We start from the raw sequence: 144,179 nt of genomic DNA on the forward strand, positions 1-144,179 counted from the left end.
TGTTCTCTGGCAGGTTAAAGATTCGAATATTGCATCTTCTTGATCTGGCCTCAAGATCTGTTATCTTTTCCTGCATCAATCCAGTTTGTTTCTGTAGTTTATGCAGCAAGTTGTCCGCGTCTGTATTCTGTTCCTCCAGCGCTGCGATGCGTGCTTGTGCCTCGGTCAAACCCGCTTCCTGGTCTTGCAATGAAGTTTTCGATCCATATTTTGTCTGTTATTTCTTGCTTTAGCTCGTCTTTCGCAGCAGTGAATTCTGCTTGGAGCTTCATGCCAAGATCTTGAATGTCATTGCTAAGCTTCGCTAGTCCTTCTAGCATTAGCTTTGATGCGGTTTGGCTTCACTCTTCACTTAGCTTTGCTTCACTAGCTTCGCTAGCTTCGCTAGCCACATCTTCGACGGCTTCATAATCGCTCTCGTCTTGTTCAGCAGTAAACATATCAGAATTGTCCTTCCTTATTTTTTGGCCCTTACGTTTGCTACCTCCACTCATCCTTCTTTTTTATTTTGGATTTGTTTCTAGCTATGTGGAGTTTTAGTTAACCGGCTTCAGGGGCTCACAACTACACGTCTTACTCCGTCGCCATCTTCCAGGAAGTCCAATTAGTAGACAGTCTTGTGGATAGTTTAAACTCAGCACTCAAAACTACACTCGACATGATTGCGCCACCTTTTTTAAAACCACGCCCCCCAAAACACAGTCATCTTGAGGTCACCTGTGTGACCTCAAGCATAAGGCAAGAGGTCTAGAGCATAAATGGCGTAGTTCAAAATTAGAAGTATTCCACCTTGCGTGGCGTGATGCTATCTTAGACTATAAACATGTATTACTGGCTACAAAGTGGACCTATTACTCTGATTTGATCAACACAAACAAGCATAACTCAAAGTTCTTGTTCAACACGGTGGCAACACTTATTCATGGACAACCACCTGAAGTTAGCTCTCCTTTTACAGCACAAGATTTCCTGGATTACTTTGGAAAGAAAATAGAAGACATCAGGTTAAACATATCCCAGCATGCCTTAATCCAGCCACTACACCCTGCTATTGAGGTGGGCGCCACTACTGAGGTATTACCTAGATTTACAGAATTTGATAGTATCTCAGTAGACATGCTGACAAAACTCGTAACGTCAACAAAAAGCACAACCTGTTTATTTGATTCTATACCAACAAAACTGTTTAAGGACCTGTGGTCCACTCTTGGGCCGACTGTGCTGGAAATTATTAATCTTTCTTTAACTTCTGGATCTGTTCCTAAATGTTTCAAATCTGCAGTGATTAAACCATTACTTAAGAAACCTAATCTTGACCCTAGTGTATTGACAAACTATCGTCCGATATCAAATCTATCATTTTTCTCTAAAATTCTGGTTATTTGTGACAACGTTTACATGTTGAGTGTTGCGTTCAGGGTCGAGGTCACGCTCGGGTCAGCCTGTGCTGTTTTACGAGCACAGTGAAGTCCACTTCCCAGAATGTCCTTTTCTCAGACGATTCACCAGCACTCCAGGCGTGAATGGTGAAGAGCGTTGCCATGGCAATGGCGGTGTGTTCACTACGTGTGGCTTCAAACCAAATAGCCGAGTTTGTTGGCGTCTGAGAACCGTCGACCAGGTGACCACAAACAAAACCTCTGATTGGAGCTCCCTTCAAACAAATATAAACTATCAAAATAAATGTTTGTTCTGTGGTGTCACACAGGCACAAAAAGAACTAGACTAGACACAAAGAGAGCACGGTGTACTTCCACCACCTGACAACAGAGGGCAGACACGATTCTTTTTTTCCCATCATGCCTCTGTGCATTGATGAAGAAGCAGAGGGAAGTTGCATGTTGAAGTTGTAGCTCTCTGGTGCTCAGCTCTGGACTCCGGTCCATCACTGGTCGCTGCCCCAGCCAAGGCTGGACCCGTGTGGACCGGGACACAGTCACATGTCCTGCCTGGGAATCAAACCAGGATCTATGTGTCCATGCTCCCTGCTTTGGTCTGCACAGAAATTTATGTATATGTACTGCAAACACAAAGTCAGCATACTGATTGTCTTATGAGCAAAATAACATCAAACAAAGCTCTGGGAAATGTTTTATGATGTCATAAAGCAAGAATGCTGCACCTCAAAAGGAGAAAACAAAAACACCTCACAAAGGAGATGAAAGAGTTGACACTTGAAGCATCCGTCCGCTGAGCAAAGGACCACATTCAACAGGATTTTATCCAGATCCGTCTGTTACTTTGGCAGTTATCAACAGGAAGACTACTGGCAGAAAATCTGTCAGTTATTAAAGAGCAAACACCTCCAAAAAGTTTAAACTGTCGTTTTTTGTTTTTACATTTTATTTATTTCTTTACTTTTTCTTTTTATTTATTGAGATGAACATTCATGTCAATTTGATCTACCCATCTGAGAGAAACAGATCCAGATCCACATCTGACTAAGTTCGTGGTTAACTAGCTGACTAACTGAGTTGGTGGTTGACTGACTGATTTAGTTGCTGGTTGACTGAGTGACTGACTTAGTTGGTGATTAACTGGCTGACTGAGTTCATAGTTTACACATTATTCACTTTGCGTGTTTTTAGGAATCCGCTAGCTTAGCGTAGCTACTAGCTCTTAGCCGATTTAGCATGGCGGCTTCTCCTGTCTCTCCCGCACTTTTCTGCTCTGGGTGTGAAATGTTTAGTTATTCCTCGGCCTCTTTTAGCAGTAACGGTACTTGTAATAAGTGTAGCTTATTCGTAGCTTTGGAGGCCAGGCTGGGCGAATTGGAGACTCGGTTCCGCACCGTGGAAAATTCTACAGCTAGCCAGGCCCCTGTAGTCGGTGCGGACCAAGGTAGCTTAGCCGCCGTTAGTTACCCCCTGGCAGATCCCGAGCAGCCGGGAAAGCAGGCTGACTGGGTGACTGTGAGGAGGAAGCGTAGCCCTAAACAGAAGCCCCGTGTACACCGCCAACCCGTTCACATCTCTAACCGTTTTTCCCCACTCGACGACACACCCGCCGAGGATCAAACTCTGGTTATTGGCGACTCTGTTTTGCGAAATGTGAAGTTAGCGACACCAGCAACCATAGTCAATTGTCTTCCGGGGGCCAGAGCAGGCGACATTGAAGGAAATTTGAAATTGCTGGCTAAGGCTAAGCGTAAATTTGGTAAGATTGTAATTCACGTCGGCAGTAATGACACCCGGTTACGCCAATCGGAGGTCACTAAACTTAACATTAAATCGGTGTGTAACTTTGCAAAAACAATGTCGGACTCTGTAGTTTTCTCTGGGCCCCTCCCCAATCAGACCGGGAGTGACATGTTTAGCCGCATGTTCTCCTTGAATTGCTGGCTGTCTGAGTGGTGTCCAAAAAATGAGGTGGGCTTCATAGATAATTGGCAAAGCTTCTGGGGAAAACCTGGTCTTGTTAGGAGAGACGGCATCCATCCCACTTTGGATGGAGCAGCTCTCATTTCTAGAAATCTGGCCAATTTTCTTAAATCCTCCAAACCGTGACTATCCAGGGTTGGGACCAGGAGGCAGAGCTGTGGTCTTATACACCTCTCTGCAGCTTCTCTCCCCCTGCCATCCCCTCGTTGCCCCATCCCCGTAGAGACGGTGCCTGCTCCCAGACCACCAATAACCAGCAAAAAACTATTTAAGCATAAAAATTCAAAAAGAAAAAATAATATAGCACCTTCAATTGCACCACAGACTAAAACAGTTAAATGTGGTCTATTAAACATTAGGTCTCTCTCTTCTAAGTCCCTGTTGGTAAATGATATAATAATTGATCAACATATTGATTTATTCTGCCTTACAGAAACCTGGTTACAGCAGGATGAATATGTTAGTTTAAATGAGTCAACACCCCCGAGTCACACTAACTGTCAGAATGCTCGTAGCACGGGCCGAGGCGGAGGATTAGCAGCAATCTTCCATTCCAGCTTATTAATTAATCAAAAACCCAGACAGAGCTTTAATTAATTTGAAAGCTTGACTCTTAGTCTTGTCCATCCAAATTGGAAGTCCCAAAAACCAGTTTTATTTGTTATTATCTATCGTCCACCTGGTCGTTACTGTGAGTTTCTCTGTGAATTTTCAGACCTTTTGTCTGACTTAGTGCTTAGCTCAGATAAGATAATTATAGTGGGCGATTTTAACATCCACACAGATGCTGAGAATGACAGCCTCAACACTGCATTTAATCTATTATTAGACTCTATTGGCTTTGCTCAAAAAGTAAATGAGTACACCCACCACTTTAATCATATCTTAGATCTTGTTCTGACTTATGGTATGGAAATAGAAGACTTAACAGTATTCCCTGAAAACTCCCTTCTGTCTGATCATTTCTTAATAACATTTACATTTACTCTGATGGACTACCCAGCAGTGGGGAATAAGTTTCATTACACTACAAGTCTTTCAGAAAGCGCTGTAACTAGGTTTAAGGATATGATTCCTTCTTTATGTTCTCTAATGCCATATACCAACACAGTGCAGAGTAGCTACCTAAACTCTGTAAGTGAGATAGAGTATCTCGTCAATAGTTTTACATCCTCATTGAAGACAACTTTGGATGCTGTAGCTCCTCTAAAAAAGAGAGCTTTAAATCAGAAGTGCCTGACTCCGTGGTATAACTCACAAACTCGTAGCTTAAAGCAGATAACCCGTAAGTTGGAGAGGAAATGGCGTCTCACTAATTTAGAAGATCTTCACTTAGCCTGGAAAAAGAGTCTGTTACTCTATAAAAAAGCCCTCCGTAAAGCTAGGACATCTTTCTACTCATCACTAATTGAAGAAAATAAGAACAACCCCAGGTTTCTTTTCAGCACTGTAGCCAGGCTGACAAAGAGTCAGAGCTCTATTGAGCTGAGTATTCCATTAACTTTAACTAGTAATGACTTCATGACTTTCTTTGCTAACAAAATTTTAACTATTAGAGAAAAAATTACTCATAACCATCCCAAAGATGTATCGTTATCTTTGGCTGCTTTCAGTGATGCCGGTATTTGGTTAGACTCTTTCTCTCCGATTGTTCTGTCTGAGTTATTTTCATTAGTTACTTCATTCAAACCATCAACATGTTTATTAGACCCCATTCCTACCAGGCTGCTCAAGGAAGCCCTACCATTATTTAATGCTTCGATCTTAAATATGATCAATCTATCTTTGTTAGTTGGCTATGTACCACAGGCTTTTAAGGTGGCAGTAATTAAACCATTACTTAAAAAGCCATCACTTGACCCAGCTATCTTAGCTAATTATAGGCCAATCTCCAACCTTCCTTTTCTCTCAAAAATTCTTGAAAGGGTAGTTGTAAAACAGCTAACTGATCATCTGCAGAGGAATGGTCTATTTGAAGAGTTTCAGTCAGGTTTTAGAATTCATCATAGTACAGAAACAGCATTAGTGAAGGTTACAAATGATCTTCTTATGGCCTCGGACAGTGGACTCATCTCTGTGCTTGTTCTGTTAGACCTCAGTGCTGCTTTTGATACTGTTGACCATAAAATTTTATTACAGAGATTAGAGCATGCCATAGGTATTAAAGGCACTGCGCTGCGGTGGTTTGAATCATATTTGTCTAATAGATTACAATTTGTTCATGTAAATGGGGAATGTTCTTCACAGACTAAAGTTAATTATGGAGTTCCACAAGGTTCTGTGCTAGGACCAATTTTATTCACTTTATACATGCTTCCCTTAGGCAGTATTATTAGACGGTATTGCTTAAATTTTCATTGTTACGCAGATGATACCCAGCTTTATCTATCCATGAAGCCAGAGGACACACACCAATTAGCTAAACTGCAGGATTGTCTTACAGACATAAAGACATGGATGACCTCTAATTTCCTGCTTTTAAACTCAGATAAAACTGAAGTTATTGTACTTGGCCCCACAAATCTTAGAAACATGGTGTCTAACCAGATCCTTACTCTGGATGGCATTACCCTGACCTCTAGTAATACTGTGAGAAATCTTGGAGTCATTTTTGATCAGGATATGTCATTCAAAGCGCATATTAAACAAATATGTAGGACTGCTTTTTTGCATTTACGCAATATCTCTAAAATCAGAAAGGTCTTGTCTCAGAGTGATGCTGAAAAACTAATTCATGCATTTATTTCCTCTAGGCTGGACTATTGTAATTCATTATTATCAGGTTGTCCTAAAAGTTCCCTAAAAAGCCTTCAGTTAATTCAAAATGCTGCAGCTAGAGTACTGACGGGGACTAGAAGGAGAGAGCATATCTCACCCATATTGGCCTCTCTTCATTGGCTTCCTGTTAATTCTAGAATAGAATTTAAAATTCTTCTTCTTACTTATAAGGTTTTGAATAATCAGGTCCCATCTTATCTTAGGGACCTCATAGTACCATATCACCCCAATAGAGCGCTTCGCTCTCAGACTGCAGGCTTACTTGTAGTTCCTAGGGTTTGTAAGAGTAGAATGGGAGGCAGAGCCTTCAGCTTTCAGGCTCCTCTCCTGTGGAACCAGCTCCCAATTCAGATCAGGGAGACAGACACCCTCTCTACTTTTAAGATTAGGCTTAAAACTTTCCTTTTTGCTAAAGCTTATAGTTAGGGCTGGATCAGGTGACCCTGAACCATCCCTTAGTTATGCTGCTATAGACTTAGACTGCTGGGGGGTTCCCATGATGCACTGTTTCTTTCTCTTTTTGCTCTGTATGCACCACTCTGCATTTAATCATTAGTGATTGATCTCTGCTCCCCTCCACAGCATGTCTTTTTCTTGGTTCTCTCCCTCAGCCCCAACCAGTCCCAGCAGAAGACTGCCCCTCCCTGAGCCTGGTTCTGCTGGAGGTTTCTTCCTGTTAAAAGGGAGTTTTTCCTTCCCACTGTTGCCAAGTGCTTGCTCACAGGGGGTCGTTTTGACCGTTGGGGTTTTACATAATTATTGTATGGCCTTGCCTTACAATATAAAGCGCCTTGGGGCAACTGTTTGTTGTGATTTGGCGCTATATAAATAAAATTGATTGATTGATTGATTGATAGTTGACAAGCTGACTGACTGAGTTGGTGGTTGACTGACTGATTTACTTGCTGGTTGACTGAGTGACTGACTTAGTTGGTGGTTAACTAGCTGACTAACTGACTGAGTTAATTCATTGACTGACTTGCTGACTGCTTTTACTGGGATCTGTGGACTAATTTGAGACATTGAAATAGTGAAAAAGTCACATGTTGTTTTGTAAAAGTTCTAAATCTGATCCAGAATCAGGATCCTGAGTGAAACATTTTTTCAGACACTTCGAGGAGAGTTCATTGCTCAGAATCACGATTTTATCAAATACTTTTTCTTTTGTCTTCTTGCTTTATGATGTCATATGGCAGAGTGCTGTAGTTACTGCTGCTGTGCGTGTGCGCGCGGGTGTGAGTGAAATGTTTTGGGGCTGAATCATATTTCAGTCGTCAGGATTTACCACATAACGGAGACAGGCGGCGAGGCCACGCCCACTCGGAGCTCCTCAATGAAAAGCACATGCGGTGTGGGCGGGGCCGACATTTCTCACCAGCTTTGCAGGAGCGAAGGAGGACAAAGAGGAGAAGAAAGGAGGCAGCATGTCCAACGTTCTGCTGAGGAGGAACTCCAACAAACAGAGTTTACAGAACCTCATGAGGTACGCGCACCGCAGCACACGCACGCGCTGAAATCCACACTAGTTTTAAAGTTCTGATCTCATTCAGGTGATCGATCAGTTCGATGACGAGGCTCCGGATGTGGATTCTGTGTGTTTGTTTGAGGCGGCAGATTAATAAAATGGTCCTTAATCAGTGTGGTCAAAGCTACCTGTGGGTCACGTGACCATCGACAGGTGAGCTTCTGGATCAGAACCTGATCAGGACTGACGGGGGTCCGACTGTAAACCGGCAAATCAAACGCTACAAGTAGTTATATTTTTCCAGGTTTTGTGGATGTAGTTTGCAAAAGTAGATGAAGCGAATCCAACTTTTAGTTTTTACAGTGTGTTTGACGTGATGACGTCATAATGAAAAACGAACTGAGATATTTTACAACCTGAGATGATTTTAAATCGATTAGAGATAATTGGAAGATTGTCTGACAGTACTCAATAGTTACTCAACAGTTTCAGTTATTCACAAAACAATTTTAATTGACACACTTTTGTCCCAATGTTTTCATATGTTGAAACATTGAGCTAAAGCTAATAGTGATTACGTTTAATCGCAAAACAAACATGCTTCAATTTCAAAATGTCAATCGGAAAACACATTTATCTCCATGTCTTTCTTTTATCTCTGAAGGATTTTGACATTTATCCACCAGGGGGCAGATTAGCGCTCATTCATATGCGGAGTCTTGATGACTTTAGCATTTCTGATGTAGCTGTGACTGTAACGTCACGTGTGCTGTGACTGTAACGTCACGTGTGACGTCGCTGTTTCTTTTCAAAAAGGTTATTTTTATTTTCTTGATATCCTGGAAAAGCTTTTTTTTTCTTATTATTTCCCAGAACTTCTCCAATAATTACACCAGTCTCCAGTGTTAGACTGCCCCCTGTGGTCGATGTGGGTATTATCACAGGGTATGTGTGATGTTGCATGCTGTCGCATTGTTAAAAATAAGTTTGTATCAAACGTAATGTGTTAGTAGAAGGCGCTGTTTGTCTGCACACACTGTAGTTATGCATCACATAATCACGGTGGAGATGCGAAGAAAATGAATTTTACTGCCATTACGTGAACGCAGCTGCAGCATAATGCCCAGAAACACAGCAGGTAATATTTGGTATAGCACCACCTACAGGTCTGGAAGACTATGTGGGGTTTTTGTGCTCATGTCAAAATAGTACAATATTTTTTTTACTGCACCAGTTACTAGTTTTTACAGTTCCCCATTAAACAGAATTCTTTAAAAAGGCATAAATGTGTGAATGTTTGTGTAAATCCCAAGTATGAACCCCCCCCCGCCTAATCTTCTAAATGGGAACTGTGGGATTACTGGGACTGTTTCAGGTTGCCACCAGTGGGATTATTGGAGGTTTTAGGGGGATTTCAGTCGACCCGGCAGTAGTTAGTCACAAGAAATGTCACCTGAAAACATCTCGGCTTCCTTTGCTTTTCGAAATAACAGTAATTAAGAAAAAAAAGGCAGCACACAGGAAACTGAAAGCAGGAAACGTCCAAATATTAATCCTGAGGCTCCTGTCGACGGACGGGAGGTTCTGGGTTGATGCTGCTGAGGAAGTGGCGCCGTGACCTTTGAGGTGACGGGTCAGCTGAGACGCCCCTTTGTGTCGTGGTGCAGCTTCCTGTTGTCTGGGGTCGGGTTTCTGTTCCAGTCCTCAGTTTTGCACAGATCCCAAAATTTGCACCCGACTGGCCCGTGACAACCTGCCTGGAACCAACAAACATCAGTTAGCGTTCAACAAGTCAAACGTTGCTCTAAAATGGAGCAACTATGACGTAAAGTTGGCCAACAAGTACATCAGCAGCCTGGGTAACCTGATAATTCAGACATGTTCCCGTTGTGGAATTGGCTCCATATCTCGCGAGCAGTTACACTTGCTAGCTTGGTTAGTTAATATGTGGCTGTTTACTGTTAATAAAACCCAAAATAATTTAATACGTAGTTAATTTTTATATACTTGACGACGACACATGACAAAGTCACTATGTCACCAGACTTTGAGCTCCACCCACTTTACTGTCCAATTAGCCTTGTTGACGCGGCTAACGGCTCGTGACAGAAATGTTTTAATAAGAAGTCCAACTTTGACCCAAATGTGATTTTTCTCACCAGCCATGTTGAAGTAGAACCTGGAAGGTTTCCTGCGACTCATCTCGAGTCGGTGATGATGGGAGCCAGGATGGGCGGGGCCTTTAGGGTTGTTGGCCTGTAAGACCCGGGTGGTGCTTCTAGCCATGAGTAAAGGTTTGAGTCATTCTGAGAATGGAAGCAGATAACAGCTGGAGGAGGTGGAGCCTGGCTCTGATTCAGTAAACTCAGCAGATGGCATCAGTCTGAGCCGACAGCCAGATTACATCACTCCACGCACGCGGCATGACTCACAGGATGTTGCCGTCTCAGAGAAACCTGCTCCAGGACTCAGTTTTAAATTCAGGATTCAGTGACTGAATTCTCTGATTGGCTCAGAGAGCAGTCATGTGATGTCATACACATTTCTGTGTCAGCCCCTCCCCCCCTTGTTGTGGATGGACAAACATTTTGTTAATTAAAAACAAAACAAAAAACTCATCTTGATCTGTCTCTCAGCTCAGACCTTTTGTGGGTCCGTTTCTTTGCGTTGCTAATTTGTCAGTGTAGCAGCGGGTCGAAACCTGATGACAACCTGCGTCCCAAGATGATGGATGAAGATATTGCAGAAAGGTGCTGGATGTCTGGAGCTATATTAACGTGGTGGGCGTCCATGTTTTGGACGTGTAGTGGAACGGCGGGTTGTTGACGCGTGTCGGACCCTCTGTGATGTCGCCACCTGCTGTCCAGGCCTCAGTCTGCGACACTCGCAGGAGTCTGGATTAACATCTTCAGCAACATGTTTGTTGTTTGCGACTGTTGCTATGACATCACATTCAACATTTAGCAGAACAAAGATTGTCGCTGTTGTTGACGATAATGTTGATCATAAAATGTTTAACTTTTTACAGTTCAGACAAACAGATCATGGCTCCGCCCCTTCCTGTGGGTTCATTAAAGCATTTCTGTAGTTTCTTTCTGCTTTGACTGATCCTGTTCGCGTGCTGACAGACGGCTCGGCCGCGGAACACTAACCAGTTTTTTGGGGGGTGGGTGGGGGGCAGGGAGCATTGCAGCTGTTATTCAGGGAAGCGGGTTCGAGGCTATCATGCAGCGGGACTGTTTCTAATCAACACCATGTGATGTCATCCAGGTGGGCAGCGGCCCTGCTTCAAAACAAACACAGCTCTGACCTTTCACCTGTGAATCCCCCCCACCCCACACACACACACAGGAGGGGGCGCTCAGTGTTTGTGATACGCAGAGATAAGAGGTTGAGGAATGTTTGTGGGAGGGGGCGGAGTTGGTGGATGAGTGAAGGGGTGCTGACTCCTCCCCTTTCTCTGCAGGTTCTCTGTAAACACACACACTTCGACAGACCGACTTTATTAATCCCAAAGGAAATTATGCGTCGGTCTGTCGCTCTCATTCACACACGTTAAAAAAGTACATATAAAAAGTATCAATAAATAATACAGCACTATTAAAATCCGAGTCGCAGCAGAAGGAGTTTCAGGCACTGCACGGGATGCTTGCGGCTCACTTCTCCTGCTCCTGGCTGCATTATGCAGCCTGATGGTGTGAGGGACCAAAGAGTTCTTCAGTCTCTCAGAGGAGCTGCTCACTGAGAGGAATCTGATGCTCACGGAGCTTCTCTGGTGGGAGAAGACCGAGTTCAGCGGGTGGATCTGATTGGACAGGATCGCCCTGATCTTGGAGAACATCCTCTGCTCCACCACCTTCTCCACAGCGTCCAGACCCAGTCCAACCACAGAGCCTGTCTTCTTCATGAGCCGTTCAGCCTGAGAATGTCCTTATTCTTAGTCCTGCCCCCCCCCCCCCCCCAACACACAACACCATAAAAGGACACTGGACACAATGGACTAATACAACATGTCCAGAAGGTTCGGACTGACACTAAAAGAAGCCAGCCTTCTAAGAAAGTACGTCCTGCTCTGCCCCTTCTTCTACACAGCGTCCATGTTTGCTGTCCAGCTCAGCCTGGTGTCCAGCTGCAGGTACTTTAGATGGAAACCACCTCCACCTCCGAACCATCAATAATGACGGGCTGCACTCCGTTGAAAATCGAGCACCGCCTCCTTTGTCTTGGTGGTGTTCAGCAGGAGCTGATTCTGCTGACACCACCTCCCAAAATCCTCCACCAGGCCCCTGTACTCCCCCTCCTCACCCTCCCTAATAAAGGCCACAATTGCAGTGTCTTCAGAGAACTTCTGCATGTGACATGGACCTGAATTGTACTGAAAATCAGCAGTAAAGAGGGTGAAGAGAAGGGGTGAGAGCACTGTGCCCTGAGGAGCTCCAGTGCTGCAGGTCAGTGAGGAAGACCTACAGCCCCCCAGCATGAACAATCTGTGGCCTGTTGATCAGATAGTCTGAAATCCAGCCGACAAGGTGGGAGTCCACAGCCCCATGATGTTAAGTTTTTCCTGCAGGAGGCTGGGATGGATTTTATTAAGACTGGAGAAGTCAAAAAACAACATCCAGGTATGTAAGTGCACATTGTAGGAGGTAGAGAACAGCATCCTCAATTGGAGGGGGTCCCTCCCCATCTGTACCTGAGGTCACGCGAGCTGCAGGACCAGACGCTCCAGTGTTGTCATCACGTGTGACATGAACGTGACCAGCCTGTAGTCACTCAGCTCCTGAGGCCGACCCTTCTTTGGAACTGGAACAATGCAGGATGTTTTCCACAGTGAGGGACTCTCCCCACCCGCAGGGTCACGTTGAAAACGTGCTGTTGAGGGTCTTGCAGCTCAGCAGCACAGACCCTCAGGAGCCGTGGACAGACCTGGTCTGGACCTGCAGCCTTCCTAAGATGGAGATGTTGCAGCTCGTTAATCACCTGGTCCACCTTGATGGAAGGATGAGTCGAGACGGGAGCGGCAGTCACTTGTGAGAGAGAGAGAGAGAGACACATGGAGGAGAAGCACAGTGATGATGGTCAGAGGAGCCAGCAGGAGACTATGGGGGCAAGCAGGTGGTCAGGGGGGAACTGAACCCTGAACCGGTTTAAAAAAAAAAAGTGTTCAGCTCTCTGGAAGTCCAGTAACGGTCTTCAAACTCGACTCAAACATTTGAACCTTGTTTCAGTTTGTCCACCAGCGTTTGCGTCATACTCTGACCCTGATGGACCCAGTCCTCAGTCCACACCTGGACCACGCAGGGTCACAGCAACCCAATTCAAAACGAAAAACACTTCTCTAGTCTCACAGTGAAAACGCGTCTTTAGAACAGGATCTCAAACAACAACCCCAAAACCTACATGAACTCCAGGAACCACTGTCCCACATCCAGACTTTGTTGTTCCATGTGTCTTCTGACAAACTTCAACTGAGATTTCACATTTTTTCTTCATGAACTTTTATTTTTCCCCCTGAAGCTTGTGATTCTTTCACACTTCTCTTGGTGGCTTCCCTCACCGATCTCCTACATGCACAGTGATGATCTGTCAGCCCCTTATTTCATTTTTGTCCTTTTACTTTTTTTTATTTTGATCATGTTGTAGAGGTTTTATCCACTTTTAAAATTTTCCAGATTCTGGATCTGTGCGTAAAGTTGGACTGAGTCTTTCTGCTGAAATCTGAGGAAAGTAGAAAAACCTGGTCCCAGTCACAAAGAACAGAGTGTCATTTCTTGCTCGGGTTGATGATTTCTTTTACATGAATCAAGCAAAAACATTTTGAGTGATGTTCTGGAGATTTTTTTGTGGGGGGGGGGGGGGCATTCAGTTCTTCCAGGTGGGCCGTGTGCAGGTTCGAGGCCCAAACCTGCACACGGCCCCTCAGATCTGGTCTGTTGACTCGAGCCGGTGACTTTTGTCTGTGGTCTCGGCCTCGACTTGTTTCAGCGGTGACTTCATCTCTCAGACGTTTGGCTCCGCCTCCTCTCCCGGTGCTGTCATTACCGTGTCATCAGCACCATCTCTGAGAAGATCTTTAACGGTTTCTCTACTCGCCGTGACGACAGTAAAGAAGAAACCGAACCAGCAACATGAGGATTTTATCATCAAAATAGTCCCAAACACTCATTTTGACCAAATATGACACAATATATCTTTTCTATATAATAAACCTTTTTTTTTTTTTCTGCAACACAAAGTCCGTGAAAGGAGATAAAAGACCAGAGACAAATGTCGAGAAAAGCAGCTGCTTTTTATTTTGTCACACTACACCGTTTTTTGTTTCTGTCTCTCTCATTAAGTAGACACGTTTTAATGTGAGCTTCATTTGTTTTTACTCCCCAAACAGGCAACAGTTGGAGTTTTATTTGAGGGTTGTTGTTTTTTTTTTTAAAGCTACAAACCAAATACTGTTTTTCCTCTTTCGCCCTAACAAACACTTACATTTGTCCCTCAGAGAACATTGTGTCCACATATCAAGTTTTCGTTCTCATCTTTTATATAAAATTATCTAAGTGAACTCATCCCCAGATGTTTACACATTTTATAGTGTAAAAATGTCAAACTTATATATATATATATATATATATATATATATATATATATATATATATATAACCTCAACACAATAATTTACATCAGTGGTGCCAAAAGTATTCCAGGACAGGCCGAGAGGGGGCAGGTGTTCTGTACAACCAGGTGGTTTCACTGATGAACTCGACCCATCTGCTCAAAGTGATATTAATCAGTGAAACCACCTGGTTGTACAGAACACCTGCCCCCTCTCGGCCCGTCCTGGAATACTTTGGGCACCACTGATTTACATGAATGCATCAGTGATGACATTACTTACTACCATTAATCTGAAACACCACTTGATCACCGCCGTTAGAGAAATCAGTGGATACAAGAACAAGTTCAGTCGGCGGACTCTGTGATGCAGCGTAGTAGGACACAACTGCAGGATTCAGACGTGGATTCGATAGGGTTTAATGATAGTTCAGCCATTACAAGCAATCAGGCAGAAAACGGGGTCTAAAATACAGGCTGGTAGGTCCAAAGCACGGCAAGAAAAAACAGGAGTAGACACACTGATGGAACGCTCCAAAGAGGCACAAGGAACAACAACCTCATGACGAGGAGAGAGAAAAGGTGCAACTAATAAAGAGGGAGTGATTAGGAAGAAATGCAGGACAGGTATGGTGGAAGGATCTGGAATGGGGCGTGGCAAGCAGGAGGGAAACACCCAACACCAGACGAGAAATCCATCACACAAAACCCAACCATGAACAAAGACAGCAAATACAACAAAGGCAAAACACCGAACAAACCCCACAAGTCCAGTCGTGACATCGGTGAAATCGGTGATACACATACATACAGTTTGATAAAATGTGTCCTCACAAACTGCCTGTGCATGTTGGAGTCAGGTGAGGGAAGCCATCAAGGCAACAACTGAGTTCCATTTAAATTCTCAGCCCTGTTTTTCAAAAGTGACTCTAATAAATTTCACTTTAAATATCAATAGTGTATTTTTTCCCAGTTCTTTATGTAAGAAGAACCAAAGCTTTATTTTACTCATTTTGAATTTGAAAGTCACGTTGAAAATCAGGCCTGTGTCTGGGTCTCCACAAATGGACTCCATCTTGTTAAAAGACCACAAAGATGGCTCGCACAACACTTTTATACAATGCAGATGTTACAGTGGGTGTGGTTTAGTCTCACAATTTTACTGGCTCATCTACAACTTGCACGTGTGATGGAAGTGAAATTTAACTCTTTGTATGTTTAAACTTTAAACCAGATTTCAAGCATTTCTAAACAATCACAAAAGCAAATACTAGATCACTAACATAAAATAAGGAATTAGAACAGATATTATCTAACAATAGTGAGAATTAAAGCTGTTGTTTTGACTAATCAAAACTTATTCTGAAGAAGAAAATCAAATGGATTATTTAAATCTAATAATACTTAACTTTTGTTTTGTTTTTTTTCTAAATTCAAAGAAGCATAAATTAACCTGTTTTTCAGCATTTATTGTTTTATTTAGTATTTTGCGGTGTGACGTCACTGTGAGTGGTTTGTTCCAATTTTTTTCCCAAAAAACCAAAGAAAAGTTTTAAAAGGTTGCAAAAATTAAAAATGTATTTTTATTTTACATGTTGTTTATTAAAACCCCTCTGCGGGGTGTTACAGACTGTAGTTATTTACAGTAACCAGTCTGTCATCCTGGTTAATTTCCCCTCATCACTTCCTGCAGCTGTCACGGTGATTCGTGTGTTCTGCCTCATATGGCTCAAGGGCACTTTGTCAGCAGCGACACGCTCGGTCTTGCCCCTGATGTCACTTTACAGTCGAAGGTCTCTGTTCTGTGAAACTGACGTGATCCTGATTCAAGCTGCATCACCATTGTGCGGCTGTTACGTCAATCTTGAGCCCCCCCACTAATTTAAATGTCTCACCTCAGCTCAAACTAAGAGGATTATCGAAGGTTCTAATCTGTCACTGTTTGGACTCCCAACACTTTCAGGGGATTGAACCACTGACTTGTGACTCCAGTTTCATGAACACTTTGCTTCATATTGATTCTCATACACTTTGATCACAAAAATAACAAAAAGCCTGTCCATTTGTGAACCTGACAGGATACAGTAAAGTTCAGCTGTCCTGCTGCTGTGACTCCGCCCTCTAACACCAGCAGGATCTTGCCTTATCAGTGATTTGTGGGTCAGACAGACTCGACCCCGTGACCTCTGGAAATTCCTGCACTTCCTCCGTGGTCGTCCTCACCATCCGGCCCGCTCATCCTGTGGTACTGACAGGAAGTGGAAAGAGGAGGCGCGGGGGGGGGGGCAATGCTGAGTCAGACCAGATGACAAAACGAATTTAAAAATAAAGACATAATTACAAAAATACATAAAATATGGTAAATATTCAGGTCAGCTAGTGATTTTTATAAAAGGCATCAAAAATCAATAATGTCCTGATACTGATCAGATATTGATATCATGGCTGATGCTGATGTATCCTTCAAATAATTGATCTCCTGCTTCTGCTCAGACAGGAAGTTCAATAAAAATGTCCAATATAAACATGATAAACATGTCAAAGTGAAACGTGTCGGCAAGAAACGTGTCAAATAAAATAGAAATGTGTCGGCAAGAAACGTGTCAAAGAGAAACCATTCAATGAGGTGAAATATTTGTTTTATATAACGGCTAAAATAGATCCTTATCATTACTGTGAAAAATCTTGGAGTCATTTTTGATCAGGATATGTCATTCAAAGCGCATATTAAGCAAATATGTAGGACTGCTTTTTTGCATTTACGCAATATCTCTAAAATTAGAAAGGTCTTGTCTCAGAGTGATGCTGAAAAACTAATTCATGCATTTATTTCCTCTAGGCTGGACTATTGTAATTCATTATTATCAAGTTGTCCTAAAAGTTCCCTAAAAAGCCTTCAGTTAATTCAAAATGCTGCAGCTAGAGTACTGACGGGGACTAGAAGGAGAGAGCATATCTCACCCATATTGGCCTCTCTTCATTGGCTTCCTGTTAATTCTAGAATAGAATTTAAAATTCTTCTTCTTACTTATAAGGTTTTGAATAATCAGGTCCCATCTTATCTTAGGGACCTCATAGTACCATATCACCCCAATAGAGCGCTTCGCTCTCAGACTGCAGGCTTACTTGTAGTTCCTAGGGTTTGTAAGAGTAGAATGGGAGGCAGAGCCTTCAGCTTTCAGGCTCCTCTCCTGTGGAACCAGCTCCCAATTCAGATCAGGGAGACAGACACCCTCTCTACTTTTAAGATTAGGCTTAAAACTTTCCTTTTTGCTAAAGCTTATAGTTAGGGCTGGATCAGGTGACCCTGAACCATCCCTTAGTTATGCTGCTATAGACTTAAACTGCTGGGGGGTTCCCATGATGCACTGTTTCTTTCTCTTTTTGCTCTGTATGCACCACTCTGCATTTAATCATTAGTGATTGATCTCTGCTCTCTTCCACAGCATGTCTTTTTCCTGGTTCTCTCCCTCAGCCCCAACCAGTCCCAGCAGAAGACTGCCCCTCCCTGAGCCTGGTTCTGCTGGAGGTTTCTTCCTGTTAAAAGGGAGTTTTTCCTTCCCACTGTAGCCAAGTGCTTGCTCACAGGGGGTCGTTTTGACCGTTGGGGTTTTTCTGTAATTATTGTATGGCTTTGCCTTATAATATAAAGCGCCTTGGGGCAACTGTTTGTTGTGATTTGGTGCTATATAAAAAACTGATTGATTGATCATTTGATATTATATTAATTTATAAACAACAGAAAAAGGACTTACATTTTGCTGCTAAAGTCCAACACAAACTTTAAATAGGAATTTAAATTGTTAGTTCGGTGATGCTCATCACTGACTTCTTAATTCCATAAAAAAAGACTGTCAATGCAGCGCAGAAAATCACGTCAGAAATTAGTTCAGCTTTTCATTCTAACGTCCTGCTAACAGCCTCCAGACGGCTTACAGCGAGTGGATTTGTTTTGTGTGTGTATGCCCACACGCAGTGGTGGGCACAGTTCTGCTAATCCGCTAATTATCAAAGCTAATGTTTTCATTTTCAGATTATCTTTTCAGATAACTTTGAAAACCATCATCGGATCAATTATCTTCCGATAATTTTTAGACCGCTAATATATTATTGCAAGCTTAGTGAATAAAGCTTTAACATTTAATAAACTTTTTAAAAGTCTGTTACCAAATATTTTAGAGCCTACCTGTTAAATGTTTTGTAGTCAATATACAGTTCTGTCCTCTGCAGTAAGAGAACTGGTCACAGAAGACAAACAAAATGAGAGCAAAAAAAAGTTATTTAAATTAACATCACGGCTGAAGTTTTATAAAGTGAAGATATCAGCTGTATGTTTTAGTTTTAAAGTATTGCACTAATTTTAAAGGTTTTAGTGTGGACATGCTGTGTCCAGGTGCATTATGGGTAATCTCAGTACATTCACGACAGAAGAAATGCATTTGCGACGCTCTGATCAGGCTCCACACGGGCAACAGCATTAAACTCTTTGTATGTTGTGCCTAAAACACTCATAAATATATTCTCTGGGTTTATAGACGCTGTTATTGTGTTTGTTTTATGTACAATTGCCAGAAGAAGCTCAGGTTGCTTCTCCATTATTTTCAGTTGGAATCACTGTGAGCTGCACTCGCTTCCTGTTTGCTCTTTAACGTCAAGCTTATTGTCCTTTACAACACTGTTTGTCATCTTTGTTCCAGAGTAATATATATAAGATGTCTGAAATTCAGATTGCGTTTATTAAATTCCACGCAGCTTAAACGTAGCAGACACAGAATATTTATTTGGAATATTTGTTTTGGCAAGTTTTCAGTCTCTACTGCCATCTACTGGCCAATAGTGTTCATGGCAGTATTCGCCTTAAGTATTGAGATATTCCATAATCCTTTGTGCGTCAGAGAGTTGCTGCAACTGATGAAAAGAAATAAAAATGTACATTTTGGGTATAATGTTCATTTACACTTTTTGTCATGTTTCTGTCTGTGCTGTTTAAAATGCAGCAACTCTCTGGCACGCAAAGGATTATGGGTTAGGGTCTGAGCGTCTGGGCACCAGTAGATGGCAGTGTTCTATTTATTTTGACCCCGGTTATATCAGACGGTCTAATCACAACTTGACTTTCATCTTTTGCAAATGGCTTTTTTTTTTTTAAACAGATGAAAAAAATGGCATATTTTACAAAAGCACATTTACATGTAAACCAACACACATCACATTAACGTGTTTGTTTTTACATAGAATGAGTGAGTCATCCAATCAGTGTTAGTGGAGGCTCATTTTACCCATAATCCCTTCGGTGTGTGTTTGTTACAAAACTTCAGAATTAGTGCATGATTTAAAATTAAAAGTCATGTGTTATGTTTTAATTTTGTACAAATGACAGAATTGTCATTAATGTAGTTATTCTATCCAGAATAATTATAAATCAAAACCATATGTCAAAACTGCTTTATTTTCCAAGACCTCTGCCTCACGGTGCAACTGCTGTATGCGGTTAAGGAATAATGACTTTTTTTTTTTGTCACAACTAGCAAAAGGTCAGGCTTCTTTTGCTGTGGTAGGGTAAAATATGTAGTAAACAGGAGCTTCCTAAACAGGAGGAGGGGGCACAGCACACAAAGACAGAAGTGATTCATTGTTTGGGTTTGTGATTGTGGCGTTAAAACTCAATTTTGAAAGTTATCATTAGCTATAGCTTCTGATAAATTTTTTGGGTAGTTTATCGGTTTAGCTTTATAAAAGATAACTTTTCAGTTGCCCACCACTACCCGCATGCTCATAGTGTGTGTGTGTGTGTGTGTGTGTGTGCGTGTGCGTGCACAGAGTGCAATGGTACCAAGGGTATGGAACCAAATTGCACTCTAAATGCAATACAACACAAATGGGACAAATAATCCATGTCATGTGACATACAAAGCACCAATCAAATGACAAGGATCCACTCAGCCGTTATATAGTAACTTTTAGTTTGTCTAGGTGCTGTCAGAGGTCAAAAGTGAAGTGTCTGCTAAGACGGGATCCAGCAGATGTATTTGGTGGTGTGGCTTTATTGAGTTGCAGGTTTGAGATGAACAGATGTGGCACCAAGTCTCTGTGCGCCGCCACACGCCGACAGACGGACTCTGGAATCCGTCAGAAGTCCAGTCATCTGGAACCGTCCTCAGAAACCAGGACGTGTTAGAGGCTGGAGTCTGGACAGAGGACAAGAATCAGAAAGAGACTGGTATCAGCGGAGTGACGCCTCGTGTCCAGATAAATAAAGATTCAAGATGTTTGTCTTAAAGTCGATGATGTCACCGTGGCATGACGTGGAGAACACGTGTGTTTATCGTGGACATAAACAACAGGAATGCCGCCGCGCTCGACCCGAGTTTACTGGACAAATGTTCTCGCTGTGTTGAGAAAGTGCAGAGGATTATGGGAGAAGAGGATTAGTCAGAGTTTGTCTCTGATGGAGGACAGATGGTTCTCGTTTGGTTTTTATTGTTTTTAAAGAACAGCTGGAGGAGACGGAACTCTGTGATGGAAACGTTCTTCAGTTGAATGTTCAGACCTCGTTAACTCTGGAACTTCAGCCTGAATCTGTAAACACATTCTGCTTGTTTTAAAACTTTGTGTTCAGGGTCGTGGAACTGATGTTTGCTGAGGTTACTGAGACTCACTGGTCCTCAGAGATCTCACTGCTGCTGCCAGAACCAGATGGACTGAGTCACGTTTGTAACTGTAGGGGATCCACCAGGTCGGGTTGTTGGCCCCTTGTTTTAATTTAAAACATAAAATTGTTCGATAAAATACTGACACATGAAAATAAACACCGAAGTGAAGAACTTCAAAGGACTGATGGACCTGGTGGTCCTGTGGCGAGGCTGTTAGGACCACTGCCCCCTTTAGTGCTCTGTGTCACCAGGTTTGTATCGGGTGTCCTTCCCTAGATGACTGCAAGAAGACGCTAACAGGCATCATCATCGTCATCATCATCCGGTTTTAGTCTCGTGGAAGCACAATCGCTGCTGGCTCAGGAGGAGTTCTTTGACACATCTTGTTTTCCCTCCTGCTGGGACATTCCTGGATGCTGCAGGGGAGCGAGTGAGCCTGAAGCCTTGGACAGACCCAACTAGAGTCTCTGTTGGCTCATGGGACTCGTGATCGTTTCCCTGTTTTGAAGCTGTCGCGAGTCTCTGTGGTGTTGTAGTTTAATGCATGTCTGAGATGAGCAAGGACGACTTCTTTATCCTTTGCTAACGGGTTTGAGTCTTGTTTCCTCGACAGACTGACAGCTCAGAGGAGCATCGAGGATGCTGAGGAGGTGGAGCGGGAGCGCCGGCGAAGAGCTCGCGAGGCTTCACTGCGCATGAAGAGTGGCTCAGCGCCCGGAGAGTCGTCCCCGGAAAACGAAATGTCAGCCGAGGAAAACGCGTAAGTACGGACAGGAAACTGTAGCAGGAAGCTTCATTTACACAGGGAAGTGTTTCTGTACATTACTCTGACAAATTCAACACCAGGTGACTGATTTCTTACTGATTGTATTTTCTGGAGGTTAAATCACTTTTTTTTTCTGTATTATCAGTTCTTTGTAGTGTGTTTTGATTATTAGCAGTTTGATTCTTGGGAAGATCTGATATAAATCATTATAACTGTTATTGATAATGAATGTGATTATTTATTTATTTTATTTTATTTTTTTATTGCAGCTCCCCCCCCCCACCAAAACTACCAGAAAACAAACAAACTGACTTATATTCTGGAAATTATGGCGAGTTGCACCAAAATCTAAATTGCAGGACATTCAAATTAGTAAAAAAAACAATGATACTCTGGACAATGCTGTAAATATTCTGTGATATTAATGTGATGATGTGATGAGGATCCAGTGAGCCGCCCCGTCTGAAGGCGGCTGACCTCAGGCCGGTTCTTGGGCCTGGTTCTGGTTGTGGTTCTTCTCTGTAGGCCTTGGTGCCATCTGGCTGAACGTGGGAACGCAGGAAGAACAACATTATAACCATGTTACTTTTGACGCCGTGTGACTTCATGTTTTTCTTTCTGGTGATAAGTGATTTTTGTATTTAATTTTATGGTTTTTGTTCTGTGTCATGTTTCACAGCGGGGAGCATCTCAGCATGCCGCCACGTGTGCGTGGGTTGTGGGTAATGTTACATTTAGCTGACGGATGTCTGGTAAAATAAATATTTCCATGGAGAAAAGCTGCACACGTTCTTAAGTTACAGCTTCCTTCTTATGACATAACCTCCAAAGAATGTTTGTGAATGTTTGCAGCAGCTCAGGCCTTTTAATTGCGATGTGCTGCTCCAACACCTCTGCATGAAGCGGAGCCGCCGGAGCCGCCGGAGCCGCCGGAGCCGCCGGAGCCGCCGGAGCCGCCGGAGCCGCCGGAGCCGCCGGAGCCGCCGGAGCCTCTAATTTACAAACTTTCTTTGGAAAAGGCAGCAGTCAGGTCACAGTTCTCCCAAATGTCCTGAAGGCAGATAGTCCATGATGCTGTCACTGCAGAGAGGTCAAAGGTCAACTGCTGGCAGATTTTGACCCCATGGTGTTGGCTGACATTTCTGTACCTGTTCAGCTTCCGTATCAGCAGTCGTACTTGCAGATTGTGATGTTCAACCAATCAAGAGCGAGCTGATTCCAAAGTTAACCAATCACAAACCAACCACCAGGGGGCAGCATACGTCTCATGCTGCAGTAAGAGTTCAGTCTCTATCTTACCCATGTGCACACGCAGAGATTTTATTACTTTTTAATTTTTTTTTCTTGGGGGGGGGTCCTCCCTTTAACAGGGAGAAGCGTCCAGCAGATCGGACTCAGTGGGGTGCAGAGACCGTCAAAACCACACAGCCTGATTACATCCTGGAACACAGATTTAGCTTTTTGTTCTAAACGACACAAAATAATACAGATGAACAACCACGTGTCCTGAACCCGTCAGACGTCTGTGTGTATGAGGTCAAATTCGCTGATCTCTGATGCCTGGGAAGATCTTATGGAGTCATGATGTCAAAGGTCAGGGGTGCCTGATGATACTGATATCTGAAGGTCTTCGGGGTCCTGGTGCTTCCTGTCTTAGTGTGTAGTTGTGGGCTGGTTGTCTGCCTGAGCGGTTTCCGTCCAGGACTCTGTAGTGTGGAGGATCTGTTTGGTCCCAGAACTGAAATGGATTCATGTGCTGCAACAGACACAAAAGCAGAATTTTCTAAAATTCTGTTTGAAAAAAATTTGGTTGTGTTTGGACACCGTTTATCGCCGTCACCTGAAATGTCTGTGGTTGGACTTCAGGGCAAAAAAATTTACATTTCAAACAAACAGAAAAATCATCTGGAAGCTGAAGATCATGATTTTTGTTTCAGTTCCTGACGTCCGGATCTTCATTTGGATCGATCCCAAAACGCAGTCACATCTGTTCAGGACCACAGCCAACATTTCTTTATTTATTTTTTAAATTCTTGCTTGTCAGGGCTGACGAGCTGCTTAACGAAGGGGCCGAGACTCCCATCATGCATCAGGCTCCTCTTACTGATGGAGCGCCGTAATCACGCCTGGAATGTCTGTCAGATTCTTCCGTGCCAGGTTGTGGGAACAGAACAGTCTTTAAATCAGCAGGAGGAGCAGCTGGAGACGCTAATGGTCAAAACAAAAATGACGTTTCATCTCCAAACCAAAACCTTCTGCTGCCTTTTATACACGTCACATGTTTTTGGACATTAGTCACTTAAATAAAGCCATAAATTAAGACGATGGATATGGATTAGGGTCCTTTAGAGTTTAAAAAGAGTTCTTCACACTAAACTCTGCTCTTATCTTCACTTTTTACAATTTAAGTTCATGTACAATATCTTATAAAAAATACTTTATTTCAAAACTAAAAAAAAATGTAACTAGTCAACAAATAGTGAGACCCTTTGGCTGCTCCCATGTTTTCACTCGGGGTCACCACAGCAGATCCGAGGTGGCTCTATGTCTCTCTATAATTTAACACTCAATATGTTGATTTGGCACAAGTTTTACACCGGATGCCCTTACTTCCAACTCCACTGTGTAAATACATCTACTGATGCTACTGGACACATTGTCAGTGATGTTCCTGGAATCACTGAGTGTTTTGGGTCTTTCAGCATCATACACCCTCAACCAGGTGACCCAGCCAGGGCTGATCAGACCTCAGCTTGTGTCCAGATGGCTCCCTAGCTACCACAACTCCATGGTTCTCCTCTCTTGAGCCACAGCCATCTTGACGGCTTCTCTGTTGCTTCGATGGTATTGCGGATGGCTCCCCTCTTTCGCTCTCCTTCGATGTCTAAACTGGTTAAGGCTCTGACAAAGGAACGGGCAGCAAAACCTCTGCATCCGACCTCCACAAGGAGGCATCTCTCTCTCCTTCCAGCCTGCTGACAGTTGCTGTCCAGCCCTGCGTACTTGGAGAGCTTCCTCTCAAAAGCAAGCCATCTTCCCATGGAACTGTGAGCTCCAGTAGCACGACTTGTCTGGTTGACTCTGACACAAGGACAATGTCTGGTCGGAGGGTGGTGAAAGCATTGTGGTTGGGGAACTTCATCTGCCATTCGAGGTCCACCAGCAGCAGCCAGTCTCTAGCAGAGGTCAGAATACCTGCCTGCAATGTTCTGACCGGGCCTGCCTGCTCCCCAGCTCTGACAAAGGTGATGGATTTCTCGGAGGGACAGAACTGCTTTGCCCACACCAGTCCAGTGCTCATAGCTTCAGCGATGGTCTTAAGGACTTGGTCATGCCTCCACCAGTATCGTCCTTCTCCAAGTGCGGTTGTACAGCAGCTGAGGATGTGCTTTAAGGTATCTCTCTTGGAACACAATGGACATGCTGGTGTTTCTGCTGTGCCCATATGTGCAGGTTAGATGAGCTAGGAAGCACATCATACACTTCCTGGATGAGCAACTTAATGCGGTGTGGCTTGGCTTTCCAGATCTCAGACGAGGCCACCTTCCTCTCACCCGCGTTCTCCCACCTTGCCAAGCCCCCTGCTACCTCATTCCCACTTCCCTGCAGGTTCTTGTCTCCTCCACCATTGCTCTCACCCCCTCTTGAACAAGGTACCACTTCTCCTTCCCTCTGATGTTCAACTGGGAAGTTTCAGTTGGAAAGGATCCCAATCTGGCTCAACCTCTCATGACCACTCCCACCAGGCTCCTGAGACACAGCCTTGCCTCAGCCTCTTGGACAGCCTCCTCCGCCCTTCAATTCCTGCCCGTCGTCACCTGGATTCCAGCTTTGGACACCTTCAGATTGCTCGGGTCCCTGTATTGCACCACTTCTCTCGCTCTTGAAAACTTGAATTCTTCTTCCAAGGATTTGAAGGGGAGCTGAAGTTTGTTATTATGCCCATAGAGTGTGATGCTGCACAGGCTCTTTGGTAACACAAGTCATCTCTGGAGGTGCTTACTGACTTCTCTGGACAGAGTCTCTACTGTAGAGATTGGGACAGCACAGATGAGGAGGGGCCACAGTATCCTGAGAAGGATGCTATACTGGTAGACCCAGGTTTGTATTTTTCAGGTAGACCGGATTTGTCCACTGCCTTCAGCCAGCTATCCAACTCAACGCAGGTTGCCTGAATAGGTGCTGAGTCTCTCAGAGAGCTGTCAAAGAACTTGTCCAAACTCTTGACAGGCTTCTTTGTGATTTCTGGAATGGCTGTGCCTGCGATATTAAATTAGAACTTGTCCTCCACCTTTCGTTTCTTCAGCACCATGGATCTTGATTTGGCAGGTTTAAATTGCATCTGGGCCCACTCCATCATCTTCTCAGGATTTTCCACAGTCCTAGTAGGAGTTGAGGACAGTTCTTGTACACTATGTATGAAATGCCTCTTGGTCCTGGTGCAGATTTTGCCCTTGCTTTGTGGACGATTTCTCTGACTTCCTTCAGCTGCAGCTCAGACAAGTCAGACTGTACTTCCAGTTCAGGGGGATCTGGTGTTGGCCATTTTCTTCCTGTGTGGAGGGAAGTTTTCCAATAAAGGCTGCTTATTTACGTGACCTGTCGCGTCACCGCTTTTGATGCCACTCTAATCTTCTTCCGTAGGATGCACATTAACTGGGCTAGGCCAATGCATTCCTCTTCTCCTGCTACCTTATAGTGGGACTTCAGAGATTTCATCTCCTTCCTGATATTCTGGATCTTCACAGCTCTCTGGTTCACTGAGTAAGATGTTCCGGAGCTCTTCTCCTCCTCCTTGCCAAACCATTCAGCTGTAATGCTGACAATGATCGTAGTCATGGCTTGGAGTTTCCAGTCAGCCTCTTCCTTCGTCATTGCCTCCTGAATTTGGTCAACGTCGTCGTCAAACTGCTTCCACAGTGAAGTCATAGTGACTGCCGGCCATTTAATCCATGCTCGGTCTGGCTTCATGCTCGGGGGATTAGTTGTCAACACTTGGAGGTTCCGGTCACTGTGGGGTGACTCCTGGTCAGGCTCCTTCTGCGTCTCACCAGGCTGAACACCTGAGAGTTGTGATGCTCCTACTCCCAGCAAACCCCTCATCCTTGCTTGGTGGATCTTTAGGCCGTGGGTGTTTTTACAGACTTTGCCACATGTATGTTTACTCATAGATGTTTGTCCATTACCAGGGTCTGTTGCCAACGTATCCGTCCGACTGGGGTGCTCATCCCCTCCCCCCCCCAACTCCCCACTCCTGCCACATTACATGGAGAAATGTGGCAGGGATGGGGTTTGAACCAGGAACCTTCTGCACTGAAACCAAGTGCACTAACCACTGTTCCAACAAAAAATGCTGATTTAAATAAAAAAATAAAAAATAAAACATTTATGGCCAAAACTAAGTAAAAACAAACAATTACAAAAACCTAAACAAAATCTGCCAAACATTTTCAGAATAAATTGTTCTTTTCTTTTGGCTGCTCTGGTAACTGTGACACATTTCCAAACAAGAGCAAACCAAGATTTCTGACGTCCACTGATCCAGGTCCGGATCAACTCCAAAATTTAATGGAGTCTTTCACGGTGAAATATTGATCTGTGGTGGAAATTTGGTGAGAATCCGCAAAGTAGTTTTCGTAATCTTGCTAACAGACAGACATTCAAATAAATAAATAAACATGATGATTGGATTACGTCTTTGGTGGACGTAATAAATACCAGCACCTTTAAAAATAATTTTGAATGTGTTGCTCAGAGACACTTCAGTACTCACCAAGAATCTGGAATCAAACCATCCAACCCTTCAGCTAATAACCGCAGTCCACCAGCAGCTTCATTTGTTTTATTCTGAAAGTAATTAAACCATATCCAGCCATCTGTGTTTCCTGCTGCTGCATGCCGCCTGATCACAGCGACAGAAGGTTGACGAAGGTTCAGCTTCTGACTGAGTCCAGCTCCCGTGTGAAGGAAGTCAGATTTGTTGTTTTTGTGCTGGTTGAACCGTAAATCTGGAGCTTCAGTTTTCAGACAAGGAGGAGCCTTGAACCGATCCACAGAGTCTCCTGAACTGTTCCGCTGAGTGCAGGAACGTGTTCCTGAGCTGTGAGGAGCAGGACCTCGTTTCTTGGTCCCCTGTTTCATCCTGGACTGTGAAATAAGTCCACGAGGTCACATTCTGAAGAAGCACTACATTGTCTCCAAAAATGAAACTGTGCAGTTCTCAGACCTCAGTCACAAACTCTCCCTGACGTTCGTCTCTGGGTCCTGACACGGGCCACCTGGTCCAGATGTGAGATGAAGTTACAGAATTGCCTGATTTGACACCTTGTAGTTGCTGTTGGTTCATGTCTCGTCTGTCCTCAGGTACGATGGCGTCCTGAAGCCAAGCAGCTCGCCGTCCTTGGAGGAGGACGAAGGTTTCAGCGACTGGACTCAACGCCAAGAAAGACGTCGGCAGCAACACCTGCAGGAGCTCAGTCAGGACAGAGTCTGGACAGAAGAGGACACAACCGGAACCGAACACACCGTCCAGACCTCCGGTTCCAGTTGGCTCCAGAGACGGCGGGAAGAAGAGTCGGATCAAATGGAGACGGAGAGAAGGAAGAGACGAGAAGAGGAGGCGATGGACAGGGTGAGGAGAGAGAACCAGAGGACAGAAGAGGAGCAACGGAGGAGGGAGGAGCAAATGACGGCGATGAGAAGGAGGCCAGCTGAGGTAAAAAAAAAAAATAATAAATAAAATTACACCTCGGTCGCTTTAGTGAACTTACACTGATATTTTTATATAACATCTATCTTACCATATCTACCTCCGTTAGCTTTAACTGGTCTAGCTCCAAGCTACAATACATAGCCCTCTTAGCATTAGCCAGCCTAGCCTCAAGCTACGATACATAGCCCTGATAGCATTAGCAAACATACCCTTAGGCTATAATACTTAGCTCATTAGCATTAGCCAACATAGCCTCAAACTATAATACTTAGCCCTGTTAGCATTAGCCAACCTAGCCTCGAGCTATAATACATAATCCTGATAGCTTTGGCAATCATAGCCTTAGGCTATAATACTTAGCTTTGTTAGCGTTAGCCAACCTAGCCTCCAGCTATGATACATAGCCTTAGGCTATAATACTTAGCTCATTAGCATTAGCCAACCAGCCTCAAACTGTAATACTAAGCCCTGTTAGCATTAGCCAACCTAGCCTTGAGCTATAATACATAACCCTGATAGCATTAGAAAACATAGCCTTAGGTTATAATACTTAGCTCTGTTAGTGTTAGCAACCTAGCCTCCAGCTATAATACTTAGCTCTGTTAGCATTAGCCAACCTAGCCTCAAGCTATGATACATAGCCCTGATAGCATTAGCAAACATAGCCTTAGGCTATAATACTTAGCTCATTAGCATTAGCCAACCAGCCTCAAACTATAATACTAAGCCCTGTTAGCATTAGCCAACCTAGCCTCAAGCTATGATACATAGCCCTGATAGCATTAGCAAACATAGCCTTAGGCTATAATACTTAGCTCTGTTAGCATTAGCCAACCTAGCCTCCAGCTATAATACATAACCCTGATAGCATTAGCAAACATAGCCTTAGGCTATAATACTTGGCTCGTTAGCATTAGCCAACCAGCCTCAAACTGTAATACTAAGCCCTGTTAGCATTAGCCAACCTAGCCTCGAGCTATAATACATAACCCTGATAGCATTAGAAAACATAGCCTTAGGCTATAATACTTAGCTCTGTTAGCGTTAGCCAACCTAACCTCCAGCTATAATACTTAGCTCTGTTAGTGTTAGCCATCCTAACCTCCAACTATAATACTTAGCTCTGTTAGTGTTAGCCAACCTAGCCTCAAGCTATGATACATAGCCCTGATAGCATTAGCAAACATAGCCTTAGGCTATAATACTTAGCTCTGTTAGCATTAGCCAACCTAGCCTCCAGCTATAATACATAACCCTGATAGCATTAGCAAACATAGCCTTAGGCTATAATACTTAGCTCTGTTAGCATTAGCCAACCTAGCCTCCAGCTATAATACAATACTTTTTTTTTCTCTCCCTCTCCTGGGATCATATTTGACAGTTGGATCATATTAAACATCAGCTGTTTCACACTAAATCCCTCCGCAATGTAGTACTTTTACTGTGAAGGCTTTGCAGTGCTTTTATTGTGAAGTAGATTCAGGAGTTTTGAAGTCTTTGAACAGCAGGTGTGGGAAATCAACAACTTATTTTAAAGAGATTTAAATTTCTTTGAGATTTTCTTCAAAATTCAACATTTATTCCAAAGTGAAAAAACTTTTTTTTTTCCACCAGGTTTTGTTGAACTTGCTGAATAACGTTTGACTTGTGTGGTTGCTGGTTGGATTCCACAAAACATACAAACCCGAACGTGTCGCTCGGGTTCACATTTGGTTCTCGACTCACTTTTGAGTTTGTGTCTAAACATGTTTTTTTTTTTAAGGTGGACCAAAGAGAAGACGTGAAAGTTTCCTACACGTCGAAGGTTTTCCTCCAACAAGAGCCAAAGTTTGTCATCAACACCAACGAAGAAGCCAGTGGTCACATGACGTCATACCAGAACAACAACAAAACAAAAAGGTCCAAGAGGTGCGGCTTTGAAATAATGACACACTTTATGACCTCACGGACTCAAACACAGAACCCGACTGCCGTGTCACTCCGTGCTGGAAGGTTCCAGCTGCCGTTTTTCAAAACTTCCTCCCATCACAACGTGCCGAATGGATCCAGAAGTTATTTTTAGCTCCGGGGAAAGTCAAGTTGGTGGATTTTGTCAAAATTCAGCTTTTTCTTGAGCAAATCAGGAACAATAGTAATAAATAATAATGATAATAATCTTAGTGATAATTATAAACTTTCTTTTTTGTGAAACTAATTTTGTGTCTGAAAACAGATTGTAGAATAATATTTGTATTTGTAACTTCTTAATAAGTTTTCATGTATTTAATGAAGTTGACATTCGTGTGAATTAGAAGCAGATTTCTGTTTCATTGTCATTTTTAAACGAGCAGAGCAGTGCAGCAGGAAGAGGCGGAGCCTATCCTGCAGCCGGCACAGCGCCCGGAGAAGATCCAGCAGGAGAAGGAGATCCAGGAGCAGCTACGACATCGTCAGGAGGAGCAGGAGCTGGAGGAGCTAAAGAGGAGGAGAGAGGAGAGACGTCATGTCCGGGAGGAGGAGGAGCAACGCCGCAGGGGGGAGGAGGAGCAACGCCGCAGGGGGGAGGAGGAGCGTCATCGGCTGACGAAAGAGGATGTGAGCGTGAGAAATGATGACTTTACACTGATCGTCTCGGCAACAATTCAAAGAATTTGATGCTTAATTTGGCTCAGGATGGAGTTTGATGAAATCGGGGGGGGGGGGTCAGCTTTCTGATTACTGTTACAGGGATTTTTGGAAATTAAAGAATTCAAATCTGAGAGAAATGTCAGGATGATTAGTTTGGATAAATGGAGCAGAGTCGTGCACTGACACACCGACAGCAACAAAAATAAAATAAAGTGTCAAAGTCAGTGTGATTCAGTTTAGGGTTAGTGCTGCTCGGGAGGTGATGGTCTAGTGGTTAATTGTTGGGCTTGAGGCCAGAGGATCCTCGGTTCAAATCCCAGCCTGACCGGAAAATCACTAAGGGCCCTTGGACAAAGTCCTTAATCCCCAAGTTGCTCCTGGTGTGTAGTGAGCACCTTGCAGCAGCTTGACATTAGGGTGAATGTGAGGCATAATTGTAAAGCGCTTTGAGCGTTTGATGCAGATGGAAAAGTGCTGTATACGAGGTCTATTAGAAAAGTATCCGACCTTATTATTTTTTCAAAAACCATATGGATTTGAATCACGTGTGATTACATCAGACATGCTTGAACCCTCGTGGGCATGCGAGAGTTTTTTCACGCCTGTCGGTTACGTCATTCTCCTGTGGGCAGTCTTTGAGTGAGGAGTCGTCCACCCGCTCGTCGATTTTTTTCATTGTTTAGGAATGGCTCAGAGACTGTTGCTTTGTTTGATAAAATTTTTTTCAAAACTGTAAGGCACAACTGAGTGGACACCATTCAATAAATTCAGCTGGTTTTCGGTAAAAATTTTAACGGCTGATGAGAGATTTTGGTCTGTAGTGTCGCTTTAAGGATGGTCCACGGCGCCTGACGGCGATCTGCGCTTCGAGGCGGCAGCGTCTCGCCGTTTCAAGTTGAAAACTTCCACATTTCAGGCTCTGTTGATCCAGTAAGTCGTCAGAGAACAGAGAACTTTCAGAAGAAGTCGGCATGAGGAGTTTATTCGGACATTCCATTGTTAACGGTCATTTTGTAATGAAAGAACGTGCGGGCAGAGTCGCATGTCGGGCCGGACCCGACCACGGGGGGTCGCGACAGGAAAAACACCTCCGTTGGAAATCTTAACGGGCAAGAGAAATCGCCGAGAAATCGACTACCAGAACCAAGGTAATTTCTCTGCTGACTAATACGCTGTCTAACTTTGTTCTTTGTTCTGCTTGGTTCCGGAGCACAGCGGTGTTCTGCTGTATCTGTTAGCTGTTTGAACTGAGCTGTTTGAGTTCTTTGAATTAAGTCTTTTTCAAGACTTTTTTATTTATTTTTTTTTTTTTACTTTTTCACCGTGCTCCAACGCCTAAAGAAGACCTCTAATCGGTCGAAACATCGCGACGGAGCACTTTTATCAGCTAACTTTCATCAGCGTTGGCAAGCTAACTAGCTTGCTAACGCTTTCGTTTTTATTTTTATTTCATTTTTTAGCACTGTTGTCGTGCTGCTCCACAGCCTGCCTAGTGGATTTTTATTTTATTTTAGCACTGTTGTCGTGTGTTACCTGTGCTGCTCCACAGCCTGTCTAGTGGATTTTTATTTTATTTTAGCACTGTTGTCGTGTGTTACCTGTGCTGCTCCACAGCCTGTCTAGTGGATTTTTATTTTATTTTAGCACTGTTGTCGTGCGTTACCTGTGCTGCTCCACAGCCTGTCCAGTGGATTTTTATTTTATTTTAGCACTGTTGTCGTGTGTTACCTGTGCTGCTCCACAGCCTGTCTAGTGGATTTTTATTTTATTTTAGCACTGTTGTCGTGTGTTACCTGTGCTGCTCCACAGCCTGTCTAGTGGATTTTTATTTTATTTTAGCACTGTTGTCGTGTGTTACCTGTGCTGCTCCACAGCCTGCCTAGTGGATTTTTATTTTATTTTAGCACTGTTGTCGTGTGTTACCTGTGCTGCTCCACAGCCTGTCTAGTGGATTTTTATTTTATTTTAGCACTGTTGTCGTGTGTTACCTGTGCTGCTCCACAGCCTGTCTAGTGGATTTTTATTTTATTTTAGCACTGTTGTCGTGCGTTACCTGTGCTGCTCCACAGCCTGTCCAGTGGATTTTTATTTTATTTTAGCACTGTTGTCGTGTGTTACCTGTGCTGCTCCACAGCCTGTCTAGTGGATTTTTATTTTATTTTAGCACTGTTGTCGTGTGTTACCTGTGCTGCTCCACAGCCTGTCTAGTGGATTTTATTTTATTTTTTACCACCGTTGTCGTGCGTTACCTGTGCTGCTCCACAGCCTGTCTAGTGGATTTTTATTTTATTTTAGCACTGTTGTCGTGTGTTACCTGTGCTGCTCCGCAGCCTGTCTAGTGGATTTTTATTTTATTTTAGCACCGTTGTCGTGTGTTACTTGTGCTGCTCCACAGCCTGTCTAGTGGATTTTTATTTTATTTTAGCACCGTTGTCGTGTGTTACTTGTGCTGCTCCACAGCCTGTCCAGTGGATTTTTATTTTATTTTAGCACTGTTGTCGTGTGTTACCTGTGCTGCTCCGCAGCCTGTCTAGTGGATTTTTATTTTATTTTTTACCACTGTTGTCGTGTGTTACCTGTGCTGCTCCACAGCCTGTCTAGTGGATTTTTATTTTATTTTTTACCACCGTTGTCGTGCGTTACCTGTGCTGCTCCACAGCCTGTCTAGTGGATTTTTATTTTATTTTTTACCACTGTTGTCGTGTGTTACCTGTGCTGCTCCACAGCCTGTCTAGTGGATTTTTATTTTATTTTAGCACCGTTGTCGTGTGTTACTTGTGCTGCTCCACAGCCTGTCCAGTGGATTTTTATTTTATTTTAGCACTGTTGTCGTGTGTTACCTGTGCTGCTCCACAGCCTGTCCAGTGGATTTTTATTTTATTTTAGCACTGTTGTCGTGTGTTACCTGTGCTGCTCCGCAGCCTGTCTAGTGGATTTTTATTTTATTTTTTACCACTGTTGTCGTGTGTTACCTGTGCTGCTCCACAGCCTGTCTAGTGGATTTTTATTTTATTTTTTACCACCGTTGTCGTGCGTTACCTGTGCTGCTCCACAGCCTGTCTAGTGGATTTTTATTTTATTTTTTACCACTGTTGTCGTGTGTTACCTGTGCTGCTCCACAGCCTGTCTAGTGGATTTTTATTTTATTTTAGCACCGTTGTCGTGTGTTACTTGTGCTGCTCCACAGCCTGTCCAGTGGATTTTTATTTTATTTTAGCACTGTTGTCGTGTGTTACCTGTGCTGCTCCACAGCCTGTCCAGTGGATTTTATTTTATTTTAGCACTGTTGTCGTGTGTTACCTGTGCTGCTCCACAGCCTGTCCAGTGGATTTTTATTTTATTTAGCACTGTTGTCGTGCGTTACCTGTGCTGCTCCACAGCCTGTCTAGTGGATTTTTATTTTATTTTTTACCACCGTTGTCGTGCGTTACCTGTGCTGCTCCACAGCCTGTCTAGTGGATTTTTATTTTATTTTTTACCACCGTTGTCGTGCGTTACCTGTGCTGCTCCGCAGCCTGTCTAGTGGATTTTTATTTTATTTTTTACCACCGTTGTCGTGCGTTACCTGTGCTGCTCCGCAGCCTGTCTAGTGGATTTTTATTTTATTTTTTACCACCGTTGTCGTGCGTTACCTGTGCTGCTCCGCAGCCTGTCTAGTGGATTTTTATTTTATTTTTTACCACTGTTGTCGTGCGTTACCTGTGCTGCTCCGCAGCCTGTCTAGTGGATTTTTATTTTATTTTTTACCACCGTTGTCGTGCGTTACCTGTGCTGCTCCGCAGCCTGTCTAGTGGATTTTTATTTTATTTTTTACCACCGTTGTCGTGCGTTACCTGTGCTGCTCCGCAGCCTGTCTAGTGGATTTTTATTTTATTTTTTACCACCGTTGTCGTGCGTTACCTGTGCTGCTCCGCAGCCTGTCCAGTGGATTTTTATTTTATTTTTTACCACCGTTGTCGTGCGTTACCTGTGCTGCTCCGCAGCCTGTCTAGTGGATTTTTATTTTATTTTTTACCACCGTTGTCGTGCGTTACCTGTGCTGCTCCGCAGCCTGTCTAGTGGATTTTTATTTTATTTTTTACCACCGTTGTCGTGCGTTACCTGTGCTGCTCCGCAGCCTGTCTAGTGGATTTTTATTTTATTTTTACCACCGTTGTCGTGCGTTACCTGTGCTGCTCCGCAGCTGTCTAGTGGATTTTTATTTTATTTTTTACCACCGTTGTCGTGCGTTACCTGTGCTGCTCCGCAGCCTGTCTAGTGGATTTTTATTTTATTTTTTACCACCGTTGTCGTGCGTTACCTGTGCTGCTCCGCAGCCTGTCTAGTGGATTTTTATTTTATTTTTTACCACCGTTGTCGTGCGTTACCTGTGCTGCTCCGCAGCCTGTCTAGTGGATTTTTATTTTATTTTTTACCACCGTTGTCGTGCGTTACCTGTGCTGCTCCGCAGCCTGTCTAGTGGATTTTTATTTTATTTTTACCACCGTTGTCGTGCGTTACCTGTGCTGCTCCACAGCCTGTCTAGTGGATTTTTATTTTATTTTTTACCACCGTTGTCGTGCGTTACCTGTGCTGCTCCACAGCCTGTCTAGTGGATTTTTATTTTATTTTTTACCACCGTTGTCGTGCGTTACCTGTGCTGCTCCGCAGCCTGTCTAGTGGATTTTTATTTTATTTTTTAGCACCGTTGTCGTGCGTTACCTGTGCTGCTCCGCAGCCTGTCTAGTGGATTTTTATTTTATTTTTACCACCGTTGTCGTGCGTTACCTGTGCTGCTCCGCAGCCTGTCTAGTGGATTTTTATTTTATTTTTTACCACCGTTGTCGTGCGTTACCTGTGCTGCTCCGCAGCCTGTCTAGTGGATTTTTATTTTATTTTTTACCACCGTTGTCGTGCGTTACCTGTGCTGCTCCGCAGCCTGTCTAGTGGATTTTTATTTTATTTTTTACCACCGTTGTCGTGCGTTACCTGTGCTGCTCCGCAGCCTGTCTAGTGGATTTTTATTTTATTTTTTACCACCGTTGTCGTGCGTTACCTGTGCTGCTCCGCAGCCTGTCTAGTGGATTTTTATTTTATTTTTTACCACCGTTGTCGTGCGTTACCTGTGCTGCTCCGCAGCCTGTCTAGTGGATTTTTATTTTATTTTTTACCACCGTTGTCGTGCGTTACCTGTGCTGCTCCGCAGCCTGTCTAGTGGATTTTTATTTTATTTTTTACCACCGTTGTCGTGCGTTACCTGTGCTGCTCCACAGCCTGTCTAGTGGATTTTTATTTTATTTTTTACCACCGTTGTCGTGCGTTACCTGTGCTGCTCCGCAGCCTGTCTAGTGGATTTTTATTTTATTTTATTTTATTTTTTTTTTACCACCGTTGTCGTGCGTTACCTGTGCTGCTCCGCAGCCTGTCTAGTGGATTTTTATTTTATTTTTTACCACCGTTGTCGTGCGTTACCTGTGCTGTTCCACGGCCTATCTAGTGGATTTTTATTTTATTTTTATTTATTTTATTTTTTTTTTACCACCATTGTCGTGCGTTACCTGTGCTGCTCCGCAGCCTGTCTAGTGGATTTTTATTTTATTTTTTGCCGCCGTTGTCGTGCGTTACCTGTGCTGCTCCACAGCCTGTCTAGTGGATTTTTATTTTATTTTTTACCACCGTTGTCGTGCGTTACCTGTGCTGTTCCACGGCCTGTCTAGTGGATTTTTATTTTATTTTTATTTTTTTTTTACCACCGTTGTCGTGTGTTACCTGTGCTGCTCCGCAGCCTGTCTAGTGGATTTTTATTTTATTTTCTACCACTGTTGTCGTGTGTTACCTGTGCTGCTCCACAGCCTGTCTAGTGGATTTTTATTTTATTTTTATTTTTTTTTTTTACCACCGTTGTCGTGTGTTGCCTGTGCTGCTCCGCAGCCTGTCTAGTGGATTTTATTTTATTTTTGCACCGTTGTCGTGCGTTCGCTGTTGCCGTGCGTTACTTGTGCTGCTTCATGGCCTGTCTGGTGCCTTAACTAAAGCACTCCTTCTGCTGAATCACCTCTAAATTATTTACACATTATTCACTTTGAGTGTTTTTAGAAATCCACTAGGTTGCGTAGCTACTAGCTTTTAGCCGATTTAGCATGGCGGCTTCTCCTGTCTCTCCCGCACTTTTCTGCTCTGGGTGTGAAATGTTTAGTTATTCCTCGGCCTCCTTTAGCAGTAACGGTACTTGTAATAAGTGCAGCTTATTCGTAGCTTTGGAGGCCAGGCTGGGCGAATTGGAGACTCGGCTCCGCACCGTGGAAAATTCTACAGCTAGACAGGCCCCTGTGGTCGGTGCGGACCAAGGTGGCTTACCCACCGTTAGTTCCCCCCTGGCGGATCCCGGGCAGTCGGGAAAGCAGGCCGACTGGGTGACTGTGAGGAGGAAGCGTAGCCCTAAACAGAAGCCCCGTGTACACCGTCAACCCGTGCACATCTCTAACCGTTTTTCCCCACTCGACGATACACTCGCCGAGGATCAAACTCTGGTTATTGGCGACTCTGTTTTGAGAAATGTGAAGTTGGCGACACCAGCAACCATTGTCAATTGTCTTCCAGGGGCCAGAGCAGGCGACATTGAAGGAAATTTGAAATTGCTGGCTAAGGCTAAGCGTAAATTTGGTAAGATTGTAATTCACGTCGGCAGTAATGACACTCGGTTACGCCAATCGGAGGTCACTAAAATTAACATTAAATCGGTGTGTAACTTTGCAAAAACAATGTCGGACTCTGTTGTTTTCTCTGGGCCCCTCCCCAATCAGACCGGGAGTGACATGTTTAGCCGCATGTTCTCCTTGAATTGCTGGCTGTCTGAGTGGTGTCCAAAAAATGAGGTGGGCTTCATTGATAATTGGCAAAGCTTCTGGGGAAAACCTGGTCTTGTTAGGAGAGACGGCATCCATCCCACTTTAGATGGAGCAGCTCTCATTTCTAGAAATCTGGCCAATTTTCTTGGATCCTCCAAACTGTGACTGTCTAGCGTTGGGACCAGGAGGCAGAGCTGTGGTCTTATACACCTCTCTGCAGCTTCTCTCCCCCTGCCATCCCCTCATTACCCCATCCCCGTAGAGACGGTGCCTGCTTCCAGACCACCAATAACCAGCAAAAATCTATTTAAGCAAAAAAATTCAAAAAGAAAAAATAATATAGCACCTCCAACTGCACCACAGACTAAAACAGTTAAATGTGGTCTATTAAACATTAGGTCTCTCTCTTCTAAGTCCCTGTTGGTAAATGATATAATAATTGATCAACGTATTGATTTATTCTGCCTAACAGAAACCTGGTTACAGCAGGATGAATATGTTAGTTTAAATGAGTCAACACCCCTGAGTCACACTAACTGTCAGAATGCTCGTAGTACGGGCCGGGGCGGAGGATTAGCAGCAATCTTCCATTCCAGCTTATTAATTAATCAAAAACCTAGACAGAGCTTTAATTCATTTGAAAGCTTGTCTCTTAGTCTTTTCCATCCAAATTGGAAGTCCCAAAAACCAGTTTTATTTGTTATTATCTATCGTCCACCTGGTCGTTACTGTGAGTTTCTCTGTGAATTTTCAGACCTTCTGTCTGACTTAGTGCTTAGCTCAGATAAGATACTTATAGTGGGCGATTTTAACATCCACACAGATGCTGAGAATGACAGCCTCAACACTGCATTTAATCTATTATTAGACTCTATTGGCTTTGCTCAAAAAGTAAATGAGTCCACCCACCACTTTAATCATATCTTAGATCTTGTTTTGACTTATGGTATGGAAATAGAAGACTTAACAGTATTCCCTGAAAACTCCCTTCTGTCTGATCATTTTTTAATAACATTTACATTTACCCTGATGGACTACCCTGCAGTGGGGAATAAGTTTCATTACACTAGAAGTCTTTCAGAAAGCGCTGTAACTAGGTTTAAGGATATGATTCCTTCTTTATGTTCTCTATTGTCATATACCAACACAGAGCAGAGTAGCTACCTAAACTCTGTAAGGGAGTTAGAGTATCTCGTCAATAGTTTTACATCCTCATTGAAGACAACTTTGGATGCTGTAGCTCCTCTGAAAAAGAGAGCTTTAAATCAGAAGTGTCTGACTCCGTGGTATAACTCACAAACTCGTAGCTTAAAGCAGATAACCCGTAAGTTGGAGAGGAAATGGCGTCTCACTAATTTAGAAGATCTTCACTTAGCCTGGAAAAAGAGTTTGTTGCTCTATAAAAAAGCCCTCCGTAAAGCTAGGACATCCTTCTACTCATCACTAATTGAAGAAAATAAGAACAACCCCAGGTTTCTTTTCAGCACTGTAGCCAGGCTGACAAAGAGTCAGAGCTCTATTGAGCTGAGTATTCCATTAACTTTAACTAGTAATGACTTCATGACTTTCTTTGCTAACAAAATTTTGACTATTAGAGAAAAAATTACTCATAACCATCCCAAAGATGTATCGTTATCTTTGGCTGCTTTCAGTGATGCCGGTATTTGGTTAGACTGTTTCTCTTCGATTGTTCTGAGTTATTTTCATTAGTTACTTCATCCAAACCATCAACATGTTTGTTAGACCCCATTCCTGCCAGGCTGCTCAAGGAAGTCCTACCATTATTTAATGCTTCAATCTTAAATATGATCAACTTATCTTTGTTAGTTGGCTATGTACCACAGGCTTTTAAGGTGGCAGTAATTAAACCATTACTTAAAAAGCCATCTCTTGACCCAGCTATTTTAGCTAATTATAGGCCAATCTCCAACCTTCCTTTTCTCTCAAAGATTCTTGAGAGGGTAGTTGTAAAACAGCTAACTGATCACCTGCAGAGGAATGGTCTATTTGAAGAGGTTCAGTCAGGTTTTAGAATTCATCATAGTACAGAAACAGCATTAGTGAAGGTTACAAATGATCTTCTTATGGCTTCGGACAGTGGACTTATCTCTGTGCTTGTTCTGTTGGACCTCAGTGCTGCTTTTGATACTGTTGACCATAAAATTTTATTACAGAGATTAGAGCATGTCATAGGTATTAAAGGCACTGCGCTGCGGTGGTTTGAATCATATTTGTCTAATAGATTACAGTTTGTTCATGTAAATGGGGAATCTTCTTCACAGACTAAAGTTAATTATGGAGTTCCACAAGGTTCTGTGCTAGGACCAATTTTATTCACTTTATACATGCTTCCCTTAGGCAGTATTATTAGACGGTATTGCTTAAATTTTCATTGTTACGCAGATGATACCCAGCTTTATCTATCCATGAAGCCAGAGGACACACACCAATTAGCTAAACTGCAGGATTGTCTTACAGACATAAAGACATGGATGACCTCTAATTTCCTGCTTTTAAACTCAGATAAAACTGAAGTTATTGTACTTGGCCCCACAAATCTTAGAAGCATGGTGTCTAACCAGATCTTTACTCTGGATGGCATTTCCCTGACCTCTAGTAATACTGTGAGAAATCTTGGAGTCATTTTTGATCAGGATATGTCATTCAAAGCGCATATTAAACAAATATGTAGGACTGCTTTTTTGCATTTACGCAATATCTCTAAAATCAGAAAGGTCTTGTCTCAGAGTGATGCTGAAAAACTAATTCATGCATTTATTTCCTCTAGGCTGGACTATTGTAATTCTTTATTATCAGGTTGTCCTAAAAGTTCCCTAAAAAGCCTTCAGTTAATTCAAAATGCTGCAGCTAGAGTACTGACGGGGACTAGCAGGAGAGAGCATATCTCACCCGTGTTGGCCTCTCTTCATTGGCTTCCTGTTAATTCTAGAATAGAATTTAAAATTCTTCTTCTTACTTATAAGGTTTTGAATAATCAGGTCCCATCTTATCTCAGGGACCTCGTAGTACCATATCACCCTAATAGAGCGCTTCGCTCTCAGACTGCAGGCTTACTTGTAGTTCCTAGGGTTTGTAAGAGTAGAATGGGAGGCAGAGCCTTCAGCTTTCAGGCTCCTCTCCTGTGGAACCAGCTCCCAATTCAGATCAGGGAGACAGATACCCTCTCTACTTTTAAGATTAGGCTTAAAACTTTCCTTTTCGCTAAGGCTTATAGTTAGGGCTGGATCGGGTGACCCTGGACTATCCCTTTGTTATGCTGCTTTAGACGTAGACTGTGGGGGGGTTCCCATGATGCACTGTTTCTTTCTCTTTTTGCTCTGTATGCATCACTCCGCATTTAATCATTAGTGATCGATCTCTGCCCCCCTCCACAGCATGTCTTTTTCCTGGTTCTTTCCCTCAGCCCCAACCAGTCTCAGCAGAAGACTGCCCCTCCCTGAGCCTGGTTCTGCTGGAGGTTTCTTCCTGTTAAGAGGGAGTTTTTCCTTCCCACTGTTGCCAAGTGCTTGCTCACAGGGGGTCGTTTTGACCGTTGGGGTTTTTCATGATTGTTGTATGGCCTTGCCTTACAATATAAAGCGCCTTGGGGCAACTGTTTGTTGTGATTTGGCGCTATATAAAAAAAAAGTTGATTGATTGATTGAAGTTGGAACATGCCCAAGCTGTTAAACAACTTCTCAGTTACTCACTTGTTGAAAGCCATCAAAAGCCGCCTGAATTCTACAAATGGTTTTCAACACGGAGGTGTTTTTCCTGTCGCGGCGCACACAGATTTGCCGAGTCGTCACGGAAACGACTCGGCGAATTTGCGCGTACATCTTTCATTAAAAAAATGTCCTTAAACAGTGGAATGTCCGCATAAATTCCTCATGCCGGCCTCTTCTGAATCTTCTCTGTTCTCTCACGATGTCCTGGGTGAATTAAGCCTTAAATTAGGATGTTTTCAGCTCGAAACAGGCCGACGACAGCGCCTGGAAGCGCTGCAGGACGTCCCGCTCCGTGGGAAGTCCTTACACCGACAGAAACACCCCATAATCTCTCATCAGCCGTTAAACTTTTCACAGAAAACCAGCTTAATTTCTCGAATAGTGTCCACTCGGATATTCCTCACAGGTCCAGAAAAAATTTTGATAAAGCAACGCGCGCCGTCTCGAGCAGCGTGTGAAACAAAGGAATTCAGCCGAGAGGGCGGGACCACATCTCACTCAAGGCCTGCCCACAGGGAAATGACGTCACCGACACGCGTGAAAAAACTCACGCATGCGCACGAGGGTTCAAGCATGATTGGTGTAATCGCATGTCATTCAAATCCATATGGTTAAAAAAAATAATAAAAGGGTCGGTTTATTATCTAAGAGACCTCGTAAATGCAGTCTATTTACCATTTATTTTGAGGAGAGTATTTAAATGGAGACTGACAGTGTTTTGGTTCTTTTCACATGGATTCCAGTTTTGTCTAGATTAAGTTGTTGATGATGGGGTCTACTCCTAAATTCTCAGTCCTTTAAAAGCAGATGCTAGATGGGTTGTCATAGCAACGTGTCTGGATCACATGAAGTGTGTGTGCCCCTCCTGTGTGTGCCCCTCCTGTGTGTGCCCCTCCTGTGTGTGCCCCTCCTGTGTGTGCCCCTCCTGTGTGTGCTCCTCTTGTGTGTATTCCTGTATGTACTCCTCCTGTGTGTGCTCCTCCTGTGTGTGCTCCTCCTGTGTGTACTCCTGTGTGTGCTGCTCCTGTGTGTGCTCCTCCTGTGTGTGCTCCTCTTGTGTGTATTCCTGTGTGTGCTCCTCCTGTGTGTGCTCCTCCTGTGTGTGCTCCTCCTGTATGTGCTGCACCTGTGTGTATTCCTGTGTGTGCTCCTCCTGTGTGTGCTCCTCTGTTGTTTTCTTAGGCTCAAATGGAGCGGCTGTAGATGTTGCTGTTGTGGTGGACCCTGATGGTGGTGTAAACATTTATTTCAACTGTAAAGTTGGACATTTTAACACAGTTTTGGAGCCAACCTCAGGTGGCCTTTTGAGGAACTGCAGGCTTTAACACTTCCACATTTGTTTGTATTTTTAAGCACCTGCAGTTGGAGCTCAGTAAAAAGTCCCTTCGGCTGCTCTGTTATGGGTTCGCTACAGCAGTGATTTTAAACCTTTTTTGAGCCGCGGCACCCTTTTTATATTTACAAAATCCTGCGGCACACCACCAAGCAAAATAATATTATAATTCTATTACCTCTGGTTTTGTGCAAAACCCAATTATTGCAATAGAAAATCGATACAGAAAACACCGCATTCCGAAAATCCTCAAGCATTTTGCGCTCTGATCTCAAGTAGGGCTGTCACGATTAGGAATTTCTGGAGACGATTAATTGTCAGACAAATAATTGCGATTGACGAATATATTGTCTATTTTTTTTCTTTTTTTCCCCCTTCTTTATATTCTACTATTGTAGTATAATTACACAACTCTGGAAGAACGTTTGGCTTCTGTGAGTGGAGAAACTGGGAATGGTGCAACATTTTTATTTTTATCTTCATTTTACATACAGTCCCAACTTTTTCTGAATTGTGGTTGTTTCTGTTGCATTTCTGAAATTTTCTCCTCATCAGTCACGTTTTGTGCTTAAACACTGCATTAAGCTCAAGATTGAACAAATAAATACCTTTGGAAAGTAACAGCTGTTAAAGTTCAGAGTTCTCACCTGCTTTTTGTGATCTGTGCATCTGAACATCACCACAGCTTCTATATGTCAGGGTTTTTTTTTTTTTTTTTTTGTGGCTCAGTTCATTCATATATTCTCATTTTTTAAATATGTTTTTAAAGCTATTTGACCTTTTATTTCATCTCATGATCTCATAAATTCAGCATATGATGCGCACATGGTGTGAACAGGACAGTAACGGCAGAATCACACCTTTAGAGAAAGTTCAGAGAGAAGTAAAAGCTTCATGTTTTGGTTTTGTTTTGTTAGCATGTTCACTCGGGTTAAAATCCTCTCTCTGCTCCGCGCTCACTGCGCACTGATGGTTCTCAGACTGTAACGTGTCGCGCCTGCATTCAGGAATCTCCCTCACGCACCCCCTCCCTCCCAGTCTGCAGCCTGTCGACTCCACACGCGTACACACACACACACACACACCAACAGCTCCGCATTTTAGACAGCTTTTGAAGAAGACGGCCACTGTTTTAATCGGCCGTCTTATCCAAACGGCAGGACGGATCGCTCTTCAGCCTCCATGTTATTGTCCTGCCTTAAGACGAGAGTGAGGCTGCAGCACAATGATGTCAGATTCTGAGTCGTTTTATGCTTTGTGGATAAAATAAATAATTCACGATAATCGCAAATATGAAAAATAATCGCGATTGACGAATATTGTAATAATTGTGACAGCCCTAATCTCAAGTGTTTTTTTTTTTAGACGTGTCGACACTTTTATTCACAATAATCTGCCACTCTAATATTCACGGAGTGCAGAGGCTGCCTTCAGCGAACCCAGTTGTGAGCGAGAAGGCCCAAGTCTGACCACGGTGACATCAACGGCGGTCAGGCCGCCTTCCCTGCACACCTCCAAAGCCAACGCAGTTTCTCCTTCCCCAGAGGAGCCATGCTCCATGAGCAGCTGAGATTCACACTGTAGACACACAACGCTATGTGAAGTATGTCTATTATACTATAGTACAGCGCTTTGCTGCCATCTACTGGAATAAAAGAGCATTACATCATCTGCCACACTATTACAGCACATACACCCGATAATGGTGATATTTGATAATTGCCCACGGCACCCCTGACAATCGATCATGGCACCCTAGGGTGCCGCGGCACCCCGGTTGAGAATCACTGCGCTACAGCAAATCTGAGGTGGATCAGAATGTTGATTTGGCACAAATTTTACACCGGATGTCCTTCCTGATGCAACTCCACACTACATGGAGAAATGTGGCAGGGTAGGATTTGAGCTGGGAACCTTCCACACTGAAACCAAGCCTACTAACCACTTGACCACCACCCCCGAGGGGAGTAATGTTTTTTTTAATTTATTCATAAATTTATTCATATTATGATGCTCTTGACCCATGGTGACCTGGGACCTCATGTACAAAGACTTGCATGGATTTCCTACTGAAACATGGTGTTACGCCAAAATCCAGAAACTGGCGCACGCACAAAAATATTCAGATGCATCAAAGTGTGCGTACACATGGATCCAAGCATGTTCCGTTTGTACATCCCACTGAATGTAGAATTGAGCAAACATGCACACCCACTAAACTTCACCCTGGCCACGCCCATATTTGAATATGCAAATCCATGTAAACAGGTCCTTGTAGCAGGAATTCCCCACACGTCACATCAGACAACATGAACATAGAAAAGGATTTATATGGCGTGTGAGCCACAGATGACTGGAAATGACATGCAGACACACAGAGATAGTTTATTTGGGACCCTGTCACACATGGAATAAAGGTAAGAGTTAGTGGGAGTGTGTGTGTGTGTGGGGCCACATGTGGGCTCGGGACAACACACACTAAAACAGTGAGGAGCACCGCATGTTTATTGACAAACGCAGGGGGACAATCGAGGCCTTGTTAAGAAGCTCCAGTTTCACAATCAAGAAACAAGAAAATAACCATGCACACGTCCATATGCCTGTGCTGATTTCATTTGGGACCGTTTACGTGAATGAACTATTTACTCAATGCACACGTGCCTGACGGGCATGAAACGCGAGATGACATGGGGTTAGGATTAGGAGAGGGATTAGGGTTAGGCTAGTAGAATAAAAATCTGTGTCACGGAAATGTCAATCATTTTGTGACAGGATGAGAGCATGGTTGGGGCAGCCCAGTCTCACGACTTTGTGTTAATCAGGATGAATGAGTCAGGCACTGAACCAGGACACCCAGCCACCATTCAGTTAGATGCATTTGTGAATCACATGTGGTTTGCACATTGATGGGATGAACTTGTTCCGTATTGCCAAAAAACAATTTGATTACATTCTGGAAACCGGCTCTTGCTGCAAATTGTGCTTTAATGTTGGAATGTGATGTACCTGGATGACATTCAGATGATTGCGTTCCATACAGCTGGCACGGCTCAGCTCAAGGTTGACTGGCATGCTCCTGACCAGTCGGCCAGCTCCCACTGGAATGCCCCTGATGTCAGGAAGCCCAGCGTTGTGGACACAGACGACCACTGGCTCCTCGCCGTATTGTGTTCTGGACCGGCTGCAGGTCTGCGCCCAACTCCAGTAACGGTGTTCTTGCACAGTAGAATCACCAGTTAACACCGACAGTGAACATATGGTCTCACTTGGACCATATGTACACTGGCAGTGTTAATTTGACACTGTCAGTGTTAGTTTTACACTGGTGATTTTACTGTGTGGTTATCAGAATCGCTTTATGAGCCAATTATTGTCATTTGTAAGTAAATCCTCACGTTCCCTGAACACACGCTCACGTCGGATTGCGCCATTTGTAAGGTCCTCTAACAACGCTAATGCGGCCACTGTTAGTGCCATATTCCACATCACTTTGTGCATGTTTTTATATCCACCCATATAACTGCAAACACGTGGGTGTGTTAGTTGTTCATCAGTGTGTCTCTGATGTTCCTCATCACTCTGATGACTTCATGTTTTCACACTATTAACGGATCCCTGCATCACCTCTATGCATCGGCAGAGGAACAGAGTAACTGTAGAAACGTGCATACGCCAGCCAGGATTTGTGCGTGACGCACCGCACGTTTCCACGGTTATTTCACTTTTAATTCATCTGAGCGTTGCCGTGGAGACAGGCGGATACCAGGTTTTTGTGTTTTTGTACATGAGGCCACTGGACTCTGAACGTGAAGGAATAAATGATCAGAAAGTGTGTTTTATTCAGAGATGAAAATCTTTACTTATTGTAACTGAAGAGTTGTTGTAAATTTTGACTGGCAGGAGGAGACGAGGAGGATGGAAGCAGCAGAGAGGATGAAGAGCCTGAGGACGTCTGGCGAGGACGGGGACGAGAACCTCAGTCCCAAAGCTCCAAACCACAAGGTAAACAAACAAAGTGAAATTTCTACATGAGTTCCTGGGCTTATTACCAAATATGATGCACTTTGTTTTACCAAAGTGAAGCAACAATTTATTAGAATCAAACCATTCCTTAAACTTCTGTAGTTCCCTCTCCATCGTGTTCAGAACCTGTCCCAAATGATCCCCACTACAAAACGCAGTTGTGTCATCAGCAAATAAATACGGCTCACAAACTTGGAAACCAAACATATATCATTAATATATAAAAGAAACAGCAAAGGCCCAAGGACTGAACCCTGGGGCACCCCACAAATGCACCTCAGAAATTCAGAATTTATCCCACCCAAGTGAACACATTGATACCTGTTGTACAAGTAGTTGGCTAACCAATCATGTGCTAATCCTTTGATGCCATACTTGCATAGTTTATCCAATAGTACGGTATGATCTATAGTATCAAAAGCTTTCTGTAAGTCGGAAAAAAAAAAACAAAAACGAAAAAACAATCGGTGTGTTTGTTTTCAATTGCATTTGTGATCTGTTCAACAAAATCAATTATCGCCAGTGAAATGGTACGATTTTTCCTAAATCCATGTTGCTGCTCATTTATTATGTGATGTTTGGATATAAAATCATCCAACCTCTTGATGAATACTTTTTCCAGAATTTTTGAAAATTGAGATAGCAGTGAGATTGGCTGTAGTTTGAAAAAACGTGTTTGTCACCGGATTTGAACAGCGGCACCACTTTAGCTATTTTCATTTTGGAAAGAAGTCATTGGTGACAAATTAAAGATATAAGTTAAAGGCTTAATGACACAATCATTTTTTTTTTAATCAAAGACGTATCAAAACTATTGTAATCAGTTGATTTTTTTTTTCTTTCTTTACTTTGTGTACTATGCCAATTATTTCATACTCATCAGTTTCTCTGATAAATATTGAATCTGAAAGGTTGGTCCTTATTTTCCTGTTAGTCCAAGAGCTCATATTAGAAGGTACAATTTCATTTGCAAAATTTTTCCCCACATTGGCAAAATAATCATTAAAATGATCGACTATAACTTTCTTTTCCTTAACAACTGCATCAATATTTTAGTAAAAATATATTGGATAGTCTTTGACGACTTTTTTATTTTTGATGATTTCATTTTAGAGCTTCCATGTACTTTTTGATGTTTGTTTTTATTTTTTTCCAATAAATCATTGTAATACTGTCTTTTGCAAGATCGCATAATATTAGTTAACTTGTTTTTATGTCTTGTATTTGCTCTCAGCCTCAATTGTTCTACACTTTAAAAATTGCTTGTACAATTTATTTATTTATTTATTTTTTTACTTTTTCCATGCATTCAGCAGTCCCTTAGGGCCCCTTCACACATAGTGTGAATTTGTTTGAAGTGTGCATGAAGCAGGAATTGCATGCAAAATGTGTAAAATTGTAGCTGCCTCGGCACACCAGCGGCTGAAAGACAGAGTGTGCGCTGTACGAGTTCATTGAACCCTCTCACGGCAGGTGTCGGCCAAATTCCAGGTGACACACACGAACATCTAACACCGCTCGCATGGCACTTAGAAAATGTGTGACCATTCGCACTATTAGTATGAAAACAGTCAGCAGACGATCACTGTCGAGCCGGATTTGAAATTTGTCTAAGTGCCCCCACGATTGTGGAGTTGTCGAGTGCACATGTGACGTGCCAGAGTGTCGGCTCCCCCAACAACACGTGTGTGTGGTTTGCGCGCCCTACCGCAGGCGAGGCGCCTCTCATCTGATCACAGAGCGACACCTTGGTCTGTGCGCTGACAGGACAGGGGGCGTGGCAGCTGTTGACAACTCTGGTCCTGGACATCGGAGCTGCAGAACATGCACTGTGTTTTGACGGACATGCACGTCTGTATGCTTGTTGTCCTCACATCAAAATACATAAAAACATACGAGGGTAGGCTGAAAAGTTCTAAGGCTCACCAAGAAGGAGAAATGCCATTTCAGTAAAACTTGGCATGTATTAAGTTCAACTCTTCTGATGACTGTGTTATTTTCTTCCAGGTTGTGAGGTAGTTTGTGGTTCATAGCCAGGTTTGAAAGTTTGTGGTAGAGGGAAACGGCAAAAATGGACAAAATCTGGCATCATGGTGTGATTAAGTACCTGCGTAAGAAGGGGTTAAAGCCCAAGGACATTCATGCGGATATGGTTACTACATTAGGGGATGAAGCTCCCTCCATATCTACAGTGCAGAAGTGGGCAGCTGAATTTAATAGGGGCAGAGAGAGCCTTGAAGATGACCCAAGGTCTGGGCGGCCTGCAACAGCCACAACCCAGAAAAACATTGACCTTGTTCATGAAATGGTGATGGACAACAGACGATCGACGATTAATCAGCTAGCAGATGCTGTGGAATATCCCGTGAGAGAATATAACACATTCTGCATGAAGAACTTGGAATGTCAAAGGTGTCAGCTCGGTGGGTGCCACGTCTTCTGACGCCTGATCAGAAACGCACCAGGCTAGTCATGTCGAAGGCAAACTTGGCGCAATTTGAAGAGGATCCAGCCAATTACATGGAACGTTTTCTTACCCAGGATGAGTGTTGGGTTCACCACTTTGAACCAGAGACAAAAAAACAATCAATGCAGTGGAAACACCCAAGGTCACCACCTCCAAAGAAGGCCAAGGTTGTTTTGTCTGCGGGGAAGGTCATGGTTTCAGTTTTCTGGGATGCCAAGGGCATTGTGTTCATGGACTATCTTGAAAAGGGACAAACCATAAATGGACAGTACTATTCTAACCTACTGAGACAGTTACGAGGCTATTAAAAAGAAGCGACCAGGAAAGCTCACGAAAGGGGTGCTGTTCCATCAAGACAATGCCCCAGCTCACAAATCAACAGTGGCCATGGCCTGGATTCGAACTGGTAGATCACCCACCATACTCCCCTGACTTGGCACCTTCAGACTTTCATCTCTTCCCAAACCTGAAAAAAACTTGGCTGGGAAGCACTGTCGCAGCAATGATGAGGCGATGGCTGCCGTTGAGGACTATTTTGACTCTCAAGATGAAAGCTGCTATGTCAAGGGAATCGAAGCACTCAAGCACTGCTGGAAGAAGTGTGTGGAGTTACAGGGAGACTATGTAGAAAAATAACCCTGAATTTGTTCAATTCGACAATTGCATCATAGTGTCTTAGAACTTTTCAGCCTACCCTCGTATATCGCTTCTGCGACAGGCTGGAAAGTGCGCACACTAATCTTGGTGCAATAAAGATTGGCCATAGATTCCTAAGTTATTTTTGTCAATATGATCAACTTTACCAACTAAAAAATTGTAAACAACAAAAATCGGCACTGACATCACTAATCACTAATAAGTAATCCACCCGTTAAATTCACCACAACAACATTTGTTAATATATTGTCAATGAGTGTCGTGTTCGTAGTAATCCTGGTTGGGTGTGTTATTGCTGGATATAATCCCATACAGAACACAAAATCTAAGAATTCCGCTAAATGTGAGGATTTAGAAAATCTGTGTTAAAGTCTCCACAAACACATAAAAGCTTATTGTTTTTCACTGAACTGTACATCTCAGTCAAATTCACCACAAAAATGTTTATATTCGATCCAGAAACTCTGTAAATACAACTTATAATTATCCATCCAGGGGGCATCCGGAAAAGATGCCCGAGCCACCTCAACCTCTTTCAACTTATAATTATGTTTTTTGATTTTTCGCTTTTCACAAGTAATCTCCACAGTGACACATTCCATAGCGCGATCATAACACCAGAGGAACAAGATGATTAAGTTCAGTAAAAACGGTGTTGAAACATACGGAGTCCACTTACTGTCAGAAAAGAGAGATTCTGTCGACAGAAACAACATTTCTGACATCATGTACAAACGTGTACGTAGGTGTGAAGCTGAAATCAGCGTCTCCCCTCTGGGAGGCGCTACAGATCAGAGTATGAGAAGAACCAGACAGAAGAAGAGTTTGTTTCCACAATGCATCACCCTGATGAACACTGTGTCACTGTAAAAAAGACAAACGCATGCCAAGATATTAGGAACTGTTTATATTCCTGTAAAAGATTTTGCACAAACATGTAGAGCAACTGACACACACACACACACACACACACACACACACACACACACACACACACACACACACACACACACACACACACACACACACACACACACACGGCAGTGTTCCTTGCATTTTGGGTCAAAATCCACAGAACACTGCCATCTACTGGATGGGAGTGTAAATAGCATCCAACTGTCACATGGTTGCTAGAGGTGGGCGATACCGGGAATTTTGTTATTGATCTGATACCAAGTAAATACAGGCCCAGTATCACCGATACCAATACTTTTTCATACTTAAGCTTCATAGATCCAAAGGATCCAAAAGACCTACAATAGAATTTTGCCAAACATTGTACATGACAACAAAATAATTTATTATCACAATCAACATTTTTGTTTAAAAAAATATCACTCAACACAACTTAAAACAAAATCTCCTGAGGTAGAGGGCTGACAAACCACAATACAAGGGTGTGCTGCTCCGTGTTGTGTGACAGCGCAGCGCTGCTCTTACAGAGAGTAGACTTTGATGAATCTGCGTGCACAGCAGTCAGTGCTTGCGGGAGGAAAAAAAAGCTTGAGTATCGATCTTTTTACACGAGGATCGTTCAATATCAATACCAGCGTTGGTATTGATATTATCGATATTAGGATCGATCCACCCACCTGTAATGGTTGCCATTCGGTGTGCTGAATCACACTTATACAGAATTTGCAAATGCCTTTTTAACAAATGAAAAACAAATGACATATTTACAAAAACACATTTATTCATAAAAACCAACACACACATTACAGTAACGTGTGTGTTGGTTTTTACACATAAACAGCCAACCAGTGATGAGGAGGCTCAATTTCCCATAATGCCTTTTGGCATCTGAGTCTTAATGCTGAAACTTTCAGAATTAGTGCATTAATTTAAAACTAAAAGATATTTGTGATATTTTAAATTTGTACAAATGACAGAGTTGATGTTAAAATCAAAGAAACAGCTGGAATTAGTTTGGTTTTTAAATCAAACTACAAGTCAAACCTGCTTTGCCTTTTATGCCCTTTGCCACCTGTCTGGGGCAGGCTATGTCAAAAGTAAATTACTTTTTTTTTCCTTTTTTTTCTAGCAGCCGGGCAGCCAGGTCCCTTCTCATGGGGTCAGGTTGAGCTCAGCTCCTCAAAGCTGCCTGAGTACTGCAAAACATATAACAGACAGACACTAATGTGTGATTTTAGGGTTTACAAATGTTTTTGACCCTTTGGCTTTACTTACTATGCCAGCAAAAAATGTTAGCGAACTAAAAGTTAGCTAAACTAAATTTAGTGGAAGCTAATTGGTCTGCTGATAGTTTTTGAAGTTAGTTGAAAAGTCAATCTGCTAACAAAAAAGTTAGCTTCGCTAATTAGCGGTTAGCAGATTAGCGGAACGGTGCCCACCACTGCTGACAAGGGGCAGGACTGCTTTATGATTACTGACAGATTTCAGCCGGTGTCTTGTCTTTCCATGTCTTTTTGCACCTCTCTCTCTTCAGGTGTTCAATTCTTTTGATGTCCCAGATGTTTGGTCCGTGCTCGTCTCCTGAAAACACCAATGTGGTGGAGACAGCTGCTATGTGGACGTGTCCTCGACCTGGTCTTATCAGTTAAACACTGAGGTGCCTCAGGCTCAGGAGACAAACATACAACAAACTTCTGTTCTGTCGTGGACGGTGACGGTTCTTGGCCATCCAGCACATATCTAGATGACTTCTTAGTCTTCACAATGGTTGAAAATGAGTTCTTAAAGAAGAAACTAAGTCACTTTGAGTGGAGAAACACTTTGAAGACCGAGAAGTCGAGAACTTTCTGACCATGAAAGTGAAGATGAACCATTTGTAAAATCAGTCAGTAGGTGGAACTCTGGTCTTCATGTTTAAATCCTGAGGTCGAACCTGAACTTGCAGAGAAAATAATAATCTCCTCATTGAATTTCTCCAAAATTATCAATATGTGGTGATAGTCGCTCAGTCTTACCCATGATGTTTTGCATGTCCCTTCACCATCTTGGGTGTGGTTCTGAAACATCTGATGAAGGTTGGCTGGCTGGATTCTGTTCAGTGATGCTGAAAACTGACCTCAGTCCTGTTTTTGTTTTTCAGATCTCTGAGAGAACGGAGTCCCTGAGCCGCTCGCTGAAGAAAAGGTGAACGTCCATCTTATGGCGCTGTGTTGAGCTTCTTCTTAAGATAACAGGATTAACGATGATTTGATTATTCTGTAGCTTGAGTTCACTGTTTGACCTCTTGAAGGTTTGAGGTTTTCACAGACATTTATTTAAATTGTGGAATCTGATCTCTGATCTGTTATCTATTTCATTACCGTCATGACAACCCAGGTGTAACTGGACCATGTCAGGCTCATATTGAACTCTGACTTGAGCCCAGTTGCAGGACTGGAGCACCGACATTTGACCCGAGGCTGTTTGAGCAGGGTCAAAGGTCAGCCATCAGGTTTGACTTGTGACTGGTTTTAACTGCGACCAGGTGCAGGTGGCTGGTTTTCTTCTGTCCCTCTGAGGTTCAGCGGCTTCAGACACTAAAGTGTACGATTTTATCTGAAATGACTGAACATGGAGACAGCTTCAGCTTCTTCTTGGTCCAACGGGGATTTCTAATGTTTTGGGTCAGTAAGTCAAAGATATTTATCTAATGTACAAAACTTTGAAAGCCAAAGATCACAGAGTTAAAATGTACAAAGGTTGGATTGGATGAAATTTTTTTTTTTTTTTTTTTTTTTTTTTTTGGAGGGTAAATTTCCAAATTCTCAAACTCTTCAAAGGCTTTTTTGTTCTCAGTGAGTCCACCCCTTCCAGGAACCAGTGACAAATTCATTCATTCATCAGGAAGCCATGAAGCCGGGGTCCTCTGGGCTCACTGTCAGGCATTGGGTTTGGTGTGTCTAGACGTGACCTAAGACACAGGGCCAGGGTCCTCTGGACTCACCGTCGGGCACAAGGTTTGGTGTGTCTAGACCTGATCTAAGACACAGGATGAGGGGCTTCTGGACTTGCCATTAAGTGAACAACTAAAACAAATTCCATAGTTTCTCCAAGTTGCCCTGCTGGAGAGTCAGTTTGTTGGTTCAGTGGTGGTTAGGGCACCTCCTGCTGGATGTTTTTTGGGGGCGATTGCTGACATGGGAGGAGACCTCAGGATAGGATTTAAACAAAACTTCAGGTCTGGAAACATTTTGGGATTATCCAGGAGGCAGGGGATCTGGGTCTCTTTAAGTCCTGAGTTTGAGGTTTTCGCTGCTGTTGTGGGCGGGGCCGTATGTCAGCTACACATATGACACAAATGCCAACATTTACTGCAAAACTACAAAACAGAATTATTCATCAAACTTGACAAGTAGGCCGGGAAACTGAGGCGTTAAAGCTCGGTGGCAGGTTGGTGACCACCGCTGATCCGCTAACAGTCCGTTATGTCCAAAATGGTGACATTATGTCCGTTTAGCCACATTGGCATGTTTTATAAACTTCTGTCCAAAACAAATTGAAAACTGATCCTCAGAGTCGACATTCAGGTGAAAGAGGAGATGCTTTAGACGGTCCTGAGAAGTAGACAACGCTAAGCTAGCCGCGTCATCACGGCTCCGGAGGACGTTTGTGTTCTCGGTCCCGCAGACTGCAGAATACGGCTGAAATCAAAGATCATGAAAATTAAAAAAAAAAACAAAAAAAAATTGATGCTGAAGTTTCATGTTGCCATGGTGACTGTGACTCTTTTCATCTGTGGTGCATCGTGTCCGTTGTGGTTTAATTCATTGTTTCTTGTCTTTTGCATGAAACAGTAACAGCTTGAAAAAGTCGCAGCCTCTCGGTCTGCTGCCGAAGATTGACAAGTTGGAGCAGTACGCCCACGCGGTGGAGGTCAGAGGTCACACTCACACAAGCAAAAACACAAAATCTGAAATCTGCTGCAACCGAAGTCTGAACTTCATGTTTTCTTGAACAAAGACACTGTGAGGAGAGAACGTCCAGATGAGTATCTCCAGTCAGCCGCTGCTGAAGCTTCTTCCTCAACAAAGAGAAAAATGATGTCATAAAGCAGCACTCCTCTTGTCCTGGGCCTGACCTCACGGTTTGTTTTTTGTTTTCTGTCCAGACGTCCCACGAGGCTCGGATCGCGAAAGTGGCGCTTATCGACCTGCCGAGCTCGCCGGAGGTCGTGGCCTCCAAGAAGAACCTGTTTGAGGCTGGAGAAGCTCTAAGCCAAAGTTCTGCCAGAGCAGCTTCCTGTAAGGTGAGAAGAGCCACCGCACAGCAGGTGGCGCTGTACCGGCGCCCGTCCTGCAGAAGCTTCCCGTCACGTCTCGTTGACTTGCGCCGTCCAGATATTCGAAAACATCTTGTTTTAATAACTCTCACAAGCTGAGCTGGTTGTTGCCATCTTGATGGTCACATGACCACGTGGAAAACAAACAAACCAAAAACCTTCAGAAGGACCTTTTGAATTTAGAACCTTGATGTGGAATCTGGATCTTTAGTTTTCTTTATTATAGAAACTAAAAATGCTCCCAGTAATCTCAGCAGTCCAACAAACGATCGTGCAAACTGTTTCAAATTGAAGCTGAAATTTCAGGTCTAATATATATTTTCATTCTTCTGTGTTGGTCCGAACCCGTGGACGAGTTCGTGTTTCGTCAAACAGTTTGTGAGGAAAGTGTTTTAAAGATCTTTAAAATCCTCTTTGTTTTCTTTCTTGATCAGGAGGCTGAGGGGCTGAAGGTAGGCGTGTCCAGCCGCATCACGCAGTGGGTTAAGAGCACGTCGGAAGGCGGCGGCGGCAGACACTCAACCTGCAGATCTGCAGTAAGTTCAGACAGGAAGTGATGTTCGAGTTGTGACATCATCCTGTCATCTGAAAGTCACATGTTCACAAGAAGAATGTGAACACCAAAACTCGGCTCCGCCCACATCCACTGCTTTACCCAAAAACAAACTTCATCTGACGGCTCCCCCTGGTGTCAGAATGCAGTAACACGTGTCAAAACTGTATGTTGAAGAATTTTAGTCACAAAGTGTTTTGGTTGAAAAAAGGATTATTTTAAAATTCTGTTGTTGTTATGCAAACCACAAAATGTAAAAACAAACAAACAAAAACTTGACCTCACTTAAAGCTACCTTTTGAAATAAGGTGTGTGTGTGTGTGTGTGTGTGTGTGTGTGTGTGTTTTTCGGTGTCACAAAAGTGAAGGAGACTGATGTATATTTTCTATTATTCATTGACTTGACAGGACGTGAAGCCCGGTGATGTGATGCAGAAGAAGAACATGTGGGAGATCATCAGCGATTCATCAGGGAGGGCAGGGCAGAGGGCAAAGGTTAAAACACAACTTTATTTTCTAAAATTTATTTCAAGCTATTTTTTTTTTATGTTGCCCAGTTTGAAATCTTAGAAATCAAAACTTGGAGATGTGCTGTTTTGTCTTGAATGTCTGACGCTCCAGAAGTCATGAAATACTATTGTTTGCCCTTTGACCTTTTGAACTGAACGAGCGTGTCTCTTCAGGGCTCAGCAGGCAGCAAACGATACAAATTTGTGGTCACTGGTCACGGCAAGTATGAGAAGGTCTGCGTGGACAAGGACGGAGATGAATTCACTCACGGAAAGTCTGGTGAGAGGTCACCTGGCCACGCCCCCATCAATGATGTCACTGCAGCAAATACATGAACTCAGTAACTTTTTAAATATGTAATTAGAATTAAATTAAATTTGAGCAATAACTTAAAAAAATATTATTTAGAGTGTAAATGCCAATAATTAAAATGATTTCTTCAGCACCTGTTTCTTAATGAAAACTCGTTAAGTGTCAGATCACATTTAAATATTTTGAGTATTTCACATAAAATTTCTTGCAAGTTTTCTTGTTTCTGCTAAATTTTGAGAGAAAAAAGTAAATGCAGTTCAAAAGTGGCTCCGCTCAACACGTTGGCTCGTTTTCTTAAGTTCTTCTGTGCTGACACAGAAATGGATCTGAAAATGAATCAGTTTTGTTTGCAGGTATTTATAACATACATGTCAACCCCTTTGAGGGTCCACCTGTATAACCAAGTGAGAAAATCCATAAAATCAACACAAAATCCTTCTAACCTCCAAATCGCACCAAAATCAGTTTTATTACAGTACACACAGCCACATAGCGGTGTCACATAACTGGGTTTTTGTCCACATATTATGAGTTGCCACAATGACATTAAAGTCAGGATCATTAGTTTTTCCTCCACAGTTGAATTTCAAACAATAGAGATCTAGTATTCATGTGTCAAGATGAATTTTATAGAACGGAATATGTCAAATTTATTTTTTACAGAAACAAGAACTGTGTGTCACTCGTGGAAATACATTAATAAAATCATGAAAAATAAATCAAATGTAATGAACAAAATAAAACATACCTCAAAACTTCATCAAGTGTATCGACAATCGCCTCACCAGTGCCGATGTTGCAGACGGGCATGTCAATGATCCTCGACTTCACCCCGTGCGTTTATTAGGGATGGGTATCAATAAGATTATATCGATATCATTATCAATTCCGCTTATCAATCTGATTCCTTATCGATACATCTTGATATTTTTTGTGTACTAAAAGTAGGCTTTACAGGTTTTCTATTTCAGCGAGTCAAAGAGCTTTTTCTTATCGTGCACCTGCTCTGTGGAACAGTCTTCCTGCGACCGTGAGGCAGTTGGAGTCTGTGGACATTTTTAAGTCAATCCTTAAAGCCTATTTTTCTCTTTCTTATGAATACTTTTTTTTTATCTGTTTTATTCTTTTACTTCTGTTTTTAAATTTTATTTGTTTATTTTAATTTATGTTGAACTGTTCTGTGTGAGGAGCCTTGAGACGGCTTTTGTTGTGATTTGGCGCTTTATAAGCCGATTGAATTGAACAACATTTTACTGAGTCTTAAAGTAAATAAATATGAAATTGGTCACTGGATCCTTAAACTTTGGACATAATAAACTCTACATGGTGGATCCTTGATCTCTGGACATAAATATTAATAAACAAAATCTGTAGTTTTTGTCAAAAGCATTTCCTTTCAGACATAATTGGCATGAATGTCTTTCCATATATCTGAGCTGAGCTCTTACAGCTGACTGTGCTGCACGTCAGCATCAGTTTAATTCATAAAGAACACAGGACGTCTCATTTTGGGAAGAAAAAAAGAACGTTTTAGTAGTTTATTTTCTGTATTACTGCATTTGGAAAGAGGTGTCATTTTATTTAAAGCGGCAGAGGTGTCAAATAACGAAGTACAAATACTTCGTTACTGTACTTAAGTACACTTTTTAGGTATCTATACTTTACTCCTTTACTTATTTTTCTGCCTACTTCTGACTTCTACTTATTACATTTTCACACAAGTATCTGTACTTTCTATTCCTTACATTTTTAAAACAAACAGCCTCGTTACTCTTGGCTTCAGTTTAATGTTTATATATATTTCACGTCATGTGCGCCTGTAATCAACTGTTCTGCAGCGCGGCTTTGCTTTGAACCGTGAACCAATCGAAGCAGTGGTTCGCAGATTGAAGCAATGCTTCGACCTATTGCTTCGTTTATTCTTTCTTTTGCTTAATTTTCCCCCGCTAAAACCCTAAAGAGTATACTTCTGTGAGTATTATTTACCTTTTCTATGTTAAACCGACCTGTTATGGTCTTCTGAAACAGTTGATCGATGTATTTTATAACTTAAAAATGGGAGCGACACTAACGCGTTAGCATGTCTATGGCATTTTCAATGTTAAAACTTAGCATTAAGTAGTTGCAGCTCTCATCGCGTTCGGGTGCATTTGTTTTCAAATTGTAATTTCTTAAATTTATTTTTGTTTATATATTAATAATCTAATGATTATTATATACAATTTTAGAGAAAGAGGCAAAAAGAACCTGAATAGAAACACAACAGAAAATATAAAAGCAACTAACAATGAACATACATAAATAAATACATACATAAATGTTTCCTGTGAACACCTAGTGACTCTCATACCTCCACTTCATCCCTGTTTTATTTAAGTTTAATGACAGTTTGTTTTGGTCAAACCATATTTTCAGTTTGTTAATTTCTTCAGTGATTTACTCCAGAACTTTCTGCCAAACTAGAAAACTGCTGCATCCTAGTAAGAGCAGAATACTACTGGAATGAATTTGCATAAGGAAAGTTGTGGGGGTTTTTTTCCTTCACTAAATGGATGCTGCACTCACTCCAGTTTATCGTCTGGAATAGTCCCAGATTGCATTTCAGAGCTTCTAGAATTGAAACATTTTCGTGCAGGTGGTGTTGGGGAGTAATTTTGGGTTTTGGGTCTTGGGCCACATGTAGAACGAATCAGTTTTTAAATTAAGCGTTCAATTCATATAGTGGCATCTACTTTTTTTTTTTTAAGGTTACTTTATACTTTTATACTTTAAGTAGGTTTTGGAGCACATACTTTTTCACTTTTACTTGAGTAAAGAGGTCAAGTTGATACTTCAACTTTTACCAGAGTGTTTTTAAACTGCAGTATCTATACTTCTACTTAAGTAACAAATGTGTGTACTTTTGACACCACTGTAAAGCGGCAATTTGAAGTTATTAATTCCGACTGGACTCTCAGCAGAGAGCCATGCAGCTGCGCGACTCCAAACGCATGGAACGGAGGACGATTCTCGTTTCTTGACTGCAACAAGACCGCTGCAAACCAAACCCTGAACATCTGTAAGAATCTAATTGGTACGTCCATATGACTCTGAAACTCGGAAAAATCCGTATAATTTACGGACAATCCGTATAGGTTGACGTGTGTTATAAGAAAATAATTCAAAGAACAAATGTGTTGGATCAGGGAGCATGTCAGTGGGTCCTGGATGACAACCACAACCGCTCCACAGGAACAGTCTACTCACTGCAGCCAGGGGGACTGTGGGCATGTCCTTGACCTTCTCCAGTCTCTGGGGTCCTCAACACTGAGGGACCTGTGTGCTAGATCATGTCCAGAGAAAAACACCACATGGACCCAAGGATCCTCCACAGAGACCTGGTACCAAAGACGTCCAGTCACCATCGGGCACCCGTTAGAGTCAAAGTCTGACAAGCTGAAAGGCAGCACCAGGACCCTAAAGACTTGGACCTTCATTCTCCGGCAAAGACAGAGTCACCAAACACCACTGACCATCAGACCAGGTGGCCGCCCCACTGAGGCCGGTCTGCTTCGGGTTTCTTCCTACAAGCAAAACCTGCTGAGGCTGTTTTTCCTCACTGCTGGCAGTGTGTTGCTCGTGGGCTGGGTGAGGGTCAAACCCTAAGCACCCTGAGGTGACTTGTGTCCTCAGTTGGTTTTCACTTTAACTCCTTTTCATGAAAAACTAAAACGCTGATCTCCATTTAATTAACTGAGCGACTTGTGCAGACAGCAGGCTGATTATTTAATGCAATCTGTTATTTTATAATTATATTAAATTAAATGAATTTAATTTCTAATCTATATTTTAATGTGATAAAAGAAGAGAAAGATGTAAAAGCTTTATTATGAAATGACATCACAAAGCAGAAGCTGTTTAATTACAACATAAAGACTTTAAGACATTTGTGGCTCTATTTCAAACTAAGTAGACAGCAGCCGGCGTCTCGCCGTCCCAGCGTCTTTCTCTGACTACACGCCTGTACATTAAACACGCTGCACCTTTGGGGTTTAACTAGCAGTGAACCCTCTCGCCGTTCGGTTAAAGTCCTTTGGTTCCTCGTCTTTGGTTTTGCGCCCGATCAGACCCATCTCAAACACGGTGGAGATCTTGGTGACCGGCCTGGACGCCGCCTCCTTCAGCTTCTTGGCGTCAAACCTCGGACTAAAGAGCAGCACAGGCAGCCGGTACACAAACGAGGGCACTTCTTTGACCTTGCCCTTCTTCTCCTCCTCCTTCTCGTCCTCGCTCCTGTTGAGCTCAATCTGGTGCATGATGCTCTCTTTAGTAGAAAACATCTGGAAGAGGACAGCGTCCCACATCTTGGTTGCCTTTGGAGTGCCTTTGGTTTGTTCGTCCTCCTGAGAGCCGGGTTTGGCACCCAACTTCCCATCAGCCTTCTTGTCTTCACTCTGGTCCTGCTCACTCATTTCCTTCTGAATACCCGAGTCTGGAAACTTGGGCTCCTCTTGCTCCACCACCATGTGCTTCTTGAGTCGAGACCAACCGCTCAGTGTGGACTTGACGCCTTTTGCTTTTGTAGCTTTCGGAAGCAGTGCAGCTGCTGGGGGCGACTCACTGGCTTCCGTGGCCGACTTTGCTTTCTCTTTGGTCTCAGGTCTTGGTGGTTCGACAGGCTCCATTTTCTTCTCCACTGACTCTTTTTGATCTAAAACTTCAGACTTCTTCTCAGTTCCATCTTTGTTCTCTGCACTTTGGACTTTCTCCTTGCCTAAAAGTTTTCTTACTACCTTCAGAGGGTCTTGACTCTTTTCAGAGCTTTTGGTTTTATATCTTCATGAGCGGTTTTTGCCTCGTTCTGTTTCTCGGCACTTTTCGTCTCTGCCGCTGAAGGTCCGAGTTTTATTTTTTCTTGGATTGCAGGCTGATCTGACGCCACCTTGATTTCCTGTGGCGTTACTATTCTTTCTATGACAACAACAATACTAGGAACTAACGGGGTGCCGGGGCCCTTGTCATCTTGTAGAGGGGTTTCATCTTTCATGGCTGGATCCTGTCTTGGTATTTTAGATTGTGTTGGCTCCTCTCCTGAAGTTTTAACCTCTTCCTGAGAAGGTGTCTTAGATGCTGTGATACCAAATGCTGGTGAGTAAGTTTTGATTCCACCATAAGCAGCATACTCGGCCGGTGTCAGTCCACAATATGCTGACTTTGATTTTTGGGTCACCTGAGTTGGGGTTTTAGGCCTTTGAAATGCTACAGGGGACCTGCCTGAGGGCGATGAGCCACGTGTAGGTGTTCTTGGTCTTTTGTAGCCTGTTGCTGCAGTTATAAGTCTTGATGCCTCGTATGTTGGGGTTCTAGACCTCTGGTAGCCAGAGGGACTTGCTGCTGGTAACATTGGCTCAGTTGGACTTGGAGGCCTTTGCGGTCCCAGCTGAGCAGCTGGGATCTGTTGAACTGTTTGCTCAGGCTCTGACTCGAGCTTCGTAATACTTTCTTGGATTGGTTTCACTACGAGTGACTCTGCTGGTGCCACGTCAATGTGAACGTCACCGTTCGGGGTTCTTTTGTCAAAGTCGGGCTCCACACTGAGGGGGGCAGTCAAACTGCTGGCAGCAGACTCCAGTTTGGGTGGTTCTGGTCTCTCCGTATCTGCAGTGCTTTGTATTACTGCAAATAATAGAGGATTGGGTTTTGAGACTTCAAAGACGGGCGTGGTTGTCCGTGTCACATAGTTTGCTGGGGTCCTGGGGCGTCCTGTGGACGTTTTTGATGCTTCAAACTCATAAGTTGGTGTCTTCACTCTGATTTCAGATGTTTGCATCTTTCTTTTCACATCAGATGTTGAAGTTATGACTCTGCTTGTTTCTTCTGTTGGTGGAGCTCTTCTCATTTCTTTGGTCGGTGTCATTCCTCTTTGTGCTTCTGAGCTCCTTCTTGGTTGGGAATCTGCACCCAACAGAGGAGATGGTGGCGTTGGTGCCGTACCTCTTTGGATGTCAGTTGTTGGAGTCAGACCTCTTGGCGTTTCTGTCAGTATTTTTACTGGAGGTACTGTGCTGCCAATAGACGTTAACTCAGGGGTGTCGAACACCGGCGGTGTCCTGGATGTTTCATAGTACGACGTGTTCGCCGTGTACATCCTAATTTGAGGGACATCAAACATTGGTTTGGGGGATCTGGATTGCTCTGTTGCTTTAAACGTTGGACGAGGACTCTTTGGTTTGATGAGGGGGGTCAACACAGTGAGGGGTCTTGTCACAGCTTGACCTCCTGTTGCTGTAAAAGGAACTGGACCTAGTCTCGAGTGCTTCTGCTGTGGGACCACCATTTCAGCAGGTTCTAGACCAGAATAGCTCTCAGCAAAAGCTGCTACTTTGTCTTCACCAGCCAATACTGTCACCTCAGACACAAAGGAACTTGGGACAGATATTTTAGATCCTGGGGACTGGGCGACTGGCCCCTGAACTGGTGAGGCTCCAACCAGGTAAGAACCTGTGAGTACCTGATGTGAGAAAGATAGTGATGGAATCGCTGCTGTCTGAGGTGAGAACCTCACCGGTTTGTCATACATTGCTCGCTGTGGGTAAGGGGATGCCACATGTTGGTACAGCGGTCTGATGGCGAAGCGAGGGTGCTGTGGGACGCCATAATGTGGTGTTTCAGGGGTCTTAGGAGGGGTGGAGTGGTCACTGTGCTCCTGGTCTGGACTGGCTTCATCTACAGGGGAAAGGCTGGAGCGGAACGGCGCCACGGACTGTGACACCTGAACAGAAGACTTTTTCTTGGCGCTCCGCTTGAGCAGTTTCTGAAGACGGACATTGTCCTTTCCAGGTTTGGGCAGCAGGGGGGGAGGGTACTGCTGGTAATACAGACCAAAATGTGTGAAGGTGCTGTAAGTGACAGCCATGGGTGTGTCAGGCCCCTGGAAAGAAAAATGAAAGTCAGCAAGACAGTGACCCTGAAAATATCCCAAATACCCCCAAATTACACATGACGCTGCATTGTTTCTGTCATTATTGCCAATCACAGATTTTTAATGCATTAATTTTCTGCTGCTTATCTGAGTTCTGCATCATGGTGACAGCAAATTAAGCAGCTCATTCCACTCTTCCCTATCCATGCCCAAGTCCCGTAACCCTTCTTGGGGAATCCCAAGGTGTTGCCAAAGTAGCTGGGAAATATAATCTCTCCAGCGTGTCCTGGATCTTCCCCGAGGTCTCCTCCCAGTTGGGTGTGTCTGGAAGGCTTCCATAGGCAGACCACCAGGTTTCCCTAGGTGTCCTCACCAGATGTTTGAATCACCTCAACTGGCTCCTTTCGATGTGAAGAAGCAGCGGCTCTCCTCTGAGTCCCTCCCAGATAGTTGAGCTTCTCACCCTGTCCAGGAATGTAAGACCAGATACTTGACAGAGGAATCTCATTTCTGCTGCTCATATCTGTGATCTTCTTCTTTCATTTTACCCAAAGTTCTTGACTGTAGGTGAGGACAGGCGCATAAATCGACTCGGAAACTGAGAGACTTCTGGTGCATAAAACGAGATGATGATTTCTGGTATTTATTGTTTAACTCCAGTATGCTGTGATCACCTGTAAAACAGAGCAATCACAGCGTACTGGAGCTGAAAAATAACTAATGATGAACCTTTAATGCAGACTGAGTTGAGACTTGAGGTAAAAATCAGCTGCAGGAAATAGTTTTTTTTTGGTTCCTGTTTTTAAGGGTCCAAACATTGCTGGAGATGTTTCCAAGTGTTCTGTACCTGTTGTAGTTCAGTTAAATAAATCATTAGAGAGTTTGGTAAATCTCTCTAAAGCAGCATGAAGATGAGTGAGGGAAGCCACCAAACAGCCCACAAATAGGAATGTCCCGAGCCCAGTGATGTATTCAGAATCAGCCCAGTCAAAGTGACATTTGATGAATCGGTATCTGATCAATTAAACCCAAGTCACTAAATAAGTGTGCATTTCGTCTCACTTGGTTCCTTTGCATGATGCCAGTGGAGCGAGCAGCCAGTCAGCACTGCTGCTACACGACGGAGCCGCTCGTTTTAAAAGCACGCTAATGTTGTTCTTTGCGTCATATAAACACCAAGTTTATTTTCTTCACACAACTGGTAAATGTGCAGATCTGTCTCGCTCTGTTTGATAAGGTTTTTGCAGACAGTGACAGACGCTGCCCTCCGTCAGTGCTGCTGTGGGTCTGTTTCTGATGGATGGTGTGTGTGATATAACCTCTCCAGCCAATCAGGTCGAGTTTCCACATAAATGAATGAGTTCTTGTGGTTGTGGTGTCTGTTTTCAAAGACATTACAGGCATGAAGCCAGAAGGGGTGGGGGGGGGGGGGGGACAGAAGCCCCCCACGCGGAGTACAGGTACACTTGTGAAGATATTTTAAAATTTTTTATACATAATCATCATTGTAATTAAAGACTATTTTTAAGAACTAAAACATTCAGTCAATATTACTGACTGTTTTAGTTTTACTACTACGATCCCGCACCGTGTGGTGGGTTTGTGGGGCTGCCCACTGCCCCTTGTGGTTGGATTGTATAAATGTTATTATGATGGTTAAATGCAGAGGTGTATTCTTGTATGGTGGGGGGTGGGAGGCACCCACCATACATTAAAAGAAAAGATGCAAAGAAGAAAACAAAAGATGCAAAGAAAAAAAAATACAAAAAAAGAAAACGGTAAAAAACTGAGACTTTGAAGTTATTGTTTAATAATTGTGTGTCTTCACTCAGTCTCATTAACAGTTACAAAAACACTCACTTCATCGTCTTGTACAAAGTAATGAGCGATATGGTTTATGAATATTTTAATTGCAAAGTTGACGTTATGTTCATATTCATGATGGAAAAAGTTGCTTGTGCTAGTAAATTATTTTTTTAAATATCAGTGACAGTATTATGTTGTCATTGCACAAATGAGCAGACTGCCCAATTGTGATGACCCCCCCCCCCACTTAGAATTTCTGGTTCCACTTCACACTTCATTCACTAACTCAGTCATGAAGTGGAATTAATGAGCCACATAAAACTATTTTGATTTTTCTAAATTAATAAAGCGTAAAGGAGCAGATTGAAGGTATATAACGTGCACATTAACGTGTTTGTTTTCTGCTCCGTGTCATATCGAAGGTCACATGACTCCAGAGCAGCGTTTCTTTAAAAAGGAAACGAAATGAAATGGAATAAACTCTGACCGACTTCTCAACACTTTGTGATTAATTGGAGTTACATTAAAAAAAAAAACTGCGTTTAACGCTTTAGATGGTTTCTGTCTAACTCTTGTTCTTTTCTTTTGGTCTTTCAGAGTTTTCGGATTGCTGATGTGGTTTCTTTGGATCTTGATGAGAAACAGCAGCAGCTTTTACAGATTTGATATTTCACAGTTCACTGATGAATCACCTTTTTCTTGTTACTATGTAATGTTTTTTTTTTCATAAGTGTTACTTGTTGCTTTAAATTCTTAGTGTGTCTGCAGAAAGTTTACTTGCGTCACAGCTGCCGTGTGACCTCAGAGGACATGCCCATTTCCAGCAACAGGCAGAGACGAGCGACCTGAAGATGTTTGGTTTTTTTATGCATCACTTCAGTATTTTTGACTTAAAGTTCATAATCAGATTTCAAACCACTTTATGATCCATATTAACCTGCTGAAATGTGAACACGACCCCTCTAAAAAAGTTTTATATTTCGGTTTCCTCTTTGATATGTTGTTTATAAATATCCTAAAATCAAGCATTGCTTATCTCTGATTGATTGATTGTATGACACGTTAGATTTTCCAATCATGTAGAATTAATCAGTCTTTGATATTAATCTGTTGGACGCTCCAGGAAAATGACGCACTTTGTCCAAAATGTTTGATTTTTCAGAACACTGATATTATTGACTCCGCTGGCTGATCTTGGATCAAAGCCAATGATCTGAGATCAGCTGATCACAGATGGGCTGATGATCTGAGATCAGCTGACGTCACATTCTGGGCGTTTGGATAAAAACTCTCTGGTGCCTTCAGACATTTCAAACGAACTTTCTCTTGTGTATTTCTCAATTAAATTAATTTCCTGCTGAAGAAATGCTGCCTGTCTTGTTTTTGTGGAGTTTGAGGCTTGTGTGCACAAAAGCTGGTTAGGAGACGCTGATTGTTAGTCCTTTGAGAGAATTATTTGATGCAGATGTTCATTTTGGGGTTTTCTGATCGAGTCCCTGTGGACTCCCAGGAAGGGGAAACGGTTTAAGACAAATGCACAAAATGACGTCCTTAATGCCACTTTCCCTGCATTTTGTCAAAGTTGTTCTTTGTCCAAAAGACTTCCGGTGTCGTCGACTGAACGACTCCCACACAAAAATCAGTCCACCTGCCTTTACCGCGCATTGTGCATGCATCAGCTGTGGTTCACTGATTATCACCTCTTTTCTGCTTCAAACTGACTTTAGAATGATTTAAGAGGTTTTACTTTGTCATCTGATGGTTAATAATCACATGAATCCATTTGATCAGTTTGGGTGAAGAGACTCGGTCTCAGACAAGCTGCTGAGCTCCGAGATGACGCGTGTGCAGTGAAGACAGAGCGGACTGATTTTTAGGGGTGGACCGTTCGGTCTGCGGCACCAGGTCTCATAACCTTGGTGACTTTTTGGGGGGGGGGGGGGGGGGGGGGTCTCGTCAGAAACTAAAGGATGTCCATATTTGTGTTGGTGCTCGTTAACGTCGCTGTGATGACTAGCGTCACGACTGGAAGCTGGTAAATGTTGCTAACTGCAACTGGCTTCACCACGCTACAAACTGAGCAGTAAATTAAAAGACGATTTGTCCTCTTCTATAGAGCGTCTCAAGCTCATGGTGTTTCCGTCGCAGTCGACGTGCTAAAATCTTTCAGGCGTCCAGTTTGTTTTCCAACTGTGTGTGGAAGCTGCAGTGCGTTTATCGTGGGTGTGACGTCATTCCCAACCTCGAATTCTGATGTCTGAGGTAAAAAAAAAAAGTTTTGATAAATTAGTCGTCATGCAGCATTTTAAAAAAGTGACTTGGAATCAAAGAAAAAGCTGATATTTTGTGGCTTTCACCTATAGGCATAAGAAGAATAATGACAATTTAATGTCTCATAATAATGGCTGGTACGTATCTGTGCATCTGTCACAGCGGGTTCTCAACCCCTCAGCAGTCGACGGGCTGATCTGCTCAAAATTTGCCATGAGGGTGCGGCTGTGGGTGGAGCAAAGCATGAAACGATATTGTTATGGTCAGGCCGCAACCCTGAAAGTTACTGGGGGCTGGAGAAAAAAAAAAACAAACCTTTTCCCTATGAAACCCAACTCAGCCAGATTTGGTGGACGGGTTCTGTTGTGTGTTGCCTGGTACATGTCTAAATTAGGTCACGAGCCGGCCGGAACCCTGAAAGTTAATGGGGTCAGAAAAATACACCACGTCCTAAAATGCTTCAACATTCGGTGGTCAAAATAAAAACCATTTATCTGTAAATCTGAGCTGCTGATCCACAGGGTCATGAGTGTCAGTCTCATTCTCTTTACAAATCACAGGTTTATTTTGTGAGAAACTGTTCAGTCTTCCCCACTAACCCTCATTTAGGACTTTAAATCATGAGTGGCTCCCGGTTTGTGTGTAATTTGGTGGAAGAGCACCCCCTCATGGTGGCAGGCTGTGACCTGTAGGCCAGTGCCCCCTCCTGTGGGTCAGAGCTGACACCCGAGCCCGGGCTGGTCCATTTAAGGCACTGCTGGGTTGGGGCTTTGGAGCGCCGTCAGGACGCCGACTCAAAGAGGAAAGAGTAAGAATAGACGTGTAATAGAACCCTGCCGGTCCACAATGGCTCCTTTAAACAAATCCAGCCCCAAAGTTCTGCCTGCTTAGGAAGCGGCTCAAAGACAAACGAAGAACTTACCGGGTCAAAAGGTTCCGGTGGTGTTTAAAGCAGTCCGGACAGCGTTCCTGAACACAACGGCAGAGAATTCAACATGAACAAGCAGCAGTGGCAGCACGAGGGCATGTGATCAACTCTGTCCTGGATCAGTAAATGACCAGACAGCTGGAGCTTTGAGCAGAGGCGATGCTACACTTAGCCTGAGTGCTGGCTCAAAAACAAAACAAAAACAAACAGGCAGAATAAGTCTTCTACCTGCTCCTTGCCAGCAGGACAAACGGAGAAGGAACGGTGCAGTGGCGGCGTGGTTACCTGTGCAGCTGCGGTGTGGGGGGCGGCCGGACGGCTGCTGCCTGCTTGTCCCAGCCTGGAGTGCGGCAGGTTCCTGTTGAGCCCAACTCGACCCCCCTTCCTACAAATGGAAGGAACAGACTCAGTCCAAAAATAAACCCTGATCCGCTCGGAGTCACGGCAGCGCGAGGTGAGAGACAACGAGGATGGACAGGCCTTGGCACCTTAGGTTTCACCACCTCAGGGCTCTAAAAGTAGGGTCCGAGGGCCACCCAGGGGCCTTTCAGTGACGTTCCAGAAATCCTGCACAAGGCTTGAGATTTCCTCAGCAAAAAAAAAAAATAATAATAATAATAATAGGAAGAATTTAAGCTGAACGGGGTGTAGAGCCGCCCAATGAGACGGACACTCAGTGTTTGGACGCACCAGGATGTTTGAGACATTACAGCATGGTTTGTGATTTATAGTCCAATATGATTGCAAAGCAATTTTTGACCTGATCAGGACCACAAAAATGGACTAAACAGCCTCAGTGTAACATGACCTACACAAAGAATTACAATTTAATTCAATTTCAATTTATTTTCATTTATATAGCGCCAAATCACAACAGAGTTGCCTTAAGGTGCTTCACACAAGTAAGGTCTAACCTTACTAACCCCCAGAGCAACAGTGGTAAGAAAAAACTCTGAGGAAGAAACCTCAAGCAGACCAGACTCAAAGGGGTGACCCTCTGCTTGGGCCATGCTACAAACATAAATTACAGAACAATTCACAGAACAAATATACAGGAAATGCTGTTGGTGCACAGGACAGGAGGGTCTCCAGCAAAAACACCCATCTCTGGATGGAGCAGCACTTTAAACAGAAAGAAAAAAACAGAATCAGGCATCAGAAAGACAAGAAATACAGTATAATTTGTCAGCATTAAACAAGAAAAAAAGGAAAGCTCTAAGACCCGCAGACTTCTTATTCACCCTAGGGACACAAAGTAGTCCTGCACCATGAGAACACAATGCCCGCGCCGTTAAGTAAGGTTTAATTATGTCAGCTAGGTAGGGAGGTGCCAGTCCACGAATTGACTAGGAGCAGAACCTTAAAATCTGATCTCACTGGGACAGGAAGGCAATCTTCTAAGGATTTTATGTGGATGAGATTACCAGCAGTTATTGTCATGTATAACTGAGTATCATCAACATAGCAGTGGATGGTAATCCCAAAACACCACAGTATGTGCCCAAGGGGTGCTACATAAAGGGAGAAAAGCAGGGGATCTAAGACGGACCCCTGTGGAACCCCAAATTTCATGTCACTAAGGTCAGAGGTAGCGTTACTGTACAAAACACAGTGAGAACGTCAAGTATGACGTCAACCATGCAAGGCCACTCCCAGTAATCCCAAAATGATTTTCCAGCCTATCAAGTAGAATATGATGATCCACTGTATCAAATGCAGCACTGAGATCTAACAGCACCAGAACCGTAGTGGTGTCTGCATCCATTGTAAGCAGAAGATCATTCACCACTTTAGTGAGAGCCGTCTCTGTGGAATGATATTTTCTAAAACCAGACTGCAGTGGCTCAAAGAGATTATTCTCAGTAAGATAGTCTACGAGCTTCCGCGACACCACTTTTTCCACAATTTTAGAGAAAAATGATAGATTTGATATCGGCCGATAGTTTTTCAATACACTAGGTTCAAGATTAGTTTTCTTAAGTAATAGTTTAATCACTGCAGATTTGAAACATTTAGGAACAGATCCAGAAGTTAAAGAAAGATTAATAATTTCCAGCACATTCGGCCCAAGAGTGGACCACAGGTCCTTAAACAGTTTTGTTGGTATAGAATCAAATAAACAGGTTGTGCTTTTTATTGATGTTATGAGTTTTGTCAGCATGTCTAGTGAGATACTATCAAATTCTGTAAATCTAGGTAATACCTCAGTAGTGGTGTCCACCTCAATATCAGGGTGTAGTGGCTGGATTAAGGCATGCTGGGATATGTTTAACCTGATGTCGTCTATTTTCTTCTTAAAGTAATCCAGGAAATCTTGTGCTGTAAAAGGAGAGTGAACTACAGGTGGTTGTCCATGAATAAGTGTTTCCACCGTGTCTAACAAGAACTTTGAGATATGATTGTTTTTGTTGATCAAATCAGAGTAATAGGTCCACTTTGTAGCCAATAATGCATGTTTATAGTCTAAGATAGCATCACGCCATGCAAGGTGAAATACTTCTAATTTTGAACTACACCATTTCCGTTCTAGACCTCTAGCCTTATGCATGAGGTCAAGCAGATAATCATTGAACCAAGGTGACTGTTTTTTTTGGGGGGGGGGGGGTTAACAAAGGTGGCACAATCATGTCGAGTGTAGTTTTGAGCACTGAGTTTAAACTATCCACAAAACTGTCTACTGACTGGGTATTTGCCAAATGTGAAGTTAAGACATCAGGCAGTTTAGCTTCGAGTTCAGTCTTAGTTGAGGATTTGATGCATCGCCGTAGTGATAAATAAGGTTGTTGTTTCACTAAACACGGCTGTAAACACAAAACTGTAAACTTAATAAGTGAGTGATCAGAGACCACTGATGTAAGAGGCATGATGTCAATATTTGTGACAGCAATACCATGTGTGAGAACCACATCCAGGGTATTTCCACTAATGTGTGCTGAGTCCTGAATGCATTGCTGAAATCCTAATGCATCCACAAATTCCATAAATGATTTGCAGAGGGGATCAAAAGGCTTATTTATATGAACGTTAAAGTCACCAATGATCAGAATGTTATCTGCAATAGTTGAAAAGTTAGAGATGAACACACCAAATTCATCTAAGAGTTCAGAATATGGGCCAGGAGACCTTTATACAGTGACAAAGTAATACAGCTGATTTTTATACTTCTGACCTTGGCAATACGTAATATCCTGAGCAGAGCGGAGAATCAGATGTTCATACGAGTTATATTTGTGACCCCCAACAGCTAATAAGCTAAACCTAGATTTATAAATAAGAGCAACACTACCGCCTTGCTTCGCATCACGAGGGACGTGACTAAATCTGTATGCAGGTGGGCAGGCCTCATTTAAGGGGAAGACAGCTGTAGGTTTAAGCCAGGTTTCACATAACCCAATCATATCTAAGTGATGATCAATAATTAGATCATTAATTAACAATGATTTTAAGGCTTATGGATGTCATTAACATAAGATGCCTTTAAGGCATCTTATGTTAATGAGACCCAGACTAAGGACCTCAGTAGGGTTGAAAGTTGAGCTGTTTGGGTTTAGGGGTGGTTCTATATATTGTATAAGATGCCTGGAAGTAGGTTTAGGTTTGAGACATTCCACATGAGCTATAGGTAGCAAACACAAAATCTTTGATATTGCTGGAACAACCATTGGGCCAGCCTCAATTTCAATGTCATCCAATGTAATAATGAGTATTAACTTTGCAAAGCATATCCCTCTATGATTTTTATGGACACGTCTACGAAAGCAGGCCACAATCTCAACTTGTTGAATTTTCCTCCCTGGCAGATAAACTGCACAATCACCATAACGCATTTTCTGCACTGATTTCCCCACTACGCTAATGGATTCCACATCCACATTTGTCATAAGCCTTGCAGGGTCTCTAATCACCTGCTCCGTGGCCTGCTGTAAATTCCTAATGTTACACTCCCTGTAGAGCTCTATCTATGTTCACAGACAAGATGGCGGCACCTTCCCCGGTAGAGTGGAGGTCAAGTTCAGTTTGTACAGGGGTCAAAAGTTAAAGTTGCTCCAATTTTTTACAAACGTGATGAAAATTATTGGTTGAGTTAGCAGGGTCTTAAAAAAGGAATAGTTTGGACCATGTATCATGCTTAGTTATCATGTTAAGGGGTCACATATGTCACATGTCATCGAATCCAATGGACGTTGATCTTGTTTGACTTAGTTTGGAGACCAAACATTCAACACAGTCAAAACTATTCTATTTATTAATCCTATTAGCTCAACCAATAATATTCAGATTTTTTTAAAAACAAAATTGGAGCAACTTTAACTTTTGACCCATGTACAAACTGAACTTGACCTTTGTTACTATTTTGTTGTTTTTAACCCATAACTCCATAACATTCAGTCATAGATAGTCCAAACTCTACCTTTCTATAATCTTTATAATCAGATGAATAATGTGGTGTAGTTTTCAGTATGATTGGCGCATTTTTAAATGTTGACCCCTACCTTACCACCATACCTTTTATTGCAGGTCTCGGCCCACTGAGGCTGTGTTGTAAGTGTTGTTGGGCCTGTGGACTCTGAGGAGTTTTGAAGCAACAGAGATCATTGATTGGTCAACAGTCCACCGTTTTCAGTCAACACATGGCACCAGCTGATTTCCTTTTTGAGTGAAGGGGCGGAGCTAATTACTGATCTCACCTGCAGAGTTGATTAGCTCACTCCTGCACACTCTTTGATTGATTCATGGAGCGAGTTTGGATTCAGGTTTGCTGTTGCTGTCTCAGTAGTTCTAAATGAAGGTGACCTCCAAGATCACATCGCTCCACCAAGCTAACAACAGCCAAGAATGAACTGACACAGGAGGGTTTTAAACACAGGACACCACCTCGGCTCCTGCATGTTGTCCAGTTCCTCCTGCTCCACCCACTGCTGATTAATTAAATCAGTTGTACTCAGCCAATCACTAGCTCAGAGACACCAGACCTGACCAATCAGCTGGTTGCAACAGGAACATACACATGGTCTCCACAGTGAGGGTAGATGGTCTCCAGGCTCATGGACCCTGATGATGATCTTTGTGACTCGTGGGAAGGAGATAAAATATTTTTCGATCTGAGGTGGAGTTCAGATTCTTTCATCATGATGAGGACAAACCATCTTTCCATCATTCTCCTTTGTGGGCGAGTTCAAACTGTGCATGTGTGAAAAGCTCTTAATTAATTTTATGGTGTCAGATCAGGTCTGGGAGTATGCGCTGGTTCTACGTCTGTCCATGCTGGATCCATCCCCGCCTCCTGAATGTAGCCTCCTACCTGCTCCAACCAGGTGGTCTGTGGGCGTGTCCTTTTGTTGAGATCCTCAGCATTTACTTAATTTCCATCAGTCATTCAGAAATACAGGGGTGATTCTTAGACTACGGGCACTTATTATGTCCTTTGATCATATTGTATGAAAAACAGAAAAAAAGGGGAAATTTCACACTTTTATAGTTATCTTTACAATGAAAGTGTGTTAAGAAATTTGTTCTAGTAGTCTATGATGACTTTTTCACCTTTTTTCAGCATCATTATATGCAAATATTGCCGTTTTGTGCTTGTCCCACACCCAGACTTTTGATCTTCAATGATAAAAATGAATGGTAAAGAAACGTTTTTTCTAATGTTTTAAAATATCTCTGAATAAAATATCAGTAAAATAATCAAAACATAATTGGGGTATTCAATGTCATACAACTGTTGTGATTTCTTTTAAACAAAATGTAGTTGTCCCACACTATTGCCGTAATTTCCACCACAACACTGTAATGTCCCTTTAAACAGTTTGTATGAAAGATTGTTTGGGTAGTTTCTATGGAGATAAACAGTGACATCAGAGCACATGTATATAGCGCCAAATCACAACAAACGGTTGCCCCAAGGCGCTTTATATTGTAAGGCAATGGTGTGGTGGAAATTACATTTACAAGGCCAATAGTGCCCGTAGTTAAAGAATCACCCACAGATATTGCAGTCCAGTACCATAAACCTGACGGGAGGAGACAGTTCTCCAAAACTAAGTGAAGAAGATGCATGAGGGAAGCCACCAAGATGAGGCTTCTGTGACTGGAGAGAGAGTTCAGAGTGCAACTTTGGTCTGTTTCATCATCACTCACAGCTTTGATTTAAATTACACTGTGTTCCAGTTATTATGCTCAGTTTATATATATATATATATATATATATATATATATATATATATATATATATATATATATATATATATATATATATATATATATATATATATATATATATGAAAGAATTATCTTGGAACTTTTTTCAATATTCTGATTTAGTTTGCACTTCCCAGCCAACCATACTGATTTTGCATTTGTTGCTGAACATATTTTAAACTCAAGTTCAGGATTGGACAAAGACCTGTGGAACTGTAGGTGGGGTCGGGGCTCAGGCCTCAGCTACAGGTAGGCAGGGCTTGGAGGGAAAAAAAGTCAGTGACCATTCTGTTACTGCAGCTCCCCCTGGAGGCAGGTCAGAGGACATTCAGTTACTTCTGGTTTGAAAGTGGATTGACGTCTAAAAACGTTTACAATTCTTAAAGGATTAGTCTGATACTTTTTAATCTCCCTGAATTAAAGATGAAGAACGTTGATACGGCAAGAACGTCTGGACTGTTTCACTGTGGAGCCGAACGAAGACAACACACTGTCCAAATACTTATGAAGCCAGCTGTGCTTCAAATTCCTGGAAAAGGACTTTATTTAGTGTGTTATACATTAAAACTCGCCAAATAATCTATTTTTTCTATGTTTAAACTATTTTTAATTCTGGAACTGTTTTGGACTGTTTGTTGTATTTTGTCTTTGACGGTTCGAGTGTTTCCGTCCCTCAGTACACACGTCACAGAAACAAAAGACAAAGGAGCAGCTGGGACACGATCTGGATTCCTTCTTCACCAGCCTGAGTTAATATGAGATGTTTGAGGCTCTGTAACGCCGACGTGTTTCAGAAAACATTTCACGACGACGATGGTGACTGTGTTACTATACTCACAATATCACCGTACTGTTGCCATACTCAGCCACAATACTGTTGCACTTGGTCACAATGTTGCCATGCTTGGTCACAATAATCAGAACCAGAATCTTTATTGTCATTATTCAAAAAGTATAACAAAATTTGCAAATATTGCCGTACTCTGTCACAATATTGCTGTGCTCGATAGTTGCAGGCTCTTTGTTGCTGGCTGTGTTGGTGTTGGGCTTTTTGTTGCTGGGCTCAGCATGCTCTGCTTGTTTGCAATATTGTTTGGAATTTTTTTTTATTCTCTTTAAAATTCATAATACTTAATAATAGTAGTGACCAGGGTTGATGAACATTTGTAAGAAAGAACACAACCTGAAGCATTGTGTTTCCTCTGTTGTCTCATTTTCAAAAATATGAATTCAGTGATTTTGATATTTGACATTATGGATGGATGTCATTGGTCCATCAACAAAGAGGGAGGTGGTTGAACTTTGTATGATCCATTTAAATCTAATCCAGCAAATATGTGATGTTACTAGTGTAAAATCAGAATATTTAATAAACAGTAAACACAAAAAACAATATATTAACATCTGAACTCTGAAACACCCTGAAAATTTGTCAGATTTCTAAAAAGCTGCTGGACATCATAGTCGGGGTTATTATAATCTGATACCATGAGTCTTGTGTGGAGTGGGGTCAGAGGCTCTTTCCTCATGCTGATTTGGGAGTTCCTCAGGGAAGTGTTCTGGCTCCTGCATTGTTCAGTGCTTGCATGGACTGGGTGTTTTTGGAAACCTGTGGATTGGGTGTCTTTGTTGGTGAGGAAACTGTTATGGTTCGGGGTCTGGACAGGACCATTACAGGTGATGGACTTAAATGCTGGGAGCAAGGAACAGAACTGGTTGTGAATGAAAAGAGATTGATTTACAATAAACAAGTGAACAATTCTGCGCTGGTTAGATGGTCTGCTGAGCCAAGACGGGGCCTGCTTGTAGCAGTGGAACATCTGGGAGCTGCTGTGCACACACGAACAGACTTGGGAGTCTGAGAAGAAGCAGGAATCCTGGAGTGTAAGGTTCTGGAGCTGGGGCCAGGTGGGACGCACAGAGCTGAGAACAAGAACTAGGAGAACGGAGGAGAGATGAGTGAGTGCACTCGTAACACTGAAGCTTTTAACAACAGACAGTTCACAGAAGGCTTAAAACAGGAACGTTCACAGTTCTGGAAATAAGGTTCACAGTCTAAGAAATAAGGTTTGCTGTTCAGAAAACGTTCACAGTTCATGAGTTATCTTCAGAGGTCAGGTGCGTCTTGTGACGCAGTTCCAATTAAACAGGACTTGACTTTAGAAATGACTTGGAAAGTTCTTGGTGGTTCAATATCAGAGGTCATACAGTTCTAGAAGAACAGTTCTTGGAAATAGTTCTTGGAAACAGTTCTTAGTCATGCAGTCACGGACAGGAGCTGTGTGAGAGCGGAATCTCACAGAACATGAAGGAACTTAACTGAAGCATGGCAGAGCTACATGCTCTGTAGCTGAGAGCCGTGGTGCAGATAGATGTAGAGCCAGGAGCATTTGCAACATGGAAGCCACGCAGGAGGGTGTCTGGAAACACCAGAGAAAACCACAAGCTCTAATACAGGAGTTAGAGTTGGCCAGGTTACTTTGAAACAAGCTGCAGAAAGCTCTGACATCAGAGCATATGGAAGCAGCAGGAAAGATGAGGTCAAGGTCATGGAATCTCAGTGAAGCTCCTGGGAGAATCTGGCGTGAATCTGGTGCGAGGAGATGATGAGTTACAGGTGTTCCTCAACTCTGCAGCGCACCATCTGGGGGAAAAACAAACTACACACAAGGTTAAAAAGGGCAGGTTTCCAGGCCCTGACCTCACAGAGGAGGCTGTGATCTTTGTGGAATCAGTAGGTACCATGTTGGGTGCACTGTGAAGGTCTCTAACTGTGTATCATGCAAGTTTTGTCTGCAGTGTCATGAGTTACACAGCTTTGTGATGACGTGCGAGACAGGATTTTCTAAAAAGATTGATAAGGAACGTGAGAAACCAGAGTCCTCCTCTGCTCCACCAGGAAGCTGTGGGTGAAGATGCAGCAGGCAAATGTTGCTCCATTCCCAGTTTCTCCAGTCATATCCACAGAAGCTGGGAATTCTGTCAGAGCTGTCTGGGTTTCTTGGTGGCTTCCCTCACTCGTCTCTATCTAGCATGATGACTCAGTGTTTGAGAGGAGCCTCGGTGACAGAGTTACCGGACAGCACCGTACTGTTTATATTTATTCATGGAAATGAAGCCCAAGACTTATTTTCATATTTGGTCTTTGCAGTCCAACCAAAAATGTGCGATGGCGAGATTTTAACAATTAATTGAACCAATATATCAATATCTCTCCATACGTAGAGATATATAGAGATATTTCATCTCCCTCTTTCTCTCACTGGTTGAAATTCCGACATCACACATTTCAGGAGGGTCTGTCTCAGGTGCTGTCCTGACAGCCGTCCTGTCCTCGTGTTGGACAGTCCCCTGACTTCAATCATTAACCAACATCTACTTATGACTAAAAAAATTAAAGTTTATTGCCATTTCTTATCATCAGAATGTTCTAATCTGGAGCTGCATCACAGTGGGAACGTCCTTTTTGGACACATTAGGTCCTCGTCCTTGTTGGACCGTGGGCCACATTATCAACTTCACATTTTAAGGATGAAGTTGATGAAAGAAAAAGGACCAGAACTTGTCGTTGGACTTTGAGCTAAAGTTGTGGTTCTGGCCTTGGACGTGATGTTTGCATGTCTTCTGGAAGCAGTGCCGCCCGCCCCGCCCTCCTGATGTCCAAACCTCTCGCTCTCAGATGAAATTTGCTTGCCTAATGCAGCTGCCCCAGAATAGTAACCTTGGACGGTCTTGGCTGCCCCCGTCTCCAAACTTGAGGCTCCCTCCTTTACACTGGATCTGTCCATCTCCTTATTGAGCTCCAGGACCTGACGGAAGTGGGTGGCGAGACAGAGACGGACATGGATGCTGCCCCGCCTCCAGCCATCAGGCTGGCCGGCTGGTGTCCCCTCCAGCTGGTTCCTGGGCCAATGAGGATGTGGCGTGGATCAAGTGTCACTATAACAGAAGGACATAATCAGGGTGGTAAGTTTGCAGAACCTTAGAGCCAGTCTGGGCCAGCAGGGAGCTCACGTCTTTCAGCTTTTCTGAGGTAAGAACCAGGGAGAGTGTGTGAGAGTGGAACCACCCGGGCTGTGGACACAGAGTCCAGACTGTTACACGTCATAAGCAGCTGACGGGTGGGACCGGGGGGGACAGCTGACAGTGTTAATGTGTCCCGCTGTGTGAGATAAAACTGATCATCTCGCTCAAAAAGATGTTTAGTGAAGAAATTCAGTCAGAGATTTGTTTGTCTTTATGACATCACAAAGAGCCGATGAGGAAAAAAGTCATCCTCTGTGGTAAACAACAGCAGCCTGTTTTTTTTCGGGTGCCGTTCTTGTTACCTGTTTGTGGTTTCTGTATCTCAAAACCCTCAAATCTGTTAAAGTTGAGATCATTTTGTTCATGATCCATTTGTTCTTTTTAAAAATTTGTTTATTTATTTTTTTAATTCTGGCTTTATGACATGTCAAAGGTGTGTGTGTGTGTGTTGGCTGTTGGTGGTAATAATGGTGGTTCCTCCATGTGCTCGTCCTGGTTTGTTATTGTTTTTGTCCCGGTTTGGTCCAGGTCCAGACAGCCGCTGGACTTTCATACCTGTGGGATTTACAGGAGCTTAAAGACTCTGAAGCAGGTTTCAGCTTCAGAAGCTTCTTTGACTGATTCCTCAGACATTTTGCTCCTTCGAGTTGCTGCTTTGAGTGCAGGAGATTGAACTTTCTTTTATAGGCTTTTAAATTTTTAAAATTTTCTTATTTTGGGTGTTTAATGTCGGTGCTGTAAGGAGGCGGGGCATACGTGGGCATCATATCAGACATAACGTGCGGATAAACACTTTAACATCTCGAACCCAAGCCAAGGAGCTCCAGACAGATCCTAAACAAATACCCCATTTAATGAAGTGCATTAAGCTCAGACTGAAGACATGTGAGGAATCCGGAGGTTTGACCTTTGACCTTCAGCAGTAGCTTTGCTTCAGTCAGCAGAGACCCACATGGAGACGACTGCAGGAACCGTGTGAGTGCCACATAAGGAAATGAAGGTGGAATTATGGGTAGCGCTCCAGGAGAAGACATCCGAGCTTCAACATTAGGTCCCCTGAAACCGGATCCGGGTCCGGTGCAGCTGTCCATGTGGAATGGATGTGAGGTTGGACGCCGTGGCGGTGGACTCATGCTAACGATGCTGATGGAAAACAGATGATTAATGTCCAGAAAAAGAAATGATTTAACTTTATATTATTTATTTACATAATGCTGCTAAAGATTGAAAGTTCTTAAAGTGAGGTGGAGACGGCAGGACCCTGACCTTCACCGTCACCCCTGAGGACCTCCTTCCCCCCTTAAGTTCACTAATTTTCTTAACCTTAATTCATGAAGTAATTTCCTGTTGCCCATGGCAACAGTATAAAAAAATAAAAAGTCTTTTGACAGAAATCTATGTTTGGCCGGCGTCTCATTTATCATGGGAGAAGCAGAGTCAGAATACAGGTCGAGTTTCAGGGCAATTTGTAACGCTAATTATAAACCCGCAACGTTCTGGGAAACGATTAAAACATTCTACAGCAATGAGACACGATTAACAATAAAAATTATAAAAATGATTCAGACCGCACGCCGTGTCCCACATGAAGATAAAAACGATTAAATCTCAGCAGCAATTAAAACAATAACAAAACTTAATTGATGATTAAACACGGTTTTAAAGCCAATTCAGAAAAGTATGTTAAAACATCCTTAAAGGGGTCACATGACATGTCGTTAAAACAAAAATAAACCCACCTGCCTGTTCCTTCAAATGGGAGGGAGCTGCCACTGACCACGCCCCCTCTATGAGGGAGGGACTGGCTCCATATGAACCTGTGTGACATATGTCACGGGAGTCTAAAATGAACCATTTCAGGTGTCAATTCTGCTTAAAGTGGACGAATGTGTGCAGCAAAATGCAAAAAAACAGCAAAGCTCCTGTGTGAAGAGAAAACAAGACAATGGCAAAAACCCATCGTGGTTTAATGCATAAGAGCATGGAGGGCGGAGCTTATGGGTGGAGCCAGTGGGAAATCTTTCAAACATGTGCAACTTAATCCTGAGCTCTAAATACAGCAGGCGGCTCTCAGACCGACTGTAAGTGCTTCTGTCTTCTTTTGCCTTCAGGTTGCAAAGTCCACCGACATCATGTCCGACACAGAGGAAGTGTAAGTACAGCAGGCTCCGCCCTTTTAATCTCAACAGCACTCTTTAGACCCCGCCCTCTAATCTCTCTGCCTTCTGTTTTACAGTGAGCATGTGGAGGGTAAGTTACTTAAAAAAAAATGTTATTCCACCAACAATAAAATCCCCCAAAACAAGGAACAGGTGCTGTCAAGGGTTCTGGTCCAAACCTGTCAGGGGCTCCTGTTCTAAATCCTGGTGTTTAATTTGAGATGTTTGCAGGTTTGGCTTAACTCCTCCAGATTCAAGTTCTGCCACACTGCTGCAATCCTGCACACAGCGTCTAAGGAAACAATTCACGTCCTCGACTTTGACGATTTAACATCAAATTTGTTTTCAAATTTTTAAAAAAGAAATGCTCTTTGGTCTCATTGTCAAAACAAATCTCTACAACATAATCAAAACATGCCACTTTCACAAAATGATTTTTGCAGCCAGGTGTCTGAAACAGCCCTCAGTGTCTCCTTCACTCACTCAGTCTTTGACAGATTTATTGCATCATGTCAGACTCTACATTTCTTACAAACTGATTTTCACTGAACGTCAATGAAACGTTCTTGCATCTGCAGCTCATCTAAAGACAAGTGGCTGTAAAAGTGATCATTCATACATGTTTGTTTTTACTTTGTGATTATAGAGCATTACTTTAGAAAGATGAAGTGGCTGTTACGACACAGCTGGAGGCCAACGGCGTCGGAATGGTTTTGGTAGACGCTGTTTGTTGTTCTGTTGCTGTAGCACCGTTACAGTCATCGCTAACAAAACAACAACTTCAATTCTAACAAATTGCTGTTTTTGGTTTGTTAGCAATGAATCCTGCAACTCTGCATGAACATCTGTAACTGCTCGGTCGTCCTGCGCTGAACCCAGCAGCCGTCTTTGTGAGGTCCGAGGCCCGGCTCGGCCCAGGACAACCGCGCTGCCGATGCTTCGCGTGGATCCCAGCGTACCCGTCTACATTTCTTTATTTGTAATGTGTCCAAAACGGGTACAAATGGGATCTTTTGATGATGTTCTTCTGCTCCTTTCTTTCTGGGCCGGAACTTGAAGAATACGATGGTAAGCTGCAGCCTGCAGACGTGTTACTAATGCTAACACTGCACACTCGCCTCTGCATGTGGACTTTCTGTAGTATGCTAATTAATGCTAACTCTACCAGAGATGAATGAAACGGGTTAAAACTACCTTTTGTTTTTCACCTCATTCAACCATGGCGGAACATTTCACGTTTGCAACAACGTCATCACCATCTGGTGGCCATTACTTGACCTGCATGGTCATTAACCTCAGACTCCATATTTGTTCTTTGACTTTTTGTTTCAAGTTTCATGAAACTTGAAAATGCAGGGAAAAAAAAAAATCTACTTTTTATCAACCAGTTAACACACGAGTTGATAATTAGCTACACAATGTGCTAGTGTCAACTTATGTAGGATATGATGTTAGCATGATTTATTTACAGCCACTTCTAGATTTTATTTGGACTTGTAAAGGAAGATTTCTGCGTTTTTTATTTTTTATCATTTCTAAACATTTTAATACTTTTTACTAAATAACAAGTAGTAAGAAGCTAATATAAGATGGAAAAATCTCTCATGTCTAAGCTGAAATATGGTGCTTTGTTCATAGTTAAGTGGTTGTCCACTTTGTGCCCCATGTGACTGTCAGGACATCTTCTAAAAAGAACTCTACTAAGCCGCTTTATCATCAGTGCCATCAAGCTAATCTTTAGTTTTTGCTGGCTTAAATGTAGCCATTTGTTCGTAGCATTAGTGCTTGCTAATGTCTGTAATGTACATCTTGCTTTGGCATGGTGCATGCAGACACCACTGAAGAAGAAGCTGATAAATGTGTAGTATTTTAAATAAAACACAATTTAAAATGTTAAATTCAACATGTAAAAGGGAAAACACAACAGAATATTAAATGCTAACATGTTAGCGAACGCATTTCTAGAAACAGCTCAAACTTGCCATTAGGGGTGTGCATACTTTAGTTTTTGTTTGTCTGTTTTAAAGATGTTTTCAGTGTAACAGGCTACAAGAGGGGGTAGGTCAGCATGTTAGCAATGAGTTGAAAAGTATGTTGACCTGAGTTCAATTCCCGTTTGTCCCAGTCCACCCAGCTGGCTACTATGGACTGTTGTACCCTGCAGGGGGAGTCACAGACACTCATCTGCTTCACGCTGCAGTATTCAGGGCTAAACGTCAGAAACAAAGAAAGGCTACAACCAGATTTATCCAATGGGGAGAAAAGTTTCCTTCAGCATACAAGGTCTATTAGAAAAGTATCCGACCTTATTATTTTTTTCAAAAACCATATGGATTTGAATCACGTGTGATTACATCAGACATGCTTGAACCCTCGTGGGCATGCAAGAGTTTTTTCATGCCTGTCGGTTACGTCATTCGCCTGTGGGCAGTCTTTGAGTGAGGAGTCGTCCACCCACTCGTCGATTTTTTTCATTGTTTAGGAATGGCTCAGAGACTGTTGCTTTGTTTGATAAAAATTTTTTCAAAACTGTAAGGCACAACTGAGTGGACACCATTCGATAAATTCAGCTGGTTTTCGGTAAAAATTTTAACGGCTGATGAGAGATTTTGGTCTGGTAGTGCCGCTTTAAGGACGGTCCACGGCGCCTGACGGCGATCTGCGCTTCGAGGCGGCAGCGTCTCGCCGTTTCAAGTTGAAAACTTCCACATTTCAGGCTCTGTTGACGCAGTAAGTCGTCAGAGAACAGAGAACTTTCAGAAGAAGTCGGCATGAGGAGTTTATTCGGACATTCCATTGTTAACGGTCATTTTGTAATGAAAGAACGTACGGGTAGAGTCGCATGTCGGGCCGGACCCGACCACGGGGGGTCGCGACAGGAAAAACACCTCCGTTGGAAACCTTAACGGGCAAGTTGGAACATGCCCAAGCTGTTAAACAATTTCTCAGTTACTCACTTGTTGAAAGCCATTAAAAGCCGCCTGAATTCTACAAATGGTTTTCAACACGGAGGTGTTTTTCCTGTCGCGGCACACACAGATTTGCCGAGTCGTCACGGAAACGACTCGGCGAATTTGCGCGTACGTCTTTCATTAAAAAAATGTCCTTAAACAGTGGAATGCCGGCCTCTTCTGAATCTTCTCTGTTCTCTCACGATGTCCTGGGTGAGTTAAGCCTTAAATTAGGATGTTTTCAGCTCGAAACAGGCCGACGACAGCGCCTGGAAGCGCTGCAGGACGTCCCGCTCCGTGGGAAGTCCTTACACCGACAGAAACACCCCATAATCTCTCATCAGCCGTTAAACTTTTCACAGAAAACCAGCTTAATTTCTCGAATAGTGTCCACTCGGATATTCCTCACAGGTCCAGAAAAAATTTTGATAAAGCAACGCGCGCTGTCTCGAGCAGCGTGTGAAACAAAGGAATTCAGCCGAGAGGGCGGGACCACATCTCACTCAAGGCCTGCCCACAGGGAAATGACGTCACCGACACGCGTGAAAAAACTCACGCATGCGCACGAGGGTTCAAGCATGATTGGTGTAATCGCATGTCATTCAAATCCATATAGTTAAAAAAAAAAATAAAAGTGTCAGTTTATTATCTAAGAGACCTCGTATCTGTGTACTTCAAATTTAAGTCAACACACGTGAACTCATATTGATCAAACTACTAACCATGCTATTAACTAACCTCCAAGTGACACAACAGCTCCAGCAGCTAGCCATTAGCTAGATCACATTATAGATTGTCATAAAATTCTGCTTGATGACATTATAATTCATTTATTTATTAATTATAATTCATTCAGGTTGGATTATTACACAAAACATCCAATTAATATTAATTTATTAGTCTGGTAGGTAACATGTTAGCTAGCTATAGAGAGTTTTCATGTGACGTATCAGTCACATCATTTTGTGTCCCGCAGCCATTCTGGATTACCACGCGGTGGTCGCTGTGATACGCTACGTGCATTTGGCGAACAATTGCAGAAGCTTCAAGACGACCTCCACTTTCAGAGCTCCGCTGTGATGCTCTGCAGGAGGCCGGCGAGGCTGACCTGGTCAGCAGTTTCCTAGTTTACAATATCGCAGTGTGACACTGTCGGCCAGTTCGTTACATCACCACTAAATTCACTATCTGGCATAAGATACGGATCCACTGAACCAACTGCTACACATCTATCATGATAAATAGCTTTATCTCGAGGATTTAAAGCATCTCTCCATTTTTCTATCAGGTGCCAGCCTCCTTGTAATCCAGAATGGAGACGGCACCTGTCCTGCAGCAAATCGGTCACGTGATTGAAAACCCTCTATAGTAACTCAGCTACTGCAACAGCTTAATGCTAACTAGCATGTAGCTGGCTCAAAACCAGATGAGCCAGTCTGTGAGTAAATAATTATTCCACTAACATTATTCCTTTGGTATCATTCTAAATAAGAATTCTGATGGTTGTGTGCTGTTATTATCGGCACATCAAGACATCGCTGTGGCTACTAGCCACGCCCATTTCATTAGACCGCATGAGTACATTTTGCATTGATGCTAAGCTACGCTACGTGTCAAAAACTGCATGTCACCACAATCAGAAGAAAACTGACCCCCCCCCCGTTTTTGTAAAGTGGTTTTGGGGTCAAGCCATAATATAAAATAAAGAACACTCAGTTTTAAACACATTAATATCATCACAGTTTAGTTTAAACAGTTTAAACGGTCAAACTGTTGTCATGTGGTTGTTGTAATTTACCTGTTTGTTTGTTGTTTTCCTCTAACCTCAGAACTGATCCAAAAGGCTCCAGTTTTGATTTTGTGTTGAATGTAATCTGTCACAGAGTCCAAAGAGCTTCAGAGAAAAAAATGCCTGAAAATAATGAAATAATGTTTTTGTCTCATTTTGTTATCACGCAGAGGAGAAGCCAAAGTTCAAGTAAGTTTCTTTTTTTTCTTGCATCTGAAATTATTTCTGTCTCTGATTACTAGACAGTGCGTCACTATTTTTTTATTATATAGTCACATAAAATCTGTCAAACTGGAATTATTTACAGTTCTAAGTTGTTGTTGTCCTGAGAAATTCTGTCCTTCCAACAAACATTTTTATCTTAAAACTCAAGAACTGTAACACTCTCAAAATCTAAATTTTTATATGCTAACATTGGGAGGTCAAAGCTCTCTGTGCAAAAAAAAAAAAAAAAATCATGCATTTCTGACATTTATAAATACATTTTTTACTGAATTTTGGGTTTCTAGTAGGTAATGCACCAGAAGCCCTGAAATGCTCATATCGCCCTCTAGATGGTGAAACAAGCTGCTTAAATCTGTGGCAAGATCTCAACTGTTTATTCATTTGAGAAGTAAAATTCTGGCAGCCAAAGATCAACTTAAAGTTATGTCCTTGTCCTTATGGGCAACTTACTTGTTTGTGTAGGTCAAACATAAGGTAAGACCCTTCGGCTGCTCCCTTGTTTTTGCACTCAGGGTCACCACAACAGATCTAATGAGGATCTGCATGTTGATTTGGCACAAGTTTTACACCGGATTCCCTTCCTGACAAGAAATGTGGCAGTGGTGGGATTTGAACCGGGAACCTTCCACAATGAAACCAAGCACACTGCTTGGCCATCACAAATACTGTCTAATTCAAAGTACACTGCCCAGCACAAACTGACAGAGTACAACACTGCCCCCTTGTGGGCATCTGGTCATCTGTTACAACAGTTAAGCAAATTCTCAATTCATTTAATTCAACTGAGACGTTATTGTTGTTGCATATGCATAAAGGATATAAAGGAATTGCAAGTGTCCCTTTGTGCTGCAAAACAAAATGTAAAAGTACTGTATAAAATTATTAAAGTAATGTAAAGAATACAATCTCAGTATTGCAGTATTGGTGTTGTTCATAATAGATATCACACAGCACTGAGTGCTGTAGTTGCTTTGGGATAGAAATTCTGAGAGGAGTTTTTTTGTTGGGGAGGGGGGCAGAGCAGTTTGTCTTCTAATTTTTTTTCCTCATACAAACATTTGAGTGATAAATAGAGATGTTCTACTGTTAATGAGACCCAAACACCAGCTGTCTTCCTGTGCCACAGGCCCAGTGCTCCAAAGATCCCGGAGGGTGAGAAAGTGGACTTTGATGTGAGTCTGGGACATGGTGGGCTGCTCTTTGTGCCTGTCTGGTGGTTGCTGAGTGTTGCTCGTGTGCTGTGGTTGTGCAGGACATCCAGAAGAAGCGTCAGAACAAGGATTTGATCGAGCTGCAGGCCCTGATCGATGCTCACTTTGAGCACAGGAAGAAGGAGGAGGAGGAGCTGATCGCGCTCAAGGACAGAATCGTGAGTGTTCCTTCAGCCAAAAGTCCTCACTCACATTTGCTGGTTAGTCAGGTTGTAGATAACTTCTACCTGGATGACCGAGAACCTTCAGAAACTAACAGTTAGGACGTCTGGTTCGTTCATTACAGGTTTGTGAAGTGAGTCATTCAGAGATTTAAGAAATAATCATTAATTTATTTTCTGCCACTTATGTGGATCCGGATCACCGTGCAGCTCAGTCCACACTTCCCTATCCACTTAAATTCATTATTTAACAAAAAGGATGCAGGAAATCCTGAAAAATTAAGTTTTTGTTGTGTGTGTGTGTGTGTGTGTGTGTGTGTGTGTGTGTGTATGTTTACGTATTTGTCTGTATTTGACCTGTTCTTTAATTGATGTAATTTTCACAAATTATTTGGGTAAAATCTAACTTTAATGAAGTTTGAGACATGAATCTGCTTTGATGATCAATCACAATGACAGGAAAAAGATTCACCATCAATAACTGATCAATCATCTCCAGTCAGCTGTAGGATTAATAATGTTTGTTATAATATATTCATCAGGTAGCACTATATTAATAACCGTTAGTGATTTTTCTAAAGATTTAACCTCACAGGTGTGACTTTAGATATTTGATCATAAGCTCCACAGGACACAGGAGCTAGATTGCATCCTGTCACTTCAAGCCCCGCCCACTTCCTCATGGACCGACATTTTTAACTATTGATCGTTGTAGTGGAGAGTGAAATATCAAAGCAACGTGAGCTCGGTGCTGCAGCTGGTTGCTGTCTGTGGTTGCTCTGCTCTGATTGGCTACATTTGTTACTTGCTTCCAAAAAGCAGTTGTTATTTCTCTGTGTATGACCTGTCAGCATGGTGGCTGTGCACTTTGTGCGCTTGTTTCCACAGTAGTAGGTTCTTGGGTCAAGACCTCCGTGCTCATTCTCCATGTAATGTGGAGTTACGTCATAAAGGGCGTCCAGTGTAAAATCGGCCTCAGCTCTGCTGTGGCAACCCAGAGTGAAAAAGGGGGAGGAGTCAAAGGAAGTTTGTATTTATATATAAACACTTAAGTATTACAGTGTGATGAGCATAATAAAACACCAAACTGCAACAGTAAGTCATCAAAGTGCAGCAATAAGATAAATCTGTGTCCATAAGTAAAGGTTAAAAATTTTAACTGAAGTGGACTTTCTAATGTCAGCAGCCACGCTGATAAACTGCAGGTCATGTGACCGTGCGTGCAGAGAACGCCCTGATCACATGACTGCAGGGTGAATGTGTCACTGTTATTTTAGCACTAAATCTGTGTTTATGTTTCATCATTTGCTGGTTTGATTAACTTTCCATTTGCACAATTTTCATGGGTGATTCAGAAACTAAAGACATTCCTTCCATCCAGGTTACTTCCTGTGATGTTCTGGAGACAATGTTCTTGTGATTAAACATGTTGTTTTGTTTGTTTGTTTGTCCAGGAATACATTGTTCCCCTTCGCTGTGTGACGTCTGCTCATATATTTTGTATTTTGCAGGAGAAGCGTCGTGCAGAGAGGACGGAGCAGCAGAGGGTCCGTGCTGAGAAAGACAAGGAGCGCCAGGCCAGACGAGAGGTTTGTAGTCATCACCCTGCCGGTCAGTGTCAACAACAAACATTCACAAACACTCAATACGAAGGCTTTTTTATTTGTTGGTTTATTCCTCATTGAAAATACTCTCTGGTGAGTTTTGGGCTGAATGCTGACTCTGAGCTGTTTGTGGACCAGGAGGAGCGGCGGATGAGGGAGGAGTCTGAGGCCAAGAAGAAGGCAGAGGAGGAGGCCAAGAAGAAGGTGGCGCTGTCAGCAATGGGCTCCAGCTACAGCAGCCACCTGCAGAGGGTGAGAGGCTGGGGGGGGGGGTCGGCACAAATCTCTCTCTCTCACTCACACACACACACACACACACACACACACACACACACACACACACACACACACACACACACACACACACACACACACACACACACACACACACACACACACACACGTGCAGTGTGATGTTGTTGGGAGCAGCCTGGATTAAGGTCCTTGCTCAGAGCCAAGTGATGTGAGCTCACCCAGAGTAAGGGACTCCAATCTCACCTTCCCCACCCACATGCTCCTGTCTGCTCGGGGATTTGAACCTGTGACCCTCTGGTCACACACTTGTTTGTCTGCCAGTTAATGTGCTGTTGTGTTTGTCTGTTAAATCAGGCTGACCAGAAGAGAGGAGGCAAAAAAGAAACTGAGAGAGAGAAGAAGAAGAAGATCCTGGCCGGAAGACGCAAACCTCTCAACATCGACCACCTGAACGAAGACAAGCTGAAGTATGACCCAACATGACCCAAACCATCCTAACATGACCCAGACTAATCCAAACTGACCTAACATGACCCAAACCATCCTAACATGACCCAGACTAATCCAAACTGACCCAACATGACCCAAACTAATCCAAACTGACCCAACATGACCCAAACCATCCTAACATGACCCAAACTAATCCAAACTGACCCATCATGACCCAAACCATCCTAACATGACCCATCATGACCCAAACCATCCTAACATGACCCACACTGATCTAAACTGACCCATCATGACACAAACCATCCCAACATGACCCAACTTGACCCAAACCATCCCAACATGACCCATCATGACCCAAACCATCCCAACATGACCCAAACTGATCTAAACTGACCCATCATGACCCAAACCATCCCAACATGACTCAAACTGACCTGACATGACCCAAACCATCCTAACATGACCCAAACTGATCTAAACTGACCCATCATGACCAAAACCATCCCAATATGATCCAACCTGACCCAGCATGACCCAAACCATTCCAACATAACCCAAATCCCCCCAACATGACCCAAACCATTCCAGCATGACCCAGACTAATCCAAACTGACCCAATATGACCCAAACCATCCCAACAAGACCCAGACTAATCCAAACTGACCCAACATGACCCAAACCATCCTAACATGACCCAAACTAATCCAAACTGACCCAACATGACCCAAACCATCCTAACATGACCCAAACTAATCCAAACTGACCCATCATGACCCAAACCATCCTAACATGACCCATCATGACCCAAACCATCCTAACATGACCCACACTGATCTAAACTGACCCATCATGACACAAACCATCCCAACATGACCCAACTTGACCCAAACCATCCCAACATGACCCAAACTGATCTAAACTGACCCATCATGACCCAAACCATCCCAACATGACCCAAACTGACCTGACATGACCCAAACCATCCTAACATGACCCAAACTGATCTAAACTGACCCATCATGACACAAACTCTCCCAACATGACCCAACTTGACCCAAACCATCCCAACATGACCCAAACTGATCTAAACTGACCCATCATGACCCAAACCATCCCAACATGACCCAAACTGACCTGACATGACCCAAACCATCCTAACATGACCCAAACTGATCTAAACTGACCCATCATGACCCAAACCATCCCAATATGATCCAACCTGACCCAGCATGACCCAAACCATTCCAACATAACCCAAATCCCCCCAACATGACCCAAACCATTCCAGCATGACCCAGACTAATCCAAACTGACCCAATATGACCCAAACCATCCCAACAAGACCCAGACTAATCCAAACTGACCCAACATGACCCAAACCATCCTAACATGACCCAAACTAATCCAAACTGACCCAACATGACCCAAACCATCCTAACATGACCCAAACTAATCCAAACTGACCCATCATGACCCAAACCATCCTAACATGACCCATCATGACCCAAACCATCCTAACATGACCCACACTGATCTAAACTGACCCATCATGACACAAACCATCCCAACATGACCCAAACTGATCTAAACTGACCCATCATGACCCAAACCATCCCAACATGACCCAAACTGACCTGACATGACCCAAACCATCCTAACATGACCCAAACTGATCTAAACTGACCCATCATGACACAAACTCTCCCAACATGACCCAACTTGACCCAAACCATCCCAACATGACCCAAACTGACCTGACATGACCCAAACCATCCTAACATGACCCAAACTGATCTAAACTGACCCATCATGACCCAAACCATCCCAACATGACCCAAACTGACCTGACATGACCCAAACCATCCTAACATGACCCAAACTGATCTAAACTGACCCATCATGACACAAACTCTCCCAACATGACCCATCATGACCCAAACCATCCCAACATGACCCAAACCATCCTAACATGACCCAAACTGATCTAAACTGACCCATCATGACCCAAACCATCCCAACATGACCCAAACTGACCTGACATGACCCAAACCATCCTAACATGACCCAAACTGATCTAAACTGACCCATCATGACACAAACTCTCCCAACATGACCCATCATGACCCAAACCATCCCAACATGACCCAAACTGACCTGACATGACCCAAACCATCCTAACGTGACCCAAACTGATCTAAACTGACCCATCATGACCCAAACCATCCCAATATGATCCAACCTGACCCAGCATGACCCAAACCATTCCAACATAACCCAAATCCCCCCAACATGACCCAAACCATTCCAGCATGACCCAGACTAATCCAAACTGACCCAACATGACCCAAACCACCCTAACATGACCCAGACTAATCCAAACTGACCCAACATGACCCAAACCACCCTAACATGACCCAGACTAATCCAAACTGACCCAATATGACCCAAACCATCCCAACAAGACCCAGACTAATCCAAACTGACCCATCATGACCCAAATCATTCCAACATGACCCAAACTGACCCAACATGACCCAAACCATCCTAACATGACCCCAGACTAATCCAAACTGACCCAACATGACCCAAACCATTCCAACATGACCCAAACTGACCCAACATGACCCAAACCATCCTAACATGACCCAAACTAATCCAAACTGACCCCAACATGACCCAAACCATTCCAACATGACCCAAACTGACCCAACATGACCAAACCATCCTAACATGACCCAAACTAATCCAAACTGACCCAACATGACCCAAACCATTCCAACATGTCCCAAACTGACCCAACATGACCCAAACCATCCTAACATGAACCAATCTAATCCAAACTGACCCATCATGACCCAAACCATCCTAACATGACCCATCATGACCCAAACCATCCTAACATGACCCACACTGATCTAAACTGACCCATCATGACACAAACCATCCCAACATGACCCAACTTGACCCAAACCATCCCAACATGACCCAAACTGATCTAAACTGACCCATCATGACCCAAACCATCCCAACATGACCCAAACTGACCTGACATGACCCAAACCATCCTAACATGACCCAAACTGATCTAAACTGACCCATCATGACACAAACTATCCCAACATGACCCAACTTGACCCAAACCATCCCAACATGACCCAAACTGATCTAAACTGACCCATCATGACCCAAACCATCCCAACATGACCCAAACTGACCCAACATGACCCAAACCACCCTAACATGACCCAGACTAATCCAAACTGACCCAACATGACCCAAACCATCCTAACAAGACCCAGACTAATCCAAACTGACCCATCATGACCCAAACCATTCCAACATGACCCAAACTGACCCAACATGACCCAAACCATCCTAACATGACCCAGACTAATCCAAACTGACCCAACATGACCCAAACCATTCCAACATGACCCAAACTGACCCAACATGACCCAAACCATCCTAACATGACCCAAACTAATCCAAACTGACCCAACATGACCCAAACCATTCCAACATGACCCAAACTGACCCAACATGACCCAAACCATCCTAACATGACCCAAACTGATCTAAACTGACCCATCATGACCCAAACCATCCCAATATGATCCAACCTGACCCAGCATGACCCAAACCATTCCAACATAACCCAAATCCCCCCCAACATGACCCAAACCATTCCAGCATGACCCAGACTAATCCAAACTGACCCAATATGACCCAAACCATCCCAACAAGACCCAGACTAATCCAAACTGACCCAACATGACCCAAACCATCCTAACATGACCCAAACTAATCCAAACTGACCCAACATGACCCAAACCATCCTAACATGACCCAAACTAATCCAAACTGACCCATCATGACCCAAACCATCCTAACATGACCCATCATGACCCAAACCATCCTAACATGACCCACACTGATCTAAACTGACCCATCATGACACAAACCATCCCAACATGACCCAACTTGACCCAAACCATCCCAACATGACCCAAACTGATCTAAACTGACCCATCATGACCCAAACCATCCCAACATGACCCAAACTGACCTGACATGACCCAAACCATCCTAACATGACCCAAACTGATCTAAACTGACCCATCATGACACAAACTCTCCCAACATGACCCAACTTGACCCAAACCATCCCAACATGACCCAAACTGATCTAAACTGACCCATCATGACCCAAACCATCCCAACATGACCCAAACTGACCTGACATGACCCAAACCATCCTAACATGACCCAAACTGATCTAAACTGACCCATCATGACCCAAACCATCCCAATATGATCCAACCTGACCCAGCATGACCCAAACCATTCCAACATAACCCAAATCCCCCCAACATGACCCAATCCATTCCAGCATGACCCAGACTAATCCAAACTGACCCAACATGACCCAAACCACCCTAACATGACCCAGACTAATCCAAACTGACCCAACATGACCCAAACCACCCTAACATGACCCAGACTAATCCAAACTGACCCAATATGACCCAAACCATCCCAACAAGACCCAGACTAATCCAAACTGACCCATCATGACCCAAATCATTCCAACATGACCCAAACTGACCCAACATGACCCAAACCATCCTAACATGACCCAGACTAATCCAAACTGACCCAACATGACCCAAACCATTCCAACATGACCCAAACTGACCCAACATGACCCAAACCATCCTAACATGACCCAAACTAATCCAAACTGACCCAACATGACCCAAACCATTCCAACATGACCCAAACTGACCCAACATGACCAAACCATCCTAACATGACCCAAACTAATCCAAACTGACCCAACATGACCCAAACCATTCCAACATGACCCAAACTGACCCAACATGACCAAACCATCCTAACATGACCCAAACTAATCCAAACTGACCCAACATGACCCAAACCATTCCAACATATCCCAAACTGACCCAACATGACCCAAACCATCCTAACATGAACCAAACTAATCCAAACTGACCCATCATGACCCAAACCATCCTAACATGACCCATCATGACCCAAACCATCCTAACATGACCCACACTGATCTAAACTGACCCATCATGACACAAACCATCCCAACATGACCCAACTTGACCCAAACCATCCCAACATGACCCAAACTGATCTAAACTGACCCATCATGACCCAAACCATCCCAACATGACCCAAACTGACCTGACATGACCCAAACCATCCTAACATGACCCAAACTGATCTAAACTGACCCATCATGACACAAACTATCCCAACATGACCCAACTTGACCCAAACCATCCCAACATGACCCAAACTGATCTAAACTGACCCATCATGACCCAAACCATCCCAACATGACCCAAACTGACCCAACATGACCCAAACCACCCTAACATGACCCAGACTAATCCAAACTGACCCAACATGACCCAAACCATCCTAACAAGACCCAGACTAATCCAAACTGACCCAACATGACCCAAACCATCCTAACAAGACCCAGACTAATCCAAACTGACCCATCATGACCCAAACCATTCCAACATGACCCAAACTGACCCAACATGACCCAAACCATCCTAACATGACCCAGACTAATCCAAACTGACCCAACATGACCCAACCATTCCAACATGACCCAAACTGACCCAACATGACCCAAACCATCCTAACATGACCCAAACTAATCCAAACTGACCCAACATGACCCAAACCATTCCAACATGACCCAAACTGACCCAACATGACCAAACCATCCTAACATGACCCAAACTGATCTAAACTGACCCATCATGACCCAAACCATCCCAATATGATCCAACCTGACCCAGCATGACCCAAACCATTCCAACATAACCCAAATCCCCCCAACATGACCCAAACCATTCCAACATGACCAAAACATCCCAACGTGACCCTAACTGACCCAGCATGATTCAAACCATCTCAACATGAATGCAAATGAGCCAAACCATCCCAACGTGACCCAAACTGGACCAGCATGATTCAAACCATCCCAACATGACCCAACCCATCCCAACATGACCCAAACCACCCCAACATGATCACAAATGATGCAAACCATCCCAACATGACCCAAACCATTCCAACATGACCAAAACATCCCAACATGACCCAAACTGACCCAGCATGATTCAAACCATCCCAACATGAATACAAATGAGCCAAACCGTCCCAACCTGACCCAAACTGGCCTAGCATGATTAAAACCATCCCAACATGACCCAAACCGACCCAACATGACCCAAACCACCCCAACGTGATCACAAATGACGCAAGCCATCTCAACATGACCCAATCTGACCCAGGATAACCCAAACCATCCCAACATAATCCAAACCAACCCAGCATGACCCAAACCAACCCAACATGACCCAAACCATCCCAACATGATCACAAATGACACAAACCATCCCAACATGACCCAAACTGGCCCAGCATGACCCAAACATCCCAGCGTGACCAAAAATGACCCAAACCATCCCAACATGACCCAAACTGGCCCAGCATGATTCAAACCTTCCCAACATGACCTAAACTGACCCAATCCAACCCAACGTGACCCCAACCGACCCAACATGACCCAAAACATCCCAACATGACCCAAACTGATACCAAACTGACCCACCCCCCCCAACATGACCCAAACATCCAAACATGACCTTAACTGTTCCAACATGACCCAAACTGACCCAAACAGACCCAGCATGACCAAAACCATCCCAGCATGACCAAAACTGATCCAAAACCATCTCAATGTGACCCAAACTGACCAGAAAATGACCCAAAACAGACACAATATGACCTAAATCAACACAACATGACCAAAACCGACACAACATGATCCAAACCATCCCAAACTGACCTAGCACGACCCAAACCATCCCAACATGACCAAACAGACCCAACATGACCCAAATTGAACCAATAGGACCCAAACTGACCCAAAATCACCCAAACCATCCCAACATGACCACAACTGACCAAACATGACCCAAACTGATCCAGCATGACTGAAACTGATCCAAACCATCCCAACATGACCCAAACTGACCCAACATGACCAAACTGAACCAAACCGACCCAACGTGACCCAAAATGACCCAAACCATCCCAACATGACCCAAACTGATTCAGCATGATGCAAACCATCTCATACGATCCAAACCGATCCAAACCGACCCATCATCACCCAAACTGACCTAGCATGACCCAAACCATTCCGACATGACCCAACATGACCTAAACTGACACAAATCCTCCCAACATGACCCAAACCATTCCAACATGACCAAAACATCCCAACATGACCCAAACTAATCCAAACAGACCCAACATGACCAATACCATCCCAACATGGGCAAAACTGATCCAAACCATTCCGATGTGACCCAAACTGACCCTAACAACCCAACATGACCCAGGCCATCCCAACATGACCAAAACTGACTCAAACCATCCCAACATGGTCCAAACTGACCCAGCATGACTCAAACCATCCCAACATGACCCAAACCATCCCAACATGACCCAAACTGACCCAAACAGACCCCGCATGAACAAAACCATCCCAACATGACCAAAACTGACCCCAAACCCGCCAAAATGACCCAAACCATCCCAACATAACCACACCTGACCAAACATGACCCAAACTGATCCAGCATGAACCAAACCATCCCAACATGACCCAAACTGACCCAGCATGTCTCCAACTGATCCAAACTGACCCTAGCATGACCCAGACCATTTCAACATGACCAAACTGACCCAGCATGACCAGACGTATTCCAACATGACCCAAACTGACCCAACATGACCGAAACCATCCCAACATGACCCAAACAGACCCAGCATGACCAAAATCATCCCAACATGATCCAAACTGACCCAAACTGATCCAAACTGACCCAGCATGATGAAACTGATCCAAACCATCTCAACATGACCATAAATGACCCAGACCATCCCAACATGACAAAACAGACCCAACATGACCCAAACTGAACCAACAGGACCCAAACTGACCCATAATCACCCAAACCATCCCAACATGACCCAAACCAACCCAACATGACCCAAACCATCCTAGTATGACCCAAATCATCCCAACATGACCCAAACTGACCCAGCATTACCCAAACTGACTCAGCATGTCCCAGACTGATCCAAACCAACCCAACATGACCCAAACTATTCCAACATGACCAAACTGACCCAGCATGACCCGAACTATTCCAACATGACCCAAATCCCCCCAACATGACCCTAACCATCTGAACCTGACCACAACTGTTCTCCCAACATAACCTAAACTGAACCAACAGGACCCAAACTGACCCAAAATCACCCACACCATCCCAACATGACCACAACTGACCAAACATGACCCAAACTGATCCAGCATGAGCCAAACCATCCCAACATGACCCAAACTGCCCCAAACCAACTCAACAAGACCCAAACTATCCCAGTATGACCCAAACCGTCCCAATGTGACCCAAACTGACCCAGCATGTCCCAAACTGATCCAGACCGACCCAGCATGACCCAAACCATCCTAACATGACCACAACTGACCCAACATAACCAAAATTGAGCCAGTTAAATTGCAGTCTTTCAAACTGTTTCAGGTGATTCTGATGGCTAAAATGATTCCTTCTAGCTAATATGATAACTGCTAGCTAATATGACAACCACTGCCTTTGTGGATGTTGTTTACTTTCCTCATATATCAGTCTTTGTGCACAGATTACTAAACCAATCCATTATGTCTGCGGTCTGATCCACTGCCGGCAGCGACTTCCAGGAACCTTTTAAATATGGGATAATCTGGTTGTGTTTTTTGCAGGGATAAGATTAAAGAGCTCCATGATTGGATGGTGCAACTGGAGTCTGAGAAGTTCGACCACATGGAGAGACTGAAGAGGCAGAAGTACGAGGTGAGACCTTCATGAGCTTCTCAACCTCAGGCTCAGGGCCTGCATTGGAACACTTAGGAGAGAAATGATTAAGTGGCATGCTGGAGACATTTAAGACCTAAAACAAGGATCAGGGTTCACATAAATCTGAGAAATCCAGATGATGGGAAGAAAACAAAATTATGCATTAAATATCTGATTGAACTGAGCAGATAAAAGGTAACAAGTAGTTCTGGTTACATTTTAAAATTTATAAATCTGAATGTCAGTCTTATTTTTCTTTCAAAATGCAGACAAGACAAAACAAAAATTACAATTTAAGCAAAGCAAAATTCTGACTATAAATCACATTTTTTTGCAAGTCAGTAAAGTATTTAAAACTTTTTAAAACATTTTTGGGGTGGAATTAATTGTATTTCCATGTGATTTTTTTTTTTTTTGGTCTTGTTTTGAATTGTAAATCTTCTTTTGGCTGTTCCCGTTAGGGGTCGCCACAGCATATCAATTTTTTCTATCTCACCCTGTCCTCTGTATCTTCCTCTGTCTCACCAACCACCTGCATGTCCTCCCTCAGTACATACATAAACCTCCTCTCTTTGTCCTCCCTCTTCTCCTCCTGCTTGGTGGTTCCATCCTCAGCATCCTTCTCCCTATATACCCTGGGTCCCTCCTCTGCACATGTCCAAACCATCTCAGTCTCAAGAGCTGATCCTTGGTGTAATCCCACCTCCACCTTGAATGAGTCTCTCATACCTAGTGCGCATCCCACCGCTGTCATCCTTGTACATGTCCTGCACCACCTTCACATACTTCTCTGCTACTCCAGACTTCCTCATACAATACCACAACTCTTCTCTTGGCACCCTGTCATAAGCTTTCTCTAAATCCACAAACACACAATGTAACTCCTTCTGGCTTTCTCTATACTTCTCCATCAGCACTCTCAGGGCAAACATTGCATCTGTAGTGCTCTTTCTTGGCATGAAACCATGTTGCTGCTCATAGTTCTTCACCTGTTTTCTCAGTCTAGCTTCTACTACTCTTTCCCATAACTTCATGCTGTGGCTGAAAAAATTTATGCTCCTGTAGTTACTGCAGCTCTGCACATCACCCTTGTTCTTAAAAATAGGAACCAGCACACTTCATCTCCACTCCTCAGGCATCCTCTCACTTTTCAAAATTTAATTAAAAAACAATGTGGTTAGAAATTCCACTGCCATCTCTCCTAGACATTTCCATGCCTCCACTGGAATGTCATCTGGACCAGCTGCCTTTCCACTCTTCATCCTTTTCATAGCTGCCCTCACTTCTGTAATTGTTGCCAAAGGTACATCAACAAATTATTGAGCAAAGACTGTGAATCCTTACGTACATGTGATTTATTCATTTTTATTTTAATAAATTTCCAACAATTAAAAATACTTTTTTCATGTTGTCATTATGGGTGTGGTGAGTAAAATTTTGAGGGGCAAAAATGAATTTTGGAATAAGGTTGTAACAACAAAATATGCAAAAAGTGAAGCGCTGTGAATACTTTCCGGATGCACGGTAAATAAAGAGAATACACAGTCACCTGAATTTAACGTTTTAACAGATTTATTTTTATTTTTTCAGTGTAATATTTTAAATTATGTAAAACTATTACAATAAACACTGTGAGGTAACATGCAAACTATTTTTTCACACTTTATATAAATAATTTTTATTATTTTTTGACACTTTAAATATTTTTTTATTATTTTTCATACTTTAAATTGTGTTTTATTATTTTGTCACATTTTAAATAATTTGTGTTTATTATTTTTCCACAGTTGAAATAATTTGTGTTTTTTTCACACTTATTTTTTTCACATTTTAAATGATTTGTGTTTTTTTCACATTTTAAATGATTTGTTTTATTTTATTTTTCACATTTTAAATGATTTGTGGGTTTTTTCTACACTTTAAATAATGTGTTTTATTTTGTGTTTTTTACATTTTAAATAATTTGTGTGATTTTCTTTTTTCTTCTACATGTTAAATTGTGTTTTATTTTGTGTTTTTTCCACATTTTAAAAGATTTGTGTTTGCTTTTGTTGCGGTTGTTGATGTTTTATGAGGTTGACCTCAGTGTCATGTGACCCCAGGATTTGAGCCCACACTGTACTCTTTGATTCTTTCCAGGTCACGACCCTGCGTAAGAGAGTCGAGGAGCTCAGTAAATTGTAAGTGAAGCCAAGTGTCTGCATGAGTGTGAAGCACAGCGCCACCCCTGGTCAAGTGACAACCAACAAATAAAAATATTTTAATTATTATTATATGGCTGCAACACCACAAGCGCTCTGGTTGGCTGATTTCAGGTCTGATATTTTCCCATATCAGACTGTTAACAAGACAATCAGTCCGGAACGCGTATCACGAACGTACTCCATAAATATCTAAAAAGCATCAGAAAAAAACCCACAGATTGAAAGTTTACCAGCTAACAACCGGACCATCTGTTAGCAAGTTCTTCATGGAGGTGAAGCAGACAGGTCAGACCAAGAACCCAAACCTGTCAGCAGCTTTCATATTTGGATGATACCGTAAGGTCGCATATTTATATATGTAGTAGCCACATAATAAACAAATTATTAACCTCGCTTGCTCAGTCTGTACGGGAAAATATCAGACCGAGGTGTTGACCGTACGGACTGAGCGTTAGCGGACCCAAATAGCGCTCAGTCAATAATCGTTTAATATTTGACGTGTATTTGTCTTTGTGTTTTCCATATTACAGCAGCAAGAAGGGAGCCGCCGCCCGCCGCAGAAAGTAGATCAACTAATTAAAACCAAACTGCGATCGCCTCACACCTGATGAAGTGGCGCTCCCTGTGATGAATGTCTTAACTCAGAACGTTCTGCCTGCATTTACTCAACTTCCTGTTCCAAGCAGGAACCTTTAGGTGCTGTAGGAACAAACTCTGGTTCCCATCGAACGTCCTCGCCCTCCACTGTTTGGTTCTCAGTATTTTTGTAAATAAAGTTTGAGTCTTCAAGCCGCGTCTGTAGATCTGTTATTCAAAAGTCAATAAAGTTTTGTTGGTTCAAAGAGTTGGACTGTGATGGAAACAGGAAGTGGTTTATTGGAATCCAAACTTCTGAGTTTTAACCCCCATCAGTTCTGGAAGAACTAATGATGGAACTAAATGTGAAAATGTCGGGTCTGAGGACATGTGGCAAGCAGTGAAGGTCAGTCAGAACATAGTCCTTACCAAAACCAGAACCCTAACCCCTAACCCTAACCGGGATGTCTACCAGAGACTTCAGTACCTGTAACAGAGCATACTCCTTGCTAGGGATGGGTATTGATAGGATTTTATCGCGATTGACACCATTATCAATTATGCTTATCAAGCCTATTCTTTATCGATTTCCTTATCAATACCTCCTGTGAATTTTCTGTGTATTAAAAATAAGCTTTGCAGGTTTTCTGTAAAGACACTGAACTCGAGGATTTAGTGCTACTATAACGGACTGAAGCAGCAGGTGGCAGCAATGCAACAATAAGGATGCCGGCTGCCATTAAACACCACAGAAGAAGAGACAGTACATTTTATTTATTTCACGGGGCATGTTTTGAGGTTGAGACGCATTTATGCATTCACAAAATGCCTCAAGAAACCACCAAAATGCATAAAATTACTTAATTTTGTTGTCAGTCTGGGTACGTGGTCGGACTCAGACCCATTGATTGTGCAGCTAATCTCGTTTCCTCATCTTAGCGTGTGGGAGACAAAAACACCGGGCCAGAGGGCAAATGGCTGCTCTGGCATAATGTGAACAGAAGAACCGTTAAGGGAATCGTTAAGCAAAAAGACTACTGATGTTGGTGGAATGAATCATTTCTTCTCGATTCTTAACAGGAACTGGTTTTTGATACACATCCCTAGTCCTTACCCAAACCAGAACCCTAACTGGGACGTCTGCCAAGGACTTCAGTACCTGTAACGGTAGCACAGTCCTTACCCACTTACTTACTCACTTCTTTACTCTCCAAACTCACAGCTATGGGGTGCATCTGGTAAAAAGGGGTGGAGCCTGAAAAATGAAGATAGATTTTTAATGAAGCTGATAGCAAAGTTAAACTTGGTATGGTGAATGGGGGCACCAAGGGGAAGGTCACTGGGACCCATAGGATGGAAGCGCACGTGCGCAAACACACACGCACGCACGCACCCACATACACACACACACACACACTTGTATATTAGATCACGACCCACTCACTCGAGCCCTTATTTTCACAGTTCATGTGGTACTCAGGTCAGGTAGCAGCATCACACTTTACTTACTATGTAGTAGTGGTTGGTGAGAGTGGACTTTAATTAGAATCCAAATGGGCCAGAGTGCACTGCACGTGAGTTAAGGTGTGTTTGTGTGTGTGGTTTTTTTTTTACTTAAAATGAATACAGCATGCAGACTGTCGATATGCCTTCTAAGAAGGAGGGGGCATTAGATCATTAAACCCCAAGTGCTAAACGGATGAAATGTAACAAAGCTGGGAAACATCTGCAGAGACGCTAAGAACATTATATAACCCAGAGCGCTGCAGTGATCTGACCTGCTGTCACCTTTTATCATCATTCACTTGAGTCTCATGAATGTCACAAATTGCTCTGTGAAAATGAATGATGACAACATCCACACAATGCAACGCAACTTACTACACCTTAACTAAAGAGGCATGAAATATACAATGACACCGTTCACTTTTTGGTCCGTTTGATTCAGAAAATGTTGTAACATAAGAATGGCAGTTGTGACTGTCTGTGACTCCGCCTCTCGCCCTCTGACTGCTGGGACAGGCTCCAGCCCACCGTGACCCTTCACTGCAGTAAGCGGGTGTAGAACACAGATGGATTTAAATATGAACTTGAGTGCACTCACACAGTGTTGGACTGCTGCCCAACACTAAGCCGAAGATGAACAGCAGGGGGCGCTGTTTCAGGGGAAAAAACTGATCCTGAATCCACTGCTGCCCTAAAATCAGATGTGTGTGTGTGTGTGTGTGTGTGTGTGTGTGTGTGTGTGTGTGTGTGTGTGTGTGTGTGTGTGTGTCGCTAAGCTACACTCCTGTCCAGATGGTGGCAGTAATGCACTCTTCACTAAATTTGCCTTTTTTTAAAAAAAAAACTTCCTACTTCGTTTTCAAAGACTTGGGAACCTTTTCTGAAATACGCTGGGCTTGAGGTTTCAACTGTTATGCACAGAGCAATTTCATTTTAAATTGGGAGTATCTATATGTGTTAGGTGAAGAGGCCAACGTTCATGTTCTTTGTTTTCCTTCTATTGTGTTGTTTTATTCTGTTTAAAATAAAACCAATAAATATATATGGGAAAAAAAACTTCCTACTTCGGCAAATTTTCATGGGCTTTTTTCCCTCCTGAAATATCAGAGACAGATTTTTTTTAATCATATTTACTGACCCAACACCCCCCACCCCCACGAAAATACTTTTAATATATGAGGTCTATTAGAAAAGTATCCGACCTTATTATTTTTTTCAAAAACCATATGGATTTGAATCACGTGTGATTACATCAGACATGCTTGAACCCTCGTGGGCATGCGAGAGTTTTTTCACGCCTGTCGGTTACGTCATTCGCCTGTGGGCAGTCTTTGAGTGAGGAGTCGTCCACCCGCTCGTCGATTTTTTTCATTGTTTAGGAATGGCTCAGAGACTGTTGCTTTGTTTGATAAAAATTTCGAGGCGGCAGCGTCTCGCCGTTTCAAGTTGAAAACTTCCACATTTCAGGCTCTGTTGATCCAGGAAGTCGTCAGAGAACAGAGAACTTTCAGAAGAAGTCGGCATGAGGAGTTTATTCGGACATTCCATTGTTAACAGACATTTTGTAATGAAAGAACGTGCGGGCAGAGTCGCATGTCGGGCCGGACCCGATCGCGGGGGGTCGCGACAGGAAAAACACCTCCGTTGGAAACCTTAACGGGCAAGTTGGAACATGCCCAAGCTGTTAAACAATTTCTCAGTTACTCACTTGTTGAAAGCCATCAAAAGCCGCCTGAATTTTACAAATGGTTTTCAACACGAAGGTGTTTTTCCTGTCGCGGCGCACACAGATTCACCGAGTCGTCACGGAATTTGCGCGCACGTCTTTCATTAAAAAATGTCCTTAAACAGTGGAATGTCCACATAAAGTCCTCATGCCGGCCTCTTCTGAATCTTCTCTGTTCTCTCACGACGTCCTGGGTGAATTAAGCCTTAAATTAGGATGTTTTCAGGTCAAAACAGACCGACGACGGCGCCTGGAAGCGCTGCAGGACGTCTCGCTCCGTGGGAAGTCCTTACACCTGTTGGGAAAGTGTAGGTACACGGACCCACAACAGGGGGCGCAAATGAACGGACAATGGAGGAAGTCAAATAACAACACTTTACTGTTGTGAATGGGCACAACAAACACAACAGATTACAACAATAGACAAAAAGTCAAATCACAAAAGGTGTCGTGTGGGCAGGCTCGAAGATAGAAGATGTCTGTCCAAAGCAGAACCGGAACCACACGATTTCCTCCGCCACCAGACCCCGGGAATACTGGAGCCGCCAAGTCCCGAACTCCCAGGTGGCCACTGCCTCCGCGTGTCGGACCTGGTACTGCTGGCGAGGAACAAAAAAACAATTAAATGTGGGCGTGTATGCACCCAGCAATCCACAAGGCAGGAAAACCACCTCCACCTCTCGTTGGAAAAAGAGTCTGCTATACAATACACAAAAGGTTACTGTCGAAAAAATCTCACAATCAGCTGAGAACGTTACCTTCCTGGTAAAGCGATATCTCGGCAAAGAGGTGGAGATGACGTCTTGCTGATATACCGATGCTGATCAGATGAGTGGTGACAGCTGTCATAGGTGATGAGTGTCAGCTGTCACCCCGGCTGCTCCTGTGAGGTGGCAGCGCCCTCTGGTGCCTGGAGCCCGCACTCCAGGCAGGGTGCCCTCTGGTGGTGGTGGGGCAGCAGTACCTCCTCTTCAGCGGCCCACACAACAACACCGACAGAAACACCCCATAATCTCTCATCAGCCGTTAAACTTTTCACCGAAAACCAGCTAAATTTCTCGAATAGTGTCCACTCGGATATTCCTCAGAGATCCAGAAAAAATTTTGATAAAGCAACGCAGCGTGTGAAACAAAGGAATTCAGCCAAGAGGGCGGGACCACATCTCACTCAAGGCCTGCCCACAGGGAAATGACGTCACCGACACGCATGAAAAAACTCACGCATGTGCACGAGGGTTCAAGCATGATTGGTGTAATCGCATGTCATTCAAATCCATATAGTTTTTTTTTTTAAATAAAAAGGTAGGATAGTTTTCTAAAAGACCTCGTATGATGGGGATGTGTTTGGATGTCATCTGCTCATCAGACTTACCAGTGGGGTCATTGGAGTTGACCCTCCTCTTCTTCTGAGGAAACTAATTTGTCTCCTGCACCAGGTGAGTTTGGTTCTAATTGCTGGGCAGCAGGTGTTTGTTTCCAGGATTTTTTTCTCTTCACTTTAGTTTTAAAGCACGTTCTATGTCAAACTTCTTTCCTGGATCATGACTGTAAAGGAGTCATGAAATCAGTGCAGATGAAGGTCAGAGTTCATCAAAGTCACTGAGTCGTTTAAAGTGAAATTTTTAGATGTCCATTCTTATCACTAAATGGACTGCATATTATATTTATATAGCACTTTTCCATCTGCATCAGATGGTTGAAGTGCTTTACAATAATGCCTCACATTCACCCCGATATGAGGGTGCTGCCACACAAGGCGCACACTACACACCGGGAGCAACTAGGGGATTAAGTACCTTGCCCAAGGGCCTCAGCCTGGGATTTGAACCAAGGATCCTCTGGTCTCGAGCCCAACACTTTAACCACTGGACCATCACCTCCTAATCACTGATGCTAACTCGCCATGTGGTTCACAACAAAAAAGGTTTTTAAAATGACCATGCTGACTAATAAAGGTGTTTTCTGAATCGCTTATATTAGTGTATTAGCATTGCTGCATATAGCAAATCTAACGGTTAAGCTAAAGCTAGCCTGACTATCTGTGCGGTTTCACGCTGTGCAGTGATGAACTCTCAGATTTTATTTGTAATGTCTGAATCATTTACACGCGGGTTGGTGGAGCTGTTTTTATGGCGGCGTTATGTTTCCAGCATACGCTCTCCACGTCCCGAAGCAACGCAAAGAAACGCGTTGAGATGAAACTTAAATCATTGAGCTTTGGGTCTGGTGCGTCACTTGATCGCGTGTTTCTATGTTACCTGGGCTCTTGCTTGCCTCTACTGGTGGCTGCCTCTCACTGCGGTATTGTATCACTTCCTGTTCCGGAGCACAGCGGTGTTTTGCTGTATCTGTTTAATCTGCGCAGTTAGATTGATCTAGTTAACTAGATAACGATTTGTTTCACAGTGTAATCTTCACGTGCCTTAACTAAAGCACTCCCTCTGCTGAATCACCTCTAAATTATTTACACATTATTCACTTTGTGTGTTTTTAGGAATCCGCTAGCATAGTGCAGCTACTAGCTCTTAGCCGGTTTAGCATGGCGGCTTCTCCTGTCTCTCCTGCACTTTTCTGCTCTGGATGTGAAATGTTTAGTTATTCCTCGGCCTCCTTTAGCAGTAACGGTACTTGTAATAACTGTAGCTTATTCGTAGCTTTGGAGGCCAGGCTGGGCGAATTGGAGACTCGGCTCCGCACCGTGGAAAATTCTACAGCTAGCTAGGCCCCTGTAGTCGGTGCGGACCAAGGTAGCTTAGCCACCGTTAGTTTCCCTCTGGCAGATCCCGAGCAGCCGGGAAAGCAGGCTGACTGGGTCACTGTGAGGAGGAAGTGTAGCCCTAAACAGAAGCCCCGTGTACACCGCCAACCCGTTCACATTTCTAACCGTTTTTCCCCACTCGGCGACACACCCACCGAGGATCAAACTGTGGTTATTGGTGACTCTGTTTTGAGAAATGTGAAGTTAGCGACACCAGCAAAAATCTATTTAAGCATAAAAATTCAAAAAGAAAAAATAATATAGCACCTTCAACTGCACCACAGACTAAAACAGTTAAATGTGGTCTATTAAACATTAGGTCTCTCTCTTCTAAGTCCCTGTTGGTAAATGATATAATAATTGATCAACATATTGATTTATTCTGCCTTTCAGAAACCTGGTTACAGCAGGATGAATATGTTAGTTTAAATGAGTCAACACCCCCGAGTCACACTAACTGTCAGAATTCTCGTAGCACGGGCCGAGGAGGAGGATTAGCAGCAATCTTCCACTCCAGCTTATTAATTAATCAAAGACCCAGACAGAGCTTTAATTCATTTGAAAGCTTGACTCTTAGTCTTGTCCATCCAAATTGGAAGTCCCAAAAACCAGTTTTATTTGTTATTATCTATCGTCCACCTGGTCGTTACTGTGAGTTTCTCTGTGAATTTTCAGACCTTTTGTCTGACTTAGTGCTTAGCTCAGATAAGATAATTATAGTGGGCGATTTTAACATCCACACAGATGCTGAGAATGACAGCCTCAACACTGCATTTAATCTATTATTAGACTCTATTGGCTTTGCTCAAAAAGTAAATGAGTCCACCCACCACTTTAATCATATCTTAGATCTTGTTCTGACTTATGGTATGGAAATAGAAGACTTAACAGTATTCCCTGAAAACTCCCTTCTGTCTGATCATTTCTTAATAACATTTACATTTACTCTGATGGACTACCCAGCAGTGGGGAATAAGTTTCATTACACTAGAAGTCTTTCAGAAAGCGCTGTAACTAGGTTTAAGGATATGATTCCTTCTTTATGTTCTCTAATGCCATATACCAACACAGTGCAGAGTAGCTACCTAAACTCTGTAAGTGAGATAGAGTATCTCGTCAATAGTTTTACATCCTCATTGAAGACAACTTTGGATGCTGTAGCTCCTCTAAAAAAGAGAGCTTTAAATCAGAAGTGCCTGACTCCGTGGTATAACTCACAAACTTGTAGCTTAAAGCAGATAACCCGTAAGTTGGAGAGGAAATGGCGTCTCACTAATTTAGAAGATCTTCACTTAGCCTGGAAAAAGAGTCTGTTGCTCTATAAAAAAGCCCTCCGTAAAGCTAGGACATCTTTCTACTCATCACTAATTGAAGAAAATAAGAACAACCCCAGGTTTCTTTTCAGCACTGTAGCCAGGCTGACAAAGAGTCAGAGCTCTATTGAGCTGAGTATTCCATTAACTTTAACTAGTAATGACTTCATGACTTTCTTTGCTAACAAAATTTTAACTATTAGAGAAAAAATTACTCATAACCATCCCAAAGACGTATCGTTATCTTTGGCTGCTTTCAGTGATGCCGGTATTTGGTTAGACTCTTTCTCTCCGATTTGTTATGAGTCGGACGCAGCTCGGAGAACCGACCAGCGTTTGAAGGACCCAGTATGAAACAAGCAGAGCACGGTACAAAGGCTAACTGAATTTAATACATAACAGTGATAAAATAACAAAAAGGTGCGGTCTGGCGTGGTGCGCTCCCAGCAGCGCTAACGGTCCGGAGCCAGAAGCTGTTTCGGACCCAAGGACCCCGCCGACACCCCCCAGGTGGCCGCAACAACCGAGTCTGTGAAAGAAGGAACCATTATGTGAGTCCACACTCTACACACAGAACACTTAAAGGTGTACAAACAGCAAACACTTCCTGGCTTGATTACTGATCAGCTTCCCAACCTGCAGGCATGGAACATCTAGTTCACAAAACTCCACTGCAGTGGAAGCTGATACATGACTAACAAACAGCTCAATACAATAAGGTGTGAGGGACACCACATTTACTGACTGTATAACTGTTAGTCACAAAATCTAACGTACCTCAGGAAGTGTGCTGACGAGCGTGAGACCTCACTCCCTCCTCTTTCACAGACTGTGCATCAAACCTGGACGTTCTCAGCATCCGCTGTTGATGAGATGGCTCCCGAGACGACGATCTCACCCGTCTGGTCACAAGGTCGAGTCTCTGGCAAATACACACTGTGCACTCCAGTCTTAAATGCCAACATGTTCCAATCCATCCAGATGCACCACAGCTGTGAGTCCTGACGAGTCGCAGGTGATCAGGGTGAGGTCCTGACAGCCTCAGCAACACAGCCACTCAGTCCCAAACGCAAGCCACCTGGGAGGAAACCAAAAGACAAACAAACCGGCAGCCAGGCCCCCCCAGCCATATAACACGATTGTTCTGTCTGAGTTATTTTCATTAGTTACTTCATCCAAACCATCAACATGTTTATTAGACCCCATTCCTACCAGGCTGCTCAAGGAAGCCCTACCATTATTTAATGCTTCAATCTTAAATATGATCAATCTATCTTTGTTAGTTGGCTATGTACCACAGGCTTTTAAGGTGGCAATAATTAAACCATTACTTAAAAATCCATCACTTGACCCAGCTATCTTAGCTAATTATAGGCCAATCTCCAACCTTCCTTTTCTCTCAAAAATTCTTGAAAGGGTAGTTGTAAAACAGCTAACTGATCATCTGCAGAGGAATGTGTTGTATGGCTGGGGGGGCCTGGCTGCCTTTTTGTTTCTGTCTTTTGTTTTTCCTTCTAGGTGGCTTGCATTTGGGACTGAGTGGCTGTGTTGCTGAGGTTATCAGGACCTCACCCTGATCACCTGCGGCTCGTCAGGACTCACAGCTGAGGTGCATCTATATGGATTGGAACATGGTGGCATTTAAGACTGGAGTATACAGTGTGCATTTGCCAGAGACCCGACCTTGTGACCAGACAGGTGAGATCGTCGTCTCGGGAGCCATCTCATCATCAGTGGATGCAGAGAACGTCCAGGGTTTGATGCACGGTCTGTGAAAGAGGAGGGGGTGAGGTCTCACGCTCGTCAGCACACTTCCTGAGGTACGTTAGATTTTGTGACTAACATGTATACAGTCAGTAAATGTGGTGTCCCTCACACCTTTTTATATTGAGCTGTATGTTAGTCATGTATCGGCTTCCACTGCAGTGGAGTTTTGTGAACTGGATGTTCCATGCCTGCAGGTTGGGAAGCTGATTAGTAATCAAGCCAGGAAGTGTTTGCTGTTTGTACACCTTTAAGTGTTCTCTCTGTGTGTAGAGTGTGGACTCACATAATGGTTCCTTCTTTCACAGACTCGGTTTGTTGCGGCCACCTGGGGGGTGTCGGAGGGGTCCTTGGGTCCGAACAGCTTCTGGCTCCGGACCGTTAGCGCTGCTGGGAGCGCACCACGCCAGACCGCACTTTCTTTTGTTATTTTTTGTATCACTGTTATGTATTAAATTCAGTTAGCCTTTGTACCGTGCTCTGCTTATTTCATACTGGGTCCTTCAAACGCTGGTCGGTTCTCCGAGCTGCGTCCGACACATAACAGGAATGGTCTATTTGAAGTTTCAGTCAGGTTTTAGAATTCATCATAGTACAGAAACAGCATTAGTGAAGGTTACAAATGATCTTCTTATGGCCTCGGACAGTGGACTCATCTCTGTGCTTGTTCTGTTAGACCTCAGTGCTGCTTTTGATACTGTTGACCATAAAATTTTATTACAGAGATTAGAGCATGCCATAGGTATTAAAGGCACTGCGCTGCGGTGGTTTGAATCATATTTGTCTAATAGATTACAATTTGTTCATGTAAATGGGGAATCTTCTTCACAGACTAAAGTTAATTATGGAGTTCCACAAGGTTCTGTGCTAGGACCAATTTTATTCACTTTATACATGCTTCCCTTAGGCAGTATTATTAGACGGTATTGCTTAAATTTTCATTGTTACGCAGATGATACCCAGCTTTATCTATCCGTGAAGCCAGAGGACACACACCAATTAGCTAAACTGCAGGATTGTCTTACAGACATAAAGACATGGATGACCTCTAATTTCCTGCTTTTAAACTCAGATAAAACTGAAGTTATTGTACTTGGCCCCACAAATCTTAGAAACATGGTGTCTAACCAGATCCTTACTCTGGATGGCATTACCCTGACCTCTAGTAACACTGTGAGAAATCTTGGAGTCATTTTTGATCAGGATATGTCATTCAAAGCGCATATTAAACAAATATGTAGGACTGCTTTTTTGCATTTACGCAATATCTCTAAAATCAGAAAGGTCTTGTCTCAGAGTGATGCTGAAAAACTAATTCATGTATTTATTTCCTCTAGGCTGGACTATTGTAATTCATTATTATCAGGTTGTCCTAAAAGTTCCCTGAAAAGCCTTCAGTTAATTCAAAATGCTGCAGCTAGAGTACTGACGGGGACTAGAAGGAGAGAGCATATCTCACCCATATTGGCCTCTCTTCATTGGCTTCCTGTTAATTCTAGAATAGAATTTAAAATTATTCTTCTTACTTATAAGGTTTTGAATAATCAGGTCCCATCTTATCTTAGGGACCTCATAGTACCATATCACCCCAATAGAGCGCTTCGCTCTCAGACTGCAGGCTTACTTGTAGTTCCTAGGGTTTGTAAGAGTAGAATGGGAGGCAGAGCCTTCAGCTTTCAGGCTCCTCTCCTGTGGAACCAGCTCCCAATTCAGATCAGGGAGACAGACACCCTCTCTACTTTTAAGATTAGGCTTAAAACTTTCCTTTTTGCTAAAGCTTATAGTTAGGGCTGGATCAGGTGACCCTGAACCATCCCTTAGTTATGCTGCTATAGACGTAGACTGCTGGGGGGTTCCCATGATGCACTGTTTCTTTCTCTTTTTGCTCTGTATGCACCACTCTGCATTTAATCATTAGTGATCGATCTCTGCTCCCCTCCACAGCAGTCCCAGCAGAAGACTGCCCCTCCCTGATCATGGTTCTGCTGGAGGTTTCTTCCTGTTAAAAGGGAGTTTTTCCTTCCCACTGTAGCCAAGTGCTTGCTCACAGGGGGTCGTTTTGACCGTTGGGGTTTTTACGTAATTATTGTATGGCTTTGCCTTACAATATAAAGCGCCTTGGGGCAACTGTTTGTTGTGATTTGGCGCTATATAAATAAAATTGATTTGATTTGATTTGACCTGATCGCACTAGGCCCCTTGGTGGCGCTGTGCAAAAAAAAACCTTAAGGTGTTGGGGTGGAGTTAATTTTGATTGATGTGTGAGTGTGTTGCTATAACGATGGCGACAAGGATCCTGAATTTAACTGTGAATTTAACTTAGCACTCGAATGTGTTAATGTCACTAAGTACAAATTTAATTAATTAAAATTTTTGTTTTTCATTTTGATTTCCATCACCTGTGTATTTTGGCTGCAGTCATGATAAATGTTTCTGTTAAATCACTGTAGAGGTTTTACATGCAGTACCTCAGTACCTCACTGTATTGTAACAGTGACAGCCATCTGAGAGGATGAAATGTCGGGTGTGTGTGTGTGTGTGTGTGCGCGCGCGTGTTTAAATTCTGTTCATGTCTACAAAATCATTGATGTAAAATTCTAACACATTGATAATCTATAAGTGAATAAAATATAATTATCTGCAATCTGGTTGTAAATTAAAGTAGTAAGTCCAACTTTAAAAAAAGTACAATTAACATGATTATTAATTTATTATATTGGAAAGCAGTAAGAAATTACTTTTAAAAAATACGTTTTTCGTCATGTAAAGCACCATTCTTTGTGACTCTTATTTTGAATGGTCATTCTCCCCCAAATCCAGTTGTTCAAATACATCAAAAATTAATGTTTTTCATGAAATTAAATAAAAAACTGAAATATTTTCAGTATAAATAAGCAGATTTATTTGTCATTAAACTGTCACTCAGTTTTCAGATGTATAAATATAAAGTTAACATTTTTCACAACAAACAAAAGCACATACAGACGCATTAAATACATAAAACTTTCAGTTGGAACAAATCGGCTCTTATTTACATCTTATATACAAAAAGAAAAAAATGGTCCTCTGCTGCAGTGAATGAAAATGACAATTTAAAGTGAATTATTCTTAAATTGGACATGATAATAACTACAGTGGTTCCTTTAGGAATTAATCTGTGAATGATTTCTACTCTTTAAAGCAAACATTTAAATAGAAACAGATAAAATTAGAATTTTAAAATAAGTCACAGGACGACTGTAGTTTTAGTTTTCTTGACAATTCAAAAATTTGGGGCTTTTAGGACATCAGATGGACAACGTGGAGGAATGTAATCGGTTTTTGGCCTCCGTCCTTTAACAACTGAACTACAAAACAAAACAGAAAAAAAAAAAACACTTGGTGGTGTTATTTAAAAAATCCTGCTGATTTTTAAAAAGCAAAAACAAAACTATTTTCCAGCATTTATGTTGTTTGTAATCTAAATCCTAAAAATAATCAGGAAAAAAGGATTTTACCTCCACAAAATATATTTTCTGCCAGTAACACAAGTGATGAATAAACATACTTCTGACATATGATAAAACATTACCGTGGTTCTATAAAGTTATTTATCCAAATGGTGACATAGTTATATTTTCCATGTGGCTAAAAGTGAGGAAATTTATTGATTAAAAACACTGTACATTATAAATTAATATAAATAACTGACACCTTATTTTTACTGGATTATATCTTATCATAATACTAATTAATAAATAATAGGTAGATTTATAAATATTTAATAATTCTTCCATTTATAATTGATCATCTTACCAAACTGTCACTGTATTATTTTTAGTGTTTATTTTATTTCTGTCAGGAAAATACTTTATTACCTCAGATTCAGAACACACAGAAAAAAGTGAAAACATTTTTTTTTAAGTGTGAAAAATTAATTTGTAAATTAAATGCAAACAGGCTGTGAAGACTCTGTTTAGAACTTGTGAAATTCTAAAACATTCAGTGTAGGTTTGTTTGGACTGGACACCATGTAAGAAGGTCAGAGGTCATGGTCTATAGGACCTGGTAGATCAGGCTCGGGTCCTGGCTGATGGTCGGAGACGAGGCCTGGGCGGTGTTTGGCGTCTCAGCAGCTGTCGGCGGCTCGGCCGGCGGGGAGTCTGGGCTGTCGGTGGCCGGCAGCAGGGCGCTGCCCTCCGTGGAAATTCTCTCCACGATGCTGGACAGACAGTCCAGACTGGAAACCTGGACCGAAGTCCGCTCGGCCTTCACAGGGGCTGTGAAACAACAAAGAAACAATAAATAGGCAACAAAACAATTTGCAGTAAATTGTGTGTGTGTGCTGTAGTTGAATTTATTATCTCACCGTTTGGACTCTCGGAGAAATAAGAGCTGCTGTCATAGCGCCCTCTTCTGTCAGACTGACAGCTGGGTCCGTTAAAATCAGTCTGCAGAGAAATAACATAAGCAGCTGTGATGTCATAAAGCATAAATATTACAGAAAATGTACACAGCTGAAGTCAGAATAATTAACTATGTTTCGACAAATTAAAATTATACCAAAGTTTAATGATGATGATGATAATAACAATGTCAAAACAAGCTGTATTAATGTGTAAAGATTGGGAAACACTTTGTTGCATTACAGACTTTAATGAAACTAAATGATCAGCGATAACTTTAAGAATAGAAATGTAACTGAATTTCCAGATGAAGCCGCAAAAATGCGTAAATGTTATTGGTTTCTTATTTTAGAACCGACATTTGATGTTTAAACTAAATATGGACCTGGATTCTTTTCTTTAAAAAAAAAAAAAAAAAAAAAAAGCTTTGCGGTGGAGACATATTTGGAACATTCTTTTTAAAGGTTTTGCAATAAATAACTAAATAAATCTAAAATAATCACAATGTTGAACTGGATTTAGAGTCCGTGTTGTTTTTCTACTACTACTTTTTTTTTTTTTTTTAATTTCCAAGGAGTGAATTTATTTATACCGAAACCGTTTGCGGCTGTAACACTGAAAATAAAAATAGCAAATATTCCTGAAGTAAACATGAATAAAATAACAGAATAAATTTGAGGTCAGTGATGAATAATCTGAACACAAAGTGGAAATATATGAAAAGCGTCACTTCAAAATGTGATCTCACAAACAAAAATAAGAACTTTAAGTGAAAATAAAATCCAGAGAAATCAAAACTAAACTAAAAAAAAAAGCTTTAAACTGTGTGACTTTTTTTCCGGACAAACATGGAGTTTTGAAATTACTTTTAAAGAAAACCGCGGGGACACACTGAGGTCCAAATCTAAAACCGGTTCCAGTCCACATATGTTGTTTTAGTCGCTCCAAACGAATAAAATCCAAATCTTGTTATGAATGAATTTTAATTTAAATTAATTTGTGCGTAAAATTCGATGATGGAACCTCAATTATTTGTAATTTGCACCGTTTTAAAAATCCAAACGAAAGACGGTTCCGTGGTAATGTAACTGAGAGGCGGTGATTTGCTTTGGTTTGTTTTTTTGCTGGTCTGGGTGCGTAAAGGCGCACGGGGGGCGCACGGAGGCGCACGGCGCGGTCTCACCATGCCGTCGGAGCAGTTGGAGCGCGGGCTGGAGGCGTCCGAGTCCCCGCTGTAGTGCTCCAGGACCGGGTAGAAGCTGTCGTCTTGGCCGCCGCGGAGCAGCGCCTGCAGGGACTCGATGTAGCTGATGGCGTTCCGCAGGATCTCCACTTTGGGGAGCCGCTGGTTCGGGTTGGCCGTGGTGCAGCGCTTCAGGGTCTCGAACGCGTCGTTGACCTTGCTGAGCCGCCGGCGCTCGCGCAGCGTGGCGGCCTTCCGGCGGTCCGCGTTGGTGGTCTTCCTCTTGCAGGCCTTACAGGCCCAAAGCAGGCACCGACCCGCCTGGTGGTGCCCGCTGGGCGCGCGCACGTGCTCGTCGTCCTCTGCCTCTGCGTGGTGGTGGAGGTGCAGCAGGGAGGACGGGGAGGAGGAGGAGGAGGGAGGGGAGGATGAAGAGGAGGACGAGGAGTCCTCGGGCTTCAGCAGGCCCACGTGAACCAGCCTCGGGTCCAGGTCCTCAAAGAAGTGCATGTCACTGGTGTTAAAACAGGGGTCGTCGTAGAACTCTTCGGCGGAAGGGATCGGGAACGAGAGGTCCGAGAACTCCATGATCCAGACCCACAACCCGACACCACAAATCCAGCAAGGTCCAAAAACCCTAATCCAGATCAGAAGATCCTGCGTGGCTTTTCGGAGGGAATGTTCACTTCTGTCCTCAGTAGCCGTTGACCTGCATCTTCTTATACCTGAGAGGTCAGCGGGGGCGTGGCCAGAGCGGCGTGCCGCTCTGAGCGCTGGCCAATAGGCTGTGAGGAGGCGGGGTCTAAAGTCTGACGGTGGTTAGTGTCCAATTACACACAAACGATTAGAAACGGTCCCAAAGTCTAACAGCAAAACCGTCTGCAGGCTGATAATAATAATAATAATAATAATAATAATAATAATAATAATAATAATAATAATAATAATAATAATAATAAGACAGTGTTTAATATGGATTAAAAACATCACAAAATACCGAGTGAAAAAGAATTGCCAATGAAAGGAAAACAATATAAAGCTTCTTATCGATAAACAAAATAATACATAAATGTAACAAAATTTCTAGAACATTTTTAAAAAGTGGGAAAATGAAGCAATATTTAACAAAACGAATGCAATAAACCAAATGTCCACTTTTCCTTTACATATTAAACGTCTTTAAGTTGGAGCAGAGAAACAAACTAATAATAAAATAAATAAAAAATAATCAAAAGGTGATTATTAAACTAAACGTGTTTGTGTCTGTAGGAAAAATGATTAAATTAAATTATTTGGGTTTTCCTTAAAACTATGTTAATACAAAAAAATGAGTTGTTTGGTTTTTGTACAATGTTTTGTTGCACCAGAAGTATTTCAGGAATGAAATGTTTGATTTCACACTGTAATAAAGAAACAGCGATTATTTAATCCGTGCCACAGTCGGTGGGTTTTAATGTGTGACGTCATAAACAGGCCTCTGGGGTCAGTTGCTGTTTTCATCATTTTATAGGTACAAACACCTTTTCAACAAACGTCTTTTTATATTCAGTCACTATCAAGTCTGCTGAGTGTTTTTTCCCTTCGTGTTTTATTAAATAAAACCACACAGTTAATATCTGGTTGAGTTTGTTGTTCTGTGGAACACAGCACACATCAGCCACAGGGCCAAAATTCAAGTACTTTTCAAAGAAATCTTAATATTTCATGGTAACAACATAATAATAATAATAATAATAATAATAATAATAACACAACATGAAATTACGATGACTAATAATCTCTTACATTTCGTGTCAGATGTTCACTCGCCCCGTAGTTTGATTAATCTGTTTGAAAATAATGAGTAGCCACTAAAAGGAACCAGATTCTGATGTAGTTTGTTTAAATTAAAATCACATTCATAATGTGAAGCTGTAGCCGCTGGATGGCGCTGCAGCGCAAATCACTACTACAGAATTATTATTAATGTATTTATTTTTACATTGCAAAAGTTTCCAGGGTTGGTGTTTGTGTGTTCTGAGTTTCCTCCTTCAGACCTGTGAATCAAACACTCATCGATTACTTATTGATGTTTAATTTGGTTTTAAAAAAATTTTTTCCTCTATGTCAGTTTTTGTTTTTTATTGTTTACTGATCGGTAAATGGACTGCGTTTATATCACGCTTTTCCATCTGCATCAGATGCTCAACGCACTTTACAATGATGCCTCACATTCACCCCGATGTGAGGGTGCTGCCATACAAGGTGCTAATTTAGAAACAGTTGTGCAGCTTTAATTCGAACTCTTCTCAAACTGGATTAAAAATTCATATTATAAATTTTAACACAGAGAAATAAATGATTTAAAATCTCTAAACAAAATGACACAACTGGACACAAAACGCTGCAAAATAAATTAAAATCTGTGGCTTGTAAGCTGACAGTTTGTTCAGAATCAGGATTTGATTTAAAGCATGAACCCAACACTTCTGTTTTCTGCACAAAACTGAATTTTGCCTTTCAGCTGTAGAATTATTTCACATTAAATCATCGAATGCTGGCAGCTGATAAGTTAAATAGTAAATGAAATTTCACATCATTTTTCCTTCTGATGCAGACACTCAGTGCTACACACACACACACACACACACACACACACACACACACACACACACACACACACACACACACACACACACACACACACACTCTGATGTCAGCGTGCTGCCGTACACAGCTCTCCACTGCACACTGGGATCAAATCAAGGGTTAAAGACTGTGTTCTTTAGACTTTAGTGACGCTCCCCCTCTCAGTGGGAATCGAACAGAGGATCTTCTGTACCTTCTTGACCAAAACTGTTGGGAAGGTGTAGTGACACAGACCCACAACAGGGGGCGTAAATGAACCGACAATGAAAATGCCAAAAGATAACAATTTAATGTTGTGAAAAATGTGCACAACAAAATACAGATACCACTTCAGGAAACAGTCAATTAAACAATAGGTGACGTGTGGGCAGGCTCGAGGATAGGAGACGCCTGTCCAGAGAAGAGTCGGCCCCCACACGATTTCCACTGCCAGCGGAGACCTGCAATACACCGGAGCCGCCAAGTCCTGAGTCCCCAGGTGGCCACCGCCTCCAGCTGTCGGATCGGGTACAGCTGGCAGGAAGCACAAACAGATTATGTGGGTGTGTGAAACACCCAGCAACAGTCAGCAACTCACAGTTCTTTCTGGAGTGACAAGTCCTTCACTCTCAGGTAGCATGAAAACCAGTTCGTGCAGTGCCTACTGAACACGAAGAAATTTAGGAGCGGAATCGCAGACTCCTCCAAATTTCCAACACACCAGCTCCAAGCTGTTAGTTACGGTAGGTTACGACTGCAAACAGGTTAGCATTCAATATGTGTGAACGGCACAGAGAAAGGCTGAGAAGGTTACCTGTAGGGTAAGCAGATTTCTCGGCAGAGATGTGGTGTCTCCTCCAGGCTTTTATGGTGATGCTGATTAAGGTGAATGGTGACAGCTGTCAGCTCCGGGCTCCTGGGGCTCCTCTGCAGTGGCTGTGCCCTCTGGTGCCTGAAGCCCGCCTTCAGGCAGGGCGCCCTCTGGTGTTGGACCATCAGTACCTCCTCTTTGGGCGGCCCACACAACAGAACCCCCCCTCAACGGGCGCCTCCTGGCACCCGACCAGGCTTGTCGGGATGCCGCTGGTAGAAGTCGGCCAGGAGGGCCGGGTCCAGGATGAAGCTCCTTTTCACCCAGGAGCGTTCTTCAGGTCCGTAACCCTCACAGTCCACCAGATATTGGAATCCCCGGCCCCTCCGACAAACATCCAGGAGCCTGCGAACGGTCCATGCAGGCTCACCGTCAATGATGCGGGCAGGAGGTGGCGCTGGTCCGGGGGTGCAGAGGTTCGAGGTGTGACATGGCTTGATCCTAGAAACATGAAAAACTGGATGTATCTGCAGTGAAGCTGGTAGCCTCAGCTACCAATGATACCGATGAATTTGTCTTTCAATTTCTGGGATTCAGTGTGCAGAGGAATGTCCTTGGTAGAAAGCCATACCTCCTGCCCTACCTCCTTCTAGTCCTGGACTAGAAGGAGAGCATATCTCACCCATATTGGCCTCTCTTCATTGGCTTCCTGTTAATTCTAGAATAGAATTTAAAATTCTTCTTCTTACTTATAAGGTTTTGAATAATCAGGTCCCATCTTATCTTAGGGACCTCATAGTACCATATCACCCCAATAGAGTGCTTCGCTCTCAGACTGCAGGCTTACTTGTAGTTCCTAGGGTTTGTAAGAGTAGAATGGGAGGCAGAGCCTTCAGTTTTCAGGCTCCTCTCCTGTGGAACCAGCTCCCAATTCAGATCAGGGAGACAGACACCCTCTCTACTTTTAAGATTAGGCTTAAAACTTTCCTTTTTGCTAAAGCTTATAGTTAGGGCTGGATCAGGTGACCCTGAACCATCCCTTAGTTATGCTGCTATAGACTTAGACTGCTGGGGGGTTCCCATGATGCACTGAGTGTTTCTTTCTCTTTTTGCTCTGTATGCACCACTCTGCATTTAATCATTAGTGATTGATCTCTGTTCTCTTCCACAGCATGCCTTTTTCCTGATTCTCTCCCCTTAGCCCCAACCAGTCCCAGCAGAAGACTGCCCCTCCCTGAGCCTTGTTCTGCTGGAGGTTTCTTCCTGTTAAAAGGGAGTTTTTCCTTCCCACTGTCGCCAAGTGCTTGCTCACAGGGGGTTGTTTTGACTGTTGGGGTTTTTCCGTAATTATTGTATGGCTTTTGCCTTACAATATAAAGTGCCTTGGGGCAACTGTTTGTTGTGATTTGGCGCTATATAAATAAAATTGATTTGACTTGATTTGCCCAGGCTGCTATGCAGGAGCCGGGGTACGCCGGCGGTCTGCATGGTCCTTAGCCCTCGTCCGGACTTTCAGAAGGGCAGAGCGGGCTGTGTGCCACACCCGCCGGCACCTCCTGAGGTGGGCCTGGACCGAGGGGACCTCGACCTCTCCCTCTATGGCTGGGAACAATGGGGGCTGGTACCCCAAACACATTTCGAAGTGGGAGAGGCCGGTTGCGGAGGAGATTTGGCTATTATGGGCGTACTCAATCCAGGCCAGATGTTGACTCCAGGCCGTCGGGTGCGCGGAGGTCACACACCGCAGGGCCTGCTCCAGATCTTGATTCGCCCGCTCTGCCTGTCCATTTGTCTGGGGGTGGTACCCAGACGAGAGACTCACGGTGGCCCCCATTTCCCTACAGAAACTCCTTCAGACTTGCGAGGAGAACTGGGGACCACGATCCGAGACAATGTTCGTGGGGCGAATGGCACCGCAGCTCCCTCCAACAGGTGTCTCCACTCCTCAAGAGCCTCCTTCACCGCTAGGAGTTTCCGATTGCCGACGTCATAGTTCCATTCTGCCGGGGTCAACCTGCAGGAAAAATAGGCACAAGGGTGGAGGACCTTATCGGACTCCCTGCTCTGGGACAGCACGCTCCTATCCCTGAGTCAGAGGCATCCACTTCAACTATAAACTGGCGATTGGGATTGGGCTGCACCAGAACTGGTGCAGTTGAGAACCGGCGTTTCAACTCCCTAAACGCGGCTTCGCACCGATCCGACCAGGTGAAGGGGACTTTAGTGGAGGTTAGGGCCGTCAGGGGGCTAACTACCTGGCTATAGCCCTTTATGAACCTCTGGTAGAAATTTGCAAAGCCGAGGAACTGCTGCAATTTTTGATCAGGATATGTCATTCAATGCGCATATTAAACAAATATGTAGGACTGCTTTTTTGCATTTACGCAATATCTCTAAAATTAGAAAGGTCTTGTCTCAGAGTGATGCTGAAAAACTAATTCATGCATTTATTTCCTCTAGGCTGGACTATTGTAATTCATTATTATCAGGTTGTCCTAAAGGTTCCCTGAAAAGCCTTCAGTTAATTCAAAATGCTGCAGCTAGAGTACTGACGGGGACTAGAAGGAGAGAGCATACGAGGGCTGTCAATAAAATATAGGTCCTTTTTATTTTTTTAAAAAACTATGGATTTCATTCATATGTTTTTACGTCAGACATGCTTGAACCCTCGTGCGCATGCGTGAGTTTTTCCACGCCTGTCGGTGACGTCATTCGCCTGTGAGCACTCCTTGTGGGAGGAGTCGTTCAGCCCCTCGTCGGAATTCCTTTGTCTGAGAAGTTGCTGAGAGACTGGCGCTTTGTTTGATCAAATTTTTTTCTAAACCTGTGAGACACATCGAAGTGGACACGGTTCGAAAAATTAAGCTGGTTTTCGGTGAAAATTTTAACGGCTGATGAGAGATTTTGAGGTGATTCTGTCGCTTTAAGGACTTCCCACGGTGCGAGACGTCGCGCAGCGCTCCCAGGCGCCGTCGTCAGCCTGTTTCAAGCTGAAAACCTCCACATTTCAGGCTCTATTGATCCAGGACGTCGTGAGAGAACAGAGAAGTTTCAGAAGAAGTCGGTTTCAGCATTTTATCCGGATATTCCACTGTTAAAGGAGATTTTTTTAATGAAAGATGTGCGGACGGGTCCGCGCGTCGGGAAGCAGCCTGCGCGGTGCAGCGGCACAGGAAAAACACCTCCATGTTGATAACCATTTGTAAAATCCAGGCGGCTTTTGATGGCTTTCAGTGGAGTGAGTATATGAGAAATTGTTTAACAGCTGGACATGTTCCAACTTGGCCTTAAGGCTTCCAAAGGAGGTGTTTTTCCTGTGGCGGAGCATTGCGGTGGCTGCGAGCCGACGCTGCAATCCGTCCGCACGTCTTTCATTAAAAAAAATCTCTTTTAACAGTGGAATATCCGGATAAAATGCTGAAACCGACTTCTTCTGAAACTTCTCTGTTCTCTCATGACGTCCTGGATCAATAGAGCCTGAAATGTGGAGGTTTTCAGCTTGAAACAGGCTGACGACGGCGCCTGAGAGCGCTTCGCGACGTCTCGCTCCGTGGGAAATCCTTAAAGCGACAGTATCACCTCAAAATCTCTCATCAGCCGTTAAAATTTTCACTGAAAACCAGCTTAATTTTTCGAACCGTGTCCACTTCGATGTGTCTCACAGGTTTAGAAAAATTTTTGATAAGGGTGCCATCTAGTGCCCGTACCGACAATGGTGACGGTAAGGCCACTAGAGGGAGCCCAACTTCCTTCACCCAGCTGCTATCCAGCAGATTCCCCTCCGACCCTGTGTCCACCAGTGCTGGGGCATGAAGGGTTAGATCCCCACTCAGGATCGTAACTGGGATGCGTGCAGATTTACGGGGTTTCCCCGCGTGAGTATTATGGCCCAGCCTTAGCCCAGTCTTTAAGGGCGAGTGTTGCTGTTTTGACCGTTTGGGGCAGTTTTTCTGCATGTGCTTGGTTGAGCTGCAGTGAAAACACTCCCCATGGGCCAGCCTCCTTTGTCTCTGATCTGATTTTTTTTTTTGGCCCTGCTCCTTTCCCTAACAACGTCAGCAGGGGGAGCTGTCGTCACATGGAGTGCCCTGGCTGTGGAGCGTGGGGAAGACGGCTCCCTTTTGGACCCGGGAGGAAGAGGGACGGCTCGTGCCTGACCATGCCCCTCGTCTCGCTCCTGTCGACGTTCTGCTAATCGGTTGTCTAACCGTATTACCAGGTTGATAAGCCCGTCTAAATCCCACGGCTCGTCCTTTGCCACCAGGTGCTCCTTAAGGACTAGAGACAGTCCGTTTACGAAGGCAGCGCGGAGCGCAACAGTATTCCAACCGGCTCGCGCTGCCGTGATGCGGAAGTCGACTGCATACTCTGCTGCGCTCTGACACCCCTGTCTTATCGACAGCAGCACGCTTGAAGCGGTCTCGCCTCTATGAGGGTGATCAAACACCTGTCTGAACTCCCTCACGAACTCAGTGTATGCTGATAGAAGCCGTGAGTTCTGTTCCCAAAGCGGCGTAGCCCAGGCGCGTGCCTCACCTCGAAGCAGATTTATAACATAAGCCACCCGGCTGGCATCTGACGCGTACATGATGGGACGCTGTGAAAAGACGAGCGAACACTGCATCAAGAAGTCTGCGCACGTCTCGACACAACCTCCGTACGGTTCCAGAGGGCTTATGTATCCTTCAGGGGATGTGGGGGGTTCGTTGAACGACCACTGGTATATCTGTATGTGGCACTCGGTCAGCAGGAGGAGGTGCTGCAGCAGCGCCCTGCGCGTGCGCTTCCACCTGAGCGGTGAGAGCCTCCATCCTCCGATTGAGTATAACGCTCTGCTCGGTTACCAAGTCCAACCGAGCAGTGAAGGCGGTTAAGATTTGCTGCAGCTCACCCAACACGCCTCCTGCTGGTGCCTGTGCACCTTGCGTTTCCATTGGTGGTTCACTCGTTGGTTGACGCCCCTCGGGATCCATGACGATTGGCCGAGAAATCCTGTTGGGAAGGTGTAGTGACACGGACCCACAACAGGGGGCGTAAATGAACGGACAATGAAAATGCCAAAAGATAACAATTTAATGTTGTGAAAATGTGCACAACAAAATACAGATACCACTTCAGGAAACAGTCAATTAAACAATAGGTGACTTGTGGGCAGGCTCGAGGATAGGAGACGCCTGTCCAGAGAAGAGTCGGCCCCCACACGATTTCCACTGCCAGCAGAGACCTGCAATACACCGGTCCTGAGTCCCCAGGTGGCCACCGCCTCCAGCTGTCGGATTGGGTACAGCTGGCAGGAAGCACAAACAGATTATGTGGGTGTGTGAAACACCCAGCAACAGTCAGCAACTCACAGTTCTTTCTGGAGTGACAAGTCCTTCACTCTCAGGTAGCATGAAAACCAGTTCGTGCAGTGCCTACTGAACACGAAGAAATTTAGGAGCGGAATCGCCGACTCCTCCAAATTTCCAACACACCAGCTCCAAGCTGTTAGTTACAGTAGGTTACGACTGCAAACAGGTTAGCATTCAATATGTGCGAACGGCACAGAGAAAGGCTGAGAAGGTTACCTGTAGGGTAAGCAGATTTCTCGGCAGAGATGTGGTGTCTCCTCCAGGCTTTTATGGTGATGCTGATTAAGGTGAATGGTGACGGCTGTCAGCGCCGGGCTCCTGGGGCTCCTCTGCAGCGGCTGCGCCCTCTGGTGCCTGAAGCTCACCTTCAGGCAGGGCGCCCTCTGGTGTTGGACCAGCAGTACCTCCTCTTCGGGTGGCCCACACAACAAACACTTTCCCAAACAACTGTAATTGTTTCTACAAGAAGAAGTTACATTTAATTCTCGCACATGAAAAAGACTAAATAATGAAAATGTCACTTAAGTAATGTTCGATTCTTAATTTTAAAAATTAACAGTTAAATCTCAGTTACGGTGCTTCTGGAAAGTCTTCACAGCGCTTCACTTTTTCCACATTTTGTTATGTTGCAGCTTTATTTCAAAATGGAAGACATTCATTTTTCCCCTCCAAATTATCACTCATAATGACAACATGAAAAAGGTTTTTTTTTTAAATTTTTGCAAAATTATTACAAATAAAAAACTAAGAAACCACATTCAATTTGTTTAATTTAATTAGTGCCTCAAGGCGATTAACACGAGTGAGGTCTAACCTGACCAACCCCCCGAGCAAGAACACAGGCGACAGTGGGAAGAAAAAACTCCCTCTGAGGATTTGAGGAAGAAACCTCAAGCAGACCGGACTCAAAGGCCATTCTAACACACAATGTTTTTGCAAAGTTTTACAAAGCTGAAGCTGGGGGTCATCCAGCGCTCCATGGTGTAGCCGGCATACATCCATCATGGCGTCAGTGGGCCTGTCACTGCGGCAATCACGTGTCCATAAGTATTCACAGCCTTTGCGCAATACTTTGTTGATGCACCTTCGACAGTAATTCCAGCCTCAGGTCTTCTTGAATATGATGCCACAAGCTTGGTGCACCTATCTTTGGGCAGTTTGGTCCATTCAACTTTGCAGCACCTCTCAAGCTCCATCAGGTTGGATGGGGAGCGTCGGTGCACAGACATTTTCAGATCTCTCCAGAGATGTTCAGTCAGATTCAGGTCTGGACTCTGGCTGGACCACTCAAGGACATTCACAGAATTGTCCTGAAGACACTCCTTTGATATCTTGGCTGTGTGTTTAGGGTCATTGTCCTGCTGAATGATGAACTGTCACCCCAGTCTGAGGTCAAGAGCGCTCTGGAGCAGGTTTTCATCCAGGATGTCTCTGTACATTGCTGCATTCATCTTTCCCTCAATCCTGACTAGTCTCCCAGACCCTACTGCTGAAAAACATCCCCACAGCATGATGCTGCCACCACCATGCTTCACTGTTGGGATGGTGCCTGCTTTCCTCCAAACATGACGACGAGTTCAGTCTTTGTCTCATCAGACAAGAGAATTTTGTTTCTCCTGGTCTGAGAGTCCTTCAGGTGCCTTTTGTCAAACTCCAGCTGGGCTGCCATGTGCCTTTTACTAAGGAGTGGCTTCTGTCTGGACACTGTACCATACAGGCCTGATTAGTGGATTGCTGCAGAGATGATTGTCCTTCTGGAAGGTTCTCCTCTCTCCACAGAGGAATGCTGGAGCTCTGACAGAGTGACCATCGGGTTCTTGGTCACCTCCTGACTAAGGTCCTTCTCCCCCAATCGCTCAGTTTAGATGGGCATCCAGCTCTAGGAAGAGTCCTGGTGGATCTGAACTTCTTCCATTTACAGATGATGGAGGCCACTGTGCTCATTGGGGACCCTCAAAGCATCAGAAATGTTTTTGTATCCTTCTCCAGATTTGTGCATCCAGACAATCCTGTCTCTGAGGTCTACAGACAATTACTTTGACTCCATGGTTGGTTTGTGTCAACTGTGGGATCTTATATGTAGACAGGTGCGTGTCTTTCCAAATCATGTCTAAACAACTGGATTTATCCCAGGTGGACTCCAATTAAGCTGCAGAAACATCTCAAGGATGATCAGTGGAAGCAGGAGGCACCTGAGCTCAATTTTGACCTTCACGGCAAAGGCTGTGAATACTTATGGACTTGTGATTTATCTTTTTTTTTTAATAAATTTGCAAAAACATATTTAAAAAGTTTTTCACGTCATTATGGGGTATTGTGTGTAGAAGTTTAAGGGAAAAAATTAATTTCATCCATTTTGGAATAAGGCTGTAACATAACAAAATGTGGAAGAAGCGAAGTGCTGTGAAGACTTTCTGGATGCTCCATATAATCATAATTTAATGCTTCGATCTTAAATATGATCAATCTATCTTTGTTAGTTGGCTATGTACCACAGGCTTTTAAGGTGGCAGTAATTAAACCATTACTTAAAAAGCCATCACTTGACCCAGCTATCTTAGCTAATTATAGGCCAATCTCCAACCTTCCTTTTCTCTCAAAAATTCTTGAAAGGGTAGTTGTAAAACAGCTAACTGATCATCTGCAGAGGAATGGTCTATTTGAAGAGTTTCAGTCAGGTTTTAGAATTCATCATAGTACAGAAACAGCATTAGTGAAGGTTACAAATGATCTTCTTATGGCCTCGGACAGTGGACTCATCTCTGTGCTTGTTCTGTTAGACCTCAGTGCTGCTTTTGATACTGTTGACCATAAAATTTTATTACAGAGATTAGAGCATGCCATAGGTATTAAGGCACTGCGCTGCGGTGGTTTGAATCATATTTGTCTAATAGATTACAATTTGTTCATGTAAATGGGGAATCTTCTTCACAGACTAAGGTTAATTATGGAGTTCCACAAGGTTCTGTGCTAGGACCAATTTTATTCACTTTATACATGCCTCCCTTAGGCAGTATTATTAGACGGCATTGCTTAAATTTTCATTGTTACGCAGATGATACCCAGCTTTATCTATCCATGAAGCCAGAGGACACACACCAATTAGCTAAACTGCAGGATTGTCTTACAGACATAAAGACATGGATGACCTCTAATTTCCTGCTTTTAAACTCAGATAAAACTGAAGTTATTGTACTTGGCCCCACAAATCTTAGAAACATGGTGTCTAACCAGATCCTTACTCTGGATGGCATTACCCTGACCTCTAGTAATACTGTGAGAAATCTTGGAGTCATTTTTGATCAGGATATGTCATTCAAAGCGCATATTAAACAAATATGTAGGACTGCTTTTTTGCATTTACGCAATATCTCTAAAATTAGAAAGGTCTTGTCTCAGAGTGATGCTGAAAAACTAATTCATGCATTTATTTCCTCTAGGCTGGACTATTGTAATTCATTATTATCAGGTTGTCCTAAAAGTTCCCTAAAAAGCCTTCAGTTAATTCAAAATGCTGCAGCTAGAGTACTGACGGGGACTAGAAGGAGAGAGCATATCTCACCCATATTGGCCTCTCTTCATTGGCTTCCTGTTAATTCTAGAATAGAATTTAAAATTCTTCTTCTTACTTATAAGGTTTTGAATAATCAGGTCCCATCTTATCTTAGGGACCTCATAGTACCATATCACCCCAATAGAGCGCTTCGCTCTCAGACTGCAGGCTTACTTGTAGTTCCTAGGGTTTGTAAGAGTAGAATGGGAGGCAGAGCCTTCAGCTTTCAGGCTCCTCTCCTGTGGAACCAGCTCCCAATTCAGATCAGGGAGACAGACACCCTCTCTACTTTTAAGATTAGGCTTAAAACTTTCCTTTTTGCTAAAGCTTATAGTTAGGGCTGGATCAGGTGACCCTGAACCATCCCTTAGTTATGCTGCTATAGACGTAGACTGCTGGGGGGTTCCCATGATGCACTGTTTCTTTCTCTTTTTGCTCTGTATGCACCACTCTGCATTTAATCATTAGTGATTGATCTCTGCTCCCCTCCACAGCATGTCTTTTTCCTGGTTCTCTCCCTCAGCCCCAACCAGTCCCAGCAGAAGACTGCCCCTCCCTGAGCCTGGTTCTGCTGGAGGTTTCTTCCTGTTAAAAGTTACGTAATTATTGTATGGCCTTGCCTTACAATATAAGGTGCCTTGGGGCAACTGTTTGTTGTGATTTGGCGCTATATAAAAAAAAATTGATTGATTGAGTTGATAATTCACCCATTTTCGAAACCTGCTTATTCCATTTAAAGGTCACAGGGGCTGAAGCCTATTGCAGAGGTCACTCCGTGAGAGGTGGGGTTCACTGGACAGGCCGCCGGTGCGTCTCAGCACTGTGATCAAAATAACCCCAAAACACTGAAATTCTTGCAGCTCTTTTATGAAGTAGACTAATAAAATGCATCGCAGTAATGTTCCAGTGTTTGTTTGGAGAATATTCTGATGGATCACCAAGTGATTAAAGCTTTTTTGAACATTTTTCTATAAAAACTGCACAATAACAACAAAGCCAAACACACTATTAAAATAAGTGGTAAAACGTCAGTTTACCAACCTTCATTTTGAATATTAAACATTTAAACTGTGGTTTACACTGAAGGTGTTTTCTTTCTGTTGTTGATCACGTCGTAGGTAAAGTCTCAATGTAACCTGCATGTGGTGCTGCGAGGTACTGTGATGTGTGTTATATTGTGACAGGCGTATCGTGACAGGTATGGGATTGCGACAGGAGTATTGTGACATGTATGGGATCAGGACAGGTGTATTTTGACACATATGCAATTGTGGCAGGCATATTGCGACACATATGTAATTGCGACAGGTGTATCATGACACTTATGAGATAGTGACAGGCGTATCACGATATGTATGAGATAGTGACAGGTGTATCGCGATATGTATGAGATAGTGACAGGTTTATCGTGACATGTATGAGATAGTGACAGGTTTATTGTGACACGTATGAGATAGTGACAGGTTTATCGTGACACGTATGAGATAGTGACAGGTTTATTGTGACACGTATGAGATAGTGACAGGTTTATCGTGACACGTATGAGATAGTGACAGGTGTATCGTGACACATATGAGATAGTGACAGGTGTATTGTGACACATATGTGATTGTGACAGGTGTATTGTGACATGTATGTGATAGTGACAGGTGTATCATGACACGTATGCGATTGTGACAGGTGTATTGTGACACGTATGAGATAGTGACAGGTGTATTGTGACATCAATCATCAACTCAATCAATCAACTTTTTTTTTATATAGCACCAAATCACAACAAACAGTTGCCCCAAGGCGCTTTATATTGTAAGGCAAGGCCATACAATAATTATGAAAAACCCCAACGGTCAAAACGACCCCCTGTGAGCAAGCACTTGGCTACAGTGGGAAGGAAAAACTCCCTTTTAACAGGAAGAAACCTCCAGCAGAACCAGGCTCAGGGAGGGGCAGTCTTCTGCTGAGACTGGTTGGGGCTGAGGGAAAGAACCAGGAAAAAGACATGCTGTTTGCATTGTGACATGTATGTGATAGTGACAGGTGTATCATGACACGTATGCGATTGTGACAGGTGTATTGTGACATGTATGTGATAGTGACAGGTGTATCATGACACGTATGTGATTGTGACAGGTGTATTGTGACACGTATGAGATAGTGACAGGTGTATTGTGACATGTATGTGATAGTGACAGGTTTATCGTGACACATATGAGATAGTGACAGGTGTATCGTGACACATATGAGATAGTGACAGGTTTATCGTGACACGTATGAGATAGTGACAGGTTTATTGTGACACGTATGAGATAGTGACAGGTGTATTGTGACATGTATGTGATAGTGACAGGTGTATCGTGACACGTATGTGATAGTGACAGGTGTATCATGACACGTATGCGATTGTGACAGGTGTATCATGACACGTATGAGATAGTGACAGGTGTATTGTGACATGTATGTGATAGTGACAGGTTTATCGTGACACGTATGAGATAGTGACAGGTTTATCGTGACACATATGAGATAGTGACAGGTGTATCGTGACACATATGAGATAGTGACAGGTGTATTGTGACACATATGTGATTGTGACAGGTGTATTGTGACATGTATGTGATAGTGACAGGTGTATCATGACATGTATGCGATTGTGACAGGTGTATTGTGACACGTATGAGATAGTGACACGTGTATTGTGACATGTATGTGATAGTGACAGGTTTATCGTGACACGTATGAGATAGTGACAGGTGTATCGTGACACATATGAGATAGTGAAAGGTGTATTGTGACACATATGTGATTGTGACAGGTGTATTGTGACATGTATGTGATAGTAACAGGTGTATTGTGACATGTATGTGATAGTGACAGGTGTATCATGACACGTATGCGATTGTGACAGGTGTATTGTGACATGTATGTGATAGTGACAGGTGTATTGTGACATGTATGTGATAGTGACAGGTGTATCATGACACGTATGCGATTGTGACAGGTGTATTGTGACACGTATGAGATAGTGACAGGTGTATCGTGACACATATGAGATAGTGAAAGGTGTATTGTGACACATATGTGATTGTGACAGGTGTATTGTGACATGTATGTGATAGTAACAGGTGTATTGTGACATGTATGTGATAGTGACAGGTGTATCATGACACGTATGCGATTGTGACAGGTGTATTGTGACACGTATGAGATAGTGACAGGTGTATCGTGACACATATGAGATAGTGAAAGGTGTATTGTGACATGTATGTGATAGTAACAGGTGTATTGTGACATGTATGTGATAGTGACAGGTGTATCATGACACGTATGCGATTGTGACAGGTGTATTGTGACATGTATGTGATAGTGACAGGTGTATTGTGACATGTATGTGATAGTGACAGGTGTATCATGACACGTATGCGATTGTGACAGGTGTATTGTGACACGTATGAGATAGTAACAGGTGTATTGTGACACATATGTGATTGTGACAGGTGTATTGTGACATGTATGTGATAGTAACAGGTGTATTGTGACATGTATGTGATAGTGACAGGTGTATCATGACACGTATGCGATTGTGACAGGTGTATTGTGACACGTATGAGATAGTAACAGGTGTATTGTGACACATATGTGATTGTGACAGGTGTATTGTGACATGTATGTGATAGTAACAGGTGTATTGTGACATGTATGTGATAGTGACAGGTGTATCATGACACGTATGCGATTGTGACAGGTGTATTGTGACATGTATGTGATAGTGACAGGTGTATTGTGACATGTATGTGATAGTGACAGGTGTATTGTGACATGTATGTGATAGTGACAGGTGTATTGTGACACGTATGCGATTGTGACAGGTGTATTGTGACATGTATGTGATAGTGACAGGTGTATTGTGACATGTATGTGATAGTGACAGGTGTATTGTGACACGTATGCGATTGTGACAGGTGTATTGTGACATGTATGTGATAGTGACAGGTGTATTGTGACATGTATGTGATAGTGACAGGTGTATTGTGACATGTATGTGATAGTGACAGGTGTATTGTGACACGTATGCGATTGTGACAGGTGTATTGTGACATGTATGTGATAGTGACAGGTGTATTGTGACATGTATGTGATAGTGACAGGTGTATTGTGACACGTATGCGATTGTGACAGGTGTATTGTGACATGTATGTGATAGTGACAGGTGTATTGTGACATGTATGTGATAGTAACAGGTGTATTGTGACATGTATGTGATAGTGACAGGTGTATCGTGACACGTATGCGATTGTGACAGGTGTATTGTGACATGTATGTGATAGTGACAGGTGTATTGTGACACGTATGAGATAGTGACACGTATGGGATCATGGAGCACCGTTCCTCTCCCACTGATTTCCAAAAACTCACACTGAGATAATGAGCGACTTGTGCCTTCAGTGTACTGAAGCAGTATTGAGATCTTCAGTGATCAGTTTGATGTTAAATGGATGGACGTCGTTTCTGTGTCACTTTTCCATCTGAAGCAGAGGCTCAGATCTCTTCACAAAGATGCCTCAGGTTCACCCGTTCACTCACACATTCATCCACTCACTCACACACAGCCATCTCCGCATGCTGCTGAGCAAGGTGCGCCACTGCACCCCGGGACCAGGTTTTGTGATTTTTGGATCTGGACCGAGGACCCTCTGGTCACGAGTCCATGGCTTTAATCTCTGGATCACCTCCTCCCCAGTTTTACTTAAATTCCTGACTGCAACTGAACCAAAATCCACAGTGCTTCAGTTTTTAAAGAATCTGTTAAAATGGAAAATGTGTGAAACTAAATTGGCGTTGAGCGACGTGAAGCTAGCCAGAATGGGCGCGGGAGGAGCTGTCGTCGTGGCTACAGCCCACCTGCTCACAGAGGTGGATAACGAGGTGTTCCAAACTGCTGCTGACTGGACTCGGGACCTTCATCCTGAAACAATTTTACACCACTCATAAAGTGGTCGCGGCGGTCAGAGGCCGCACCGCGCCGCGCCACTGCTGCCAGTGTCACGGCCATCTGGAATGGCCATCAGCACCACCTTCCTTCTGCCGCAGCATTAATCTTGCCAATTTTCCGGAACTCAAGAGGGGGAAATGTACACCCTGGCTGGCTTCAGTCCAGATCTTGGAGCTTTATCCTCCCCCTTTGGGCCTCTTGGTATCTTGAACTCCGCCCCCCCGCCCCCACTGCAAAAAAAAAAAAAAAAATCTTGGAGCTATCGCTAACAGCCAAATGAAGAGCTTCGTTACAAAAAGGGAGCTCTGAAGAGAAAAACAAAAAAAGGACACCTGCTCTGACAAAATGACGGATGGCACAGCAGGAAAGCTAAATCCTGGTGATGGGGCTTCTTGGACGGAACTGGAGAACTTCTGTCTCTGCCATAAACTCCAGACCATAAATTTGTTCTGAAGTGCGGCTGAAAACCCGTCTTCATACCCATCTATCTAAATGCCGGTTTCCCCTCAAAGGTCCAGCGAGCCGAGCGCCGCCCGGTCCGACAGCACCAACACCCCAGGTCCTCCTGATCCACATCGGAGGTGTATAAACGTTTCAGATCCTCAGTCGGTCTCAAAGTAACGGTTCTACACAGATGAATGCCTTCAGCTGGGAATGTGACACTGAAACCAAAACGTTTGATTGTGGTTCAACCCTAAAACCTCTTTGTGTGTGTGTGTGTGTGTGCGTGTGTGTGTTTCAGATTTCCATCATATTTGTTAAAATGTTGGTAAAATCGCTGCTGTATAATTATTTTAAAATGAATAAACTCATCGACAGTAACTGTGAGTGTGAAGACTGTATCACACAGCACACGGGTTCCAGTGAGTCCGGCTGAGGATAGAAAACCTTTATTTTCTTTTTCTGAACATGGTTCTTTGCCTCATTCTAAATTTACCTTTGACCCCAATGTCCTTCCCCTTCACACACATGACTGACATATAGTTGACCTTGTGAGGGCAGTTCCAGAATCCACCTGCATCAGTTGGGTTCAAATCAGGAGGATTTTGACTTTGACTCTGATGGCTTTGAGCTTTGACAGAATGAACTCTTTAAGGCAATTTTGAGGTCAAACGTCATCCACATTCTGAGTTTGACAGAAATCGAAGAGTTGACCAACCAACAAACGGACAAATGTGGCATTCTGATGTGATTTACTGCCCCCTGCTGGCTGCATGAAGACCCGTGGTGAGAAAAAGGCACTTGGACCAGAGGTCTCCTGTGTGTCTGGTTGTGGCTGCTCTCGTCTCTTATGTGATTGGCTGGTGAACCTGTCAGTCACAGAGACCAGCCGCCATGTTTGTCCGACCACATCCTCTGCAAGGAGGTGCTGGTCGTTCCACAACCAGTGTTCTGAGGTCCACCAAGCTCCTCAGACCCATCACCGAGAGGACCGTGATGATCCAGATAGAGAGGTTTGGTCCAGACAGTTGTGGACTTGAAGGATTCTTTAAAATCAAACCTGGACTTCAGTGTCCCAGGTACCTTCAGCCAGAACATCTCATTTTTACTGTAAAGCAACAAAATGTTAGAATTAAGGTGACGTTGGGCTGGACACTCCTCTTCTTCTCAGCTTCTGGTCCGTCATCCTCTTACAGCTGCTTGGGGCCGGATGAGTGACAGCAGGAAGCTGCTCTGTCCTGGGGTTTCTTGGTCCAGGGTGGGAGGATTCCTTTTGAGCTCGGGTTCACACAGAGGTCAAAGGGAACCACAGCCTTGACTGGGTCTGCTGCAGTCTGTGGACACCTCAGTTCTCACCTGGACTGGACCTCACTGGAACAAAAGACAACCGCACATGAGGACGTTGCAGCAGGCAATGTTGAGTTTGAACCCCCAGAGAACCAAGACCACGTCTCCAGGAAACAGAACCAGGAGAGAGAACTACGACGACGTATTGGAACCATGAGAGGTTAAAAATGATCAATAATTTATGTCACAGTCACAGGAAGTGAGTTAGAATTAAAGCATTAAATTGAAGAGGGAAAAACCCCCCAAATTAAAATGTTTAATTTCTGAGATGAGGGGAAAAAAACACATTTACAAGAAATAAAAGGCATTTTCTCATATTATGAAGTTATAAATTTGCAAGAAGACCCCCCCCCCCCCCCCCCCCACCAGGAAATTCTGCAGTTTAAAAAGTGACTTAAAAAAAATCTGAGCAAATTCTTCGAGGTGAGCTAAAATATGGTCCATTTTTCTCAGATTGTAATTCGGTTACCGTAGTAACCGCATCATGTTGCAGGGTTGAAACAAACTCATCACAGTGTTATACAGTTTATTACACCTACAAATCAGATTCTGCTTTGTAAACAGGATTCAGCATCAGGACTTTGAAGAGACGCTGCTGTGGATTTGGGCCTGTGGAGAAGAAAATAAGATGTGCATCAGGAGTTATAACGTATTGATCACCATCACATCTATGCAATGTGACAGAAAATTATCTGTCTTCCAGGAGTGGAGCTTCAAGGACACATTTGGTAGGACCTGTTTACTCCAGTGCGATTTATATCCCGAAAAATCAAACATTCGCTGTCAATATTGGCAATAACTATAGTAACTATATCAGACTTTCCCAGGAATCAAAGCACTAAACACAATAAATTCTAATAAAAAAAGAATAAGTGCCAATAATTAATAAAGTACAGTAAGAGCTGATAATACAGAAAACAGGTGAGAAAATACGGTAATCTGCTGCCGTACGTAACAGATGCTCCATAAAACCTGTCGCCTGGCGTGACGTCATAACCCTGACAGACGATTAAAAGCCACGCCCACCAGCCAGAGACATCACCCAGGCAGGACAGAGATACAGTCTGTGTGACAGCGGTTCAACATCACCCTGATGGAAAGTGCTCGTTTGGAAAAACCCGTCTCCCTGGACGGGTTCGGGGTCTTTGCTGTGACTGGAGAAGCGCCGCACATTCTTCCCCCACTCCCACGGCGGGTCAACATCAATCCAGAATCTGGATTCTCTCGCTGTGGAATTAAAGTCCTGAATGTTCCTGAAGCACAAGACAGTTACCCCCCCCACCGATCCTCTGATAGGTCAGAATTAAAATGATTGATCGTTATCTGTTCAAGTCCTTTCTAACACCTTTAACACTGTCAGAATCTTACTGGCTCAGGAACCTCATCAAAATGTCAAAGGTCTCAATCCCTGAACCGGTCTGGATTCTGATCCACTTAAATTTTTTATCCTTTTTAAATTAATATTTTTAAAAGCTCCTTCAGAATAATTTAATCAGTAATAAAATAATCAGTAACTCTGGCCTTGTTTTTACTGAGAACTAGGAGTCTTTGCAGAACTGTCAGAACTAGAACCTTGAACTTTCTGTGTGTAACATTTATTTTAACTTTATTCAAGATTTCTATGAAAACCTTAAATAAGTCGTCGTTTTGTCTGATCCAAGCCCTCAATTAGAATTTTTGTTTTTAATTTTAAAAACATTTCTTGTGAGAATCGTCGGCTGTGTCTGGATTAAAAATTCCAAAACTTCTGGTTCATGTGTTGCTTCACTTCAAAGTTGTGAACATTTTCATAAAAAAAATGCAGCAAAAATGAAGACAAAAAAAAAAGTTCAAGCTCAGTCATTTTGTGTTCATGCAGAACCGTTCAGATCTCCCAAACGATGGACGTCGGTGACTGATTTCTCATCAAATGGAGACGATGACGAGTCTGGAGCCACACACAGAGATGCCGAGGAACGCCGAACTGCAGCGTGACCTTCACACCTGCTGCCGGCCGTAAACCAACAACCATCAGTGATTTATGGCTGTGAGCCTGCTGAGCTCTGCCACCTCCAACGAGGAGGTCACGTGATCACCGGCAGGTCGCAGCTCATCAGGAGGAAGACTCCACTGCTTCATCGACACATGAGAACTGAACCTGTCACACGACAGCTGAAGACGTTTGGACAAAGACCGTTTCCTCTGCTGACCCAGAGAAAATCTGAACAGTGTCTTTGTGTCTGAAGTTGGTTGAATTTGTCCCCGTTTCCTCCCAGTGACCTAAAAACTGGTGAGACGTCTCATGTTGACATGGAAACGATTATTTCTGTCCTTCGACTTTTTCTGTCTCAGACGGAAACGTATGATTCTGAAGTTCTGATAGATTTGTCCTCGCTGTCGTGTCTGAGTTCAGCAGGTGACAGCTGCTTGTCCACACGAGACAAAAACGGATCGACTGTCTCCTGAAGACACAAAAACCGTCTTTGTGTTTCTGATGTTTTATGAACAGTTCATGCAGAACGTGTGGCGTCCTGACATCTGATCCTGCGAGGTCACTATGAACGTTTGACTCAGAAACATCTTGAAGTGAAGAGTTACAAGTTTGTATTATTTTCAGGAACGCGTTAATGTAGCTGCACAGAATTATGGGTGCTAAGTTTTTAATCCAGTCTTCTGTTTGGGAAAAACGTTTATGTCATTTACACACAAAATAAGACTTTTGTGCTGCAGCAGTGTCTTTGTTGACTTTTATTATTATCACTCAAATGACTTCATCAGGCAGTGACCTCTGATGAACTCTGAGCTGGTTTGAGGCCGAGTGTGAAGCGAATGGGATAAGAATCTGAGACTGTGGTCCTCTGTCCCGTCTGGGCCAGGAGAGAGTTACTGCCCCAAGTGGAGGAGTTTAAGTATCTCAAGTTGGAGCGTGATATCGATAGATGGATTGGGGCGGAGTCTGATGTTTTAAAGACGTTGTACTGGACCGTCATGGTGAAGAATGAGCTGCACCAGAAGGCAAGACTCTCAATTTGCCAAGGTCCTGTCCTCACCTGTGTCTTTCCAATGTCAATCTTTCTGACATCCACCAATTCAGATCCGGATCACCTTCAAATTTCTTTGGAGTCCTCCATGCCCTAATATCTGTCTGAGGTGCTAATTTGGTGAGAATCCATGAAGTAGTTTTGACATAATCTTTCTAACAGACAGATAAATAAATAAATAAATGCTGATGATTTTATTATGTCCTTGGCGGACGTAAATATAGATCAAATGGACTTTTCAATATTAAATTCAAATGTCCAGAAAATCCACAATCAGATCCAGATCAAACTTTGTCAGGTGATAGTGAGTGCCAGTCTGCACCTCACATTCAAATATGAGAGTGATCATTAAATGGACTGCATTTATATCACACTTTTTCCATCTGCATCAGATGCTCAAAGTGCTTTACAATAATGCCTCACATTCGCCCCGATGTCAGGGTGCTGCCACACAAGGTACTCACATACACACTGGGAGCAACTAGGGGATTAAGGACCTGGTCTAAAGTCAGGCTGGGATTTGAACTGAGGAGCCTCTGGTCTCTGGTTGGGGCACATTTGGTTAAGATATAATGTACAGTAGTGTTCAGAATAATAGTAGTGCTATGTGCAGAGCAGATCCCGAGCAGCCGGGAAAGCAGGCCGACTGGGTGACTGTGAGGAGGAAGCGTAGCCCTAAACAGAAGCCCCGTGTACACCGTCAACCCGTTCACATCTCTAACCGTTTTTCCCCACTCGACGACACACCCGCCGAGGATCAAACTCTGGTTATTGGCGACTCTGTTTTGCGAAATGTGAAGTTAGCGACACCAGCAACCATAGTCAGTTGTCTTCCGGGGGCCAGAGCAGGCGACATTGAAGGAAATTTGAAACTGCTGGCTAAGGCTAAGCGTAAATTTGGTAAGATTGTAATTCACGTCGGCAGTAATGACACCCGGTTACGCCAATCGGAGGTCACTAAAATTAACATTAAATCGGTGTGTAACTTTGCAAAAACAATGTCGGACTCTGTAGTTTTCTCTGGGCCCCTCCCCAATCAGACCGGGAGTGACATGTTTAGCCGCATGTTCTCCTTGAATTGCTGGCTGTCTGAGTGGTGTCCAAAAAATGAGGTGGGCTTCATAGATAATTGGCAAAGCTTCTGGGGAAAACCTGGTCTTGTTAGGAGAGACGGCATCCATCCCACTTTGGATGGAGCAGCTCTCATTTCTAGAAATCTGGCCAATTTTCTTAAATCCTCCAAACCGTGACTATCCAGGGTTGGGACCAGGAAGCAGAGTTGTAGTGTTACACACCTCTCTGCAGCTTCTCTCCCCCTGCCATCCCCTCATTACCCCATCCCCGTAGAGACGGTGCCTGCTCCCAGACCACCAATAACCAGCAAAAATCTATTTAAGCATAAAAATTAAAAAAGAAAAAATAATATAGCACCTTCAACTGCACCACAGACTAAAACAGTTAAATGTGGTCTATTAAACATTAGGTCTCTCTCTTCTAAGTCCCTGTTGGTAAATGATATAATAATTGATCAACATATTGATTTATTCTGCCTTACAGAAACCTGGTTACAGCAGGATGAATATGTTAGTTTAAATGAGTCAACACCCCCGAGTCACACTAACTGTCAGAATGCTCGTAGCACGGGCCGAGGAGGAGGATTAGCAGCAATCTTCCATTCCAGCTTATTAATTAATCAAAAACCCAGACAGAGCTTTAATTCATTTGAAAGCTTGACTCTTAGTCTTGTCCATCCAAATTGGAAGTCCCAAAAACCAGTTTTATTTGTTGTTATCTATCGTCCACCTGGTCGTTACTGTGAGTTTCTCTGTGAATTTTCAGACCTTTTGTCTGACTTAGTGCTTAGCTCAGATAAGATAATTATAGTGGGCGATTTTAACATCCACACAGATGCTGAGAATGACAGCCTCAACACTGCATTTAATCTATTATTAGACTCAATTGGCTTTGCTCAAAAAGTAAATGAGTCCACCCACCACTTTAATCATATTTTAGATCTTGTTCTGACTTATGGTATGGAAATAGAAGACTTAACAGTATTCCCTGAAAACTCCCTTCTGTCTGATCATTTCTTAATAACATTTACATTTACTCTGATGGACTACCCAGCAGTGGGGAATAAGTTTCATTACACTAGAAGTCTTTCAGAAAGCGCTGTAACTAGGTTTAAGGATATGATTGTTTCTTTATGTTCTCTAATGCCATATACCAACACAGTGCAGAGTAGCTACCTAAACTCTGTAAGTGAGATAGAGTATCTCGTCAATAGTTTTACATCCTCATTGAAGACAACTTTGGATGCTGTAGCTCCTCTAAAAAAGAGAGCTTTAAATCAGAAGTGCCTGACTCCGTGGTATAACTCATAAACTCATAGCTTAAAGCAGATAACCCGTAAGTTGGAGAGGAAATGGCGTCTCACTAATTTAGAAGATCTTCACTTAGCCTGGAAAAAGAGTCTGTTGCTCTATAAAAAAGCCCTCCGTAAAGCTAGGACATCTTTCTAGAACATAAGAACAACCCCAGGTTTCTTTTCAGCACTGTAGCCAGGCTGACAAAGAGTCAGAGCTCTATTGAGCTGAGTATTCCATTAACTTTAACTAGTAATGACTTCATGACTTTCTTTGCTAACAAAATTTTAACTATTAGAGAAAAAATTACTCATAACCATCCCAAAGACGTATCGTTATCTTTGGCTGCTTTCAGTGATGCCGGTATTTGGTTAGACTCTTTCTCTCCGATTGTTCTGTCTGAGTTATTTTCATTAGTTACTTCATCCAAACCATCAACATGTTTATTAGACCCCATTCCTACCAGGCTGCTCAAGGAAGCCCTACCATTATTTAATGCTTCGATCTTAAATATGATCAATCTATCTTTGTTAGTTGGCTATGTACCACAGGCTTTTAAGGTGGCAGTAATTAAACCATTACTTAAAAAGCCATCACTTGACCCAGCTATCTTAGCTAATTATAGGCCAATCTCCAACCTTCCTTTTCTCTCAAAAATTCTTGAAAGGGTAGTTGTAAAACAGCTAACTGATCATCTGCAGAGGAATGGTCTATTTGAAGAGTTTCAGTCAAGTTTTAGAATTCATCATAGTACAGAAACAGCATTAGTGAAGGTTACAAATGATCTTCTTATGGCCTCGGACAGTGGACTCATCTCTGTGCTTGTTCTGTTAGACCTCAGTGCTGCTTTTGATACTGTTGACCATAAAATTTTATTACAGAGATTAGAGCATGCCATAGGTATTAAAGGCACTGCGCTGCGGTGGTTTGAATCATATTTGTCTAATAGATTACAATTTGTTCATGTAAATGGGGAATCTTCTTCACAGACTAAAGTTAATTATGGAGTTCCACAAGGTTCTGTGCTAGGACCAATTTTATTCACTTTATACATGCTTCCCTTAGGTAATATTATTAGACGGTATTGCTTAAATTTTCATTGTTACGCAGATGATACCCAGCTTTATCTATCCATGAAGCCAGAGGACACACACCAATTAGCTAAACTGCAGGATTGTCTTACAGACATAAAGACATGGATGACCTCTAATTTCCTGCTTTTAAACTCAGATAAAACTGAAGTTATTGTACTTGACCCCACAAATCTTGGAAACATGGTGTCTAACCAGATCCTTACTCTGGATGGCATTACCCTGACCTCTAGTAATACTGTGAGAAATCTTGGAGTCATTTTTGATCAGGATATGTCATTCAAAGCGCATATTAAACAAATATGTAGGACTGCTTTTTTGCATTTACGCAATATCTCTAAAATCAGAAAGGTCTTGTCTCAGAGTGATGCTGAAAAACTAATTCATGCATTTATTTCCTCTAGGCTGGACTATTGTAATTCATTATTATCAGGTTGTCCTAAAAGTTCCCTGAAAAGCCTTCAGTTAATTCAAAATGCTGCAGCTAGAGTACTGACGGGGACTAGAAGGAGAGAGCATATCTCACCCATATTGGCCTCTCTTCATTGGCTTCCTGTTAATTCTAGAATAGAATTTAAAATTCTTCTTCTTACTTATAAGGTTTTGAATAATCAGGTCCCATCTTATCTTAGGGACCTCATAGTACCATATCACCCCAATAGAGCGCTTCGCTCTCAGACTGCAGGCTTACTTGTAGTTCCTAGGGTTTGTAAGAGTAGAATGGGAGGCAGAGCCTTCAGCTTTCAGGCTCCTCTCCTGTGGAACCAGCTCCCAATTCAGATCAGGGAGACAGACACCCTCTCTACTTTTAAGATTAGGCTTAAAACTTTCCTTTTTGCTAAAGCTTATAGTTAGGGCTGGATCAGGTGACCCTGAACCATCCCTTAGTTATGCTGCTATAGACATAGACTGCTGGGGGGTTCCCATGATGCACTGTTTCTTTCTCTTTTTGCTCTGTATGCACCACTCTGCATTTAATCATTAGTGATTGATCTCTGCTCCCCTCCACAGCATGTCTTTTTCCTGGTTCTCTCCCTCAGCCCCAACCAGTCCCAGGAGAAGACTGCCCCTCCCTGAGCCTGGTTCTGCTGGAGGTTTCTTCCTGTTAAAAGGGAGTTTTTCCTTCCCACTGTAGCCAAGTGCTTGCTCACAGGGGGTCGTTTTGACCGTTGGGGTTTTACATAATTATTGTATGGCCTTGCCTTACAATATAAAGCGCCTTGGGGCAACTGTTTGTTGTGATTTGGCGCTATATAAAAAAAAATTGATTGATTGATTGATGTGACTAAAAAGATTAATCCAGGTTTTGAGTATATTTCTTATTGTTACATGGGAAACAAGGTACCAGTAGATTCAGTAGATTCTCACAAATCCAACAAGACCAAGCATTCATGATATGCACACTCTTAAGGCTATGAAATTGGGCTATTAGTAAAAAAAAAAGTAGAAAAGGGGGTGTTCACAATAATAGTAGTGTGGCATTCAGTCAGTGAGTTCGTCAGTCTTGTGGAACAAACAGGTGTAAATCAGGTGTCCCCTATTTAAGGATGAAGCAGCACCTGTTGAACATGCTTTTCTCTTTGAAAGCCTGAGGAAAATGGGACGTTCAAGACATTGTTCAGAAGAACAGCGTAGTTTGATTAAAAAGTTGATTGGAGAGGGGAAAACTTATACGCAGGTGCAAAAAAGTATAGGCTGTTCATCTACAATGATCTCCAATGCTTTAAAATGGACAAAAAAACCAGAGACGCGTGGAAGAAAATCTGGAGTTACCTGTAAGTGCTGTGACAGTTAGAAGACGCCTGTGTGACGCTAATTTATTTGCAAGAATCCCCCGCAAAGTCCCTCTGTTAAATAAAAGACGTGCAGAAGAGGTTACAATTTGCCAAAGAACACATCAACTGGCCTAAAGAGAAATGGAGGAATATTTTGTGGACTGATGAGAGTAAAATTGTTCTTTTTGGGTCCAAAGGCCGCAGACAGTTTATGAGACGACCCCCAAACTCTGAATTCAAGCCACAGTTCACAGTGAAGACAGTGAAGCATGGTGGTGCAAGCATCATGATATGGGCATGTTTCTCCTACTATGGTGTTGGGCCTATATATCACATACCAGGTATCATGGATCAGTTTGGATATGTCAGAATACTTGAAGAGGTCATGTTGCCTTATGCTGAAGAGGACATGCCCTTGAAATGGGTGTTTCAACAAGACAATGACCCCAAGCACACTAGTAAACCAGCAAAATCTTGGTTCCAAACCAACAAAATTAATGCCTCGCAGATGTGAAGAAATCATGAAAAACTGTGGTTATACAACTAAATACTAGTTTAGTAATTCACAGGATTGATAAAAAAGCAGTTTAAACATAATAGTTTTGAGTTTGTAGCGTCAACAGCAGATGCTACTATTATTGTGAACACATCTACTTTTTTTTACTAATAGCCCAGTTTCATAGCCTTAAGAGTGTGCATATCATGAATGCTTGGTCTTGTTGGATTTGTGAGAATCTACTGAATCTACTGGTACCTTGTTTCCATGTAACAATAAGAAATATACTCAAAACCTGGATTGAGCTTTTTAGTCACATAGCACTACTATTATTCTGAACACTACTGTAAAATATACATTAAATTGGGTTTTCAGTGTTAAATTTAAA

At 43.1% G+C, this 144,179-nt stretch overlaps 4 protein-coding genes across 5 annotated transcripts; 2 read left to right on the forward strand and 2 right to left on the reverse strand.

The window, feature by feature from the left end:
- Window positions 1-7,514: 7,514 nt before the first annotated feature.
- On the forward strand, window positions 7,515-66,675 carry lsp1a (lymphocyte specific protein 1 a). Its single transcript, XM_034177327.1, has 13 exons — window positions 7,515-7,641; window positions 21,496-21,642; window positions 28,012-28,363; window positions 30,123-30,268; window positions 30,691-30,934; window positions 46,756-46,857; window positions 53,058-53,101; window positions 54,751-54,829; window positions 55,065-55,202; window positions 55,670-55,771; window positions 56,196-56,282; window positions 56,471-56,576; window positions 65,914-66,675. Exons 1-13 carry the CDS (start codon window positions 7,583-7,585, stop codon window positions 65,928-65,930), a joined length of 1,623 nt encoding a protein of 540 aa, XP_034033218.1. The 5' UTR covers window positions 7,515-7,582; the 3' UTR covers window positions 65,931-66,675.
- A 1,564-nt stretch (window positions 66,676-68,239) lies between these two features.
- LOC117514996 lies at window positions 68,240-79,375 on the reverse strand. The gene is made up of 5 exons (XM_034175557.1): window positions 79,311-79,375; window positions 78,316-78,619; window positions 68,800-69,027; window positions 68,510-68,556; window positions 68,240-68,380 (listed from the first exon to the last, which is right to left on the reverse strand). Exons 1-5 carry the CDS (start codon window positions 79,373-79,375, stop codon window positions 68,254-68,256), a joined length of 771 nt encoding a protein of 256 aa, XP_034031448.1. The 3' UTR covers window positions 68,240-68,253.
- tnnt3a (troponin T type 3a (skeletal, fast)) lies at window positions 78,612-101,308 on the forward strand. 2 transcript variants are annotated; one of them, XM_034177329.1, is made up of 13 exons: window positions 78,612-78,749; window positions 80,854-80,894; window positions 80,979-80,992; window positions 81,961-81,969; window positions 85,812-85,830; window positions 86,993-87,038; window positions 87,119-87,235; window positions 88,750-88,827; window positions 88,981-89,094; window positions 89,452-89,564; window positions 98,435-98,525; window positions 100,668-100,708; window positions 101,263-101,308. In XM_034177329.1, the coding sequence occupies exons 2-13, from the start codon at window positions 80,875-80,877 to the stop codon at window positions 101,297-101,299; spliced, it is 699 nt and encodes a 232-aa protein (XP_034033220.1). In that variant the 5' UTR covers window positions 78,612-78,749; window positions 80,854-80,874; the 3' UTR covers window positions 101,300-101,308. The 2 variants fall into 2 exon arrangements, with proteins under 2 accessions (XP_034033220.1, XP_034033221.1); XM_034177330.1 differs by lacking the exon at window positions 81,961-81,969.
- An 11,976-nt stretch (window positions 101,309-113,284) lies between these two features.
- On the reverse strand, window positions 113,285-116,629 carry myod1 (myogenic differentiation 1). Its single transcript, XM_034177328.1, has 3 exons — window positions 115,944-116,629; window positions 114,724-114,805; window positions 113,285-114,634 (listed from the first exon to the last, which is right to left on the reverse strand). The coding sequence occupies exons 1-3, from the start codon at window positions 116,529-116,531 to the stop codon at window positions 114,411-114,413; spliced, it is 894 nt and encodes a 297-aa protein (XP_034033219.1). The 5' UTR covers window positions 116,532-116,629; the 3' UTR covers window positions 113,285-114,410.
- Window positions 116,630-144,179: the final 27,550 nt, after the last annotated feature.

The sequence above is a fragment of the Thalassophryne amazonica genome, chromosome 8 (assembly GCF_902500255.1).
Source record: "Thalassophryne amazonica chromosome 8, fThaAma1.1, whole genome shotgun sequence".
Taxonomy (NCBI): Eukaryota; Metazoa; Chordata; class Actinopteri; order Batrachoidiformes; family Batrachoididae; genus Thalassophryne; species Thalassophryne amazonica.

What these genes read in the sequence shown, in the direction of transcription:
- tnnt3a (XM_034177329.1), top strand. Translation starts at nt 80,875, where the DNA reads ATGTCCGACACAGAGGAAGT. An exon ending in GTGAGAAAGTGGACTTTGAT is followed by an intron (nt 87,039 to 87,118) that starts GTGAGTCTGGGA and finishes GTGGTTGTGCAG; the next exon opens with GACATCCAGAAGAAGCGTCA. An exon ending in GTCGAGGAGCTCAGTAAATT is followed by an intron (nt 100,709 to 101,262) that starts GTAAGTGAAGCC and finishes TCCATATTACAG; the next exon opens with CAGCAAGAAGGGAGCCGCCG.
- lsp1a (XM_034177327.1), top strand. Translation starts at nt 7,583, where the DNA reads ATGTCCAACGTTCTGCTGAGGAGGAACTCCAACAAACAGAGTTTACAG. An exon ending in TGAGAAGGAGGCCAGCTGAG is followed by an intron (nt 28,364 to 30,122) that starts GTAAAAAAAAAA and finishes TTTTTTTTTAAG; the next exon opens with GTGGACCAAAGAGAAGACGT. An exon ending in CCAAAGCTCCAAACCACAAG is followed by an intron (nt 46,858 to 53,057) that starts GTAAACAAACAA and finishes TTTGTTTTTCAG; the next exon opens with ATCTCTGAGAGAACGGAGTC.
- myod1 (XM_034177328.1), bottom strand. Translation starts at nt 116,531, where the DNA reads ATGGAGTTCTCGGACCTCTCGTTCCCGATCCCTTCCGCCGAAGAGTTC. An exon ending in CCAACTGCTCCGACGGCATG is followed by an intron (nt 114,806 to 115,943) that starts GTGAGACCGCGC and finishes ATTTCTCTGCAG; the next exon opens with ACTGATTTTAACGGACCCAG. An exon ending in TTTCTCCGAGAGTCCAAACG is followed by an intron (nt 114,635 to 114,723) that starts GTGAGATAATAA and finishes GTTGTTTCACAG; the next exon opens with CCCCTGTGAAGGCCGAGCGG.
- LOC117514996 (XM_034175557.1), bottom strand. Translation starts at nt 79,375, where the DNA reads ATGTCTGAGGAATCAGTCAAAGAAGCTTCTGAAGCTGAAACCTGCTTC. An exon ending in TTCAGAGTCTTTAAGCTCCT is followed by an intron (nt 78,620 to 79,310) that starts GTAAATCCCACA and finishes TCATTGGCCCAG; the next exon opens with GAACCAGCTGGAGGGGACAC. An exon ending in CCACACCGCAGCTGCACAGG is followed by an intron (nt 68,557 to 68,799) that starts TAACCACGCCGC and finishes CGTTGTGTTCAG; the next exon opens with GAACGCTGTCCGGACTGCTT.